Source organism: Eumetopias jubatus, unplaced genomic scaffold, assembly GCF_037043125.1.
Source record: "Eumetopias jubatus isolate StellerSeaLion01/CBP00866 unplaced genomic scaffold, mEumJub1_p1.0 scaffold_3, whole genome shotgun sequence".
NCBI classification, from domain to species: Eukaryota; Metazoa; Chordata; class Mammalia; order Carnivora; family Otariidae; genus Eumetopias; species Eumetopias jubatus.
Window position 1 is genome coordinate 70,132,710 of NW_028274809.1, and position 144,179 is coordinate 70,276,888.

The following is a 144,179-nucleotide window of genomic DNA, read 5'->3' on the forward strand; positions in this document are numbered from 1 at the left end:
AAACCTTAAGGGATTTTCAAAACTAACACAGACATCAGTACACTTTGACAGCCTATTAATAATGCAAATAAGAAGTTATCAATAGTTGGAATAATGCAATTTTAAAAGTAGAACCAACCGGAAAGCTAAAAGCAGTGAAGGCTATTTAATCTTGTAAAGATGAGTATGCCGTCAAAAAGTGAAAATAGGCCTTCACTTGGGCCAAAATGCAATCAGGGCTAATAATATCAGTTGTCTGAAAAGAATATTTATAAAAAATTGGGCAATATTAACTGATCCATTTATAATATGCAAATGCATTGCCTCCTTACACAAAGGTTACTCCACTGAGCTGAGATTTGGGAAAAAACTGATGTGTTTTCCACATACACACACACACATTTCTTAGAACTACTGGCAGGGGATTAAATAAAAACAAAACCACCCTACTTCATTCTTGATTCTACCAAAACACATTTCTTGTGACTGGGTCTAAATTAATTGACAGGTTTGCGTTATATTTTTGAAAACTGACATTTACTCATTCTTAAAATTTCTCATCTCACATACACACACACAGACACATACACACAAGGAACAGCCCGTGCCTCATCGGACTGAAAGCAAAGGATATCTCAGCTCCTCCCAATTGCCCTTTTACTGAGAGTTTCTTCGTTTTTGTGTTACAGACCCCTTTTTTAAATGCATTGAAGATGCCCCCTTTGAAAAATCAGTTTTACAGCGCTAACAAATAACATTTAAAAGGGCACGTTAGTTCTAAAACCTGGGTCTTTGGAAGACAACTTAAAATATATGATTCTAAAGTTAAGCCTTAAAGGAATGCTTAAAAATACAGTTAAAACTCTGAATTTCTATGTTATAATCAAGAATAAGTGGGCATAGTGTTGGCAACATTTTGTTGGATGTTTATAAATAATAGCCTAAAATGATCCACAGAACATAACTAACCAAATGTATTTCTAATATATCTATTGCTATTTATTAAGAAGTAAGAGTAGGGGCGCCTGGGTGGCTCAGTCGTTAAGCGTCTGCCTTTGGCTCAGGTCATGATCCCAGGGTCCTGGGATCGAGCCCCGCATCGGGCTCCCTGCTCCGCAGGAGGCCTGCTTCTCCCTCTCCCTCTCCCCCTGCTTGTGTTCCCTCTCTCGCTGTGTCTCTCTCTGTCAAATAAATAAATAAAAAATCTTTAAAAAAAAAAAAAGAAGAGTAAATTAGGCAACTATGCTATTTTGTTTCATGTTCAAAATGTGCATAAATATGTCAATATATTGCTATGATTAAACTACATAATAAATATTTGAGTTAATTTATTAATGAATAATACAGATTAATGTATTAGGCAACTTGAGACAAATTCAGAGGCTCACACTGGTTGGAAGGGCTCATCTAGTCTGTCACTTACCTTCAAATGACAGTTTTAGCCAAACGGATAATTGTCTTACTTAAAAATAAAATATTTCTCTTTCTAGAAATAGAAATTTAAAAATCTTTCTTGGTATCTATCTTTAGTGTTTCCTTGACCTAACAAACAATCACTGCTACCTTATAAAAGTCATATCGGGGAGTCTGGCTGGCTCAGTCAGTGATCTTGGGGTGGTGAGTTTGAGCCCCTTGTTGGGTGCAGAGATTACTTAGAAATAAAATCTTTTAAAAAAAAGTCACATTAAACTGTTTTAATAAAAATTGTTTGTTCTTATTTAGACCTAGAGGACTCCTGTTCAGCATCTTTTTTCTGAAAATAAATTCTGCCTTTGAATACTAATCAAGTCACACTTTCGCCTTTTACAATGAAATAATGCCAATTCCTTTAGCTTTCCTCAGGGACTTAAATCTCTTTAGCTATTTTTCTGTCCTTTGAATTCTCATCAGTTTCCTCACCTCCTTTAAAAATGTGATCCCAGGGGCGCCTGGGTGGCTCATTCGATTGACTTTCCTCTTGATTTTGGCTCAGGTCATCATCTCAGGGCCATTAGATTGAGCCCCGCCTCTGGCTCCCCCATCAGCAGGGACTCTGCTTGAGATTCTCTCTCCCTCTCCCTCTCGCCCCGCCCCGCACGTGCACGTGCTCTGTTTCTCTCAAATAAATACATAAATCTTAAAAAAAAAATGTTATCCCAAACAGGAAATGATTTTCAAACAAAAATGTAACTAATATATGATACAGAGCAGAAATTTTCCCTTGCCTGTTTAAGAATATTTAGGAAATCGTAAAAATTATATTTTCTCCCACACTGAATATTTGTACTTTGTAGATAAATCTTAAAGTCTTTTTCTTCTATCCTTTTGCCCTGACACTCTTTACATTCCTATATTGTACTGAATGATTATGAGTGCACCTTGCACTTACTTCTTTTGAGCATCATTAAAAAAAATATATGGTCATTGGGGCACCTGGGTGGCTCAGTCGGTTAAGCGTCTGCCTTTGGTTCAGGTCATGATCCCAGGGTCCTGTGATCAAGCCCGCATTGGACTCCCTGCTCAGCGGGAAGCTTGCTTCTCCCTCTGCCTCTGCTGCTCCCCCTGCTCGTGCTCTCTCTCCGTGTCAAATAAATAAATAAAATCTCTAAACTAAAAAAAATATATGATCATTATCCTACATTGAATTATAGTTTATTTTTTTCAGGATACCAAGTACCTTAATTAATTTAATATCATTTGAAAATCTGTGCAGTATTGTTTTGATTTTTTTGAATAAACAGAAAATATGTTGATTATCATGGGTCTTAAGAGTAATCTCTCAATCCCTTCTCGATAAGACCTTGAAACAACCTGCTCATCATTCTAAAAGTAGTATGATTGAGATTTTTTTTTTCAGTTGTTAATGAAATGAACACATGTGATGGAATAAAAAAATTGTTTATTCACCTGGAAAAAATGGTATAGTTAGAAAAATGCTGTTAAGACAGAGTGATGGGGTAGGAGCTAATCTGCCCTTTCACATATTAAAGTATATTGTAAAGTTATAGTATATGGTGAGGAAGCAGATACACATTTATTGAATTACTAGATGTCAGTAATTTATTATTTATATTATTGAATCTTCACCATTATCACATTTAACAGTGAAACACCTGGGGCTTTAAAAATAAAACTGGCTCAGTGAGGTAGATAGTATTATTTGTTTATATGTTTTCATTTTCTCCAAGTCCTTAACATGCCTTTCTTGGGAAGGCAATATATTTTCCTTTGTCATTCACCTAGAGCTTGGCCAAAGCAATGGAGTGTGGATAGAAGAGAGAATGTGCTGAGTTGAGAAATAAGTATAGGCAAAACTTTGCCAGCCCTCCTGAACTCCTGCCAAAAGAATATGCTCTAACAAAAGACGCATGTGAAACAGTCATAAGCCTGACCTGGACCCTGGAGCAAAGTCCATTTGCATCTAGCCGAACCTTGCAATGTCATAGCTGACCCAGCGACCCATGAGAAAGAAAGAAATGTTTGTTGTTGTAAGCCATTGAGATTTGGGGGAGTATTTTTTACACAGCACTATTGCTGCAAAACCCAAACAATATTCTCAGAATCTCATTAATATAGATCATGTTAATACAGATAAATGAAACAGAAGATAAAAATAAAATCTGGAACTAGATTACAATATATTTAAGAACTTAATGGGAAAAATTTCGGTTACTCAAAAATGGTATGATAACATTAACCATTTGGAAAAAAATATGGTTAGATCTCTATGTCAAAGAAAAATTTTTAAAAAGTTAGAGATTTAACTACAAAATATGAAAACATAAATACAGTTAGAATAAAACATGAGAATCTTTTCTCACTAATCTTGTCATAGGGAATGTTTAAGAATGATACCAAAGATATTAAATTAAGTGATAACTTGCAAATTTGATCACATAAAGACTTTGTATGGCAAAAATGACACAAATAAGGTACAAAGACTAAAGATATATTGAAATATACGGATATAACAAACAAAGGATTAATATTCTTAATCTTTAAGGAGTCATTTACAAGTCAATAACAATAATATATACATTCCAGAAGAAAACCCAGAAAGGATGGAATAGCTAACTCACAAATAAATATGTAAATAACAATAGACCATAAACAGGCAAAAACACAATAAATCTCCTTTGTAATCAAGTTCTGGAAATTAAAAGAACAATGAAATACCATTTTTCACCTATCAGATTATAAAAGATTAAAAAAATAATGTCAACACTCAATACTGGAAAGGTTTGAGAGAAAAGTCACTATGACGTTTTTGCAGGCCAGTTTGGCAGTATGTATCCAAAGTCTTAAAATTAAGCAGACTTGTTGATCTAGCATTCCCATTTCTTAAGGAAATTATGTGTCAAATGTGAAAAGATGTTTTAGGATATTCGTCGTAAAATATTGGAAAGTGCCTAAATGTTAATCAGTGGAAGACTGATCAGATTATGGAACACCGTGAAATAAAATATACATTTTAATGGCAGCCATTAAGAATTATGAAGATCTGCATTTATAGACATTTAAGGACAGCAGTAATTATACATTAAAAGAAAAAGGAAGCTGGGGCACTTGGGTGGCTCAGTCGGTTAAGTGACTGCCTTTGGCTCAGGTCATGATCCCAGGGTCCTGGGATGGAGCCCCACGTTGGGCTCCCTGCTCTGCGGGAAACCTGCTTCTCCCTCTCCTTCTGTCAGCTCCTCCTCCTGCTTGTTCTCTCTCTCTCTCTCTCTCTCTCTCCCTGTGTCAAGTGAATAAATAAAATCTTTAAAAAAAAAGAAAAGAAAAGAAAAAGGAAGCTATTAAACAATATGCACAGTATGGTCGCATTTTATAAATATATGAAATATATATGAATAGAATTAATTCTTGAAGAATAAGCAAAATTCTATTAATAGTATTTTTTTCTGGATGATAGGGTTGTGGCTGAACTTCACATAAGGAAGTCCTTTTTTTCTATAATATTTGAATGTTTTTTACAATGAGAATATTATATATTTATAGTCAGGAATAAGAGCAATAAAACACCTTCCTTTTTGAAAAGAAAAAATATTTAAAATGGCAGTATCTTCTACTACAAATACAGAAAAAAGTCTACAGGATTCAAAATAGGTCATATCTATTATTTCTTCCTTGTCTAGGTCCTCATAAATTATTCATAGAAATCTTATCTATACTAATAATTATTTTTGTTCATTACTCCTTTGCATTTCATTTCAAAAAATGACAGGTATTGTATTCTGCAGTCATTTATATTTTAGAATATTCCTCATAATTGCTATTTTCTTAAGCCATGTTTACATGATTCCAAAATAAGTATATAAATAAAAACAATTACATTGAGTAAAATCAGAGGATTTCTACATAAACCAATCATTTTAGCCTGAACTTAAATGGACCAACTTGAGATGACCAATTATTTTAGGATTATTTTTACAAAAATTCAAGTTCAGAAACTAAAAAATCAATTATTTAAAGAAAAAAAGCAATTAGCAAATAGTCTTCAATGAGGCAAATTAACTTTACAATCACAGTTATATAATATATATTATGATATTGTATATCTTTAGAATTCTGTATATTAATCTATAAATATAGATATATAATTTAGATATTTGTAGATACATAAAATCGAGGTATAATAAACTGCAGAGCTTGTGTAGGACCCATCTGAGAACAATTGAAAAAGTATAATGAGAAACACAAAAATTTTTACAAATTGTTCCTATATGGGAAAATGACAATATTATATAAAGGTGTCCCAATTCATTTATGAATTGAATGTAATTCTGTTTAGAATTTCAGGTGAGTTTTTAAATCCAGACTGCCTAAAAGGACTACCTCATAGTAAAAAGGAAAATTTCCTCTTCCCCACAATGTCCACTCCTACACCCCAAAGGTAACCATTGGTAAGAATTTTTTTTGTTTATTCTTTCAGAAATTTTTTATGTGTCTATAAGGCACATATTCACATACACACTGGCATGCACACACACTTCTTACGCTTTTGCTGACTTTTTTAATTATAGGAGGGATAATATCATCCATACTGTTCTACGACTTGCTTTTTCCACTTAATATATCTTGGGCATTTTTCCATAGCAAAACATATGCTCTCAAGTGAATTTTTTAACTTAATAAAGTAATTCTGAAATGTATAAGGAATAAGTAAGCTAGAATAACAAAGAGGACTTTGGAAAAAAACTACTGAAGAGAGACTTGCAATATCAGATGTAAGAATGTATAATTAAAATACTATGATAAAGGTAGAGGAAGAGAGAAATCAGAGGAGCAGAAATCAATCTCAGAAGAGGACTCTGGAACATAAATTCAGCTTGATTCAAAAGTCTTTTTAAATCAATAGGAAAGAAGTATGTCATTCATACATAATGAATACTTATTCAGGGACAATTGCTGAACAACTGGAAAGAAATGATCAAATCTTCACCTCACGTGACAAGCCAAAATAAATTGCAGATTGCTTAAAGCATTAAATGCATGAAATGAAAACAAAAAACAAAAACAAACCAGAGTCATTAAATATGCAGCAGGAAATGTAAGTGAATATCTAGTCTTCATAAGGAGTATTTTCTAAATGTACAAGCACAGGTAGAAATTTTAATGAAAACATTTGTGAAACTGATAATTTAAAAATGCAAAAGTCGGGGTGCCTGCCTGGCTCAGTCTGTAGGGCATGTGACTCTTGATCTCGGGGTGGTGAGTTCAAGCCCCATGTTGGGAGTAGAGTTCACTTAAAAACTACTTTTTAAAAATGAAAAAGTCAATGACAACATATGATACTACCTTGGAACAATATAATATATGGCACAGTGTTACTATCCTTATTATATAAAAAAACTCTCAGAAATTAAAAAATAAAAACATGTCAATAGAAAAAAATGGATGAAGTAGAGAAAGAAGCAAGTCACTATGAAACAATATAAATGGCAAACATATGAAATATATTAAAAATTTCGAGTCAAAGTAACAAAAACTAGAACAGAACTCTTTTTTAAACATCACAGTAGATTAAAAAACTGGTAACATTTAGTGTTGGTGAAGAGATGGATAAGTGGACACCTTCATACCATTCCAATCTGGAAGACACTTTGGCTTTATGTATTAAAGCTTGTAAAAAAACTGTTTGATCCTCAAATTCCCATCTTGGGAATTTGTATGGAGGATATAATTGTAGATGTATGCAAGTATTATCTACAGAGATGTCCATCATAGCATTGCTTATAATGTAGGAAAGCTAGAAACCACCGAATATAGTGCCAAAGAACTTGTTAGGTAAACTATTGTGTACCATACAGGCATTCAAAATAATTCTGGGGGGCGGCTGGGTGGCTCAGTCATTGAGCGTCTGCCTTCGGCTCAGGTCATGATCCCAGGGTCCTGGGATCGAGCCCCGCATCGGGCTCCCTGCTCTGCAGGAAGCCTGCTTCTCCCTCTCCCACTCCCCCTGCTTGTGTTCCCTCTCTCACTGTGTCTCTCTCTGTCAAATAAATAAAATCTTTAAAAAAAAAATAATTCTGGGCACAAACATTTAATGACATGGGAAAATATTTGTGATGTATTTTAAATGAAAAGTGTAGCTCACAAATAAGGTACCCTGTATTCTAATTATTTTTAATACATATTATTGCACAGAAAAACACACTGTAACGATATCCTTTAAAATATTGACAGTGACTATCTCTAACTAGTTGGGCTATGGGTGATTTTTATTATATTATTTCCATAATTTTTACAATAAACACTTATTAATTTTATAATCAGCAATAATGTTATAAAAATAAAATCCTGGGGCACCTGGCTGGCTCAGTCAGTAGAGTGTGTGACTCTTGATCTCGGCAATGGAGGTTCAAGCCCCACATTGGGTGTAGAGATTACTTAAAAAAAAAAAACTTTAAACAAATGTTTATGATGCAGACATTGAAATTTGTGTTTTTTTCTCAAGTGACTGGTTGCTTTGGGTCGCTTTGTTTAGGTGTAAGCTCAGGTTAGCTTGTCAGCATTTCATTGAAAAAATATACCAAGTAAATCATGAAATAAAATTATATGTTGATTTTGTAAAATATCATGATCTTTTGTTAGACAAAATCACAGAGCTAAAATACATAGTATTTTCATTTTTTAAAAAGAAAGAAATTACTATAATAATTAGAAGAATTCAATCAGCATTATACTCCTTTAAGTAAAGATTAAATGGCTCCTCCCTAAATTTTATTATGTAATCCCCCTTCATTTTTTAATTAATGGGAACACAAATAAGTATAATTATAAAATTTAATACTCAGCAACAGATCATTTTTTTAATAAAAAATTTCTAAATATTTTTCCATATACTTTCCCAGGGAACAAATCATACCACAAAATAGGGCAAATAAACTCTAGGGAACATTCTTAATTTGTTCTTTCTAGAAAATGCTAACTTGTTGATTTGGTGACAAACATATGTATACATATTGTATTAAAAATAAAATTAATGTAAACCTAATGAAATGTTAAAATTGTGAAGCACAAAGCAGCTAGTTAAAACAACCCATTCTTGCTCATGTATTCTTTCATTTGCTATTTAAATTAGTAGAACAAACTTTGCACAATGCTCACATGGTTCGTTCACATAAAACTTTAAAAGACTCCCAAGTAGCAAATAATGTACGTGATATTATTTTAGGATCTGATTTTAGGTCTGCCTGATTTGACTGGCAGTGTGATAAGCAGCATGTGAACAGGAGGGGTCAGTTCCAAGCAGAGCCTGAATGAGAAGAGCAACTCATTTTCCATGAGCGAGATGCTTTTTTAATTTATCAGCGCATCCGCCATCTGAAACCAGGTGCTATTCCCACAGGAGAAAACACTGCCCTCCAGTGGTCTTCACTGGAGAAATGGAAATAGTTTCAGGTACCATGATTGCAGCACTTAGAGAAAACATTGTGTGTATAGCTAGTCTTGTTTCTGGCTGTATTTCTTAAGCTGAAAACTACGTCTACAACCGAGCATAAGGACAAAACCTCCAAAGTAAATTCTAGTATATAAGTAGTTACTCCAGTTAAATAGTCATATTAGCTACGAGAAACGATTATGGCTTTCCGACCCCCAAAGCTGACCATTTATTTGGCAGTCACAATTGGATTATGTTACCCATCTATAGCTTGTCACTTCTCAGATAAGGAAAAAGAGATTTCATCTCTATGTTTCCCTTGTTGGCCAATTTTTTAGCTAAAAGACATTTAAAATTGTACAGCAGGCAGAACCCCAGGGGACTGAACAGTGTTCCAACATCCTTAAAGGCTTCCCATCACTTGAAAAACCAAATTCTTCCTCCTGTTTCTTAAACTAACCAAAGTAGGCAAAAGCAATTTTAAAAAGTCTTTGTGTCTAGCATTGGAAGTTTCTCATATTTCACACCATTATATAAATGTCACTCTAACCTATATGTATCACAAATGCTACGCTAAATTAGGGCCAAATTTGCAACCTAGTTTAACTGGGTTTCCTCTTTTTGCAAATGCAGTTTTTGTGTCTGCATTTAGCAATGCATACAAAACTGTCCGTGTAGCTAACTGCTTCGAATTGCTAAATTTGAGGATGGATGTGTAGATCGCCCGAGTCTTTATGCCTGTGCCAAAGCAATCCTGTTTCTAGGCATATAAAGACTTCCTAATCAAATGGACCTCGATTACACTGCTAAATTCTTGGACTACTTCATTGAGTCTTTTGGATTTAGTAAAGGAAAAATGGAATTTTAAGGGGGCAGAGATGGTTTCCTAACCTCCCATCCCTCTATCCTTCAGACACCAGAATGGACGTGCCTCACCGAAGAGCAAGGACTAGTCCCACAGCCGTAGGGGCTCATCCGTTACCAGCCATGTGACTTAAACTTGGCCACATTTTCCTCGTCAGTGGATAAAGATAATAATGACCATCACAATCACCATCACTGCTTAGACTATTAAAACAGTGGCCATGTAAATGTCCTAGAGGCATGATTTTCTAAAAATATTACTCTTTTACAATCTTAAGTCAAGGCTCTTCATTCAGTTTACTACATAGAAGATGTGCTGAGTCCTCCAGATAAATTCTCCAAAATAAATGCCCTGTGATATTAAATATTAAGTAAAATATTTTAACATCATACTGTTCAAATATAGCATCTTTAAGTATGAATCAAGATTTTTCTTCTTTTCAACTCCACAGAAGGTGGTATCTATTATATATTCACCTGGACTCACAAAACACTTCAGACTAAAAAAATGACAAACATAAAATTATAATTATCCTGAAAATGGTATAGGAATTAGACATGTTTGGCTATATTGGACCTAATTGTAAAGTCTTTGGTCTTGAAAGCATACAGTCCCACAGCCATACCTGTTCTGGTTGTTTATTCAATTTAGAAAATATACCCTTCAGAAAGGAACACTGCTTCCTTTAGAAGGTTAATGTGTTCTCCTTTCAGATGAAGAAAAACTTAACAAACACATTTTAATAAGACACATCGTTTCCCCCTGTCCCTAGCTGTGGTAATGAGTTTTTACTGAGCCATGGTCCCGATCTTCATCTCTTTCTGCTGTGTACACCTGCAGCATTATAAGACATAGTTTCCATCTGGATAAATTAATCCAGTGCTGTCTTCACTGCCTATGACATCTCATCAACCACCTCATTGTGATACTTTGTGTCCTATGACAGAGAATCTTTAATTAATCAAAATAGTTTTTATAATACTACAAACTTTATGATTCAAAACAGTAGGATACATTGAATTGACGCTATAACAATGATTTGATAAATATGCTATATCAGAAATTTTTGAGATGAAGTTCCATTTAAAGATGGAGCAAAATAATACAGCCCGATATTCTGATAGTGCATACGTGTTACCTTGAACCCTGTATAAACATTATCTGTGTATTAATAAATGCAAAGAAAATAAACTATGATTATAACAGTTATAGCTAATCTAAATTAATCTCAAAATTTGACAATGAAACATAGGAACTTGTGGCATTCTGAATTTTGAAAAATGCATCATATTTGTGACAGCATCAAAATAATCTAAAGTCAGGACACCTTCCCTGGATATAATTATATGATTATAATTCTCTACCTTGACAGATGACATTTTTAGAAAACTCTAAATACAACTTCTAGTATATGCACTAAAATAAAATGTTAACAGATAGACAACTCACCATAGTATAAGTAACACATTCAAATTTAGTAATTTATTTTCCAGGTGGAAACCAGGCTTCTTGGAAGACTTCAAATTATGCCAAATGGTCTGATTTTACCATAGAGGTAGGCACTAAAGGACTAAATTTACTTCTGCGTAATTTTTGTTAACTACATTTTACATGCAAATGTCTATACAACCATGTTAATGAAGTTATAGAGAAGGAAAGAAAGTTGGCATTCCCACTTTTCTGTTTTATTCAAAAGCAACTTTCCAGTTGACTTGCTATATCATTTTAAACCACTTTTCATTTAGTCAAAAGAAAATAGAAAAGCCTAACAATGCTTTCAAATTGGATCACAAGTCAAGAAAAATAATATCTTACTTATGAACAGAATACAGGCTTGACAATTTTTCTCCTGTACCTTAAATTTTCAGAACATACACTACTTCTATTGGAATCAGACAAAAAAAAGTTCTGTTAATCGTAAGTATTTAGAAAGTGCAATCTACTGACCCAGAGTTGGTCACTTAGTGGGAAAAAAAAATTTGTCCTTCTTATTAGAAGCTCAAAATTTTTTGCACCCAAAATGGGATTGTATGCTTAATTGACAGTTATCCAAAATCTTCTTTTCCAAGAAATATAAACAAATATATTTAAATTCTGCATGGGTGAATTTTCTATTAACATTTTGGTATTCACGCTTCAAAGCCCATAGTGGCATTGAAAAGTATTGCTTTCAAGGGGGATGTTAATCCCAAATTTGTCTCAGATTATAAAAGAAGTGTCCCTAGGGCCTAAGACAAAGAATGTTTTTAAAATAAAGGCACACTTGATTTGTAATAGAACTGAAAGTGGGACCTTCAGATGTGTAGAGGAGAAAAGGAGAAAAAGGCAGAGGTAATGGCCACAGCTCTGCGTTTACGGTCCACGTTACAGCCAGGACCAATACAATCTCACCCCTAGAACATCCAGAAAAACAGAGCAAAATAAAACCTCCTTCACTTTTGCATGTTGAAGGGAATCAGGATCCTCACCCAAATTCCAAACTCCTGGAACTTGGAAGTATCTGTAAAACCCCCAACACCAAGGTTTCTCAAACCTGCCACATCCCAGAAACAGGCAGATCTTCAACCATGGAACTATGACTATTAAGAATTCACAGATTATCTGAAACATTTACTAACCACCCCACCCCCAAGCTAGAGGGAGAGGAAGACTCCCAAGTATTGGGGAAAGCCCACTGTGAAAATGCCAGGCCCTTCTTAGGCCTTAGGTTGTCAACCTAATTCCAGCCACGACTATTACCTGACTCTACCAGGGAAAACAGTGTACTTGTGTGTGTGTGAATTGGGGTGGGGTGGGGGTGGGGCACCAGGATGTCAAGACATTTAACACATTCATATGATTTTTTTTTCTTTAAACATTTGAGACTGTTGTGTTTCTACATGCTGGGCAACATAAATCATAAATCTTGCTGGATTTCTGCTACTGCTGCGTGAAGCCTAGAAACGGCATTCCTGTCAATGGGAGGAAGAGACAGACAGAAATCAAGACAGAGACAGGCAGCACCCCCAGGACGTGAAGCTTGCTCCTCCTGCAAGCTGGAGTGGAAGGAGATGGTGACATCCAGAACAAAATGTCTTTGCCACGAGGACGCTAAAGCTCTTGCTCTGTGATCTCTGTGTATGAGAAAGCATGATCAATGGAAGGGACTTAATTTTCCCCCTTTTCTGGAATCAAAATATGAGGGCTTTTTAGTTATTTTTAAACTTCTTCCTGTAGAGTCCATTGCTGTGTTCAGCAAGACAACAAAGACTTGATCTGCAGGAGAGAAGGTAATAAAGAGCAAGTCCTCTCCAGAGGGTAATTAATCCTTAGTCATTCATCCTAGAAGTCTCAGTTACAGTGGAGGTTAATGTTCAGGTAGCTTCTTTCTATTTTCTTTAAAATTTTTTTAAACATTTTTTTTTTTTTTGCAGAATGTTATACTATTAATTGCCAATTTGCATATGTGTGCAGCTGCTGTTTTGGCTCTGAACTCAATCCGATAAGCTTGCTGGAGGTATCGCAGAGCACTTGGCAGCTTTCCTATTTGAAAAGAAAGCCTCTCCCCACTACAGAACAGCTGATCGTCTATCAGCGATAGACCCTGATGGCGTGAATTACAATTACACTACTTTTCACACTAAATCTGGGTGATAGCTACTTGGAAAGAAGTTTCATCATTTTTTACCACAAACTGGAAAAAGAATTACATGGTCATGCTGTGCTTTTAAAGGCAGTTTGGTTCACTTTTGTCTATTTAACACCTAATTCCAAGAAGTCCATAGGCATCCAGAGATCTGAATGGCGCGTAATGAATTCACTGTTTAGATTGAAGATTTTTAAAATCTACCTCAAATTACATTTATTAACAAGGCGACCAGGAAGTGTTAAAGTTGTTAGACGCTTCATTTATTAAATAATTTGTGGGTATTTTCAGTTGTCATATCTAGAGTCATGGGGTTTGCTTATTTTTTTTAATTAGCAATCCAAAACAATGCTACTGCAATTTAACAATTCATCACATAGTCTTGGGCTCTTCAGTTCAGCTGTTAATGTTAGATAATTCAGATTGTTATTTTGATCTGTTTATAAATGATTTAGGTTGCATTGTGCCGTGAGGAGAAGCGCAGCGGCAAGCAGAAGATCCTTCTCGTCTTTACTGCATGGCTCAGGAGAGCTGAGGGGACTTCCAAAAATGCATTTGGGGAGCTTAGCGTCTAGCTGGAGCGAACAAGCGATGGGGGCGAGGGCCCCTCGTAATGACTTGATTTATTATCAGTAGTTAGCTTCCTTCGTTATTAATTTACATTTCCTGTCTGCTTGGAACACTGAGGCAGGCCCTCCTCGCCAAAGTGCGTCTTCATAGAATCTTACATCTCTCGCATTTTTTTTTTTTTTTTTCTGGGACAGGAGAAAGTACCTTCTTTCCTCTTCTTGCGAGAACCGACCAATCATCAGAAACTGTTAAGAGGCCCCTAAACATCCCTCTCCTCCTCACTCTCCGCTCAGATCGCCTCCCCTCCCACCCGGACATTTTAATCCATTTGTTTCAAACACCAAAACCAAACCAAACCAAACAAGAACGAGAGTTAAACCCACCTCAAGCAGCAAAAGTGGAACACACTCATCCTGACGTAGTTAACCTAAGAGAAAAATAGATTGTTTTCCTTTTTTAGTCGCTAGCTTTATTAGATTTCTCACTCTCACAGATTATCCGAAGACTACCCATTGATTGATCGCCCGTAGAGCTGCATTTGGTGTAAAGAAAAAACTCACAGCTTTATTGGCTCCCAGGAGACAAAACAAACAGAACAAGATATTCATATTAATGCAAACAATGCAACAAATGAGGGGAAGAACCGCCCGGCTGGAGCGAGGCGCAGAGCGGCGCGGCCGGGCGGGGAAGGGCCTGGGGGCCTCCCGCCCGGGAGCCGGAGCCGGGGCCGGCCTCCCGGGCCCTCGGGACCCCGGGCCCGGAGCGGTCGGCCCCCCGCGCCGCTCTCCGGCCTCCCCAGCCCCGGGCTCGGCTCCCGGCCTCCAGGCCTGGCGGGTCCTCGCAGCGCGCAGGCCTCCAGTGCAGGCCTCAAGGAAGGGCCTGCCTAGGCCCCTCCACCCTTCGCAGGGCTGGGCTGCAAGGGTCGAAAAGCCCTCCTCGCTTTCTCCTTTCCCTCTCGGTCCGCTCCAGGGGCCCAGTTCCCGAGCCTCAGTCTGCCCTCTGCTCCGGCTCCGGGTCAGAGGCGGGAGGGAAGCCCTCGGGGGCGCGCCTCCCCACCCACCTGCCCCACCTGGAGGGAGAGGTGGAAAGCGGCCCGGCAACTCCGGAAGGGAGGAAGCCACGCGACACGGAGTCTCTCACTTGGAGAAGCTCACCGTAGCATGGAGGAGACTATATAAACACACATTTAAACACAAAACACTGTACGATCGAAAGCAAGGAGAGCAGTTTGTACAGCAAATGCTGAGAGAGATTTAAGAGGCACTGAGATCTCCCTTGAGGAATGAAAAAGGAAGAAAGACAATTCCAGGCACAAAAAGAGGTAATTACCTCACACCCAATCACCCTCACCCCCAAAATCCACAAAGAGCAAAAAAAGAAAAAAGAAAAAGAAAAAAAAAAACCTAGAGGAAAATCTGTTAAGTAATTTCACAACGTTACAAGTCAATGATATATTAAAAATAGGGCTCCAAATACTGCATAGGGCATACTTACAGTAAAAATTGATTTGTTGTTTATCTGAAATTCAAATTTAACTGGGCATCCTGTATTTTTATTTGCCAAATCTGGCAATACTAACTAAAAAAAAAAGCAAGGCTTATGCTCTGATGTATATTAATAGAATAATCAGGATAGTAAGGACTTTTCAATGGGACTTTGACTTTGAAAGGAAATGAGTTGCCTTCACAGGATCCTTTTCCAAGCATATAGTAGGGTGGAGGAAGAAATGATGGAAACACGTGGAAATGTCCTCATTTGTTGGAAGAAGTGGCGGTGTCATTGTTGACTAGGAAATGGGCCAGGGTTCCTTCCGGGAGGCCGGCTCCCTTCCAGGCTAGGACAGAGCACCCAGAGCCCGCCTGGAAGTAGAGTGTCAGTGACAGTGGGACTCTCATGTCAGGATTAGATGTTTTCCACCACTTAGTATGGAGCCACATTACTCGTTGGTATCTATTTTGTTTCCGAAAGAGACAAAGTTGGGACCTGAAAACTTTTAAAGGTGGAAGGGAAAAGGAAAATCTGCTTTGAAATTTCTCAAGAGCTCTCACCTATAAACAGATCTCATCCAGGTCTTACAGATGCTGAAAGAAAAGACTTTCAAAATGCCAGTGATAGAAACCTCAAGAAAAACGAAACAGTGGGTCTTTGCATATTGGAATGTGTGTGTGTGTGTGTGTGTGTGTGTGTGTGTGTGTGTGTGTGTGTGTGTGTGTGAATCGAAAAGCTGAACGGTGGAAGCCTGCTGCTTGCATTTCTCCCTCAGTCCTGGTTAGTGAGAGCTTTTTCAAGGAAGCTTTATCACCCTTACTGATACTTTAGATTCCCAGTGAGTTTGCCTTCCTTTTAAGCCAACTGCTTGAAGTAGCATGAGTACACCCACACAGGCTGCCCCTTTAACAACTGCAAAGGGAGAGACTATTTGTCTAATGAGAGCTGTTTCCAGAGTTGATTCACCAACATGTAAGGGAAGATAATACAATGCTGAGACCTCCTCATGGGCCTCAGGGCCATCTTGAGACAAGTGATGGCCAACTCTTGAACCAATGAAACATTTGTTTGGTTTAGGGGATGTTTTAGTTCCAGTTGGATAGTTTCAGAAAATATATAGGCTCACTTCCAATTCATACTGGTTTACTTTTTTTTCTTTACCTTACAAACATCTAACCTTCGGTTTAGAGTTTAGACAATTAAAGTTAGCGTTGTGGTTTGGGTGTTATGGTGAGGTTTAACTCCAAGCTTTTGAGATGCAAATCTCTTTTACTTTCTCTCCTCCCTTAGTTTGTGTCTTAAGCTTCAAAATTACATTCCAACACTTGCTGCTTGGAGCAAGGAAAGAGAAATGCTTGACGTTCAGTGCACTAAGGTGCTTCTTCCTCCCAGCAGAAATGTTCTGAGGCCTGCCTTAGGGTGGTGATAAATGGATAATCCCTAAATGATACACCCCACCCATGGTCAGGTCATGTCAGCCTCCCCACTGTCCCTGTGGTTTGGTATAATGGTTAGTCCTCGGTGTACAAAAGACTTTTGATAGAATGATTTAAGCTTCCTATGAAGCCAAGTACAAAGCCAGTGAAAAAGTATAGTTATTTTAAGGTGAAGGATTATTATGGAAAAAATAGTGGATTGAAAGACAGGAGAGCTTGAGTTGGGTTCTAACAATTTGAGTGGGTTTGAGGGCTCAGTCATTCTCTTCAAATGCAGTTTATTTGGGGTTTATTGTTTGTTGGGTTTTTTCATCCACACAAAAAGAAAGTTGGATTAGGCAGTCTTTAAGATTTTGTTATTTCAAAAACAACTATTCCTTGAATTAATTAGTAAGTGATGACTTATCTTTTGTATTCTGCTTCCAAAAGATATAAGTAAGATATTTAAGGAATGTATTCATGATGCAGCTCTAAACAACAAAGGAATCACGGGCACACTTCAGGTTACCCAGGCGTTCCAGATTCCAAGGGGATATTCAAATGAAGGAGACCAGTTCAACATCAAGAGGTACATAAGCAGGTGCAAATACTCTGGAGAAGGGTGAGCAAAGACTTAACCCTGAACAAACAGGACAAGGGGACAGATAACACGTTTGAGAACCTACCGCGGAGTCCTATTAGGGCAATGAGACCTGAGAAAGAAGACCACGATAAAAAGAAAGCTAAAGTTACTTAGTAAATATACGTGGTATCATCATTCTCAATATTCTAGTGTTTGCTGCATTTTAAGTATATGAATTCATCCATGAGGTGCTCTGAGGCTGGAGGAAATTAGCAATCTAGTTGTAACTGGTTCTAGAAAAGACCCAAGAAACTCACTTCCTTACATCCGATCAGGGTTTATAAAGTGGTATGTCTTTTAATGTGAGGCCCTCCTTGTGCTGTGAGCTCCAACAAGCTTTCGCTAAACAGACTTCATTCACATTCTGAATCTGGTTTTTGTCTCACACATACTAAATTTTACAAAACAGAAAGAAACAATAGAGCTTATTAGGAAAAACTTGTTTTGAATAGTAAATTAAGCATAATGGAAATAGGCACATGTTTTAGCACGGTTTCCCCCCTTTTTTACCAATTGAACATTTACATCTTTTTCAAAGTGCTGTGATTTTCCCCTTAAGTCTTAAGCTGGCATCCCATACTTTCAATAAATGAGACTTACATCACTTGTATCTACTGAGAGGAGTCATTGTAATACTGTGTATTCCAAATGCGCAGCCTCCTTAAAAACAGTTTTAAGCAGTCTCCCCTGAGCTGTATTCATCAAATCATTGTGGCATTCTAAGAATCCAAAGAACTACCTGATTTCAAAGACAGTGTAAAGCAACTGTCAGTTCTGACCGGTTTCAAATCATACCCTGTTCTTGGAGACTTGGAAGCCAGTACATTCAGAGGTCCACCTGACTAGATGGGTTGTTACCGAGAGATATGCCCCAGGTGGAGGCATCTTCAAAGCCAATATATTTGCTTTATAACTGGTGTCAAATTGATGTATATATTAAAAAATCTTGGAAAATGATCTCAAAAAGGAAGTAACAGCCCAATGAGCCATATGTTCAGGGAACCTAACAGGTTTCCATTGGGACCAAATTTCACTTCACCTTTTTGTCCTTATGTGCAAATAAAAACTTACTGTAAATACACCATTAAAACAACCATGCAAATCTGTGAAGTCTGTAGACTGAGAAGAAATTGCATTAAATGTGTAACAACAACCAAGACACTGGAAGGTAAAGAGTTTGATTAGATATTAGAAATATATACACAGCATGGAACTGAACTAAATGTATTTGAACTATAGGTTCAAAACTATAGGTTTACCACTTCAGAGAGAGATTTTGGTTCTATAGAATTGGTTAATGAAGAAAAGTTCAATGAATAGTTAATGAGTTGGTTAATTTTGATGCTGATGGAGCACCTGAATCTCCAAATTTACATTAGTAAATGTAAAGTACAATTTTTTTTTTCCTGTTAGGTAGGTTGCTATTTTAACGGATTCCCATGCCAGGGAGTTTTCCAAATGCCAGATAATACTCTAGCACCGAGAAGTCTGTGATGCAGTGAGGGTAGAGAGGCCTGCTTAGTGGTTTTCCAAGGAGTAGAAGCTAAAAACAAAAAAACAAAAAAACAAAAAAACCCCATTATTTATACAAAATTCTTGAGGTAACTCTTTTAAGAATTCTCAGTTTTAAAACTTTTAAACATTCTGTGTTATTCTGTTGTAGATCCCAACAATTTTGCATTCAGCTATTGTATTGGTATGCCTTGGGCATCTTCTAAAAGGAAAACTGATTCATTCTGTGTGTTTGTGCAGGTTTTCATATGACTAGATCAGTGATGATGATCTAAAATACCAAAATTTACTCGTCATTTTTATTTTATTCTGTTGTGTTGTATTTTAACTATGACACATTACAAACAGGGAGGGGTAGAGAGAATACTATAAAATGAAACTCAGGTATAAATGACAGCTTTATCGAATCTTCACATTTTAAATTGATCTTTTTTAAACGAACATTTGTGTGTGTAAATTGATGCAATGGTAAAGGTCAGCAGAAAAAAAAATTATACTGGTTGGATTATCTTTCAGGGGCTTTCCTTTTCCACCTACATTTTTGGGGAAGGAAGTTTTATGATGTTAATTTAAACACCTGCTTAGCTAAATAGCACAGAACACGTTGGAAGGAACCGCATTCTTGTTCAGTCCAAATTCCTACCAGTCCTCTGAAGCTATGCTTCCTTTAACCCACTGAAGCCACAAAAACGGCAGTGTTTCAATGTTTTAATCTCTAAGGGTAGTTTATATAAGACGTAGAATAGTAAAAATGTAGGGTATAGGTAAAAGAGCATTTTAAGCAAAAGCTTGGAGCTCAACAATCAGCTTTTAAACCAAAAAGGTAGGAGGAAATTGTATCAAAACCTCAGGTCCTGGGCCTGCCTGCCTCAAGAGGTAGAGCAGAGACTCAGGTTCTGGATTCTCCTCTGGCGGGAGAGCAACTTCACTCAGGTCAGAGCACTGAGAAGAGCAACCAGGCAGAGCTGCGCTTCCAGAAATGCCCCGGCGGCGCCCTCTTGCCTCCAAGTCTAAGCGACAGAGGGTGGGGTGGCCGTTTTCTTAAAGGCTTTCTCTCACCAGCAACAGTTTAATGGGGGTGTCTCTGGAGTTCCAGTCTAGTCTTGGGTCAGGAGGTCAAGCCTTGGAGGCACAACTACTGCGACGGCCCTTTGTCTTCCTCTCTCTGATTTCTAAGTCGTGCGCGCTATTCTGGCTTGGTGGACCGAGGAAGGTTCTGGGGGTGCCTGCGGGGCTCAACGAGGGAGCCTTTGCTAGGGGCTGACCTCGCCCGCTGCCCGGCTGCCCCGGAGCGGGCTGCGGGCCGCGGGAGGCCTGTGAGGCGGCAGCCGTCCTAGGGCCGGGCGTCGGAGCTGCAGTCACTCCAGGGGCCTTCCTTGCCTTTCTGGTCTCCACTCTCTTCCCACTCCTGCCTGTCCCCCCTGTCCCTTCGCCCCTCGTGAATTCGCTTGGGTTCTCACTCGCTGCCCAGCTCGTTCAATCCACCAGCAGAGAGCAAGTGGGCACGAGAATGCAGGCTCCTGGGCCTCTTCCGCACGAGGTGGAAGCGAGAGCGCGGGCCCTCGCCCCACCCCCAGGAGGCGCCCAGGGGTGGGCACCCGGAGCAGGCCGGCCCTCGGCGCGTGGCGCAGCAGCGCGGGGCGGCCCCGGCCCGCCGCGCGCTTACGGCCGGGCCCAATGGAGGATGCCCGCGGCGGGCTGCGCGGGGGCTCCCGACCTGCGAGGAACGCGATAGCGGTGGCTGGGTTCCACTTGCCAGCGGCGGGAAGGACGCGCGGGAAAGCGAGGGAGCAGGAAGCGGGCGGCGGCGGGCCCGCTGGAAAGGAGGGAGCGCCGCAGGCGGGAGGAGGGAGCGCGGAGGAGGGAGGCCGGGGGGGAAGGAGGGAGCGCGGCAGGCAGGCGGAGGGAGGGCTGATTAGCATGCAGCAGCGCTCGCGCGCCCGGCTCCATTGTTTTAACACCTCCCCTCTCCTCCGCGCCAATCTGTCACCGTTCAGCAGGCGAACGCTGCTGCCTCAAATGCTGCTCTTCTCAAATGAGACGGATAATTAGTTGCCCCGCACGAATGCCGCACTCTTCTCACCCCTGATTGCTATCACCTTCTTGCTCCTGGCAGTTTTGACACCTCGTAATCAGCCTGCTGCTTTTCTCTTTTCTTCCCGACTTCTGCTTCCCTCCCCCCCACCCCCCAGTTTATTTATTTATTTATTTACTTACTTACTTATTTATTATTATTATTTTAAATGCAAGCCTGGTTCCTATTTGGACGAGGCCTCCGCGGAGTTAACCGCGCGTATACAAGTGCGCGTATATGCGTCTATGTAAAATAGGGTGTATGCGCGTGAGTAGGGGGCGGCCTGGCAGTTTTGCGGGAAACACTGCTTCCACGCGGAGAGAATTCTCTTCTCCTGAAGATATTTTTGGGAAGGGAGGAGTTGGGGAGAGGGGCGGGAGGGGAGAGTTGGGGAGACCTCAATTAATGCTTTAAAGATCTCTTAGAAATTAACAAACTGGGGAGTCTCGGAATCTGCTGTCAGAAGCGTGTTCTCCCCGCTCTCCTCTAACAAGCACTGACAGTCTAATTACTGTAGCTACAAGCAGCTGTCGAGGCAGCAGCCCGGGAGAGAAGGCGCCACAGGCGGAGCGCACCAGGCCGGCCCCTGCGCGCGGCCCAAGCGCCCGAACCGGCCCGACTCCGGGGACCATGGAGAGAAGGGCAAGGCCCCGCACCCGAGAGCCCCGCGAGCAGAAGGCGGGCCTGGGAGCCAGCGGACACGTTTATCGTTTCATATTTATAAAGTCTTTACCTTGAAGGTTAAAAGATGTGAAAAAAAAGGAGGGGACGTGGGGGATTGGGAAGAATATCTCCTGAGCTTCCAGCCACCCCTTTTCTACCTCCTCGAGCTCTCTCCCTCCCTCGGTGTTGGTAAAATAACCACGCAACCCGGGCTGAGGGGGCGGGGTGAGCCAGGCTGGAGTGTAAGAAAGCAGATGTCCCCGCTGGCAGCAGCCTCAGCCTCCGGGGAAAGCTGCACGGGGCGGGGGGGGGGGGGGGGGGCCCTCCCGAGGACATTCACCTCCCACTTCTCAGGCATCCCGCTCACAACTGCCTCATCTCAGCGGGGGTGGTTTTTTCAGACTCAGCGTTTCGCGTGTGCAGCTTTTCTACCTGGGAGCGGTTCTTACCCGGCCACGCTTAGCACATGCCAAGATGCAGCCCCTGCACGACTCAGTAATAAGGGGCAGAGGGAGAGACCTGGCCCACTCCACCTTTCAAGCTGCAGCCTGCGCCACCTCTGCAGTGCGGGACTGGAGGCTGCTCTCCAGGCTGCATTTCCTGTGGCCTAAGAGGGCCTCTGTCCCTCGGAAGTTGGAGCCCTGGAACCCAAAAGGAAACAAGTTTCCCGCTCTTACTAACAGTGCTGGAAGTGGGAAAAGGGTGGACTGGAGAAGAGTCCCTGATAACACTTTAATTTGAGTCACTTTCTGGGCTATAATTTCCTCTGGTTGTCAGCAGGCTAGTAGATGGCAACTGTGTGAGAGGGACTCTTTCTCTTCTAGAAAAGGAGAAGGAAAAAGAATCCCCGTTCACGAGATAGGTACAGTGGTATATTCTGGCTGGTAGGGCAGAGAAGTTTTTATTTTTAATTTTGTGGGAGGGGGGAAGGAGTAAGTGAGAGGGGAGGCTGGGTGGGCGGGAAGTAGGGAAGAGACTTGGAAAACTGTCTAGGTATTTCCATTCAGCCCCAGTGGCAGTGGAGGAAAGATGTACCTGTCTCAGAACCCTTCACAGTGAATGCCTAATAATCGCTATGTCACCTTGGTGAGGAAGATGTCAACGTGATGTGCTTGCCACCCTGAGAAGTCGAGGCACCATTCTCATTCTTCCACCAGTGAAGACTCTTTTGCTGTGGCACAGGGGCCTCTCAAATTCCCCCATCCTAAAACCCTCCAATTTTTAAAAACACTCCAAAGAAGGCTTAAATTCATGTTTTGAGAGTTGCAAATCAATGTTCACTTTCTAAAATGGAGCCATGCCTCAAACATTTTTAAAAATCAGAGGGCAAAGGGAAACCTAAAAAAACAAGCACCACAGGGAAGAAAAATGAAAGAGAAATCTCATTTTAAACAAAATTTTGCAGCCTTCTGGATTCGGTATCCTCGCTCTCAAATGTCTTCCAGTGGCCATCAATCAGGCTGCTGACAATGAATAACAAATTTCTGAACAACAATGTAAACGTGTATAATATAAATCAATAAATGTGGATGGTCCTTACAGGGCTTTAGATTTGCTCCCAGGAAATACATGTTTCTTTGGCAAGTTTAGTTTGAAAAATAATTTTTAAATTCAAAGTGATCTACTCGTAATTAAATATCACCAGATCTGATATCACCCTTCTATCATTACAAAACACGAATGTTACAAACTTCCCCAAAACGTGATTTACTCCTTTATTTTTTTCACTCAGGAACAAAGAACACATTTAATGATCACAACATAAGTAACTTTTTAAATATTTAACTCATTTCATCATGTAGCTATACACATAGTAAAATTTAAAACCATGTATATTATTTAACAAAACAATCTAAAGTGTTTAAATAATTCTACCAGTGATTTTATTACTCGGCAACAAATGTCTTAGGTTTGGTATTAAGACATTCATGTTGTCTGCTGTTCTGTGTTACAGGTTTACTTAAAAAAAAAAAAAATCACCTATAGCATAAATAATCTAATTTTTAGGTGAAAAACCCTATCAACATTTGACATCACCAAATTCAACAGATCTAACTAGAAATCCAAGCAATAAGCTTAGATATTTGAAACAAACATAAATTAAGGTAATAAACACTGTAAACATGAGTATAATGAATTACAGTTTTGTACAGAATGATCTTTTAAAAGATAATAAAAGAAAGTTACAATGCAAGTCTAGAAAAAAAACTCAAATAGCTGTGACATAGCTATTTTTCAATAGATGATCTTGAACTAAGTCTGCAATCAAGTATTTATAGTATTACAAACCCAAGATCATCACATAGAACTTGATGATCACATAGAATCATCACACAGAACTGTTTTCAAATGCATCTTAAGTCTCCCCATTAAAGTGTGAATTAAGATGCCGGAGGAAATCCCCCCTGGATGTAATGGATGGTGGGAAAAATGCTTGACAGAATTCACATACTCGAGGTATATGCAGTTCTGAGCCTGTGCCACTTAGTACCGATGATAAGTCACTGTCTTGATTAGGAAAGGGCTTCCAAACAGGCTGCAGGAAACAAACAAAAACATCTTCTGTTATTTGTATTTAAAAATCAACTTCCAATGAATTTCAAATTCAAATTTTTTGTGTGGGTTATGTGCATAAACACAAAATTCCCTTATATGAAAGCAAATTACCTTTCCATAGCATTAGCATGAAGACGTGACTCAATTCTCTTTTCATTAAGGGCACAGCTAAACTTTGATTAAGAGTCACTTAAAATACATACATGCACTTTATCTTCACATATTTAAAAATTTTCCAGTTTTACCACCAGCAAATTTTAATACCTGTTATCACAAAAGCAGTAGTTTTGGAACAACAGTCAATAATTAAGACTTTTTAAAAATTAAATTCTATCTTTTCTATTTTCCAACAGAAACCCTAAGTTATAGGGCTCTTTTTAATACCCAGTACACTAGACATGAGGTGTGTATACATGCATTTTGATCAAGAGCCATTTAAATTTTGCTATTTATAAGCAAATACACAATGAATAAAACATATAGGAATAAGTGTAGTTTTGGTTTTTGAAAAATTTTTAAAGTACTAAACAAATTCCACTGATCAGGTGTTTTTTGAAACCTCAAATATTTAATCATTCAACAAAATCTAACACGGGATGCATTCTTTTGACTTATTTTGCTCTTGTTATATAGTGCATCGTTTTGCCCTCTTTACCCTTTCTTGTGACTGATACAGTGAAACTTGTCAACAGCTGCTTAATTAAAGTAGGGAAAACCGTAATTCAACAGAACTATCTCCATTATAAGCAAGACATAAGTACTCTGAAAATACTGCATTTATTCTTTCTAAAAAAATTATCTAGCAGGGCAAGAAAAAGCATTTAGTTCAATAGTAGGTGCTCAATAAATGTTTATTGACTGGAATGTCTTACTTTCCTGAAATATTGTAAACCAAATTATTTTAAAAATTTGCTTTCTGGTATACCTTGACATAGGTAAATTACCTTGCCACAGCTAATTTCTGACACTTTGAGGAGAATCACCTCAAAAAATCAATTTAAAGAGATCCCTTTGGGCTCCCATTACTAGTATGTTTTTAAAGTAACAACCTAGTCCAACACCTGATACAGTGTTAGTTTTCATTCCCTTAACCAATCTCTTTCATTCTAGTTAACCAATCATTTACAATAAACAGTGTATTAGTAATTGAAGCATTTGAGTTTCACGACATCACTGTCTTATAAACATTTTACTGGACAGCTGCGTACAGTTGGTGTAAATATACAAAGTCTGTCTAGGCACCGAGATACATTCAAATATTACAGCAGAGGCTTATAATAACATTGACTCAATTCCCTTTCTAAGAAGTGACACTTTTATCACAAAAAATAGTAATATTAAAAATATTTATTTTAAAATTTGGGATAATTTTCTTTAGAAAATATGATTAAAAGCAGCAGTAATAACTGTGAGTATATAAGCAAAAGTAAGTTAGAGTTAACCAGATTTAAATTTTACTGTTTGCAGTTTAAACAAAAAGTCAAGTGATTAACGTGCATCACTTTAATGAGAAACTGATAGGGATATAAATAAAACATTGTTCTGTTACAGATAATTCTTATTAAGATCTATACAATAGCAAGCAATAAGCTTAGAAGCAATTTAGCTTCTAAATTTGGTGAGCCAATCTTCTACTGCCACTTTATCTTTAAAGTCCATGTTTATCCTTCTCTATTAGGAGTTACTAGTTCAGATTTGATCTTTTCATAGAATTCAGTTGGGACCCCACTCACTGACTCAGCAAAAGTAGGAAGAAAAGAAAATCACAATAGAGCAAAAACAAGCAGATATATTTTAGGCTTTGTTATGATACCTGAAGGTATAAAAAAGTGGTAGCAGTGACTGATATAAAATAAAAATCTGAAATATGTAACCCAAATATTTCATGTCTCTTTATCATTACCAACAATTCAAGAATTTTGTATTTATCATACTAGCTTTATTAATACAAATAAAATGGCAAAATGTTTTTAAAAATTAAGAAATATTCTTTCAATCCTAAACTGCAACATGGCCTTCAAAACAAACTAATTTCTTTGCCTTTTCTGCCAAAATATCAATTATCTAACCTTATGCCCCATGTCTTGTGACAGCTCAACACCAATTCTCCTGCATTTTTTAAGCTGAATACTTTTCCATCAAGTTGTAATCACATACCAGCTGTTTCCCTTGCTGTAGCATAGAAAGCAAATGCACAATGCAGGGTGCCATCTACTGAAACATGAATGCACAGACTAACTAGTAAAAGAACAAGCAAGAGATATAATGGGGAAAAAAGTAACAAGCATTAGAACTGATGCACTTCACAGCTCCACAGGAATTCTACTTGTAATAAAAGAAATTGTTTAATTTGTTTCATTTAGTAGTAACTATAACTGAGACTATGATGTGAAATAAGGCACAATGTAGAACATAAGTGAGTTTATAATTAAAGCTTACTGTCAGAGATGCCTAGTTTTCTCCAACTACTAAAATACCACAGCTTGACTATACTGCCTCCTTTGTACGCTGATTTAAAAGTCTATAACCTATATGAGTACTTAGAAAGCCAAAGGTTATTCATCAAGTTGTTGGATTTCTAAAAATAAATATCTCAAGGCAAATAGAAATCAAACAAATGTGGGCAAATTATATAGATATTTATACCATTCTGTATTTTCACCAGCTTCTGTATATTGTAACAATTAATATATTTTTCATTTGCCTTCAGGCATTAATTTTTGTTTTTGTTTTGTTTTTTTTAAACTAAGAGCATCATTCTGCAATAGAACCTGGATAAATGGGTGGATAGTAGTGGATTGGGGGGCTGTAAGTAGTCTGTGAGCTTTAGAAACATTGAAGTGTTTGATTAAAATCATACATATGCAGAGACTATTTAAAAAATCTATTAGGCTGCATGTTCATTGCCAGATTAGAAACCAAAACCAAACCCTACGGATCTACGTACTATATAATTGAGAATGTAATGGAAGTATTAGATGAAAGACAGTTCACTTAATTTGATAAATAGGAATACACGATGCAATTATTTACTTATGAAAAACATGCATTCTTGTAAAGAGTAATGACACACGCAAACTTTTTAATTAAAAAATGCCATTTGTTTCACAGTATGAAATTTAACATAGAATCCTATTGTAACACTGATGCTGAGTAAAAAGCTTTGAATAAGGGACTAAGAAAGAGATACACACTAGGTATGGATAAAGCTGACATGTATTTTAAAATGTGTCCTGTATTTTAAGGTACTTTATAATAGAGCTTTACCATACATATTCAGCTTTTAAAATTTCATGTCATTTATTATAGCACTTGGGTTTTTTTTAGTCAAAACCCTTAACTGTAGGTAGTCATTAGTTTAAGGGTGACTGATAACCTAAAAAAGATGCATATCTGTGCATGTATGGCAAAATGTGTGTTCACACATAATATATTTGTTAATGCAAAACGGTTACCTGCTGTGGTCCTCGGATAGCTTTTCCCGGGGAATCAAGTGAAGCAAAAGGTGCATCAGACGGGTCCTGAAGTGGTAATGTATTTACATATAATGCATTATGGTTTCCAGGTGGCAAACACGGAGCTCTATCCAGAGTTGTCCTGATACACGTGTTTACGTGATTGGAGGGTTTTGTTTTGTCAGTTGTTTTAAGGTTTTGTATAGCTGATGCTATGGGGTCAATTCCCTGAATTTCAAATAAAGTTTCTTCTGTTTTAACAAAGTTTCCCGGGTTGTCTCTGAACTCCATATTAAATTTATCCTGGCATGCTGCCTCAGATGTGACAGGACCAAGGATGTTGGGTGTTTCTGGAGTACTATGTAAGAAAGTAGAGTCATTGTCCGTAGGTGGAAACTTGACATTGAATTTAGAAAGTGATTCGAGAGAGGTATCTTCCTCATCCTGGCCCAGTCCTCTCGGTGTGACAGATGTGACGCATGGTGCACCTCTATTTATATCATCTTTAGCCTGAGGCTTACCAAGTGCTTCTTGTTTCTCTGTTTTATCCGTACACTGTATAGGGAGAGAGCATTGTGTTTCTGCAGGGAAAAGAACACAAAAGGAAAACAGTTGCACTCCAATCATTCTTAAAAATTTGAATGTTCAATTAGCTTTGGACAGATGAATATGATTTTTTCTATTAGTTTTTATAGCAACTGAAGACAACTGGGAGTTTTTACGTTTGCTTCTATCTTCACAAGAATATCAGCAGTCTCCAGTGCGTGAACTGGAACGGAGCTTATTAGTCACAGTTAAACTACTTTGTCTTTGCCTAGGTCTTTTGCTGTAAGCTTTGCCTCTCGTTCACAGTTACCCTGTTCTATGCTTAAAAAACATTTGCTTGTAGTGCATACATTTAAACATTTTGTCAGTAATGGAAGCTGCAACTGTGAGCTTGCTTAGACAAATAAGTTGTTAAAAAGGAAAACCCTTACTAGGCATACATAACATTATACAGGTTAAGAATCTGCATGAATTAGGCCACTTATTACCCCTGATGTCACTGTGTGACCAAGTGTTTCACCAATCAATTTAGCCATTGTGTACTCTCAATAATCCATGTGAGGAAGTAGCAGTGGTGGGGGTTGGGGAGAAAGAAGACAGTAGAGGTAAAAGAAGGATGAAATTTTGGGATGCATGTTCAGAAAACTGTATGTGAATATATAATTCTCTCATTTGATATACAGGCCTCCTGTTAGCTAGTAGGTAGATAGCAGGTAGATACCATGGCCTCTGCAGTGCATTTAACTAGAAGTTGCTTATCCAACAAATTCAGCTCTCTAGAACAAATTCAGCTCTCTAGGACACAGGCAAAAGCTAGAAAGTAAGTAAATAGAGCTTCTGAGGAGTCAGAATTAGAGCCAAAAGGCCCACAGATACATGCATTTTGTTCTTATTCTCTTTTTAGATTTATTCTAACAAGCTTGATGATATTTCCCTAGCTCAGAGCTGGTTAGAAGCAGCAAATTAAAAGGTAGGGATAGGAGTTGTTGAAGACAGATATAGATATCAACAAGAGCTGAAAGCATGAGAGGAGACAAGAAGAACAAAAAAGCAGATATAAGAACCCAGAAAACACTATCATCTGGTGTAGGGCCAATAAGGGCTACATTTCTCAATGCAAAAAAACAGTGATCAAAGCACTCTCCATGTTGATGATCCTGAGACATCAGAAAAAGCTAAATTGTGCTCCATATTCTTACCTAAGACGACAGTAAGGTTGGAGACTGGTAATGTGTGATTTTCATTAAATGGACAAAAGGTAGAAATTAAAAAAACAAAACAGCACTTTAAAAACGTAGTCATCAGAGAAGTTGGACCTTCACAAAAGGAGGCTTTCCCAAGGATGCAGACTGAAACAGAGAGCGCCCTGCACAATTCTGTCCAGGTTAGTAGGCACTCAACAAATGTCAGTTCCTTGTAGTCTCATGACACCTTTCCTCTTCTGCCACAGCACATTCCAACGCAAGATTTTCTGCTTGGACATGACAGTAGTACAGTGCAACCAACTTTTTTGGTTTACCTTCATATATACCACTACCTCTCTTCAGTACATACCATCTTATCTTACTGGATTACAACAGCCTTTGAACTGCTTCTTTGCCTCTAAACTTAGCTCATATCCAATCCATTCTCTACATTGCTCCCTATTTTTCTCTAAAGTACAAATCTGGTCATGTTACCTTCCTAATAAAATCTTTTCATGGCGCTCCAAAGCCTCATCCCTCAGAAAAGTCATATAAAACTGTTCATGACTGGCCCCTGGTTACCCCTCCATGCTCTCACCTTTCACCACAACTATAACAGTGGGGAACTTTTGTACAGTTCTCCAAAACAGGCACGCTTTCCTGTCTTTGGGCCTTTGTATATGCTGTGCAGACTGCCTGAAGTGTCCTTTCTGACTACTCTTTACCTAACTCTTATTTGTCCCTCATTTCTTGGTGTAGACATTAATTTCTCTGGATAGCTCTCTCTGGCTCCCCAAGACTGGTTTAGGCATGATTCTTGGGTGCCCTGAGGGTTAAACACTTTGCATATGTCTCCAAGTATACTGTTCTTTCTCCCATTAAAGTAGGTTTCTTAAAATCTTCAACTATGTTTTGTTTCCCACTTAACCCCAGTACCCTGTCCAGTGCATGGCACATAGCATGCCCTCAATAAATGCATTCTAAATGAATTTGTATTCTGTTCCCAACAGAGCCTAGTATAATAATCTACATTCACTAGATAATCTGTGACTGGGAGTGGTACAGTAACTGAGACCAAGATCAATTGTTTGGCAGGATTTCTTTGTCCCTGGAGGTGTCTTAAGTCCATTAACTCTAGTCATTTTTCCTGATAGTAGCAGGAAATTCTAGGAAATAGTACTTTCTTTGTAGGTAACATTTGCTAACTGCAAAAAACAAATCAGGAAAATCAACTGCTGAGGTAACGAAATTCTCTAACATGTGAGGAGGAAATGCTTATCAAAATGATCTTCACAAGAACAGGGAGAATGATGATGAAGATGCTGGTGCTGATGACGACAACTATTAACATTAATAGCACTTCTATGTGCCATGCACTGTTATAATCATTGTATGTGCCTTAATTCATTTCATACTCAAAATAATCACATGGTAGGCACTACATTATCCCCACTTTACATGTGAAGAAACTGAGACATGAAGAGATTACTTCCAAGGCTACACAGCTAATGAATGAGTGGTAGATCTGGCACTGGAACCCAGGCAAGCTAATTCTAGAGCCTGTATTCTGAACCATTATGCTAAATGAAACATGCTGCTTTCTATATACATAGAGGAGTCACCAAAATGATAGAAATGTGTTCTGAATTTCTTTTCTAGTAGTTGACCTATCCCCCTTGTGAACAAAACCTGAAAAACTCAAAAGAGCTATAATAAAGCAGGTATTTTCTTTTTGTAGAGCTAGCGGGCATACTTCAGCCACATTAAAATAATTTTCTGAATTAATCTGTTCAAGCAATGAGTTACTATAAAAAAAAATTTTAACGAGGTACATAAAAGTACTTGTCATCCTGACACTATACTGAGAAACATCATCAGGTGGAGCAAATTGCTTTTCTATTTTGTTTATTTCAAGAACACTTATTTTTGCAAGAAAAAAGAAAAACAAAATGAGAAACATTTTTAGATTTCCAAATTTTAAGTACAGGCTGTCCATTTAGACCACTTCTTAGTTTAATTACCTTATACACTGACAAAAGAAAAAGATCTGATGGTTGTTGGTAACCTGCAATCCTATATTCTAGTCTTGTGATCTCTCCTGAAATAGGACCCTCCTTTATGGACCAAATAATACTTTTCATGAAGCCACATTTGCTTTAACATACATTTTACCTTTATCCCTTCTCAAGGCTATTGCCATAAGTGAATGAGGAAAAAAAAAAAAGAAAAAGGAAATGTACAATTCTACTAACTCAGCAATTTTTCATGAATTTGTTGATCTAAAAGTAAAAGTCAAATTTTCACAGGGGCAATAATGCTAATTTCCAGCTGTTTTATGCAAATCACATTTGAAATGGTTTCTTTATATTTTTATTCAATGTAGTGTTCATCCTTAAGAAGTCTGAAGTCATCTTTTTCCAAAATATTTTTCTTTCTTTCCCTTTTTGACCTACTACTACCAGAATAATACTTAATATTTTGGTTTTTGTTTGGACCCAGCAAAACTTCACTGCAGTCTGTGGCACACAGATCTAAAATATTTCAAGAATAATGTTGTATTTATTGTTTGTGACACATTTAATATAAAACACAAAAATAACATTAGGAAGCAGTTTTAGTGGGGAAGAAACTGAAGTTAAACACTCAGTGTTCTAGTTGACAGATAGATAACTCAGATTTAGACCTGTGCAATTTAAAAATGGTCAAAGTATTAAGCCACTGATAATGGGGTAGGTTCCCTGTGTAACAATGAATACATCACTATTGTTTTGATAAGATGCTGATGTTAAAAAAAATCATGTTTATGAATTCTACATACTACATATCTATAGCTAGTACATTTTAAATAAAAATTCTTGTACTTCAGAAGTACTTAGTGCCTTTAGCCTACACAAAAGATCAGTTTCTCATGAAAATGACAAAGATTCAGGTGAAAGAATTAGAGTCCTTTTTTGGGAGGTGGGAGGGAGGGAGGGGAAAAAATAAATTACGTCTTTCTACATAGATTGTTTTGTTTCTCTACCACATTGTGTACCTTTTCTGAAAATAAAATGGTAGTGGTATGCAAAAAGTGAATTTACACAATAAAATGATTTCTAAATAGCCTAGATATAAGAGCTGTTAGAAATGGAAAGTGATCTTTAATTAAAGGGGTATTAGCACTGCTGCAACATCTTTCAGAGTGAAAACTGTAAATCACATCTCTTGGGAACTGTATGCAGAATATCTCAAATCACAAAGGTAAAGGAGAATTTATCATTTTAAATGATCAGTCTACCTTCCTTTTGTTTACAGAAGTGCTTGGTAGCCAGATTCAATCCCTGGTATTTTGCTATTCATATGAACGACTGAAGCAAACACCAGTCTGGGGTTTTAGGAAAGGGTAAAGGTTTTAAAAAACACACTGTAACACATGTGTAAAACAGATGTTCCTTTTAAGTCATATTTCATACTAAATTTGTACTTTCTATCTCCAACAGAACTGGCCTCACGAAATGTGAAATGTTTAGTTCTTGAACCAAATTATAAAAATCCATAGCGCTCAATCAACTTTCAAGCAGAAGTTAAAAACAAACCTGATGTTACAATTTTCCTTAGCTCATATATGGTAGTACAGCTTCAAGGCTGCTTACTACCTATAAATTAATGTTTAATTAAACCCCCAAATAGCAACTGAAAACTTTGAGAGAGATTTCCTATACTTGTTTTGTACTTTTTCCCAGGTGGAACTTCTCATTAAGATGATCAGTAATTACATCACTCAATTCACTCTATATAGTCCCACACACAATAAAGAGAGAAAAAAGCCAATCATTAGATAATGTAATACAGTTCAGAACTTAGACAGCACTTACCCATTAAAAGTGGTGGGAGGCACAAATTGCAGATCCTTAGCACTTAATAAGCATTTAGAAATATTTTCACAATCAAAAAAGAAATAAATTTAAATCAATCAAATTAATATTACTGTGTGTTAAATCAGACCTTACCAGTTGCAGGGGCTGGTACATTAAGTTTGCTTAAGTGGTCTTTTTGTGCTTTTGCTAACATGCATATTCTATGAAATTCTTCTTTTAGATCCTGGAAAGTCTTCTCTATATAAGCCCTAAAAATAAATATTTTAAAATATAAGGCTTTATCTTTAAATATTTTTTATCATTATTAAACTTAAATAGCACCATTTTATATACCACAAAATAATTACTGAAAGGTTAAACTTAAAAAAATTATTTTAAAATCCTAGAAAATGTCCCAAAGAACTACTCTAATGTCTGGAGAGCTAGGCACAAAGGCACAGAGTAAGCGATAAATTAAAAGGTCTAATACATACATGTAGCACAGACTAGCATATCTACTTGTTCATAAATCACACTTTTGCTGGCTGTCTCATTCTCACGTTAGAAATTTCAATGTATTGATTTTGTAAACATCTTAAATAGAAGAAAATTAAATGTTCCTCACTTTACATTAAAATCTGTCATATAAAATAATGTGGCCATGATACTTTGTCTATTAAGTATTAGAGCTTTAATTTAGTTTTTAGATCCATCTCGGCTATTCACTGTATGACTTACATACGTCATTTTAACACGGAGGAGCCTTGGGTTGGTCTCTTCTAGTTCTAAGCTGCTATTTCGTTACAAGTGCAAAATTTTAAAATATGTAAATAAAAATATATTTCAGTATGTATGATTTTTAGAGTTGGCAAAAAAGGATACAGAACTACCTTTCATGGAATAAAGGAATGCCAAGACTCCCTGGTGAAGTTTCTTTTCTAGGAGAAGAAACCTCTTGTCTTCTTACCTTAAAGATACAAAATAATCACCACTTTAAATTGCTTCTAAACTCAAATGAGAATGGGTTAACAGAAAATACAATGGAAAATTCATCTTCCTCATGGAAAAATAAATTTAGGTAGCATACAGATATATACAGATTTTTTTTTTCCTTTAAATGAGATCAGGGAAAAAGGAAAATTAAGGTAGAAAAATAGGATGGAGACAAGAAGTATTTCTGGTAACTTCTGTAATTATTATTTCCAGTACTGACAATTCAAGAACTTTCCTCAAATTCAAGTACTGATTGAAATTGTTACTCTGATTATCAAGCACCTGGTATGACCAGCAACTAGGGAAAAAAAATACCTGTGTGTATGTGTATTTACTTCTTCCCCATATTGGCCTATATGTTTAAATCAATGTCTTTGTATTTCGTTATAGATTCTTTGCTGAGGAATGCAGCTATATTTAGAGGAAGAAAGAAAACCAAGCTACAGCACCTTAGCATTTAACAAGTATTTTAAAGATAGCACAATGATATATTTAAGCTACTTTCTGAAGCTAAGTTCTTTCACTCCCACCCTGTGGCTTATTCTGGTATTACACTGATTCTGACACTTAAAAGTCAACATTAAAGAACATGTAATAAATCCACTGTATGGTTTAGATTTTTAAAAAAATCTTTAATACACAGAGAAAACTCTGTGTATCTCCTAAAGGCACAAACTGACAAATTCAAAGATTTGGATATGTCTTAATATTATACAATCATAAATTATAATTCTACCAAAATTTTATAGGTCTTATTTAAGTTCAAATTGAAACTGTGGACATTTGTATTTAGCGACTTTTTAAGATTTAAGGTCATTGTAGCCATTATTAAAAAGGATGATTTTACCTCATTGTTTCTTATCGGAGTATAACCCCTTTTAATTTTGCTTTTCAAAAAGTTCTTTCAGTTTCTTAGGAGTTTCATTTGTTAAGAAAAAGCCTTGATTCCAGCTTTTTTCTTTAAATTAGTATCTTCTGCGATTTATTCAGTTTACTGCTCTACTTTTTTAGCTTTTTCTAAATGAGAGTGTTCGCTTAACATTTTTAAAATAGAGTATTCCTTTAATTAGTAAAATAAAATCTCAGCAACCCAAACAATTTGTGATTTTATGTATGTTGTCAGACTGAGGTAAAATAAATATCATTTGCTGCTGCACACTTTTTCTCTGGCAAACATTTAGGCCATGTCTTCTTCTGGATTAAAAGTGTTCTACTGAGCTTGCAAAGCAGTCACATCAGAAGACATTTTCACACTCAGTTTGTTTTTTAAAAGCAGTAGACAAGATTTTTCTTTAGTGTTATGTGCAATTAAAACACTCAATGGATTTTAGTGTGGACTAGGAAGAATGGCAACATTTCAAAGATAGCCAAGCATTCAGGATGCCCCAAATATGAAAGCAAACTTTTATTTTATTTTTTTTAAGATTTTATTTATTTATCTGACAGAGAGACAGTGAGAGAGGGAACACAAGCAAGGAGGGGTGGGAGAGGGAAGAAGCAGGCTTCCCGCTGAGCAGGGAGCCCAACGTGGGACTCAATCCCAGGACCCTGGGATCATGACCCGAGCCAAAGGCAGACGCTTAACTGACTGAGCCACTCAGGCGCCCCGAAAGCAAACTTTTAAAAGATACTATATTAGGGGCGCCTGGGTGGCTCAGTGGTTAAGTGTCTGCCTTCGGCTCAGGTCATGGTCCCAGGGTCCTGGGATCGAGCCAGTATCTCTGCTCAGCGGGAAGCCTGCTTCTCCCCATCTCCCACTCCCCCTGCTTGTGTTCCTGCTCTCTCTCTCTGTCAAATAAATAAATAAATAAAATCTCAAAAAAAAAAAAGATACTATATTAAGGGGTGCCTAGCTGGCTTAGTCAGTAGAGCATGTGACTCTTGATCTTGGGGGTCATGAGTTCAAGCCCCATGTTGGGTAGAGAGTTTACTTAAAAAAAAAATAAAGAAAAGATATTATATTAAATCTGTATCAACAAAATCAGAGAAGAGGTAGTATTAAGAAAACAGAAACATTTGACAACTTAGTGTTAAACAAATCATAAAATATATGATTAAATGATTTAATATCCTTTTAAAATTTACTACTAGAAATACTCAGTATGAAACAAAATTATTTTATTAGGAGCCAGAAAGAACCAAAAAGAAGTACAGTTGACCTTTGAACTATGTGGAGTTAGAAGAGCCAACCCCTGTGTATAAAATCCATGTATAATTTTTGACTCCCCAAAAACTTAATTACCAATAGCTTACTATTGACCAGAAGCCTTACAGATGACATGAACACTCTATTAACACATATTTTGTATATTATATACTGTACTCTTACAATAAAGTAAGCTAGAGAAAATGTTATTACAAAAATCATGAGGAAGAGAGAATACATTTACACTACTGTATTGCAAAAAATCCACATAAAAGTAGATCCACTCAGTTCAAAGCTGTGTTGTTCAAGGGTCAGCTGCGCTCTGTAATTTTAATCTAAAAATGAAGCTATTTACAGAAAGTTTAGTAAAGACTATTACAGTTTCCAAAGTATTGATTTGGGAATCAGTACCTGGAATGATTGCTTCTGATGTTAAAAGAACCCTTAAAAACAAAAGGGGTGGGGGTGGAGATGAGATAAAAGTGAAGGAAAAGGAAGGAAAAGAATGATAGACTTTTTATGGTTTGGCAAATAAGCTGTGTCAACCTACTTCTCTGACATTTAGATTTTTTTTTTAAAGATTTTATTTATTTATTTGACAGAAAGAGTGAAAGAGCACAAGCAGGGGGAGCAACAGAGGAAGAGGAAGAAGCAGGCCCCCTTCCAAGCAGGGAGCCCCATGCGGGACCTGATCCCAGGACCCCGGGATCATGACCTGAGCCGAAGGCAGATGCTTAACCATCTGAGCCACCAAAAAAAAAATAATAATAATAATTTTTTTTTACAAGATTTTATTTATGTATTTATTTGAGACAGAGAGGCGGAAGGGTGGGGAGCAGCAGGGAGAGGAAGAAGCAGACTCCCTGCCGAGCAGGGAGCCCATTGCAGGGCTCAATCCCAGGACCCCGGGGTCAGGACCTGAGCCGAAGGCAGATGCTTAACAGGCTGAGCCACCCAGGCGCCCCTCTGACATTTAGATTTGATAACCGGTGTGGGTGAATTTATCCAGGAACGATTCCTCAGGTGTAATGGTAGGGGGTAAAGGGAGGACTCTCTTATAGAGAAATTTCCATGACGTATGTAAATTTAAGATCTTCAGCTTCTTTGGGATTAAGAACACAGCCCTGCTTACTATTATTTTTATTACTATTATTGAAGAAAAACATTTTAATTGTACTAAGCAATACACTGTATCTTCTATCATTTACACCAAATAAATCTCGATATAGTTTGAATGAAAATTTTAGGTCTCCAGCATCCAAGAAAAAATTTCAAAAGGGACCTTTTAACATGTTTGTTCAACAAATGACAAAAACGTTAAGCAGTTCTCTGACATTGGGAAGCAGGGTTTATCTAGAATGGGTATAGCATGTCAATGCTATTTTCCACTGTAGCTATCTGACACAACTTTCTGAAAACAAGCATTTATATTTCAAAGGATGTAGAATTAGTGTAGTCAATGGCAACTCCAACACCTTTCCCAGAAACTCAGGACTTGCTTTTCAATGCTAAATTACTTTACTTAATAAAGACTATGCAGTTCGTGGAACATCCCAGAGAGTAAGTAAACATTGAAAGAGATAACTTGTATTTTTCTTTCTATTCTCAACTATTATCCAAGCAGTCCCTGCACTGCAAGAAGCTGAAGTTACTGCAACTTCAAATAAGAAAGCAAGGGAACTTTGAACGTTGTATTTTAGGAGACTTTAAACGTTAAATCATTCAACAAATGAGTTTATTTTGAGGTACTAAAACTTAAAATACTTAACATTATAAACTGTTCCAAGTACTAGTTTGGAAATGCCGAACTTGTGGAATGAATACTGAAATAAGAGCTTTACACGTCGTACTTTTCATTTACACTTCACTATGGCGCTGGATAAGTCATTCAACTAAATCATTAAGATAAACCCATTTAAAACAGTTGAAAGATGTTGTGAAATGATTCCTTAAATTGCCTCTTATGTGAATTGGGAGAATTTTGTTTTAGTGTAAATCAGTTTAAGTTTCTCATAGATGGGTATCATATAAAAAATATATGTTCCAGGGCCAGTTGACTATGCAATGATATTTAAGGAGGGAAAAGAAAAAGTGGCTAATATTTTTGTTAGTCCCAAACCAGATTTATTTTTTATGCAAAGATAATGGAAATCTTTTTCTGTGTGTATGTTGGGAGTCCAGGATCTGTTAGATATCAACATCTTAAAGAAAGAAATGTAGGCTTTCCCCAATGTTTGCTTTTTTTTATATTTAGCACTAAAAATGAAAGTATTTTATTCCTTTTATAAACCAATTTGAAAAATCAACCTAAGTGTCCATGATTGGATGAATGCATATAGAAAATGTGGTGTATATAAATATACAATGGAATGTTGTACAGTTGACCCCTGAACAACATCGGTTTGAACTGTGCAGATCCATTTCTATGCAGATTTTTTTCAGTAAATACAGTACTGTAAATGTATTTTTCTTATCATTTTCTTAATATTTTATTTTCTATAGCTTATTTTACTATAAGAATACAGTATATAGTACATATAACATACAAAATATGTGTTAGTCGACTATGTTATCATAAGGCTTCTGATCAGTAGGCTACTAGTAGTTCTGTTTTGGGGGAGTCGAAAGTTCTATGTAGATTTTCAACTATGTGGGGAGTCGGTGTCCCTAACTATATATACACACACACACACACGCACACATACACGATGAATATATCAACCTTAAAAAAAAGGAAAGCATGTCATTTAAGACAACATGGATGTGGAGGACATCATCCTAATGTGAAATAAGGCAGGCACAGAAAGACAAATATTGCATGATTTCACTTTTATGTGGACTCTAAAGAAGCCAAAATCATAGAAGTAGAGAGTAGAAGAGTAGAATGATGGTTGCCAGGGTTTGGGGATGGGGTGGGAAAAATGGGGGTGGATGTTGGTCAAAGAATACAAAGTTTCAGTTATGCAGGATGAGTAAGTTCTGAAGATCTCATGTATAGCATGGTGATTATAGTTAACACAACCACATTGTATACTTGAAATTTGCTAAAAGAGTAAATCCTAAATGTATTCATCACAATGAAAAAGAAAGATAAGTATGTAAAGTGATGGATATGTTAATCGGCTTGACTATGTTAATCATTTCTTAATGTATACATGTATCAAAACATCATGTTGGGGGTATCTGGGTGGCTCAGAAGGTTAAGTGTCTGACTCTTGACTTCGGCTCAGGTCATGATCTCAGGGTCATGAGACTGAGCCCCACCAGGGAGTCTGCTTGAAATTCTCTCTCTTCCTCTCCCTCTGCCCCTCCCAGCCCCTCAAATAAATCTTTAAAAAAAAGCACATATTGTACACTGAACATATATACATTTTCTATTTGTTAATTATACCTCCATAAAGCTGGGGGAAAATGCAATAAAATTTAAATTCTAAATGTTTTTTCTGAAAAATTTTAAGCACCTAAGGTTAGAAAATTAAATGTTATTATGAAACTTTTAAAGAACTACATTCATTAATACAATGTATACTCTTATATGGAATTTAAACTTTAAAAGGCTAACATTGTGAATAAAGGTGGTAAGTCTGCAATGACACATTATGAACTACAGCAATGACTATCATTCTATTCCAGTGTTCATATCAAAGATTCCCTCTAAAATTTAGGTGATGCAAAAGAATATTTATTTTTAGGTGACTCAGGCAACTGACCGTAACCAATATATGATTTTGTTTCTGGATGAGGCTTTGTAGAATTACGCCTTTTTTAAAAAAGTAGAATAACAATTTATTTTTTAAAGATTTTATTTGAGAGAGCGAGAGAGAGCCAGAATGTGGGGCAGGGGCAAAGAGAGAGGGAGAAGCCAACTCCCCGCTGAGCAGGGAGTCTCACTCAGGGCTCCATCCCAGGACCCCAAAATTATGACCTGAGCTGAAGGTAGACGCTTAACCGACTAAGCCACTCAGGCGCCCCTAGAATTATGCTTTTAAAACAGAAAAGAGAACTATGCTCTTATTTGGAACAATGTAATCCAAGAAATAAACCAAGGTGAGATAAGGAGAGATTGGTAAAGGAAATAGGAACTGTGGAATAGTTATAAATACTAGCTTGATAAAATTTTCTCAGAAAAAGGAGAAATAGGAGTGCCTGGGTGGCTCAGCCAGTTAAGTGTCTGCCTTTGGCTCAGGTCATGATCCCAGGGTCTTGGGATGGAGCCCTGCATCAAACCTCCCTGCTCAGCAGGGTGTCTGCTTCTCCCTCTGCCCCTCCCACCGTTCATGCATGTGCTCACACACTTTCTCCCTGAAATAAAATCTCAAAAAAAGGAAAAAGGAGAAATAAATGAGCAGTGGAAAAACAATTTGAAAACAAGAATTCACTTATCACTTAGATTATTAAAACTAAGAATGAAATGTTAAAGGAGAAACTGAGGTTGAATATTTTCTTACCAGTTTTAGATATATTGAGATAAAGATGTTCCGGTAAAGTCAAGCACCAAATATGGTTAAAGTAGGGAGAAAGTGCGAATAGGGCTGAGACAAGGAAGAGATTAAGGTGGAAAGAGAAAAAAAAAAAGTTACAAAAAAGAGATTTGATGAAAAGTTTAAGGACAAAAGGCAAATTAAAAAATACAAGAAAACTGTATTTATAAGAATTTATGGCTGTGTGAAATCTACAGTTCTCTTACCCTCATTAATATTACTGAAAATCTAGCAAAGCAAGAGGAACACAAATCCTACAAGTCTTGTCTGTTTGGCATGACACAGTGTGCCAGGCAAACCCCACTGCCAGTGCAGCAACAATTTCAAGGCAAAATGGGATCCATTCCAGAGTTCTGAAGAAGTAGCAAGAAAATAAAAAATATACAGATAAAATTAAATACCCCAATTACTTCCAAATTCTTCACAGGGTTCTGGCTTACTGTAAATCCCAAAAAATCACTATCAATGCTACAATAAAACACTCTTTAAAAAAAAGTTAAAGGGGCGCCTGGGTGGCTCAGTCGTTAAGCTTCTGCCTTCAGCTCAGGTCATGATCCCAGGGTCCTGGGATCGAGCCCCACATTAGGCTCCCTGCTCCACTGGAAGCCTGCTTCTCCCTCTTCCACTCCCCCTGCTTGTGTTCCCTCTCTTGCTGTGTCTCTGTCAAATAAATGAAAATCTTAAAAAAAAAAAATTAAAAAAGTTAAAATCCTTTACCAGTACTGTCACAATGACTGTAATTTCAATTCTATTAAGTTAATTTGAAGTAGAGCGAGATTAATACTTTCCGTCTGTCTTTTGAATCTTCACTGTGCATTAGGTTTCTTTTGCACATCTTTCTGAATTTTTCTTAAGAAGAAGAAATATCAAACTGTGGGGATGCCTCTTTATGCAAAACAGAAAATGGATACCTTAAATGACCAATTTAGAAAGGTAAGGTTTCCCATAACTCCCCCAACCCCTTCTCCAAAGACTAGATTTAAAACGAACTGACTTGGGAAAATCCATTTCATTAACCACAAATTTTATGTTATACCATTACCGCATTAAACTGAAAATGTCTTCATGAAAATAGCTGTTATTTAAGCAATTTGCATATATTAATTAACTTAATCGACATAACCTTGTGAATTAGGGACTTTGATTTTTTTTTTAATTTTATTTATTTAATTGGGAGAGAGAGCAAGAGAGAGCAGGAGCAGAGGGAGGGGCAGAGGGAGAGGGAGAAGCAGACTCCTTGCTGAGCAGGGAGCCTGATGTGGGGCTTGATCCCAGGACCCTGGGAACATGACCTGAGCCAAAGGCAGACGCTTAACAGACTGAGCCACCCAGGCGCCCATAGGTACTTTGATTTTAAAGTCTGCTATAGTAAATAAGGCTCTGAAGAGGTCCAATAATTTGCCTACAGTCCAGTAGGTGGAGTAGCTGCAATTGGAACCCTGGCCTCATCAATCTAGGCTCTTAACTTTGCGAGTATAGGGCTTGGCTGCCAGGAGAGCTCAGTAGTAGTTATCTAGCATGGTGAGGTAGATACAGAACAGTAACATTTACACATCGCACCAATGCAAACTAATTTTAAGATTCTAAAACCTGTCATACAACAAATACATTTCTCACTGAGAAGCAGTGATAAGCTAAGTTTTGGTGTTTAAATTTTGCCTGGGAAAAAACCTTTGGTATGACCTTTTTCTGTGCTCAAGAATGTCCAAGTAGAAATTTACATTAGAAAATAACCTAGATAGATCTACTCAAGTTCTGCCAAACCATGGTTGTTCACTTGCTGAAAGAAGCAATCTGGCAACAGTTTCTTTTTTTTTAATTATGACTCCAAGTTTTTAATTCACGTACAGGATATATGCTTGAACAGTGACCATCTATACATTTACTTCTGTTTCTTAGAATCCATATGCAAACTGCCAAAGTGTACACAATCATACAACATATAGCATTTTAAGAAATTATTTGGACTAAAGAAAACACCTGTAAACACCTGTATTCCTGGCATTAAATTTTATACGCTATTTCTCCCTCCTTCACCACCACAATAGTTTCTTAACCAAAATTTCATAGTTTATTTCTCAAACTTATATTAGAAATTAACCCACTTGACAAAGCATGACAATGGAGAGTATCTTGTTACTTCCATCTTCTCAAAACCTCAATTCTCTTCCTGCCCCCCTATCTCCTAATAGAGGTCTGTGCATAGTTATGCTAGCTGATTTAAAACCCTTGTCTAACAACTTCACTATCTAGCTCCACTCAGGGTTGGTGTGTTCCCTTGAAACTGGGTCACAATTGACTCTCCATGTATTGAATAACTTTGGGCTGTACCCTGAACATTGTGAATATGTTGTGGAGACATTATATTATATGGTGCCAAGGGTGGTAATGTTTTTGTAGGCCATTGTGAGGCTCAGACTCCAAACTGTCACTCCTTTCCTTTGAAGGGCAGTTCATATTTTGGTTCAGTCCTATAAGCCTTAGCTGCAAACTGCTTCCTATTTGCCCCTGCACATCCATGGCCTCAGGGGACAGCCAGAGACTTAGGGCTCTCCTTCCTTCTCTGGCTCTCTCCTCTCTGGGGCTCCTTCCCTGTCTCTGGTGACCATGCTTATTCTGCGTTCATTCTCCTTCCTGATTCTTCCAGCCAGAATGATGGTGGGCTTTCTATTGGGAATTTCAGCCACCGCAACTATGACCACTCTCAGGACAAACCTACAGAAAACTGGGAATTTACTCTGAGCTGATTATTTGCTCCACACTTGACTCCTTTCTAAAATATGCAAAGTTCAATGTTCGGTTCCTCAGGGAGTTACTCTTGTGTATGTTGCCAGAGTTAATACTGTTACTTGTAGAGAACTGGTTAGGTACTCATTCTTCTATACAGAAGCTCAACTCCCAAACTCAGGGTTGGTTGGTTGGTTGGTTGTTTTAATCCCTTCATTCTTCTGAGCTTTCAACCATAATTTTCCAAAAAAGTCTTAATCACCAATCCACTGGCTTTTCCTAACGTTCTCATTCTGTTCACTGCTCATTTGACAGTATGTACACTACTGACCATATCCTCTTCCCTGAAACTGTTTTTTTTTTTTGGCTACCAGTATAACGTATTTAGGTCTTCTTCTTAAGTTTTGGTATTTTCATTGCCCCCTGACCAGGGCCATACAAGTGGCCTTATTCTCTAAGGTTCAGACATGGGTACAGTGTTCTCTCATTATATACTTTTCTTATCATTCATTCTCATATCAAATCTATTGAGTTTTCATTTTCTAGTCCGTATTTTCAGGCCTCCCTTCTCTCTTGATAACCACTCTCATCTCTTTTGACCCAATACCTTTCACTTGTTCTGTTGTCTGCTGTCGACCAAGTTTTAAAACATAACCTAATTACCTTTTCTTCAAATATGGTTCATATTTCTAACCTTCATTTTCCTTTTTTAATATAAGGATGTTCTCCGTAGCATCAGAAAATCTTAGGGTAAGATAGAACCTTAAAAGAAAGTGAGATTAGGCTTTCCTGGAATAGTAAAATCCAAAACAAAAATATGGGTCTGACAAAGGGCAATAAAATACCAAGATCTATTATCTTCTTCATGTCAAAAAGAAATAGAAAAAAAGTAGGAAGGAGAGAGTTTTAGATTCAGCTTTGGAAAAAAGTTATCACACTGTCCTCAGGACAAAAGGGGAAGAGAATGTGTAATCAGCTGCAGCAAGAAGGAAAGCAAGACGCATCGGGGCTTGGATGGCCATCCAGCAGAAGTAAATTCCAGATGACATATTCAGGGAATACGGACCAGTCAGTGAGCCCCTGCAACATTATGTGGATGCAATGTAGAGGGAGACATATTGTATTATCTTCTTCATGTCAAAAAGAAATAGAAAAAAAGTAGGAAGGAGAGAGTTTTAGATTCAGCTTTGGAAAAAAGTTATCACACTGTCCTCAGGACAAAAGGGGAAGAGAATGTGTAATCAGCTGCAGCAAGAAGGAAAGCAAGACGCATCGGGGCTTGGATGGCCATCCAGCAGAAGTAAATTCCAGATGACATATTCAGGGAATACGGACCAGTCAGTGAGCCCCTGCAACATTATGTGGATGCAATGTAGAGGGAGACATATTGTTCTTAATGTTAAATACTGAAGAGCAATTAGGGGTAGAAATAATGTGCGTAAAACCATCTGATATGGAATTGCTTATGTGAAAACTAAGTTGGAATACAAAAATCACAATAACACTGCTGGTAAGCAAAATGGGAGAGAGAAAACCAAAGATGTCCATCTTGGATAGAAAAAAAATCTTTCAGAGAAAAACTCAGGTTTCACAACATAGCAAGACTGCTCAAGTATAACATATTAGGTGCAAATGAAAAATTAGGTGAGCCTTCCCTGCTTCTCCCCCACCAAATTCTAGAAATATCTTTAAGGAGACTGGTTAAATGAAGCTAAGTGGTTGTCTTACTGTTGGTTTCAGATCCCATAAATACATTCTTACGCCTTGAAAAATTCTAAGAGTATACAGTATGCAGCATTTTAGAGGTCTGCGGTACTGTGGATACCCCAGGAAATGTATCAGGTACCACACTATCTTTAACAGATTAGAAGTAAAATTCAGTTTGTTCTAGACTTAACATAGTAGGTATAGAGAAGTAACTGGGAGCAATATATAGGTATTATGATTTAAAGTATAAAGATGTAGCTCTCTGGGCTCAGATGTAGTTTGTGGTGACATGGCTTAAACACACCAAGAAGGTCGGAATCACTGGTAAATACAGGACCTGTTCTGGTGCCCTCTCGGGAAAATGGTGAAGATTGAAATAAGCCAGCATGCCAAGTATATCTGCTCCTTCTATGGCAAAACCAACATGAAAAGATGAGCTGTGGGGATCTGGCCTTGTAGTTCCTGCATGAAAACGGTGGCGCCTGCACCTTCAACACAGCTTCTGCCACCACAGTAAAGTCTGCGACGGAAGGAGTTGAAAGACCAGCAGGAGGCTCCACTATTTGAAACAGTTAGCCTATAATAAATGGGTTAATTTATATAACGACAACAAAATAAAGGATAAAGATGTAGATTAATTACTTAATAAATGCAAAAAGGACTGATGAACAAGCCATATGACTCATATGCATAAATAAAGGTTCCTGAGGAGATATTATTCTTAGAGCGTAACATTATTTCAATAGAAGGAAAAGTGACTTACTGAGAAAAAGGCGTTTTTCTAACAGAAAATTACAATCTGGTAAAAACTGGTTCTCAAAATACAGCTTAGCATCCCTGGGGTCTTGAGATCCTTTCAAGGGATGCACTTTTGGGAGAGAAATCTACATGGGCCCTGAGTGTCCCTGGACATTTTTGCTGTGTATGACAGAATACAAGGCTCTGACTGTTCTTTACCTGGGATATTTCTCAGGATCGTGTTTACATGGGGCAAACCTGAAAGATTTATGTCTCTCTTGGACAAGGAGCAGGCTGCTGACTGCTTGCTATAAAATGATAGATCTCCCAAGCTCAGTGTTTCTCACCTTTAATGCAACCCACTGCATATGCAGGCATCCATCTCAGGCTTACTGTGTTACCCTTCCCCAACCCCAGGAGGGACCAAAGCAAATGAAAATGCTCTTGCTTGCTGTGCTGTGTATAATAAAGATTTTTTTCTCTGATTCGAGTTTTGTTTCTTCTTACAGCATCCCTGAAGCAGTAACCGGCTAACTTACTAGCTTCTAAGTAGGGTAAGATCAAATCCCTGACCCTGAAATCCATGGGGTCCCCTATTATTACAATACTGTTAGATGTTATTTGCCTTTTTTACTCTGTTGGCATTTATACTGATGATGCAAAAACAATGGTGAGTGAAAACTGCTGGCATCTGAGTATGACCAAGGCCATGGTACCAAACTGGAGTCACTGTTAATGCTACACATTTAGTCAAAAAAGGATCCCTGGGGGTTCCTAACCTATCTCCTTGATGAGACAGTAAAAATTATTAATTTTATTAAATTTTGATCCCAAGTTAATAGCTTTTAAATATTGTGTGAGACAAAATAGGAAATACACAAAAAGACTTCTGTTTCATACCAAAGTACAAGGGTTGTCTTGGGGGAAAGCACTGGTTCAACTGTTTGAGTTGCAGGCTGAATTAGTCACTTTTTTTTTTTAAGATTTTACTTATTTATTTGACAGAAAGAGACACAGCGAGAGAGGGAACACAAACAGGAGGAGTGGGAGAGGGAAAAGCAGGCTTGCCACGGAGCACGGAGCCCAATGCAGGGCTTGATCCCAGGACCATGGGATCAAGACCTGAGCCAAAGGCAGACACTTAACGACTGAGCCACCCAGGCACCCCGAGAACTAGTCACTTTTTTAATGGAACGCCATTTTCACTTGAAAGAATGACTGACATGCAAGCTATGGTTATTCAGATGTTCTCAAAAGCAAATGAAGTTAGCCTCTCAGTTTAATGAAAACAATCGAAAAGATTTGTTGTCCATGAAAAAAATTTAAGTTTTCAAGTGAAAATTAAAAGCTTAGGGAAGGGGCACTTGGGTGGCTCAGTGGTTAAGCATCTGCCTTCAGCTCAGGTCACGATCCCTGGGCCCTGGGATTGAGCCCCACACTGCATCGGGCTCCCTGCTCTGCAGGAAGCCTGCTTCTCCCTCTCCCACTCTTCCTGCTTGTGTTCCCTCTCTCGCTGTGTCTCCCTCTGTCGAATAAAGAAATAAAGTCTTTAAAAATGAATAAATAAAATAAAAGATTTAAAAAAAAAGTTCACTGGTTTCAGCTTTTATATTGCAATTAACACTCAAGAGACTACTACCTACTGAATTTTGGTATGGTATCAAAAGAGAAGAGCTACAATTTCTAAAAAGGTTATTAAAATATTCTTCCCTTTCCCAGCTACGTATCTGGATGAAACTAGATTCCATATAATTCAACCAAAAAACAACACAACAGATCACAGTAGACCAAATGTGGAAGCGTTTCATAACACTGAAAAACAAATGTCTTCAAAACAGATTTTGAGATTTTTAGGATGACAGATTATAAGAGAAACTAGATTGTTTTGGGAGGCTAGTCCTAACCTACTGAGGCTGAGAGAACAGACTTTCATGATTGGGTCAAGAGAAATTAGGGCTGAACAGAATATACTAACCCTGTTTTGTGGCATCTGGAGAAGAGCAGAAAAAAGAAAAATGGGAAATGTGAGGAAGGGGTTTAAAAGGGGGAAGTAAGGGGAGAAAAGTCATCACTAGAAATAATCAAATTTGCTTAGAAGTCCAGGAAGAAAACTTAAAAAGTGATATGCCACTTCATTTTTTTTCTTCCCTCCAAAATTATTTCCAGTATTATAAAAACAAAAATCCTAAAATAATGTATTGAATTAAAAAAGAGGCCCAGAACAGGAAAGGGCTAGGCTGGATTAACAATTCAGATTTGGGAGGGTGCCTGGGTGGTTGAGTCAGTTAAGCATCCAACTCTTGATTTTGGCTTGGGTCATGATCTCAGGTTTGTGGGATGGAGCTCCATGCTCAGCAGGGAGTCTGCTTGAGATTCTCTCTTGCCTTCTCCCTCTGCCCCTCCCTGCTGTGCACTCTCTCTAAAATAACAAATGAATAAATCTTAAAAAAAATTCAGACTTGGAAACAATCAAAATTTCTGCAACAGAAATTTCAAAGTAAATATTAAAATGCTCTGGATATCAACATTTTTTTTTTTTGTTTCTTAAGTCTGTGATGTATTTATTATGACACTTTGGAAAAAACTCTGAACTTTAATGAACTGGTTGAAGATAATTTTTCTTCCTTCTAATTATTATTCTACCAGAGGATCTATAAACAAAGACCAGTCTCCAAAGAAGAGTAATACAGAAGTGTTATACATTAAAAGAAGGTATATTCAATCTAGTTTCTAGAAACAAAACTAGGGGGAATAGGACATTTGCTCTGACTGAGAAGACAGGGTAGGGTGCTCACACACATTTTCTCCAAGCCTACATAAGCCCCAGCTTAGGCTGCCATGTGCCCTTGTATAAATGGTACAATCATTACTTTTATCTAATAAAAGATGAAAAGAGAGAATTGATCATTAAAAGAATACAGTAACTTTTTTTTAACGAAGTTCAGTAATATAACATAAGCAAATTTATTTCAAGTTCCTCTCTTGGAAAAGGTACTATGTGTTTAGATGATGTAAACCAAATTTGACTTTGCCACAGAGATCATTTGATAGTTACATATCTTGACTAATGGTCTAATTTCTAACTTTCATTCAGATGATGAAAAACATATTTCATATACTTGTATATGACAATCTCTTTTTAAATAAGCATGTAGATTTATTTATTTTAAATCAGTTCAGTACATGATAGATTGGTCTTGCAGTTTTTAATTAAAATAGAAATTTCTAAATACAGCAGTGTCTGCTCAAGCAACAAGTATCTGTAAGGTAAAACAGGTGGTTTTGTTGTCATTGTTTTTAGGTAGGCTCCAAAACTGGCGTGGACCCCAACACGGGGCTTGAACTCATGACCCTGAGATCAAGACCTGAGCTGAGATCAAGAGTCAGATGCTTAACCAACTGAGGCACCCAGGTGCCTCAAAATAAGGTATTTCGATAGAACTATATCCACATGAATAAGAGAAAAAGGAAATCTGGAAAGGTTTCTATATACCTTCTAGCTAAAAAAACAACCTGACCAAATTATTAATGGCTCCAGATACTAAACTGCTAAAGGAAGGGAGGAAAAGGCTGTGAGTTCTATTTTAAGAGTTCTTTCTGCAAAACCTAACTGGTTTCATATTATGGTTTGTTGTTAGAGCAGTATTTAAAATTACAGATGGGAGGCTTTATCAGCTACATTTTCACAAAAATTGCTATTATGTATTAACGTGTGTCAAGGTATTCATAATAACAATAGTCTACTATAAAGCTTTCATAATGCCTATGAAACCAGGTACTTGGACAATATACAGCAACTTGACAAATATAGTTTAAGAGACTTGCAGTAGAAAAAGTGAGAAGCTATAGGGGGCCTAAACTCAGAGAGAGAGATCCTTAAGTGGGAACTGCATCTGAAATCAGTGTATAGGACAAATGAACAGTTCAAGGATGGGGATGCCATCCAAGACACAGACTTGTGAGGCCAGGATTTTATAAGTTACAGAAGTCCAGAAAGTAAAGCAGGGTTAAAGTTCATACCCTGCCTGCTGAAACTGTCATACATAACAACTAGAGGAACACACCAATGCCTCTCATTGAAGGACCATCTATAGAGTAACAAAATGGTAGGGAGCATTCTGTCTTCTGAAGCCATGATTATGTCATTTTAAAAAGGTTATAGTAAATGAAATGCTCTTTCAAACTCCCCAGTTAGTAATTTATGTATGTATGTATGTATGTATGTATATACGGATGTATCTATGTATGTAATCTCTGCACCCAACGTGGGGCTTGAACTCATGACCCCCAAATCAAGGGTCACATGCTCTACTGAGTCAGCCAGGCACCCCAGCTTTCAGTTCATATAATGTTCTCCAAAGTGGCCTACAGTAATAATTTTGGTTCTTGCCTAGAAATTATTCTTTTTCCATTAAAATCTTGCAGAAAATTTACATATCTGTGCACATATTACCAAAATATAGGCATTTAAGAATATGTTTTCTTTTCTCTACTTGAAGTAAATGTTGAGCCCCTGGCTCAAGCCTACCTTCAGCTCACCACGAATTTTTTTTTTTTTAAATTAAGGTCCTACATGTTTTATCTGTACCATAAAATTATGAGTGTTTCAGTGTATCATATAATTAAGACTTCACATTGTCTTATGTTTGCTAATTGCTTTGGGTCTCCAAATCCTTGTTTCTCCAACCAGATTATGTAGCTCCTTAAAGGAGATGGATCTTGTCGTCCTCCTTTTTTGTATTCCTGTCACTGACTAGCAAGAGAGAGCAAATAGAAGGGAGTTCAAATACCTCTTGTCTAAGTGACTGACAAGTGAATTTTTAGACATCAGCTTTCTTCAAACATGTCAGAGCCTCTGTATATACTAGAATTGCCAGGTACAGCACATCTTATTTCCTCAATATTAGCACTGATGGCAGCTCCACAGCTGCATCATTGTTTTACTCTTCTAAACCCACAAAATCTTTGCCGCGCCTCAAAGCTACCATATATCTGCTGATCTAATCATAATGATAGCTACATTAGAAATGTGCCAACTGTCTAACCGGCATCTTTCAGTAACAAGTGCATTCTTTGTACTTTTATACTTTGGCTTGACACATATAAATCAGATGAAAAAAGACGTGTGTAAAGAATAAACTAGAAATATATACAGAAAATCAGAAATAAAGCAAAAATCAGTTCTTTGGACAATAAACACATGAGCTCTATTTAAATAAATAGTTAGAAGTTCAAATAAACTCACACTATACTTTGTATCCTGAATCCTAGACTCTGAAATGACTTTACAACAGTCAATAATGTTGGTTTTGTTTATTAAATCAAGACCTTAAGCCAGAGGGCAGGGACAGTATTTCTTTGTTCTTCTAGTGCCTCGCCGTGTCAGGTACACACAGCAGTTCAGTTAATGAATGAGTGAAGACAATTTACCAATATCACCAAATTCTTCTATGTATTCTATATTATTGCTCTCTACATATCTTCTGGCATCCAAACACTCTAACTAGACTTTTCTATAACTTCCACAAAAACAAAAAGTAGGATAGAAAGATGAGGGCAAACAATTTTTGTCAAACCCTAGGCAGCTAGAATAGTATTTAGTTTGGCAACTGAAGTGCTTCCCAGAAGCAGTATTATAAAAATCTATTTCCAAGATCTTAAAAATGACCAGTATATTACAATCTTGGCTTTTAAAAAAGTAAATTAAACAAAACCAATTTATATTTACATTAAGAAACACAATTTGTTATTTAAATAACTGCTCTCATAAGTTACTACGTCTGACAATGGTGTTCTACAAATAAGAGAGAGTAGTTTTGTGAAGAATAAGTAGGTCTATTTTTGTGTTATTTAATTTTGTAAATATTTTCAATTTTTAAAATTGGCTATAAGAAAAGAGTAACAACAAGCAATAGTTTCTTGGTTCTCTAAAACACTGCTCAGCTATTCTCTGGAAAGTCTACATCCATGTTAGAATTTCTGAAATTGTTCTTAAGAGGAGAAGCTATGATATTTTTTTCCTCTGAGATTAACAGTGATAGGATGCAGGAAGTTGAATTTACTATTAAATTCTGCCAAGGTCCTCTACTTTTCACTAGTATTTATCATATTTATATTATATATAATCATATTTATCATATATATTATATTTATCATATAAATTAAACATTACACCCCACACCCCTGATCTGTGGTACCTTCTGCTGTATACCAGTCTACAATTAAATTGTAGTCTACTATTAAATTCTGCCAAGGTCCTCTACTTTTCACTAGTATTTATCATATAACTAATCACATAAATTAAACATTACACCCCACACCCCTGATCTTTGGTACCTTCTACTGTATACCACAGTATCCCATGATACTTTAAAAATACATCTACAAAATCTCTGGTACTCTTCAAGAAGAGGAGCTTATTTCCTCGCCTCTGGGGCACCTCATAACTTATTTCTAATGAGCAGAATAAAGTGGAAGTGAAGGTATGTGACTTTTAGAGACTAGGTCATATAAAGCACTGTGGCTTCCTCCTTGCTCTCTCTCTTAGATCTCTTATGTTCTTACTTTGAGGAAGTAATTGGCCAGGTTGTGAGGAAAGGCCCACATGGAAGGCTCCTGCCAACAGTCATGTCAGTGAGCCATCCTGGAAGTGGGTCCTCCACCACACCAACCCTTTAGATGACTGAAGCCCTTGCCCATGTCCTGACTTTAATCACATGAGATCTTGAACCAGAACCATCTAGCTAAGTGACTCCCATATTTCTGACCCACAGGCACTGAGATAATAAATATTTGTTTTAAGCTGTTAAGTTTGGGGGTAAAATTTGGGGTACTTTATTGTATGATGGATGATGCAATGACCCCTCTGCCAAAATATCTCATCAAGAAAGACTGTGGAAACTATGGTGGTGTACAAGAAGTGCAACTCGGGGGAGTCTGGGTGGCTCAGTCGGATAAGCATCCAACTCCTGATTTTGGCTAGGGTTGTGATCTCAGAGTGTGGGACTGAGCCCTGTGTCGGGCTCCGCACTGGGCACGGAGCCTGCTTGGGGTTCTCTCTCTCCCTCTGCTCACCCTCCCACCCCCCGCCAATAAAAATAAGAAGTGAAATTCAGGTTTTCCATTAAACTGAGTTACTTTTCCCCTAATACCTCTAAACTATAAGCAGAGTACTAAGGGTCATCCAATTATACAAGCTCTGCTGTCTTGACTTTTTTTTTTTAAGATTTAGTTTTAGAGAGCGCATGCATGTTCGTGTGCACCAGGGTGGGGGGTGCACTGGGGAGGGGCATAGGGGGAGAGAGAGACAATCTCAAGCCAACTCCCCACTAAGCATAGTGCCCAATGCAGGGCTTGATCTCGACCCTGAGATCATGACCTGAGCCAAAATCAAGAGCCGGACACTAAACTGACTGAGCCACCCAGGCACCCCTTGACCTCTTTATGTCCTTTTAGAAGTCAAAGGACTCTTGCATGCTCTGTGTAGGAATACCATGAACAGAGGTTGAACTTTAAATTTCATGTTTCTCAAATAAAATTTTCTAAAAGCTTCTTTCCCCTCAATATTCCCTTTTCCTCTATTCTTTGTCTCATTTTCCAAGGCATTCAAAGTTGGCATTTGCCATGTCAATGGGTTTTTCGCCTGTCAAATATCCTAACCAAATCCTAAACAAAACAGTCTAAAGAAAACAAATCTTCAAACCACTCACCAAACTGAAGGAAAGGACTGGGGGTGATTAGTAGTTTGTGTTATTGGTTCAAAGCATTTCTATTAACTTAGTAATTCATTACAGAGGCTAGGCCAACTGATTGGGAATGTGATTTCTAGAAATCATTTAGTTTTTAAGAAGACTAATATAAAAGTATATTGAAAATAGAAAAAAAATGAACTGTACCATTTTCTTAGCCATTTCTGCATCATACCCTGCAGTTTTTATATGTAGATGTATACTTTTACAAAATTGCAACTGATAACCATGATACTTTTTCATTTTGGAAAAACCCTGATATATCCAAAATTGAAATACTTTCGGAACAGATTTCCCTTGTATTAACTAAATTTAATTATAACTCAGTATGTATAGATCAACATATATGCCAATTGAAAAGATTTTAATTCCAATTACTTAATTAGGAAGAATTTTTCTAAATGAAGCCTAACTTTTTACAATATACAGCCAGCTCTCAAATATTCAATAAATCCAATTTATTCATTCTTTTAGAGTATATTTACTCTTCTTTTTAATCTGTTATATATTTAGTGCTCATTAACACTTTGCCTCTGGATATATAAAGAAACATGAGAAAGCTGAAATACAAAAGAGTTAATTTTTATTTTTATTAAATGGTTACAGTATAAGAAGGCTGAGTTGATGAGCTATTCAAAGTATTAAATACGTGGCTGTCAGATAAACATTTCACCTACTAGTAAAGATCATTAAGAGAACTCATTGAATTTAGATTTATTTCTTACTTGGAGCTTTATTTTTTTCCCTTCTATTGTCTGTCTACAAATTAAGGTTACAATTGATGCAACATTATTCTTTTTTTTTGTATGTTCTTCCAGTTTTTTCTTTTTTTTAATTTTTTATTGTTATGTTAATCACCATATATTACATCATTAGTTTTTGATGCAGACATTATTAATTCTTTAGAAATAAGCCATCTCTGACATAATTTCTGTTACTTACATTTAACGTTAGCCCAGGTATCCAGACATATATTTTACAAACAAAAGACATCTTATAAAAATAAAACAAATGTAATTTAAAAAACAATTCTGTTGAAGGTTCCCACTGAACACTTACTGACTGAAAAATAAACTCTAAAACTTCCATAAACAATGACAAATTACCCAAATATAAAATAAATGAAATTATTAACATATCTAAAAGCCTTTTATACCATCCCATTTGTTCTAACCAAGACTAATCTTTTCAAAAATACCTTCTTCTCTATATTTGAAACTGAGATGCCAGATAATAATCTTCAAAGAAATGTTATAACTGGAGTACAGGAATTTTGAATCAAAATTAATGGTAAATGGCAAATAATATTTAGAAGTCCCTGAAACAGGAAAGTGGAATGTATAGTTTACTTAAGCACTAAATTTATAAGTCACCATTTTACAGTTCAATTATTTTATAATATACTATAATAGACCCAATCATAAAATTGTATTTCAGAAGTCAGAATCACTGTTTCTGAATTTTGTCTTTTGCAAAATAAACCTAAACATATTCCAGTGCCAGGGTGTCTTGTGTTTATCAGCATTTTCAGATAAATGGAAATTGCAGTGGGGGTGAAGAGATGATGATCCAAATAAAAAAGAATGATTTAAAAAAAAATGAAACGGGAGATACTTTAGAGAACTTCCCATTAAAAAATTTTTATATATAGAAATGTATCTAAATTGGATTTCTCATATTTGATGTTAAATGCAAACAAGTTAAGATAGTCTTTAGTTATGGGAGGGGTGCCTGGGTGGCTCGGTCGTTAAGCGTCTGCCTTTGGCTCAGGTCACGATCCCAGAGTCCTGGGATCGAGCCCCGCTCCGCGGGGAGCCTGCTTCTCCCTCTCCCACTCCCACTGCTGGTGTTCCCTCTCTTGCTGTGTTGTGTTTCTATCAAATAAATAAATCTTAAAAAAAAAAAAAAAAGATAGTCTTTAGTTATGGAATTGGTAACTGAATAACCCTGGCACACAAAGCTAAAATCTTCTACCTTATCTAGAAGAAAAGAAATAAACATAGCATTCTTGACTTAAATGGTCTTATGGATGTTAAAAGTCCTCATTTACTGGGAGATCTTACTTTACTCAAAAGCTGTTTCATCCTACTAAAACCTAACTCATTAAAAAAATTCCTTTTTAAACATTTCAATGATTCATAAAAACATGGAGAATATGCATCTATATATCCACTACCTTGATTTAACAAGTGTTAGCATTTTGCTTAAGCTCTTTTCTTTAAAAAAAAAAAAGAAGTTGTAGATACAAGTGAAGCCCTCTTTTTTCCCTTCCCAGAATCAGACTCTTCTTTCTCCAATTGTAGAGGTGATCATTTTTCTAAAGAAGTTGTGTAACTTTCCTGTCCATGTTCTTATACTTTTACTATATACTTGTGTTTTAATAAACAGTCATATTTTATATTTTAAAAAGTTTACATAAATTATTCCCATTTTATCATTTCGTAATTTCCACTTTTTATTCAACACTGTTTCTGAAATCTAAGCATCTAATATATAAATATTTAGTTAATTTTAATTTTTCTAAAGTGTTTCATGTAAAGGTGTACCATTCTGCTACTGATGGATGTTTAAGCTGTTTCTAAACAATGTAGCTTGAACATCCTCGTATATGTCTCCTTGCAGATACAGAATCTTCCTTTTTATGTTGTTTCAGTGAAGCTTGAACATCCTCGTATTTATCTCCTTGCAGATACAGAATGTTCCTTTTATATTGTTTCCTTTTGCTTAAACTGGTTAGGTAGATTTTTTAAAAAATTAAGCACAGGCAATTGAAGAAAAAAACCAGAGTGTTGTTTTCTAATCCAGAATTATCTGTGCCTTACTATCTACTTTAGTTAAATGTTTTATTTCTTTGTTAAATGCCTGTGGTATAGAAAAGAGAATAACAGGAAACATGAAACAAACCTAAGCCTTTATTTTACTTGGAAATAGTGCTTCTATTTAGAAACATGTCATTTGTTTGTGTATAAACAGAATTTCTGTTTAAATTCCAATGGTGGATCTACCTCAGGAAAATAAAACAAGGAAGATGTGTTATGTAACCGCATTTGAATGCTGCTTTTTGCAGAAGCAATGGTAGGATTGAGAAGAATCTTGACCACCTTCTCCCCTGTTCCTGCCCACCCAAATTTGATAGAATACTGACTGAATAATTCAGGAAGTCTGTGGAACCTGACTTCTCATTTCTTATTTCCTTTAGGGAATAAACCAGCAGTGCAGTCTACCTTTAATTCTTTTTCTCTCGGTATTCCTGATTTTACTTTATCATGTGGCTGATCAAGAGTCAAATTATTCTTCCTTGCTTCACTGTCTTCAAGCAGGGGAACATAGCCAAAACTGTTATCTGCAAGACAAAAACCTCTTGCATGTAAGCAGAGAACCCTTTTTTTTGGTACCACATGGAAAAAATAAGAACAAACCAGGAACCCTAATTTTAAAGAGATTTTAAACTTCAAAAACTCTTTAGATAATAATTATTTTAACAATTAAAATTTTTCCCATTTTGATTTTTTTCATTCCCACTAAATACACAAAACTCCTACTCCCAAAATAAGTGGTGTAAAAAATACGTAGAATTTAGAAAACTAGAAACTCTTTGCAACTTAGTATCAACAATAGCAATTAAACTTTTAATAAGCCGTATTTCCAGGTATGCATCCTTTGTTTAAGATAATTATTTGCATAACTACTCCATACTTATTCTAGGAAAAGGAGAAAATGCAGACATGCCAAAAATAAATAAATAAAAGCTGCCCACAACTTTTATGACCTGTGAATTATTCCTGTTAACATTTTGGTTTATATTTTATCACAGTTTTTCTTTTTCTATACATATAAATTCAAACAAGAATTTTTTGCACACATAAAATTATATTTTTTTATCCTGCTTTGTTCATTTTTCTATATATTATGAATATGTCTCATGTTAGTAAGTTAACATCTGTTATCATCACTTTTTCTTGGCTACATAGCTATTTGTGATACAAAGGACTAACTTAACTGTTGAACACTTCTTTATTTCTAATTTTTCATTATTAGAAGTTATATTGTGATAAGCATCCTTGCATACACGTCTTTGAGTTCTTGAACAAATATTTTCTTATGATGTATTTTTAGGATTTGAATTTTTCATTTAAAAGGCACAGACATTTAAGAAAGTTTTTGCTATTTACTGATAAATCGTCTTCTAGGAAGTTTCATCAACTGAGAATTCTACAGTATAGTATATGTGAATGTTCATTTCCCCATACCCTACAAGTATCCATTTCTTAAATAAAAATATGTAACTGCACCACAGTTATTAAGATATCAGAACTACTGAGAAACAATGGAGAAATACAAAAGAAAAACCCGATTTCCACCTTTCTTTTCCCCAAGAGGTTCAAGGAATACATAGAAAATTAGTATAAACATACCTTGACTGGAATTCACAAGAAGTAACTGCGATTTTAGCTTATCAATAATAGTTTGTTGAAGTGACAGCTGTTCCTGTTGCTCACGTATTCTCTGCTCATAGTTCTCAGTCTGCTGACATAAAAACCAGTTAGCCTGATATTTACTGACACACATGTACATATATTTACTGTCCACTAATAATTAATTACATATAGATATGAGCTGCTCTACTGCCATTTCCCAGGTATTGAGCATGTTATTTGTGAACTAAAAACTGGCTCCAACAGTGTATTAGTAATCATTATAAACATCACTGGTTTAAAACACGTAAAACACTGTAAAATTAAAAAAAATCATCTTAATTAAAGAAATTTCAGTTAATAGTTCAACGTATGGTTTCTTGGTCCTTCAGTTAGGATAAAAATTGTAATTTAGAATTCAGTCCCTAATGACAACAACAAAAAAGCATGAATGACAAAATGGATGCTATATTATCCTATAAAAATACCCTACTAATAAGAAATGTTAAGATTTCATATCTTTTAAATAAACAGTTTTGAATTTGTAGAGTATAAAACCACAAAGAAAGCATAAATAAGACCCTATGAAAATCAAAGGAACAAGTACAAATTATAAAATTATATTGATTAGAAATTTCTTTTCTCAGATTACATTTTAAGAAGTCGAGAATATGTGGTTAATCCTTACTGGGTACCTTAAATATAATAATTTCCCTTATATTTTTAATCCACTCATCTTGCTATTTTATTGCAATGGCTGTGAGAATTAAGCAATGAAAGAAGATAGCAGTTTGCATTAGAGAAGAACAGATGTTAACAAACCTTTAAGCAAATATGAAAATGCTGCATTACAACTACCAAATTAGTACAAAGTCTTAAAAATATATTACCAACAAATAACAGAGAATTCTTTATCAATTTTTATCACTGGTGCAACAATGACTAAATCGTAAATTCCTTGAATGAAAAATAGGGTCCTAATAAGCTCAGAATGTCCTTCAGTAGATACTAAATTTTTGATTTTGAGGGGCACCTGGGTGGCTGTCGGTTAAGTATCTGCCTTCAGCTCAGGTCATGATCCCGGGGTCCTGGGATCAAGCCCCATGTTGGGCTCCCTGCTCAGCAGGGAGCCTGCTTCTCCCTCTCCCTCCGCTGCTCCCCATGCTTGTGCTCTCACTCTCTCTCTGTCAAATAAATAAATAAAATCTTAAAAAATATTTGATTTTGAATTGAATTTTTATCAAAGTTCAAAATTAGTGAAATTATTCTTTTCAGAGACCAATATGCTTAAAGTTCTTTATAAATTATACAGCTGTTTCTAGATTCCCAAAATAAATTAGCTTAGGAAATTAAAGCAAAATACCACATTTTCCCAAATAAAGGGTGAAATTTTGTAAGTAATACACTTCAACCAAGAATAACTGACAGAGCTGATAAATAACTCAAGTGGTTTGTTATCTTTGCATGTTGCCTGAGAGTAGTGTTATATAACTTGATACTCCCATAGAGTTCTGCAAAGTAATTTATACATAGGAGATATTTAGTACATCCTTGATGGGAAAAAAAAAAAAGGAAATAAAGAATCCAAGTTAAAAAAAAAAGCTAAATTTTATTATTATAAATAGAAGAATGTATGTTGTGAGTCCATCTGGACCATATGACCTACAATTATGAGTCTTGGAACTAAACTTTAAACACTAGGGCCAGGCCTCTCAGGACAAGACATCTTACTCCTACATAAATTTATATCCAAACCCCTAGAGTGAGTAGGAGGATTTTTAAAGGTCAATAGCAAATTCTGTAATAGCTTAAATTTACCTGGGCTGAAAAAAAAAAAAATTTACCTGGGCTACAAAGAACTACCAGGCTAAGCAATCAGCAAACATGCGGATGTTATTTCTTCACTATCTACTTCTGTGTATTTACAACTTTCTCCAAAGAACTCAAAGCTCTTCATAAACACTGACCAATAAATGCCCATTCTTTCACTACATTTCGACAGGTAAAAGTATTCTACTATCCAGACATTAAGTAACCAGTACAAAAAACTTAGCAATTAGAGACAGGCCCAGAATAAGTGTGTAAGTTACTCAAACCTCAGCCCACTCTCCTTCTACTATATATTTTTTTCCCACCTTCATGGAAAACCAAAGGACTTATATTTTCTTTCAGAACCAACTCAGAAGGCTCTGATAGGTAATATTCATCTTTTAGTCTCCGGCTTAAAAACATACTTTAGCACACCTCCATATAAAATATTATAGTAAATGAATAATGCTGCAAATGTATTCACTGGCTGGGAAAAATTTCAAGTTGAAGTTCGAAACTATTTCTTAAACTACTTAATAAAGTACTTTATAAACTCTAGCAAACTCTGTAATAACTTAAAAACTGGTATTCTGGAAGTACAGTAGGGGAAAAAGAATAGCAATGGTCCTTGTTTTCTTACTGCTTTTTCCACATACTTACATTATAGCAATTATAGTATTCTAGTCTAATTATATTTCTGATTTCGCTTTAGACTATGACCTCTTCAAGGGCAGAGGCTATTTTCTTCTGGTATCTCTAGAGTATATAGCAGAGTGACTGGCAAATTTTGAGATGCTCAGTAAATATTAGTGGAATAAATAGACTTTAAGTTGTTAATTAAGTTGTTAAGTATCAGAGAAATAGACATGCCTTCAGAAGGTACCTGAAAGAATGGAGAAAAGGCTTTGCTTATATTCTATAAGGGAAACAGGAAAAATGGAGACAGGTCAGTAGGTAAGACAAAAGAACATTAAGTTTGAGAAAATGGGTACAAAAGATAAGCAATTAGCTAAAGATCTTTTTTTTTCTTTGAAAAAAGGGAAGCTTATACCATCGGCAAAAAAGGTACTAATTCCAGAAAAGAAAATACATATTCAAAAAATAGTATAAAGATTTTGACCACAAGGCTATGAGAAGGAAAGTCCAGAAGAAGATATTGCATCAAATTGGGAAATAACCAGTAGAATTAAATTTATTTGTTATATTTGGAAACTGAAACAGTAAGTTTTTTTTCTTTTCATTACATGCTTTTGTTCACTAAACAGAGCTGAATAAATGTACAACCTGAAAAGTCCTTTTAAAAGGTGAGATAATTGTTGTACTGTCAAAGTATTTTTTTAAAAAACAATACAATTACAAACCAAGTACATTCCAGCCCTATCAAAGACCCCACAAAACAGAAAAATCACTAACAACCACATTGAAAATGTACAACAGCAATGTCTTGTCAACACTTCTGTACAGAGCACAGACATGACAGCTAAAACAGACAGAAGAGAAGATGCTTTTGACAGCCAGTGTGTGTGAACGATTCTCCGAGTCAGATGGCAGCAACAAGTTACCAACTAGGAGGTCTGCATGACAACTAACCATCCATCTGTATCAAACACCATCTGGCCAAGACGACTCTGGCTTCTGTGTATTTGACACTCCTTCCAGCTCCAAAGACTAGTAAAACAAGTGGTCTACCAGCATCTAAAGAGGTAAACAGGTACTTAGGTACTTGTGCCGTAATGTACTCTGTACTCTTTCTTAGTGTTCAAAAGCAAAACTTAAAACAATGTCCATCAATATAGTACACATTTTAAGTTTATTAAAGATGGTTGTTCATACATGTCCTTCCCTGCTCATAAACAAAGCAGAAAGCTTATCTTTAGAACTGTCCCTTTATCCAGGGAAAATTTCAATTCATCTTCAAAACTAAGGCAGCATATTCTCTATAATTTTGGGTATACAGCTGCTCAAGTTTTCATGGGTTTCATAAATATTAAAACAGTTCTATAAATTGAATTTTTTTTCCCTAGACACTGAAAACTGTCATTTTCATATTTTCCAAAGCACTTATTTCCCAGATGGGGGAACAAAAGTTCAAGTGCCCTTTGTCATCAATGATACTTGCAAAAGGTCAAACATTGTCTCTTTTCATCCTCAAGAACTAACCTCAATGTTCTGAAAAATACCACTGTTTTCCTCCAGGTATAAAGACAATAGGAATTAAATAAACTGAACGGGTTAAAAAAAGAATCTCAATTTAAAAACCTTTCAGACTGTTCCAAGATTAACAAAGAGAACAAAAGCTTTATAGAAGGCTACCACAAATGCTCTCAATAAGGAAACTCCAGTTCATGAAGTAAGACAAATAATAACTGTCCCAATATATAACACTTTGATCACAAACTACCTTATCTTGAAACTCTGGGTAAACTAAATTATCAACTTCAATTTTAAGTTAAAAAAAGACATTGTATAGGATTAGCAACTCAGAGATCTTGGTTTACACAGCTTAGTCTTCAACCATTCTCTGCTGTATTTTCTTATAACTAGGTTACAAGTCCTGCTATACAATCCTCCCACCCCCCAGCCCGATCAAGACTTAACCTAGACCTGTAATTTGACAGATCAGATTATCAATCTGATTATCTACTATTTAGTGACAGTGCTGCCACCAATTTCTCAGCATGCCAAATGGTAAAGAATGACAAACTATTTTTATTTTACGATCTTGTGTTTTGGTTCTGATTAATTTACTTATTAGTCTCTTTGAGCTTTGGTTTCTTTCTTTCTGAAATGAAAATGATATTTGCTGGAAGGACTGAAGGAAATAGTGTGTATAAATTATCTGGTATATAATAAGCTTTTTGCAAATATTAGTTCCTTTCCTTTAATAATGAGCAAGGTATCTATATAATATGTTACCATAGCATGTAGCGTATGCATCCATTAACTAAAGCCCTGATTACCACTGAACATGGACAACATGTCATCAGACTTCCAACACAACTTTCCCATGCTTTAAGCCAGTTTTCTCAGTCTTTTTCTAGTTCATTGTAACCCAGGACTCAGAAGTTTCTTTTTGAGCTCTCTCAAAGCTCAAAAAAAAAAAAAAAAAAACGCTCAAAGCTCAGTGGTACCTCCACTGAATCAAAAACATTCTGTCAAGCAAAAAAACTAAAAACCTGGTTGTCCAAAGTTTACAAAAAGAAAAAATAGTCAAAAATGATTAAGGAACAATTAATGGCTGTTAAAAATTACAAAAGTAGCACAATTGTTGAGAAAATGCAAAAACAACAAAAATGTCTACCATCACTACCATTACAAAACCCCACATATGTACAAGGTAAAAAGTGAGTCTTTTCCTTTACTGTGACTTCCATTCCTCCTGAGTTAACTACTGACACTTTAGTATGTACCCTTTCAGAACTTCTGTGCACATACAGATATGTAAGTAACAGAAGTTACTTACAAAAGAAAGATACATTTTTAAAAAACTGTGAACTATTCTGTAGCCAAAATTTTCAACAATACATTATCATCATATGATCATTTCACTGAATAGTTAACTATGCACCAAAATCACAGAGCTCTATTTTATTTCATTTTAGTTCTTTAATCTTCTGAAGTAGATTATTTCCCGTATTTTACAGGTGAGAAAACTGCGGCACAAAGAGGTACAAAATAACCTGCCCCAAGTTTCTCAGTAGGCAGTGGAGCTGGGATTTGAGTTCAGGTTTGCCTGACCACCAAAGCCCAAGCCCCTAAATAACCACTATGGCATAACATGTAAGTACATGCAGTTCTACCAAGACCCTCTTTTTGCTATATACTCTCTCCTTAAACAATCTCAACTGAAGTGGCAGGTTATATACCAGACGCTCAAATTTCTCCTTCTAACCCAGACCTCTCCTCTGAGCTTTCTAGGTCTCTCCTCCTGATCTTTGTGGCCAAGTGCTGTTGGGAAAGCATTTCAACTTTTACATATTCAGAACGGATGATCTCTTCCCTCCAACTTCTCTTTCTCCCTCCTCTCACCTAGCTCCCTGCAAAATCAGGTCCTTTGCACTCCTTTGTATATGGCACCACTATCTATCTATCCAGAAAGCCAAAACAATCCTTGACAACTACTTGTTCTATAGTCAATCCATTACAAAGCGTCAATTTTAATCTTGAATCTCTCAAATCTATCCACTTTTTTATCTCCAATGTAGCCATCACCACTCAAGCCATCACAACCTTACTTAACTACTGCAATAACCTCACTGCTCTCCCTAAATGTATCAGCCAATCCATTCTCTCAAATGTAGCCATTATGTTTTACAAAACGCATATGTAATCATAACACCCATTCAGTCCTCCCACTCTTTCCCCATAAATATCTTAAATGGTTTATTACTGATTCAAAATACAGAACCCCAAATCCTCAATATGGTGGTCTCTAAAGACCCTATACAGTCTCGCCCCTGATTCTTCTCATTACACATTTCCCTTATACTTTCAATTCTTTTAGGCCAATGAGTCTTTATAACATAGGTCCTTACACCTGGAAAGCACCCCCACCCTGCCCTTCATAAAAGACTATCTTCTCTGACCTCCTAGATTAGGTCAAGTCCCTAACAGATGTTCTAATTTCTTCCTAATACTTATGAGAGTTTGAAAATTTACATTTATGAGACTGACTAGTCTCTGCTTTGCTGGATGTACCACCATTCCATGAACCCAGTACTTGGAACAGTTCCTGATACAATATACTGAGTAGGTGCTCACAGTATCTTTGAATGAAATCATAATTTAAACATTCCCAATTATTAACGGATCTTCTTGAATTTGTATCTTAGCGTACTTGTCTAAAAGTTTTGATAGGATGTATTTCTGGAAACAAAAATCTGGAACAAATAATACAAATATTTTAAATTTTGATAGGTAGAAAATGAGCCTATGGCAAAGTACTGACAATGTACAATAGAAGAAATAAAATTTCGATCAGAAATGGCCAGAAGCACTTTTATTCCAATACCAGTAGCTTCAGTAGAAAAAAACAAGCATCAACTGCTCCAATCCCACAGACACTTTACAGATTTTGGGGATGAAAGGAAAAAAAGAAGGGTGGTAAAGAATGAAGCCATGCACATCTTAAGTGAAAGTAAAGGCATTATTAAATAAAGTAGTACCTATAATAAAGGCATTTATACCTTCATACAATCCTAGAAAACATATTCTACAAGCTTTTAGAGGTAACATAAGCCTGACACTTTACATTTCAGATGGGTCAAGACTAACTCTAGGATAAAGCAGTCTGACAACACAATCCTTAATGGCTTAATGTTTGTTGTCAGAAAAATGTTTGGATCTGGGGCACCTGGGTGGCTCAGCTGGTTAAGCATCTGCCTTCGGCTCAGGTAATGATCCCAGAGTCCTGGGATTAAGCCCTGCATTGAGCTCCCTGCTCAGCGAGGAGTCTGCTTCTCCCCTTCCCTCTGCCCCTACCCCAGCTCGTGCTTTCTCTCTCTCTCTTGCTTACTCTCAAATAAATAAAATCTAAAAAAAAAGTTTGGATCTGTAATTTATGACAAAAAGACAGTGCATGGTTAAATTTAGTTTTGAGGGTTTCATCTTAGACTCACTGATTAGTCAGTAAGGCTCTTAGCAAATGGGATGGCTCTAAATATTCTGTATCCTTCCCTTTTCTTTGCAGTATAAAGAAAGGGAATTTTCTTTGTAATCACCTGAACTATCTTATGATTAAGAGATTTCTACCTTTGTATACAAGACATTGTTGATTTTTCACTTTTAACCAAGAACGGCAAGAAAAGACAAATATGTTTTAAAATTAAAAAAAAATTTTTTTTAAAAAGGTTTATTTTGAGAGACAGAAAGAGCATGAGCAGAGGGAGGAGCGGAGGGAGAGTGAGAGTGAATCTCCAGCAGACTCCACACTGAGTGCAGAGCCTGATGCAGGGCTGGATCCCAGGATATCATGACCTGAGCCGAAATCAAGAGTCAACTGCTTAACTGACTGAGCCACCCACGCATACCTCCACATTTCTCTTTTTAACGAAGGAGATTTATATTTTCTTTTTACATAATGCAAAGATCTTGGGAAAAGCAAGAGATCAGCTGTAGGAAGTTTTCTGAAACAATTCATTTATGAATATGGTAATCTGATTTTAAATGGCAATTTTAAAATTTCAAAATGTTTTAATTATTTTATTACTGATTCTTCTTTTGAAAAGATGGTCTAAGAACCAAGAGAGGATACTTAAGTCTTTATTAAATATATTTTGTTTCTTCCACAGAACAGTGGCAGAAATGGATGAGAAACAACTTGGTATAAGTAATAAAACTGATTAAATATTTTAAGTCCACATTATAGACTCTTGTGATATTTGATACTCTCCAGCAACTTTAGCCTAGTCAGTCAAAAGATGTGGCAAAGACTGCTAATTATTCCCCCATATACATTTTTGTTTTTTCTTTCAGTAATACAGACTTTTACCTGGACACATGGTCATCTAGTTGAGAATATATTTACAGCCATATGACCATATGTCTAAGTTCTGTTAATAGGATGTGAACAGAAGTGACCTGTACAAATTTTGGACTGCATAATTAAAAGAAAGCTATCTGCTCTTCCATGCTTCTCTTTTCTCACTGGCAGGGAAATGTTAACAAGTTGAACGGCCACTGTGATTCCAGAGAGGGAGACCTTAGTTTAAGGAATGGTAGAGCTGCCTCACTATCCCTGGCTATTCACCTTTGGACTGTTGCATGAGGATAAACTTCTATCTTATTTAAGCACAGTACTTCTTGGTCTCTTGTTAACAATAGTTTATCCTGTACAATAACTAATTCAAGGACCAAACCAACTCTACCACTGCCCTGTGTAAGAGTTTCTTCTCTTATTCTGTAAGCATATTAAAAGCTGTCCATGTCAGGGGCTACTGTGATTAAAACATCCCTCTACTTTGGAGCAATCAGAAGACCTCTCAGCATGGGTACATATGAATGCTTACACAAGGCAACAAACAGAATAAGCGATATCAGATTGTGAACCTTTTAAGTGCATGCTCTATGTTTTATTTATCTTTGAATCCCCAGCATTTATTATGTACCTGGGACATCATAAATTGTAGAATGAATGAAAGAACAATCAGTAACAAGCATTATACTCCAACCTCTTTTCATATGAGACATATAAATCACAAAGTAAGGATTCACCCAAGAAAAGAAGAACCCAAAATAGGTTATTCATAGTAATAGGAAGAACAGTTTGAATACCTGGAATGGGCTGTGATTTAGCTAGGTTAGTAAAATAAATCTGGATTCAGATAAACCTAGTTTCAGTATACATTCTGCCACATTGGCTGAAAAAAATTAACTTATTTCCGAGTCTCAGTTTCTTCATTTGAAAATGGGCTAACTATATCTACTTTGCCAGGCTAGGAGGATTTACATAAAAAGTATGTGAAACTTGTAAAATGTATTCATTCAACGAATGATAATTTTCCTTTCTGTTTTAGAATGTAATGAGAAAGAGGATGCAACTGGTTCAGCATTATCTGGGAATAGGTGACATTTTAGTATGGAGTAGAATAAAGGCTATATTGGAAGGAAAAGCTAAAAATAGTTATGTGTTCTTAAAATGAGAGATTCTAATACAATTTAATGGCATGGTGGCAAGAGTGCCTAGGCATAACAATGGAAAATTTGGTATTGAACTAAAAGAGAAAAACTACTTAGCGGCCAGGGAAAGTAAATATACTTGATGATCAACAGCAGGATGCTAGTAATAGAATGAGGCATCATCCTTTGAAATTTAAGTGAGGTAATTTAGGATAAATGAAAGGCAGTATAATTCTCCACAGCAGTTTGTAAAACTCATTACTCCTTTGAAATGATACAGATGAGGAAAAATTAGTGGAGGTCTGGGCATTCAGTTTAATATCCTTCCAAGTAGCAATGAGATAGAGCTCAGAGGGCAGATCTGGAGTAGGGAGATAAATTTAGGAGTCATTGTCATAGGTATCTGAAATTACAGAAGATGAGATAGCTCATGTAAGAACATAAAATAAGAAATGAAGAAAGTCTTGAAAAACTAAAATGTGCTGGGGCCTGGTGGTAGAGAATAAACCTACAAAAAGAGATTAAGGAAATGGGACTCAAGGAGAAATGAGGAAAATCGAACATGCTATCTGGAATGTTAAAAAAGGAAGAGGTAATACAAGAGATACGGTCAGCCCTTAAATGGAATGAGGTAGCCCTATTATGTATGAGTCTGAAAGACTATTGATGATTTTAGGCAAAGAAGTTATAGACATGATATTTACAGTCAGGTAGATTTTTTCAAATCACAGTTCTACTAGCTTTAGTACTTATTAGATACCTGGTTGTGGGCAAGTTATTTCACCTCTCTGCACTTCCTTTTCCTCATCTAAAAAATGAAAATACTTCCTCACAAGATTTGTATAATGATTAAATTAGGTGACTGTATAAAGCACTTTGGTAAACATTTTTGTTTAATAAATTTTGATTAATTTGATAAATTAATAGTGATAGCTTTGATAGCTTTGATAGCTTTGATAAATTTTAGTGATGATGATGGTAAAGATAAAGACATTTTTTAAAAAGATATTTGAGAGAAAGACAGAGCGCGTGTGCACACGTGTGCATTCCTGCACAGTGGGGAGGGGCAGAGGGAGAAGGAGAGTCTTAAGCAGATTCCCTGCTGAGCGCAGAGCCCGACATGGGGCTTGATCTCATGATCCTGAGATGATGACCTGAGCTAAAACTAAGAGTAGGATGCCTAACTGTGCCACCCAGGTGCTCCAAAGTTAAAGACATTTTTGAAAAATTTTAATCTTTTTCAGATTAGCACCATTCTATTTTTCGAAAAATATGGTCCATAAATTACTAACAATGCTTACCCCTGGAGAGTAAGGGAGAAGACAATCATTTTATATTCTGTATATTTTGAATTATTTGCATTTTTTTCAATATGCATGTGCTGCTTTTGTAATTTCAGCCAGTAGTACTTTAAAAATCACTTACCTGCCTTTATTTGGCTTTGTTTCCCTCATTAATTTGTAATACTCGGATGCCTTTGCTTGACAGAATGCTCTTAAATGGATGTAGCACATTGACTTCTTAAATAGGAGTCTTAAATTGTACTTTTTCACAGAAACACGAAGAGAAGAACTGGCTTGGAGTATGGACAACTAAGTGGTAAAAGGCTAGTGAGTTTGTACGAACAGATGAACAGCAATAAAACATAGCTAGTAAGAGAATCCAGGTTACACCCATTCTTTTCCTTTTTTGCAACAGATTTTTTAAAAGTTGTGGTAAAATACATAAATAAAATTTGCCATTTCAACCAATCTTAAGCGTCCAGTTCTGTGGCATTAAGTATACTCACAATGTTGTGTAATCATCACCACAAACTATCCTCAGGACTTTTTCATCTTCCTCAACCGAAACTCTGTACCTTTTAAATACTAACTCTCCATTCACTTCCCTCAGCCTCTAGGAACCACCCTACTACTTTCTGTCTCTATGATCTGACTACTCTAGGTACCTCATAAGCAGAATCATACATCTATATGTCCTTTTGTGACTAGCTTATTTCACTTAGCATAAAATCTTCAAAGTTCATCCATGTTGTACGATGTGTCAGAATTTCCTTCTTTTAAAGGCTGAATAAATTCCATTGTTATGTATATACTGCATTTTGTTTATCCATTTATCCATCCATGGACATTTAGGTTGCTTCCATCTTCTATTATAAGTAAGGTTGCTATGAACATGGATATACAAATATTTCTTCAAGTCCCTGCTTTCAATTCTTTGGGGTATATACCCAGAAGTGGAATTGCTGAGTCATATGGTAATCCTATGTTTATTTTTTTGAGGAAATACCATACATTTCCCACAGTAGCTATACCATTTTACAGTTCCATCAGCAATGTACAAGAATTCTAACTTCTCCATATCTTTGCCAATATGATCGGTATGAACTTGCATCTCATTGTGGTTTTGATTTGCATTTTCCCAATGGCTAATAATGCTGAGGATCACTTCATGTGCTTACAGGTCATTTGTATAACTTCTTTGGAGAATGTCTATTCACACCCTTTGCCTATTTTTAACTCAGGTTTTGTTGCTGAGCTGTAGCAGTTTCTTTATATAGTCTAGATATCTATCCCTTATCAGATATATAATTTGCAAATATTTTCTCACATTCCTTGGGCTGCCTTAATTTTGATGAAGTCCAAGTTATCTAATTTTTCTTTTGTTGCCTAATCTTTTGGTGTCCTACCCAAGAAATCACTGCTAAATCCAATGTAAAGAAATTTTCTCCCTATGATTTCTTCTAAGAGTTTTATAGTATTAGCTCTTATATTTAGGTTCTGGTTTGAGTTAATTTTTGTATATGGTGAAAGGTAAATCCAATCCATGAACACAGAATTTTCTACCATTTGTTGATGTCTTATTTTTTTCAGCAGTGTTTTTGTAATTTTCACTGTATAAGTCTGTCATCTACTTGGGTAAGTTTATTCCTAAGTATATTATTTATTTTAATGATATTGCAAATGGAATTTTCTTAATTTCTTTTTCAGATTGTTTAATGTTAATGTATAGGAATGCTACTAATTTTTGTGCATTGATTTTGTATCCTACAACTCTGCTGAATTTATTAGTTTTTTTTTTTTAAAGATTTTATTTATTTATTTGACAGAGACACAGCGAGAGAGGGAACACAAGCAGGGGGAGAGGGAGAGGGAGAAGCAGGCTTCCCGCGGAGCAGGGAGCCCGATGCGGGGCTTGATCCCAGGACCCTGGGATCATGCCCTGAGCCGAAGGCAGATGCTTAATGACTGAGCCACCCAGGCGCCCCTGAATTTATTAGTTCTAACAGGGTTTTTTTTGGTGGAATCTCTAAGAGGTTTTCTCCATATAAGATTATCTGCAAACAGAGATAATTTTACTTCCTCCTTTCCAATTTGGATACTGTTTTTCTTGCCTAATTGCTCTGGGTACGATTTCCAGTACTATGTTGAACAAAAGTGGTATCAGTGGGCATCCTTGTCTTACTCCTATCCTACAAGAAAAGCCTCCAGCCTTTCACTATGGAGTATTATGTTACTTGTGGGGTTTTCATAAATGGCCTTTATTATGTTGAAATATTTCCTTCTACTCCTGGTTTGTTGAGTGTTTTTAAAAGGTTTTAAAGGGGTTTGAATTTTGTCAACTGCTTCTTCTGTATCAGTTGAAATGATCATGTAGTTTTCCCCCTCTTCATTCTGTTAAAGTGATGTATTCCATTGACTGATTTTGTATGCTGAACCACTTTTGCATCGCAAGAATAAATCTCACTTGGTCAAGGTGTATAATCCTTTTAATATGCTGTTGAATTTGGTTTCCTAGTATTTTGTTGAGGATTTTTGCATAAAAAATATTAGTCTGCAGTTTTCTTACAATGTCTGTGTATGGCTTTGGTATAAGGGTAATGATGGGCTCATAGAGTGTATTAAGAAATGTTCCATCCTGTTCGATTTCTGGAAGAGTATGAGAAGGACTGGTGGTAATTCCTCTTTGAATGTTTGGCAGAATTCACCATGAAGCCACTGGGTACTAGGCATTCTTTGAACTTTTTAATGACTGTTAATCTCCATTTCCTTCTTTCTGCTAGCTTAGGTTTAGTCTGTGCTTCCCTGTCTAGTTTCCTAAGGTAAACTCAGGTTATTGATTTGAGATCTTTCTTTTTATTTTTTTAAGATTTTATTTATTTATTTGAGAGAGAGAGAATGAGAGATAGAGAGCACGAGAGGGAAGAGGGTCAGAGGGAGAAGCAGACTCCCTGCTGAGCAGGGAGCCCAATGTGGGACTCGATCCCGGGACTCCAGGATCATGACCTGAGCCGAAGGCAGTCGCTTATCCAACTGAGCCACCCAGGCGCCCGAGATCTTTCTTCTTTTTAATCTAAGTATTTACTCTCCCTCTTGGCAGAGTTTTCACTGCATCCCGTAAGTTTTGGTATTCTGTGTTTTCATTTTTATGGTTTTAAGATATTTTTTAATTTCCCTTGTGATTTCTTCTTTAAACTAGCTGTTTAAGACTGTGTTAATTTCTACATATTTTTTAGTTTCCTTGTTTTCCTTCTGTTGTTGATTTCTAGTTTCATTGTATTGTGATTAGAAAAGATACTCTGCATGATTCCAATCTTTTAACACTTATTAAGTCATTTTTAATGGCCTAACATATGGGCGATCCTGGATACTGTTCCACATAACTTGAGAAAAATGTGAATTCTGCTGTTATTGAGTGGAGTATTCTATATACGTCTGTCAGTTCCAACTGGTCTACAATGTTGTTCAAGATCTCATTTTCCTTACTGATCTTCTAATCTCGTTGCTCTGTCCCTTTTCGAAAGTGCTGAAAGTAGGGTACTGAAGTCTTTTTTTTTTTTAAGTAGGCTCCATGCCCAGCGTGGAGCCCAATGCAAGCTTGAACTTACAACCATGAAATCAAGACCTGAGCCAGGACCAAGAGTCAGACGATCAACTGACTGAGCCACCCAGGTGCCCCAGGGTTGCTGTAGAGCTATCATTTCTTCTTTGAATACTGTCAATGTTTGCATCATATATTTTGGAGTTCTGATGTTCAGTGCATATATAATTACTTTATCTTTTTGACAACTGATAATTTTTTCATTATATAATGCCCCTCTTTATCTTCTATAAAAAACTTTGATACAAAGTCTGTTTCGTCCGATATCAATATAGCCACCCTTGCTCTCTTTTGGTTACTATTTGCATTGAATCTTTTCCCATCCTTTCATTTTCAACCTATGCATGTGCTTAAATCTAAAGTGAGGCTTGTAGATAACACATAGTGGGATTCTGTTTTTTATCCATTCTCCTAACCTATGTCTTTTGATTAGAGTATTTGATCCATTTACACTTCAAAGTAAATACCAGCAGGGAAGTACTTACTTTTGCCATTTTGTTGTTTTCTGTATATCCTACAGCTTTTTGTTCTTCGTTTCCTCCATTACTGCCTTCCTCTGTGTTTAGTTGATTTTTTTGTAGTGACACATTTACACATTTTGATTCTCTTCCCCTTTCCTTTTGTGTATATTCTGTAGATATTTTCTTTGAGGTTACAACTGAGACTACATACAACATCCTGAAGTTATGACAATATCTTAACTTGATACCAAACTAACCTGAATTGCATATAAAACTCTCCAACTTTATAGCTCTACCTCCCTACTTTGTTACTGATGTCACAAATTACATCTTTATATATTGTGGACCCATTAATATAGATTTAAAGTAATTTTTCTGGATGCCTGAGTGGCTCAGCTGGTTGAGTGACTGCCTTTAGCTCAGGTCATGATCCCGGAGTCCCAGGATCGAGCCCCGCATTGGGCTCCCTGCTCAGCATGGGGAGTCTGCTTCTCCCTTTGGCCCTCCCGTCTTGTGCTCTTTCTCTCTCAAATAAATAAAATCTTTTAAAGTAATTATTCTATATATCTGTCTTTTAAATCCTGTAGAAAATAAAAAGTGGAGTTACAAATCAAAATTACAATACCAGTTTTTTAATAATTTGTCTACATATTTACCTTTACAGAGAACTTTATATTTTCATATGGCTTCAAGTTACTATCTAGCACCCTTTCATTTCAACTTGAAGGACACTCTTCAGCATTTCTTCTAGGTCAGGTCTAGTGGTAATGAACTCTCCACTTTTGTTTGTCTGGGAAAATCTGAATTTCTCCCTCATTTCAAGGACAGTTTGACCAGATGTACAGTATACTCGGTTAACAGGTTTCTTTCTTATAGCCCTTAATAATATCATCCCGTTGCCTTCTAGCCTGCAAGGTTTCTGCTGAGAAATTCACTGACCGTCTTATTGGGGCCTCCCTTCTACGTGATGAGTCCCTTTTCTGTTGATGCTTTCCAGATTCTTTTTTTGTTTTTGTTGACAGTTTGATTATAATGTAGTTTGACAGAGGGCTCTTTGGATTTATCCTACATAGAATTTGTTGAGCTTCTTGGACTTGTATATCTGTGTTGTTCCCCAAATTTGGGAAGTTATCATTTATTATTTCTTCAATCTATTTTTTTTTCTATTTCTTTAATTTCTCTCTCTTTACCTTCTCCTATAATGTGTATATTGCTCCACTTGATAGTGTCCCATAAATCTCTTAGGCTCTGCTCACTTTTCTTTTTGCTCCTCAGACTCCATTATTTCAAACAACCTATTTTTGAGTTCATGGATTTTTTTTCTTCTGCCTGTTCAAGTCTGCCCCTGAACCCCTCTAGTGCAATTTTCAATTCATATGTTCTATTTTTTAATTCCAGAATGTCTCACTTTAAAAAAAAAAAAAATACTTGGTCTCATTGTTAATATTCTCATTTTGTTTATATTATTGCTTTCCTCATTTCATTTTGTTTTCCTTTAGCTCTTGGAGCATATTTATGACAGTGTTTTGAAGTCTTTGTCTAGTAAGTCTGAAGCATGTTTATCAAGGGCTATTTCTGGAAATTTATGATATTCTTTAAAAAGGGCTACATTTCCCTGTTTCTTTGTAGGCCTTGTAATTTGTTGAAAACTGGGGTATGTGAATAAACTCTCCTAGTCTTTGCCCCCAGGTGTGAAAGATCTTCACTAATTAGCAGGCCCGTTAGCCTTCTGATTAGCTCAGGGTAAAGCTTTATGGTCTTCCTGGTATTTTCTGAGTGTGTATCTTGTTTGGGCTAGTGTGTATTTGTTTCTGATTTTCCCTGGCTGGTTGGAAATATGTTAACTTCTCAAAAAGTCTTACCCCACCTTCTTAGGACCTTAGATGTTTATTATATTCCTCTTCCTTCAATCTCTTACACTTAGATGTTCACTGCGGCCTCTTTCCACATGCTATGCCACCCAATACTGCCTTCCACAGCTTCCAGCCTGAGACCTAAACTATGCTACCACTCCCAACTCTGAGCTCCAAGTCAAGTGAGACAGAAAACAGTCCCTTGGATAGTCCACAGACAGGTCAGGATGTTTCAAACAAGTTCTACCTTGCTCCTTCCTTTCTGAGGGAGGGAACCAAGAATTTGGGTTACTTCCTCCCAACTTCACCACACCACCACGGGCAGGGAGTGGGTCCAGGGCAAGTAGAAATGCCAGGAAATTTCCTACAGTTTTGAATATGGCTTTTTCTTGACTAGGGCCTGCTTGGTTGCTGAAGATCACTGATTTCCAGAGCTCCTCTAAAATTATTTCAATCAATCTGAACAAGGGCCTGCCAATTCCTAGTTTGCCATCTTGCTGATGTCACTAAGACCAATTCTTTACGCATAATGTTAGGAAGGGCAGGTAGACTCACTGATAGCACAGCCCTTGGGGCCTTTTTGCCATCAGAATGCCAGGCAACTTCTCCAAGGTTGTCCTCTTGCTTTTCTTCTTCTCTTGCTCTGTTCTCTTTCCCATTGGTACTTCCTCCTCCCATCACTCCAAGTATCTCTGTGAAGATGATTCCCAAATTGGTATTTCCAACTGGTAGCTTACTTTAAAGATCCACACTTCAACTGCCTGCTGATCATCTTCCCCTGACTAATCTTACATTTGAACTCAAAATATCCAAATAAAATAAAATCAAGTAATAATTTCCTTTACCAAAATCACCAGAGCCTTTGCTCTAATTTTCATACTATAAGAGAGCTTGTATTTGTCACTTTATTACTAAAGATTTTAAATGAGGAATATCTTTCTTGTTTTTTTTTTAAAGATTTATTTATTTATTTGAGAGAGAGAATGAGAGAGAGAGAGAACATGAGAGGGGGGAGGGTCAGAAGGAGAAGCAGACTCCCTGCCGAGCAGGGAGCCCAATGCGGGACTCGATCCCGGGACTCCAGGATCATGACCTGAGCCGAAGGCAGTCACTTAACCAACTGAGCGACCCAGGCGCCCTATCTAGCTTGTTTCACTTCAAAGTTCAATTTCATTTCTGGGAGTAGATTGGAAAAAATTAGTGATTTACACTTGGCACCTCTGATGCTGTAATTAAAAAAAAAAACAAAAAACAAATGTTCCATAAAACAAAATCCCAAGAAATATCAAAAGTATACAGGTCTTTTCACAATAACATTTTAGAAAAAAGTTAATAAAAAAAACATAATGAGATCAAAGTATAAAATTTTATGTCAGAACTCCTATTTCATTATACTATAGAGAATGTAATGCCAATAAATCTGACTTTCAAAAAGACTGGTAACTTGCTTTAAAATGGGAATTATTACATTGTCTTCTGAGGATAAAGATGCCTCTGCCGTCTCCTCATATGAAACTGTCTACATCAAACCACAGGGGTTGGGCAATGGATGGAATAGGAAATGGAGGAACAAAAAGATATGCACTATCTTGCCTCATCATTGCTACTTCTGAACCATTAGTCCTTTAAATTTAAGCAAAAGGCCATCCACAAGGCATTCAATTATACCAGTCTCCCATCGAAACTGTTTATCTTACAACATACCCAGTCATTCTCTCACATTCAAGATTTTTGGCTCTTCCTTTAAAAAAAAAAGTTTATTTATTTATTTGAGAACATGCATGCACAAGCAGGGAGGAGGGTCATAGGGAGAGGGAGAAGCAGACTCTCCACTGAGCAAGGAGCCTGATGTGGGGCTCGATCCCAGGACCCTGAGATCATGACCTGAGCCGAAGGCAAACGCTTAACCATCTGAGCCACCCAGTGCCCCTTGGCTCTTCCTTTCACACAGTCTCTCCAAATGCTCCTGATCTTATCACTTTAGGAGAAGTGCTCTAATAGATCTGTTTCTTGAATTTCTCAATCCCACTCCGGCTACCCACTTTCATGACACATTATGAAAACAGAAGATCCTAATCAATTCAAAAACTCATTAGTAATAATCTATTACTAATAGACCTCTCACATTCTTCTACTCCTTCTGTATCTGTTCTCTCACTTCATGGAGACCTCAGACATAAACCCTCTTTTTGTTCTTAGTCTATTAGACTCCTAGATTAACTTTTTTCTGATGTTAGTTTGTATTTCAAAGCACACAATTTCAATTGTTTTTGTGCCCACTTTCTAGCCACCTAACCATTTTTCTATTCTTAACTCTGCAATCTCCTAATCCTGGATTTGGCCATCTGCTCATTCCACTTCTATACCAAGAAAGCCACTGAAAAAAATGACCACAAACATGGATTATCACCAAAAATTCAGTAAATGTTGGATGTAACATTTTTCTTCTCTCATTTCTTAACTGAAGCTGTTTCAATTCTTTACTACTGCTCTCAGAATATCCTAAAATCACTTTACTCAGATGACCTCACCTTGTATTTCACAGAAAAAAAATAGACTCTTACATTATAACTATTTTTTTACTGAATAAATTTGACATGGAACATTATGTAAATTCAAGGTATACAGTGTGCTACTTCGATATATTTACATATTGTAATATGATTGCTCTTATAGCAATATTTATCACATTATATAATTATAGTACAATATTATTGCCTATATTCATTATACTGTGCATTAGATCTTTATGGCTTATTCACAACTCATTATAAGTTTATACATTTATAAGTTTATATCCTTAAACAGCATCAGTCTTATCCCCACCTCCTAACCCCTGGTAACCATTTGACTTCTTTAGATTCCACATATAAATGATGGATGATAACCCTGCTAACTTCCTGCCACCACCATTTCTGATCTGCAAACTTATCTTTGTGTACACCTATTTTTTTTTTCTTGTTCCTTCCACTTCTTAGAGGAATAGGTGTTTCTCCTTTTGTTTCATAGTCAATCCTTTAACCTAGTTTTGAATCTCTAATGACCAACTGGTTGGCCTTATTTCCTTCCTCTCACACTCTTATCTTTCAAATACTCCTTTGCCCTACACGTGAACCTGGAAATACTATTTTACTCAAGGCTATAATAAAGGCTTCTAGTTCCATATTTGCAACTATCCATTGGACAATTTAACCTGCATGTCCCGCAGGTAACTAAACCTGGCAACTAAAACCTAATTACGCATTTTATTTCCCCATCTATAAATCTGTATCTTCTTCTCTACTGATCCTTTTAGTCATCAGCACCACCATCAATCCAGTTTTCTATTCCAGATACCTGGGTATCATCCTAGAAATCTATGTTATCACACTCAGAAGTGGCCTGCATTCAGGTGCCACCTGCTTTCCATTCTATTTCCTAAATAAATCTTAGATCTCTTCCTTAATTCATCCTTAATGCTTAAGTTCTCATATTGACTGCTTGAAATGAGTGCCATTGATTTATTTTTTTTACATTGAAGTATAATATATGTACAGTTGACCCTTCAACAGTAATGGGTCCACTTATATGTGGATTTTTTTCCAATAAATATAGTACATTACTATATATAAGTATATTTTTTCTTCCTTATGATTTTCTTAATATTTTCTTTTCTCTAGCTTACTTTATTGTAAGAATACAGTATATAATACATATAACATACCAAATATGTGTTAATCAATTGTTTATTGGTTATTGGTAAGGCTTCCAGTCAACAGTAGACTATTAGCAGTTATGTTTTTAGAGAATCAAAAGTTACATGCAGATCTCTGACTACATGGGGGGTCAGCATCCCTAACCCCTCTGCACTGTTCAAGGGCTAACTATATAACATATGCTTATTAATAGATGTTTATATATAATTATACATATATTATATATATTATACACACACACATATATAAAAATTCATAAAGTGCAACTTGATGACTGCCACTTATTTTTATATTCCTGGCTCTTAGACCATCGTTTATCATCTCCATGCTTATTGAGCCTGAATTCCACATTGCCCTCTATCCTATATCCCAATGTCAGGAAGACTTTTTTAAAGCATATATATTAATCCCTCAGTAAATTTGTATTGAATAAGAATACAGTATGAACTACTTAGTCATATTCCTCATGATAGGGCCCTAATCTACCTCCACAGGTTCTTTTCCTGTACTTCTTTATTGTTCTTGTTGGAGCCACAGAATCACCTTATTGTATATGGAATGTACCACACATTCCCTCACTTTTGTGTTTTCCCCCCCCGCCCCCTTAACTTACCCAACCCCTAATCTTAGCCCAAGCGTTGGGCTTGAGAGTGGGCTTATGACCTGATCCTCCCAGACTGATTTGGGTGATTCTTCTTTGTATTTATTTGTTAGCCCCCACAGATCTCTACTGTAGCACTTAGTACACTGTGGTAATAACTATTAATAGTCCTTTTTACCTTCTTATTGGAAAGTTCCTTAAGGGCATAAACTATGTCTTGTTTCAGCATTCCTAGAACCTCATCAAAGGTCCAGCATACAGCAGACATTCATTGATTTTTCTTAAATAAATCAGGATATTTTAATTTAGTATGTAAGAATAGAGAGTATACATGTTTTCTTTTATTCTTGAATACTTGACAAATACTAAAAAAAATATATATATATGTATATATATATATATACATATATCCCTTTACTGTCCTTTGGATAATTGCTGATGTGAGCAAAGGCTTTTTCCATGGTAGTTAAAAGGTTAAATCACAAGTTTCTGGTTGCTTACCATTGGCAGTGAAGGCAGAGGAGCAGTTAGAGAAATTTCTGTTTCTGCCTCAACCTAAGAATATCTCAATACTCTTCCCTAATTCTGTTTCCTAACTTTCCTAGAACAAGTATAAGATTGTTGAAGTTTCTTAATGAACCTAATGGGAAAATAAGAAGAATAAAAGTTGGGATTTTGTTGTTCTTGTTTTTTAAAACGTGATTATGCTTTATACCTGAACTGGAAAGGCAAAGAAATCCAAATTCTAAACTTCAATAATTTGGAAAACTCCCTGTCATTGTTATGCCCCTGTTTCTCCTGTGTACCCCTAAGGAAGACCTAGTCCACAAGTCTACCCATATAACTGGAAGTAATCTTTTGTAAACAAACAGGAGAATCACAAATAATGATTTCTGAGAAATACAGGGACGTACTTATAACATCTAGTTTTATAGATGTGTCAAGTAGAAAGGATGAAGAGAATTGTGTAGTTCCTATATTTATGGAAGAGACTAAGAATTGCATGGCTAGCATATTATAGACTTCAGAATTTTAAGGCTAATAAAATTGTTTCTTAAATGAGGTAACCAATTTAAGATCTCCTACTTTCAACTGCCTGTTGAAACTACTGCAAGGCTGGCCCTTGGCTGGCATCCGGGAACTTGTGATAAAGTCGATAAATAAAGTTGACTGTTGTGCTAGCTTAATTAGACTGTACCATGAGATTTATGGTGAAGACCTACTTTCCTTCCAAGAGTCTGAAATTTTGATTGACATAGGCTATCTATGTGACCAGCTCTTAATAAAAACCCCGAATTCTTGAGTTTCAAATGGAGTTCCCTATGTAGAAGGACTGCACATGAGTGACTAAGTTTTTGAAGCTGGAGGCAGGGTGCACTCTGTGCGACCCCTCACTGGAGGGAAAGAGCACAGGAGGCCTACATGTGGATCCCTCCAGAGTCTGCCTGATGTTTTACATTAATGATCTGACTGTATATCTTTATCATGTCACTGTAATAAATCTTAGCTGTGAGTGTTACCGGATGCTAAATCCTGTGAGTCCCTCTAGACAACACAGAATGTGTTTTTTGGTATTGGGGACCCCCAAAACACTCCTAAATAGTGATATTAAATAAGCAAACAAAAACTCTATCATTAACATCTCACAAAAGTGTGTGTTAATAAAATCCTGCCCTAAAATCTGATAGTATGGAAACACAGTATGAGAATAAAGGACAGAATTTTGAATTGGATAAATTTAGCATTATGAGAAGTTCATTACATTCTTACTTTTCTCCTTTTGCTGCAGATCAGTGAAGACCTAATCATGGACCAATAACAGACATGTGCCTGGGAACTACTAAGTTTATGCCTAGGAAATATACCTTTCTTCTAATTACCGTCTTTTGAAACTAAAAATTAAAAATTATTTATGGAGGATGATGCTCTTTATGAACTACTCCTTCAGGTCACAATGTTTTTTTTTTTTAATAAAAAACAACAAATAAGAATCTTAATTTTCATCTATTAATATTTATCTCAGTGTTTTAGTTATTACAGTTCTTCAAGGAAGTTTGTCACAATACAATATTTTTCACTTGCAAAAGATTCTCAAATTTCCATTTGCCAGATTAAATAAGAACTTTCAAAACCAAAACCATATACCTTTTGCTGTAGTTCTTTTACTGCAGAATCTCTATCCATACATGCCTGTCGAAAGGCTTCATAAGCTTTATTGAGTTGCTCGCCAATATTTTTATCCATTCCTCTCTGTTCTGTAGCATCACTATAAAGGATGGAATATATGACAGGTCTGGAAAATAATCAGAACAGTTTAGATAGCTATGAAATTATACAAATCTCATCTCTAAATGCATCTTATAGACAGTTCCATACAGTTTATCATGAACATTATAGCACCAAGTACTATAGAAGTTTATAAAGGCATATAAGTCTCATCTAAAATCCTGATTAGAAATTTTAAGAAACATTAACTTCTTCAATTTTAATATTCTTTACTAATGTTCAAGGAGCAAGTGGGGTTCCAGTTCAAAAAGATGCTGCTTTGAAAATAGTAATCTAAAAACGCAACCTTAAAATGGAGAAATATAAAAGGCCATTTGTTATTAATACTTTATTATAGAAATGCACAATAGGATTAGCAACGTGGGAAGGGATTTCTTTTTATTAAACGGACAGTTATTCCCACTTACAAGGTGAATTCTTGCTACACTGAAATTAGAGCAAAATTAAGTAGATAATAAATGTTTGTGGATGGAGTTCACACTGTTGTTATCGCAGAGCAATTAAAATGTGTGAAAATGCTCTTATTTTAGCACAAAATCTAGGGAGAGTTGCTGTTGGATTGTACATTAAAAAAGAAAAATCACATCCCTTCAGTCCTACCCACACTCCCTATTAGTTTTCCAACCTCCCTGCTGTTTCTGAACTACAGGTGATTTACTGAGTGGAGGTAATTTGGTTTTATCATCTCAATTTGCATAATAACATTTCTAACCACATTCCTTGCCTCTGAGCAGAGGGCCATGTAATGATTCTGATTCTTCCTTTCCAGCTGTAAAAGCCAAACCACAGAACCTTTCTTAAACTTCTGAAGCCACATAATAGATAAAGTTCTCTATCAGTCATGGGGGGGTTAGGGGTACCAAATTATTTCACCTTATGATTGGAAATCCTTCATAATCTCAGTCTCTAATCTTTCATTTGTCCTTTTATTTTGGGTACACAACACTTTTTAAAAAATTGTATTTTACATTAGAATACAATTCATATAACATAAAATTCACCATTTTAAAGTGTACATTTCAGGGGCGCCTGGGAGGCTCAGTCGTTAAGCATCTGCCTTCGGCTCAGGTCATGATCCCAGGGTCCTGGGATTGAGCCCCACATTGGGCTCCCTGCTCAGCGGGGAGTCTGCTTCTCCCTCTCCCACTCCCCCTGCCTGTGTTCTCTCTCTCACTGTTTCTCTCTGTGTCAAATAAATAAATAAAATCTTAAAAAAAAAGTGTACATTTCTGTGGCTTTTTGTATATTATGTTGTACAATCATCACCATTATCTAATTCCAGAACATTTTTATCACTACAAAAATAAACTACTTTTTAGCAGTTAGTCCCAATTCCCCTCTCCCATCAATCCCCCAGCAATTACTAATCTGCTTTCTGACTCTATGGATTTGTCTATTTTGGACATTTCATATAAATGGGACCATATAATATATGGCCTTTGTGTCTGACTTCTTTCACATGGCATAAAATTTCTGAGGTTTATCCATGTTGTAGCATATAACAGTACTTCATTGCTTTTTATGTCTGAGTAATACTCCATTGTGTGAATATACCACATTTTGTTTATCCATTCCTCAGTTAATGGACATTTGAGTTCTTTCCATATTTTGATTATTCTGAAGAAAGCTATACTATTTATGTATGCATACTTGTGTGAACAGGTTTTCAACTCTCTTGGATATATACCTAGGAGCAGAATTGCTGGGTTAGATGATAATCTTATTTAACTTTTTAAGGAACTGCCAAAGCTGCTTCCATAGGATGTGTACCATGTTATACTTCACTAGTAATGAGTAAGAGTCCCAATTTCTCTACATCTTCACAAACATTTATCATCCATTTTTAAATCATATGCATCCCAGTGGGTATGAAGTGGTATCTCATCACAGTTTTGATTTGTACTTCCCTAAAGATGTTGAATCTTTCCAGTGCTTATTGGTTATCTGTATATCTTCTTTAGAGTAATGTCTATCTAGTCAACTCCTTTGTCCACTTTTTAATTGGGTTATTTGTCCTCATATTGATTTGTAAGACTTCTTTATATATTCTGGAAATTTGAACTTTATCAGATATATGTAATTTGCAAACTTCCCTTCCAATCTACGGATATTTCCTTGATAGTGTTTTTAATTTTGATGTCTGATTTTATCTATTTATTTTTTCTTTTGTTGCTTGCTTTTCTCATGTCCTATCTAAAAAATTGCTGCCTAATACAAATCATGCAAATTTTCATCTATGTTTCCTTTAAAGAATTTTATACTTTTAAGCTTTTACATTTGGATCTTTGATCCATATTCAGTTAATCTATGTATGGTATGAGGTGGGGTCCAAACTCTTTCTTTGGCATGCAGCTATCCTACAGCCCTAGCACTAAAGGATATTCTTTGCCCACTGAATGGCCTTGGCACTCTTACTGAAATCAGCTGACCATAAACTGCAATGCTTTTTAAAATATCTGGTAATATTTCAATCCTATCAGTCAGTCTTTCATTTTAAGTACTAAATACACCAAGTCATTTTCAGGCTTCTAAAAACAATTTCAAGGTTTTTATTTTGAGGATCAGAGTGTTACTGCTTTCTGAGGAAATAAAAGAATGGTAATTTTTTTAGGCATTCCACTTAGGAAGTTTGTTTCTACTGCTACCTCTGATAGATAAAAAAGATGAAATGCTCTTAGGATAACTAACATTGCCAGGATCTCTGACATGCCATAGATACTATGGAAAAATAAATAATCAGCATTAACACAAAGTATTACTTTGAGTACTTTATTCATTTGGACACTGTATCATTCAAAGAAGGATTTAAGGCAGCTTATAAAAATACAAGCAAGATTCAAAATAGGTATACAAGCAAAGAAAATAAGGATAGGCAGCTATCAGGACTATAATATAGTGTAAAATGCTAATGCAGAAATGAGCGGTTTAAGTAACTATGTGGCTAAGTTACCTATCACTGTCTTAAAAAGCTGTGCATAATGACAAATTGTCAACATAAAACACACCTATATTTTAAAATCTGAGACAAACAAGAACTTTGAATTGGAAACCCATCTAGTTTCTTATTTTGTTCTATCACTGAATGACTCTGTGACCTTGATTCAGGGCCACTAAATGTTTCTGAACCCAAGTTTCTTTCTCTCCAATACAAAAAAGATGTTTGGACTTGATTTCGAAGAAACTTCTTTGTTCTACAGTTCTTGAGTCTGCTGAGTCTAAAAATGCATGTCTGTTCCATCAAGAAGGTGCATTCTTGTTTTTAAAAATGTAAATGCAATACTAAAAATAGCTGCATCATATGCAAGTAAATCATGTGAAGGCTTCACTTCAGGTCCTTGAATTAGATCACACAAATGTTACTAAGAAGAGTTACTGAGTAAATTCCACATGGATGCATCCTATTTCCTGAAATAAGAATGTATGCTGGAGAGACACGATTCAGGTCAATACAACTAAATAAATGATACATTTAATTTCTATCTCACAACAAGAAGAGAATTGGGTGTTAGATCAGTGACACTGACCAGAGAAAAAGGAAACAGTCACCAGGACCCAACTAATTAAATTGGACAGATTTCAAATATTAACACCCTGAACTTTAACGCCACTTGTTCCTCTATTTTTTTTAAAGCATTTGTTAAGTGTAAAATTAATTTCACAATTTAAGAGGCAGTCACATTTCAATTACATTTTGGTATGCCTGCTGCAAAACTTGCCAGGCTCCAGGGAAATGGTTTTATTTATAGTAAACATGCTCAAACCCAAATCTCATTGCTTAAACCCAGGAGATCCAAGCTAAAGCAACCTCTGCCTTGGAAGCACTCTTCTAGTTATGGTTTCACTCTTTTAAGTGTATTTTTAGGAAAGCCTTCCATGGTAATTTCTTTATTCTGGGTCTGATTTGCTGGTTTCCTTCCACTACAGGAGGAAAAGATTAACTGATACCCCAGAAGGTACCTGGCAAGCGGAATGCAAAGTACCCCCACCCACCCAGGGCAATCCCCCTGAACCCAGGAGAGTCCCTACCCACCCACATCTGTCCCTCTGGCAGTAGTTCCTTTTATTCCCCCCCTGGGTGGTTCCTGTGAGAAGGAAAATGAAGGACAGCAAGTTCCTGTTCTGCCTCCCAGGTCCAGTGTGTGCCCACCCAGGAGGAAGCACCAAGAAAATCCCTGGGCAGCAGGATGCTTCCTCTTTCATTAATCCCTTTCATTAATCCCTTGGTTCAATAACGAAACTGTCCTAGGGTAGGAGAGGCAGCCTACTCAAGGAAGATAATTTTATCTTCCCTTGGTAAAGTTGTCCAGCTCCAACAAAGGTTTGCCAACTGCTAGGACCAAACTTAAATATTAATAAACGGATCCCATTACTATTCAATTCAATTAGGAAAAATAAAGTTTATGTTTACTTGTTACATGTTAGGCACTTTTGTGGAGTGTGGCAAGGGGCTTCAGAGAGTACCACCTTAGAGCTGTGTTCCTTTTACAAAGTTTTTTTCACCAATTCTTTATTTCCTATTATTCACATTCCCATCTGACTGATAAGGGCTCAGAGGCATTAAATTACTTGCCTAGAGCTACAAAGTGATAACCATGGGAACTGGGACTACAGCTTTGAAATTCTTCATTCAAGGACTGATTATTAAAGGCAACTGCAGGGGCGCCTGGGTGGCTCAGTTGTCAAGCATCTGCCTTCTGCTCAGGTCAAGATCCCAGGACCCTGGGATCCGAGCCCCGCATCAGGCTCCCTGCTCAGTGGGAAGCCCGCTTCTCCCTCTCCCACCCCCACCCCAGCTTGTGTTCCCTTTCTTGCTGTCTCTCTGTCAAATAAATAAATAAATCTTAAAATAAAACAAAACAAAAAAAATGAAGGCAACTGCAAAGTATTCTCCCAGGGTGCCACGATGGTGGCTATGTTCATTCGATAAAACACTGCCAAGTAAAAGCAAAGCCTGTACTGGGCACCACTGACACTGAGAACAAAAGAAACATGAAACCTATCTTCCCAAAGGCACCATTAGCTATAACTTGAAATGTATATATATGTACCCTGAGGTATCCAAAGGCTATAGAATTGGGAGAGGAAAGTGGTCACATCTATTTTTGAGGTTTAGGAAAGGCTTTGAGAGGTAGATAACATTTGCACTAGGTTTTGAATTATGGATAGGAATGATCTCACCCATTCCTTTAGTTTGATTATCAAACAGTCATCCTTTCTAGAACAGGTTCCCAAGGGCTGTAAAGATGTTTTTAGCGTTAGATAATATCCATTCTTCACTAAAAAAGGCTAGGATAATAAGCATTTCTTTATGAATTGTTCAGCTTGATTTTTCTCTTTCTTTTTTTAACATTTATTCGGGAAAGAGTGTGCACACGCAAGGGGAGGGGAGAAGGAGAAAAAGAGAGAGAGAGAGAGAGAGAGAGAGAGAGAGAGAGAGAGAGAGAATCTCAAGCAGACTCCCTACTGAGCGAGAAGCCCCACCTGAGGCTTGATCTAAGGATCCTGAGATCATGACCTGAGCTGAAATCAAGAGTCAGGTGCTTCACCAACTGAGCCACCCAGGCGCCCCTTGATTTTTCTGATCATACAACTCTGCAAACCTGAGACAATTCTTCAGTATAACAATGACGGTTACTTACAGAAATGACTGATTAGGCTAGTGCTCTTCCCATGATGCTTGAAAAGCAGCAGCAATGAGAATGAAATAAAGGCTAAGTCTGGTATCTTCAATGAACCTCAATTTTCCTTTCTTTTAAAATGAAGGGGCTAGGGATGCCTGGGTGGCTCAGTCGGTTAAGCATCTGCCTTTGGCTCAGGTCATGATCCCAGTGTCCTGGGATGGAGTCCCATGTCGGGCTCCTTGCTCAGTGGGGAGCCTGCTTCTCCCTCTGCCCCTCCCCCTGCGGGTGGTCTCTCTCTCTCTCTCTCACCCTCTCTCTCAAATAAAAATCTTTAGAAAAAAATAAAACAAAGGGGCTAAATAATATAATCTCCTTCAACTTTATTATATAGCATTTCCAAATAAATACAGAGTATTGAAGCTATTGGGAAATACAGTGATATACTTTTCTTCATATGGTATCAAACCTTTAAAAGTAGTCATTTTGTCTTAAATTGTACTATAAACTAGGCCTTGGTTACAAACCAGCTGATATGGCATTTAATTTCAAGATGGTGAGAAGCATGGAGTAAAGTTATACAGGGTGTCCTGGAATTAAAGAGATATGATACTGTGAAAATATGTGATATAAAAATATGTGAAATAACACTGTAAAGATGACTTTACTTACTTAATAACATTTACGTATGTCCTCCTAACACTTAACTACGTAGAATGAAAAAAGTAAAGGCTTTGGATTCAGATCTCATATCTGCAATTTTCTAGCCATTTACTTGGCTTCTCTGAGTATTAGTTTTCTTATGCTACATAGTTTGCAGTGTTATTATGAAGATTAAATGAAACCATATATGAAGTATATATGTTATCTGTTCCTCAGTATCTATTCTCTTCTCTAATATTTCTGACTTTTAACTGGTATGGTCAGGTGACTATGTTCTGGTCATTGGCAAGTAAGTGCAACTTCCAAGAGGAGCTCTTCACTTTTTCCCCTTCCCCAGCTGGATGGGATGTTGTGGTGAGTCACCTAGAACACTATGGTGAAAACACTTCAGGGATGGTGGAAGGACAAGGGGATGCAGGAACAAGAATGAAGATGTCTAGGTCCTTGACACCGTGGAGCTGCCAGATCAGCACTGGACATCTTATACTTTAAATTGTAATATGTGAGGGACGCCTGGGTGGCTCAGTTGGTTAAGCAACTGCTTTCGGCTCAGGTCATCATCCTGGAGTCCTGGGATCGAGTCCCGCGTCGGGCTCCCTGCTGAGCAAGGAGTCTGCTTCTCCCTCGGACCCTCCCCCCTCTCATGCTCTATCTCATTCTCTCTCTCAAATAAATAAATAAAATCTTAAAAAAAAATAAATACTTTAAATTGTAATATGTGAAAGAAATAAAATTTCTGTCTTACTTAAACCACTGTCTTTGAGGATCTCTTAAGAGAGAGGCAGAGTTGTTTACTAATACTAACTGGTACAACAGTCAACACTGGTTCAGTGCTGAATACATCGTATGTGCTCCTTTCTTCCAAGGGAAAGAGACAAAGTCATAGTCTTTGCTTTTTTTCTCTAATTAGAGCTTATAATTTAGTAAGGCAGACAAGCATGAAAATGATTAACCATACTAGCAGGCCAATTATAAATGTGTAAAAAGGTATGATCATATCTTGATAGGGGTCTGGGAAGCACAGGTGGAAGCATTTGCAGGAATTCGCCCAATGGTTCACTGAAGATTTACTGCATATAAGTTTTATCTCAAAAGAGAAAGAAAAAAGAACTGTTAAATAAAAGGTATAAGCAGGATAACAGCTCAATAGGAAGAACAATTAAAATGAGAGGGATTGTAGAAGGCTTCATAGAGGATCTGACACTTAAACTAGGCCCTGAAACATGAGGATTTCAACAAGCAGAGAATGAGAGGGAGGAAAGAATATTCACTCTGAAAGAGCAGAGGCATTGAGAAGTCACTAGTATAGTGCATTTAGGGACTGGAGGTATTCTATTTATGTAAGTCTAAGATGTGTACAGAAGATGGAGAGGTGAGGGTATTAAGACAGAATGGTCAGGGCTACCATGTATGATTGTGCTGCACTACAAAAACCCTAGGGGCACCACTCAGGCAGATGGTAACTGGAATGGAACCCCCTAGAGTTAGAGAGTACTAAGTGCATAAACTATATGCAGCAGACTCAATTATGGCCAGATTGTAGTGGACCCTGAATGTTACTCTAATAAATTTAGACTTTAACCTGACATTAAGAAGTAATGCAGGATTTTTGGGATGCCTGGGTGGCTCAGTCAGTTAAGCATCTTGCTCTTGACTGTGGTGGGGAGTCTGCTTCAGGATTTCCCCCCTCCATCTGCCCTTCCCCCTGCTCATGCGCACGCACATTCTCTCTTTAAAATAAATAAATAAATCTTAAAAAAAAAAAGTAATGGAGGATTTTCAAGCAGGAGATAAACATGTTTTAGAAAGGTAAACTGGATACCCATTGTGGAATACAAACTAATGAGGGAGACAAGGTGAGGATATCCATAGGAAACTATTGCTGTAGTCTGGGTAAAAGATGGGCTTGAACAAGAGCAGGGGAAGTGAAAGATGAATACATTAAAGAGACATTTCTAAGTCAGAATCAATGGGATTTGTTGGCCAATTGGATCTAGACAGGAAGGCAGCATTCAGGGCCCTGCAATTCTGAATCAGGTGGCCTGGGATGGGGTCCTGGAATCTGCATTTTAATAAGTAACCCAGGTGACTTTGTTGAAGATGGTTCACCAGCCATATTTTTCAAAATACTAGGCAGACAGTGATGATAGCCAGATAGAGAAACAGGAAGAAAAATGTTTTGGAAAGAAAGATATTGAATACAATTTTGGAGAGAAGTGCTATAGAAGACATATAATTAACAATAGGTAGGAAAAATGTACCAACTGAGCAATAACGAAATCTAGAGGAACAAATAAATATTAAGAATGGCTTCCCTCCTGCTTATATCCCTATTCATAAAGTCCTGTTTCGAATGTCCTCTGATACTAGTAAGTCCATGGACAGTCAATGAAGCCCAAATCTTTTTAGCAAAAAAACACAAATTTTTGAAAAGAAAATAGTGGAGAAAGAAATAATATTATTGTGTCACTTCATGTCACAAGATGTACACTCTTTTCCTCTCAAATATAAAGCAAAGAGGGTAGGGCCACTTATTATCTGGACAGTGTACGAAGGTACATAATAAACTAGGGAATGCATAAAACACTAAGGCATTTTAGCAGAAGTCTGTTACCTTATGTAAAAAGACTATTAGGCAAAAAGGTAGGAATGTTATCTAATGCTCTGTTCTGTTAATGCTTACATGAAAAATAGCTCTCTGGTAAAGTGTCTGAATGCATTCTTTTTGAAATCTCCTCCCTTCTACTCTGCCAAATTTATGACAAGAAAGTAGAATTACTAATGATCTTTCACAGGAGTAGGATGGTTGGTACCTATCTTCTGGTCTTAACCAGAAGAGTCTGAAAAAAAAAATTCTTCAGTAATCCTAAAAAAGTCCCCCTAAACAGAACACAATAATGTATGAGATGTCACAGGCTGCACACGATTCATAAAAGGAAAAGTTGCTTTTGAAGAAGTCGTTAAAATCTCATGAGTTGGGGCACCTGGGTGGCTCAGTTGGTTAAGCATCTGCCTTCAGTTCAGGTCATGATCCTGGCGTCCCAGGATCAGTCCCGCGTTAAGGCTGAGCTGGCAGCCTGCTTCTTCCTCTCCCTCTGCCACTCCACCCTGCTTGTGCACTCTGCTTGTGCGCTGTCCCTCTTGTGTTTTTTCTCCTTCTCAAATAAATAGAATCTTAAAAAAAAATAAAATCTCACAAGTTAATAGATTAGGGACCCCTCCAGCATCTCTGTGTCATTTACTGTATCAGAACAAAACAAAACCACTATGAAAGGAGAGTTCTTCTATGAAGATATAAAACTTTAGGAGACAGATAGGGGATCTTTACATAAAAAGGCCTATTTTCTCTTAAATCACAGTTTAAATTGCTGAGCGGTCATTTAGTCTTGAGAATATTACCAATGATAAATGGGAACAGGCAAAAGCTTATATAATTATAAAGCTGTACTCTGTGCTCTTAACCACTGGCACGGGACTCCCCAGCTCTTCATACCCCTGCTTTTAATTTCCCTGAGGACACCTCGAGGCTGTTGGGCAAATGTTTGCAAGTCACAACTTGTTTTATTAGAAGTAACTGTGAGAACTCCAATGAGAAAATAAATAAGGTTTCAGAGATTTCCAGATCTCTATTTCCAGTCATCCCCAAGATGTTTAGGGTGTGACTTTAAATGTTTAGTATGATAAAAGTTTAAAACCAGGTATAATACCATGTAACACACTCTTATTCCAGTTGTTGAATACCCCTGAAGACAGGGTACTGTCTTCTAAATCCCTGGGTACTCTGACAAACCAACCTCTCAAACCTGCATCTGTGCCCAAATTGACCGAGTTTCCACTCTTTTCAAAGCCAGTTTTTCTTAAATGTGAATATTCAGACCTAGTAAATCTTAACATTTGCTGTGCTATCCTACTGTGGGAAACTAGAGTTTATTAAAAATTTTCACTTTTTTCACTCTTTCACTTCTTTTTGTATCTGGAAAAAATAAAAAGATGCTATAAAATAAAGATCCCAAACGTAATTTTTGAGACCACATCCTGTATAAAATATATTAGTTTCTTATTTATTAAGACAATTTGAACATTAGAAAGAAAAATTAAAAAGCCTAGTCAACCAAAGATAAAATCAGATTTGGGAGTATAGAATACATGCTTGTTGATAGGTGAGGGTGAACAAGTCATTTAACCTTCCTGTGGACCTCAGCTCCCTCATCTGCCCCAGTTTAGGATGTTTAGGGTAGAACATACTGTATGACATGCGTCAATAGAATCATCCAGGGTGGTTTAAAAAAAACAGATCAGCAAACCTGTCCAAGACTTCTTGGATAATTTTTTGTGGGGGGTAAAGGGGAGAAGAGGAAAGAGCAGTTGTCAGACAAATTTAGAATCACTGCCATAGGGGGTCAATTCATAATTGGAAAAGCGGTGTACTCTGTATAACACTATACAAACATGTACCAAGGCAGGGAAACAGACTTTTTATAAAGTGTCTTTTTTGTTCCACAGTGATCTGCTTTTTGAACTGTTCCAGAAGAAGTATATAGAATTTGGAAACAAAAATAGCAGTTGCTAAGGTAGAAGATGTTCTTAAAAAAAGAAAAAAAAAAGGTATTTTGATACTTTGGCAGATGGCCCAGAGCAATACCACTCTAAAGATCTTGGTTCCCTGAAATTTCCGCAACTCATCAGTCTATATGACAAGTGTTTCCCCTATTAATGGAAGCGACTCCATTAATGGCGTTTGCACCAAAGTTCATGTTGAGAAAGAAATTTGAGCGTGACCATAGCTCTTCTCCTACCAAGTAGCAATGGCCCTTTTCACTTGATGCTCCACCCACCAATACTCTAATCATCTCAATTCTATCTAAATTCTCAAACTACCTATAAATAGTTGAGAAAGGGTATAGAACTCAATGACATGCCTTCAATCCAGAAAGGCACACAACCCTAGACCATAAGGACAATTTCAGTTTTGTGTCTGAATGACAAGCATTCCAACAATGAAAGAGGCATTTCCCTATTTCCTCATGGGAAACATTAGGGATGGAGGAGGGATTGATACGTATTGAGGTAGTATTACTTGCCAGGTGCTTTATATAAACTACCTTATTTTAATTTTTCTTCTGCAGGAGCATAGATTATCTTCCCTTTCTTTCTACATAAAGAAAACGAGCTTCAAAAGTTTATATAAATTGACTAAGGTCAAAGAATTAGACAATGAAAGACCCAGATAAATCCAGGTCTCTCTGATATGAAAGTCCAATCTCTAGCTCTTTTCACTAATTTACTTTTTATTTTATTTTTAACCAAAGCTATACATATCTATATTTTAAGGAGTCAAGGAGTTTCACAAGGCTTAAGAAAAACTGTAAATCTCTTGCTCTCTTCTTTCCCCTCCTCATTTCCTGCTTCATCTTGGCAACAATTTTTAGCTCCTTTGGTTCTTTCTGGGATTTATCTTGGTATCTCTAAATAACATACTAATATTGCCTTACTGATTTTTCAGTTTTACTTGTCTTTCCACTATGCAAAGTAGGGATTCAGGTCATAGATTGCTATGCTGTCTTCTAGCTTCCATTTGTTTTTGTGGAAGTCTAGAGCCATTCTGATTCCTGATCTTGTACTTAACTCACCTGGTTCACCCCTCACTTCTAGGAAATTTTCTTCAATTATTTTTTGGGCAATTTCTTTCCTTCTGTATTCCTTTGTGGGACTCCTCTATCTGGATGTTGAATCTTCTGAAATGATACTCTAATTCTTCCCAGCCTTCTTCTTCTTAAATGAACTTCTTTTTATTTCATATATAAAATATCTTAAGCCTGCTGTCTTTGGTAACCAGTATTCTTCTGCCAAGTGATTGTTAACCAATCCTGAATAAATAAAATAATAAAAGTAAGTAGTGGTGCTTCCAGAGAGCTCTACTGAGGCTGGGGGTGTGTGAACCAAAACAATGTTCCACCAATTGCCCAGCTCAATCAAAATATCTCAACTTTGATTAGTTGTGTATTTTGGGATTTCAAATTTGAAAAGAATCCCAGGCTTGGGCACCTGGGTGGCTCAGTTGGTTAAGCCACTGCTTCAACTCAGGTCATGATCCCAGGGTCCTGGGATCAAGTCCCACATCAGGCTCCCCCTGCTCTGCGGGGAGCCTGCTTCTCCCTCTGCCTCTGCCTGCCATTCCCCCTGCTTGTGCTCTGTCAAATAAATAAATAAAATTAAAAAAAAAAAAGGAATCACAGGCTTAAAGGTATCAGATTCTCACCACCTCCACCCTGAATGATTTATAAGGCTTTAGTAAGGTCTATTTTTTGTGGGGTAGAGACAAGTATGGGTGATTTGGGAGGTGGGAAAGGCCCCTCTGTTGGGTTTCCCCCACTGCTGAGATTATAATTGTGTCTAGGTAAGTGGTCTGCCAGGTTCACACTTGTGGTAAGAGGCGACTTTAAATCTAAAGCAGTTTCAGGATGGGGGGAGGAAATCACCTGGAGCTACCTCTTCCACTCCACCCTAGAAAAGAAAGTCATCTCCTTCTCCAACCCCTTAGGGTATGAATAATAATAATCATTCACATTCTATTTCAGAAAAGTTGCCACCTTAGCAAAAGAGGTAAATAAGTTAGTGGAAGATACACCCTTTTTTTGTATTTTAGCTCTGTGTTCACTTTTTCACCCATGAAAATCATCAGAAGCAAAAAGCACAAGTCAATAACATAGTAAATACACTTAAATAAAAGGACATCCTCTGTCTTAGGGTAAATTTTTAAAGACACTCAAAAGTCTGTGGGATGCCTGGGTGGCTCAGTCAGTTAAGCGTCGGCTTTCAGCTCAGGTCATGATCCCAGGGTCCTGGGATTGAGTCCCACAACAGGCTCCCTGCTCAGCGGAGAGCCTGCTTCTCCATCTCCCTCTGCTGCTCCCCCTGCTTGTGCTAAATCTCTGATAAATAAATAAAATATATATATAAAAAAAAGTCTGTGTGTTTTCCCCACTTAAAGAAAGGAAATGGAAAAGAACTGTCACGCCTAACACTTAGTTATAATCATTTCCCACTCTTAAGAGAGTTCCCTAACATAAGCAGCCAATTCTCCAAAATAACAGTTTGCATTTCTGGTCTCACTTTCTGATACACCCATAGCACACTGCACTACAACTGTGACGGTGTTGCAGTCAGGCAGCTGAAAGAATAGAAACTTAAATACCATTGATCCAGGAGTGTCAGAATTTAGATTTTATATTTTTTCCATAAGCTGGTAGTATGCTAAATGTATCAGGATAAACAAGGTAAGATGAATCCCCCAAAGACCAACCCAAAACCTCCCCAGACCAGGCTCCCCATTTTATTGAATGTTCGGACTTGGTGAAACTTTTTGTGTTATCTTCTAAGTGTTCAAAGATTTCACAAAGACCACACCCATGTGTCTCAGCTTTGCCTTACTTCCTTTTTTTTTGGGTCCAGTAGTACTTCTTTCTCTCAAACTGTTTATCAAATTCTAAGAGTTGAAGTGCACAACCAAACAGTGTAACACCAAAAGAGAAATTGGGCATAGCACGATGTTCAACCCCAAGGTATAGAGAAACATGGCATTGTTCAGTTAGCTTCCTCAGCTTCCTAAGGAGTATCCTCTCCTGAGTAAGGATCATGTTAAAATCTGGAGATGGGGGGTAGAATGGGGCTTATGCAGTTTAAAATGGCTATTTAATATTAAAAATCTGTTTTCATAAATCATATAAAGTAGTGCTCTGCAGAATATTCTTAGATGGGGGAACTACAAGAGCAAGTTTATATTCAGTATGAGGAGGTGTAAGAGAAGACTGTGGGAAGGAGGAGCAAATATTAAATCTCCTTGGATGTGTGAGATTTTAACATTTATGAAAAAGGAGAGAAGGATTTTAAAAAGCCAAGAATCATCAATATCAAAGGAAAGGCATTTCTAATTTAGTGATAGGAAATACATGAAATTCTAGTATAGGAAATGCTACATAACAAGTGGCTATGAATAATACAAGCATTTAAATATCCCATAAGAGCAGGTGATTTTATTCAAGTAATTTGAAATAACATTATTTTGAAGAGACCTAAGTCCCTGATTTCTGTCCTTTTAGCAAGTCACTCTCCCTAGCAAAATTACCTGGTTGTGTGCTCCAGAGAACAATTCTCTATACCTCACTCTATGCAAATATTTCAAAGATTCTTAAAACTTCAACTTCTTGAGTAACCATCAAAATAGAACTCATGTTATTTTTCTTTATCCGCTCAATTCCCAATAATTCCTTACTGAAATGACTTGAAAGACAAACCTTGTTTTCACAACCTATTTTTCATAGACACTTTTTTTTTCAAAGCAAAAGTATTGGTAGTAAGTGAAAGCTAATGCAGATCATTAGTGCTCAGTTTACTCTCATAATTTAGTATTGATAATTACTATCATAGAGAGTATATCTCTGGATAAAAGGAAAAAAACTCAGGTTACTATACAGGACATTTCCCTTTGAGATAAGTATTATTTCTCAGACTCTTTTTCTTTAAAACAAAAAACAAACAAAGTCCCTTAAGGTCCCTTAAGAATTCTTGTTTGCACAACAATTGTAAATACATTCAACACCACAAAACTGTACATTTAAAAATGGTTACGATGGTAAATTTCACGTTTTATGTATTTCACCATAATTTTATTTTATTTTTAAATTTTATTTATTTATTTGAGAGAGAGAGAATGAGAGATAGAGAGCACGAGAGGGAAGAGGGTCAGAGGGAGAAGCAGACTCCCTGCTGAGCAGGGACCCCCCCCAATGTGGGACTCGATCCCGGGACTCCAGGATCATGACCTGAGCCGAAGGCAGTCGCTTAACCAACTGAGCTACCCAGGCACCCTTCACCATAATTTTAAAAAGTTTTTATAGACTAAGGATTGAAAAACTATGACATATGTATTACATGGGTCCCAAAGGTTTGTTTTCAGTTGCAAAGGACCTGGTACTGCTGCCTCTTTTGGTCCTCCTCAACTTTTCTGAACAATGTCAAATACCGCATCTAGTTCAAAAGACTTTGTACACTAATTAGCCATCTACCCACAAGGTAGTTCATTTAATATTCTCTGCTATTCTTTTTTGAAGATGACTCAGAATCTTGGTCCCAAACTATAAAGAGATTTTTGTTACCTATTCTAGATAATAGCCTCCTCTTTCCCTCTACCCATGAATGAAAACTACAGCAGCAAGGAGATGGGGGGAAGGGGAATGGCGGCCACAACATAAATCCTACAGGAACTAGAAATCAAAATTTGGCCTGACAAAACGAAACTCAAACTGGTGAAATTAAACTAATATACATGCTTATAAGGTGTCAGAAAACACACAAAATACCAAACAGTAGTACAGCTAATCAGTTAATGCATCATGTCAGAATAGTTAGAATAGTGAAGTTTTACATCACAGGGTACTTATTTTTATTTACCGTTTACTTTTGGATAATGAGCATGGCTTTAAAAAACATGCAAAGTCTTTCGTTGTTACACGGCACACTCCTAAATCATGTCAATAATTATTTTATCTAGACTGATACACGATCGATTAAAACACTCAAATATGCAAGCATTCACATAATGCCTGCATCTCTCTGTAAATAACACCTGTGAGTGTCTTGAAGTAGTCCACAGTTCACAGATGTATACTGATAAATTACATTACCTGCTTAAGGTCATATTCTTGAGTGATCAAAAAGCGTCTGAAATAATCATTTATAAAAGGTAATAATTCTATCAAAGAGTACACAATACACATGTCACACACATATCTGGACCATGCTAATGTTAATAATTTTCACTTCATATTAAGTAAGTACCATCATGCTGAGCTTGTGTATTTTTTTCACCTACTCATTTTGAAACTCTCCTAAGGGATTTGGCTACGGTAGACTGTTAGCTTGGTTAGTACCTCTAAAGAAAGAAATTTCCCAACAAAATTGGGAAGTTAATGACAACAAAGTGAAACTGATGCTTTCCCAGTTCAGTGTCATTCCTGGTTTCCTTCAGGGCAGAGAAGAACTTGCCTGTGAGATGTAACACCCTTTACTTTATAGTATAACTGGAGTAGAGGAAAGAAAGAACAGCAATATATTTTATTATTAGCCTCAGCCTACCTATCTAGCATTTCCTCTATGAAAAAAAAGAGGTGGGGGAGGGGAGAAAAATGACCAGGATCAACACAGAAGTTGTTTTCAATATATTGGTATCTTAAACTCTTCCCTTTATTTGGATTTACTCTGCGGAGTTTTTGTTTGCTTTTTTTAAGTTCTGAGGCTTTTTGCTGAATATTGTTGCTATTTTAAGAACAATGTACTTTCAGGTCAACATGGTTTCACGAGTGAATTCTTTCAAACCTTCTAAGAACAGAGAGCTCTTATGCTGTTTAAACTAACTTCAGTTCAGAGAAAGCAGGAATTCTTCTCAGTTTTTTTTAGGAAACTGTCATAACCCTAATATCAAACTCTGGCAAAGAACACAGAAAATGATGACTACAGATGATACCCAATTACCGATTTTAAGTAAAAATGTTACCAAAAAGAAACCTATATGCTTAAATATTACACCATGACCAAACATAAGGTGGGTTCACCAACTGGAATTCAACTAAAATAACCCATCATCCTAAGAGGTCAAAGAAAAGCACATAATAGGTCATGACAGATGCCAAAAGCCATTTGACAAAATTCAACTTCTACTTCTAATAAAAATGTTTAGTGAAGTTGTAATGAAAAAACATCATCTTAACAACCAGAAATATACAGACAAAATGAACACTCAACATCCATTATTCAAAATTGCACTCAATGTGCTAGTTAATGTAAACACACACACAAACACACACACAACTTTGGCCTAAAATCCATTCTCTGTGGGGCGTGTGGGTGGCTCAGTAGGTTAAGCATCTGACTCCTAATTTCAGCTCAGGTCATGATCTCAGAGTCGTGAGAGCCAGCCCCATTTCAGGCTCTGAGCTGAGCATGAAGCCTGCTTGAGATTCTTTCCCCCCCTCCCCGTTCTCTCTCTAAAATAAAATAAAAAACAAAATAAAATCCATTCTCTGCAAAAATCCTAGTAAGCTAGAAATATTAAAGACACTTCCTTGATAAACAAAATTTATTGGAAATTAATAGTAAACCCCTTATTTAATGACACAGTATAAACATCCACAAACTAAGAAATAACATATGGATGGCCAGAATCACTGTTACTACATATCACTGCACTGGAGAGGCCAGCAATTCACTAAATCAAAAAAAGAAAAGAAGTATAAAGATAAGATTATATTTAGATGATTTTTCCTAGAAAATTCAAGGGAAACAATTTATTAAAACAAATAAGTTTAGAAAGTTGGCCAGATATAGAATCACTCATCTAGGTACCAGCCACAAAATATTAGTGAATATAATAGCTAAAACTTCCAAAAGGATTATTTTAATAGTTTTTTTTTTTTTTTAAGATCTCATTTATTTAACAGAGAGATACACAGCGAGAGAGGGAACACAAGCAGGAGCAGGAAGCCTGACGCAGGGCTCGATCCCAGGACCCTGGGACCATGACCTGAGCAGAAGGCAGATGCTTAATGACTGAGCCAACCAGGCGCCCCCAAAAGGATTATTTTAGTGAAACATGAACAATTTATACTTTACCTCAAAAAGAATGTAATATTCAAGAAAATTTTGAAAAAGATAAACGAAGCACTTGCTTTATGAACTACTAAAACATGCTATAATCAGCAGATTGGTATTTGTATAGGAATAGACAAATAGAATAAAGCAACAGAATAATGATAAAAGATCCATGTATACATGGAAATTATAATACAGTAGTATTCTAGTCAGGAAGAAATGATTTCAACAAATGATTTCAGGAAAAATGGCTAAATCCCTACTTTATATAATATACAAAAATAATTTTCAGATATTTTAATGAATAAAGCATAAAAAACTATAAAAGAATAGACAATACAGGAAAATAATTTTTTGAGTGGAAACTGCCTTAAGTAATAAAAAGCCTGGGTATTTCAAACCAAAAGACTGACAGTTCTTGAAAATATCTGCCATATATTTCACAAAGAATTAATATATCTGCACCCTAATAGAATATAGATAAATAATTCTGAAGAATAATGGGCAAAATATATGGGCAGATCACGTTAAGAGATGGTTAACTACATTATGGTACATCCCGACAAAGAATACCATGCTGACGTTAGGATAAAGTAGAGCTATGGCAAGATTTCCACCATATATTTTTTTTTATCCGAAAACGCAGGTAACAGAATGGGATGCATATATACTCTCACTTTCACAAGGAAACGAAATAACATGTTTATACACATGTAAGAGTGATGTGGAAGGCCTTGTGAAGTATTACGACTGGGGAGAGAACTGAGAAAAGTTTCATTTTCTCTATAAATTGCTGGCTTTATACATGGTCGTATCATTTTAGGGTTTCCCTCTCCTCCCAAACGACGAAAAAATAATTTTTCAACAGAATACAGTGCTTACTTCTCTGCTACCCCTCGTTTGAAATGTGTATTCCACTATGGTAAGGAGGCAGATCACTTTATTTTCCTTCATTTTCAGGTCACTTCACTTCCGTTACTACCATTTATTTCTCCCTTTGGACAACTTGTCAAAAGCATCAGAGAAATAAAGGACACTTGACATAGCAAGGCTGTTCAATTTTTGATTGCTACAGTATAACAAGGGAGATACAACTACTCTTTGGTTTGAATATCTTCCCCCTACTTTCTTCACTTCTTGACAAGCAGAGCTTTTTACACCTGTAACTCGTTGCTACTCCGTTTACACCGAAGTTGAGACCCTACCTAACGCCTGGGTTTCTCCGGGGGTTTGCTTTTGCTTTTTCCGCCTCCCCCACCCATTCTCTCCGTGACCCTCGGGGAAGTTACCCCACTTCTCATTGACACGGCTATGATGACACCCCACAGGAAAGCAGTACAATTGTGCAACAACCTTGGGAAGAACAACAGAAAGACCTACTTAAAAGTTTTTGAAAGAATAACCACGATAGTACTGCTTGCGGAAGACAACCCTTTTCCCGAAGGGCGTCTGGGACTCGGGACGGGGCCCACGTCTCACCCTGACATCGCAAGCCCTGCCTCCCCTCTTTCCCCGCAAAGAAGTCAAGTCACCGCGAACGGTGGACGCGCAGTTGGGCTGGATCCCTCCCCAGAGAGCGTCGCGGCGGGCAGAGCGTTGCTCCGCTGACGTCGTGGGCTCGGAAAGCCCCTCCCGGATCCGCTCGGGGACGCACACCCGGGTGGTTTTTCTCGCACTACGTCCCTCTCCACTTTGAGAAGCAGTCGTCTCCGCAGCTCCTCGGCTTCTTTCCCTGCGGCACCCGTACTGCCAGCGCACCGCCCTCGCTCACACACACAAGTTCCCCGCCGTTGTGCTCGACGGGTTCCGACAGACCAACTCGTTCGCGAAGTTTCTTACTCACAGTTCAGGGATTCCGCGCCTGTCTCTCACGACCCGGATCCGCGGCGCCAGGCCGAGTGAGTCGACCGGAAGTTGTTTTCCGTTCCAGTTCAGAGGGCAGCGCCTGCGCGCGGAGCTTTTAACCCTTCACCCTCCACCCGGCCAGGGCAGGCCGGACCCCAACGGTCCCACCCATCCTCGCCCCGCCTATTCAAGGCCCGCCCATCCAAGCCCCGCCCCGCCGCGCCTCGTAGGGTAAAGTACAGGCGCCGAAAGTCAACAATGTCCAGGTTAAAGGTCACCTGAGGGCCTTGGCGAGATTTTTACTGAACAGAAACTATACTGAACAGAAACTAGCCAGGTTTAACATCACCCTGTATGTGAGTTAGCGTACACAAGAATCATCTGAGATGCTTGTTAAAGATGTAGATTTACCAGTTCACCCCTAGAGATCTTAGAGTTCAGAGCAATTGGGGTGAAGCCTGGAACCTGCATTTTTGTCTCATCCTCATGTGAATGTGATTAAGGTGATTAAAGTCCACACTGAGAAACAAAAACACTACACACACACTCTCTCTCTCACACTCACACACAAGCACACCCATTTGGTTTTTCCCTAGTTGTAATAACCTTTCCCTAAATGTACTTGCTAAAGTTGAATGGTTGCTAGATACAAGTAGACCTTCACAAAAAATTCTCATGGATTAAGACTTCTCCATTATTCCATTTCCTAGCCATGCTTGAATATTCAAGACAGAAAGTTTAGACAGATACCTCTAGAAGTGTTTGAACTCTCAGTTTTAGCTCTGATACCTCCTGGCTCAGGCAAGTTGCTTAACCTAACAAACCTTACTTTTTATCTGACAAATGGAGACAGTGATAACCTACTTCACTGGATGGATGGTTGTGAGGATCAATCCAATGATGTAAGCAAAAGCACCTGGTAAATTTTAGAATGCTCTTCCAACGAAAGATATTGTCCAGAGTCACTCGTATCAGGCTGGCTCCTTGCCACCACGAAGGTTTTCCCTCCGATTCCTTGCACGAAAATAGCAGTCAAATCCATGGCACAGGTTCAAGCTTCCTGAGAGGACTGAGGGTAGGACTTACCCACATTGAGTGCGTCTGGCTGAATGCATGTAGCACTCTCAGAAGCTTCCATAGTAATAGGAAACTTCCCATTTTATTTATTTAACTTAAGAATATTTTTTAAAATCTCACCACTTTTGCACATATCTGACATGGGTTGATAATGTTTGAAAAAGACCTCCTCACCAAGCACAAGCATACTAAGGACATCGAAGTAATAGTTTGATAGCCTGGATTAAAAGGACCACAAATACTATATGTTGTTATCAGGCACAGCCTGCTCTAGAACATAGTTTATATCCATAGACTTGACAAAATTTCTGAAGTTGAGAACTTTCTTGTCCTGGTGATCTTGGCCAATCCATGCCTGATTAAATCTTCAGCCAGTGATTCTTTATTCATCCTGAAAGATTCAAGCCTAGGTCTGGAATTCTTGAGCTCCCTTTTTTCTGGTCATATGGTCCCATATATCTTAGAAGCTGCTATCTTCTTAGGGGAGCCCAGCATCTTGCTCTTCCTGGGATTGTATTTTTTCTCTGTTAGAGCAGGAGGCTCAGGTTCTGGTTGCCACACTTCCTCCTTACACTTCTGAGCCATGGATGTTTGTACTTCTTTCCTTAGGCCTGTAAATCCAAGATTTAAAAACCTACCAAGTTACGGTGCACTTTTTAATATTGGTTTACTTTTAAAAGTCAAAGCCAAAACATACTGCAAAAAAATGTTTAAACAAACAGAAACTTCTCATATATAACATTGTGATCAGTTGAACAGTTTCTTATAATAAGTAATTGAGTTGAATATGACAGTAAAGCACTGTTTTTTTTTAAAGAGACATTCTCTTTTTTTAAAAATTTTTTTAAAGATTTTATTTATTTGCGAGAGACAGAATGAGACAGAGAGCATGAGAGGGAGGAGGGTCAGAGGGAGAAGGGGACTCCCTGCTGAGCAGGGAGCCCGATGTGGGACTCGATCCCGGGACTCCAGGATCATGACCTGAGCCGAAGGCAGTTGCTTAACCAACTGAGCCACCCAAGTGCCGTAAAGCACTGTTTTTTTAAAGAATTTTTTTTTATAGCAGTTTTAGGTTTATAGCAAAATTGAATGGGAGGTACAGAGATTTCCCATATACTCGCTATCCCAACATGCAGAAATCTCTTCCATTATTAACATCTCCCACCAGAGTGGTATATTTGTCACAACTGATGAATCTACATCAACATAACATCGTCTTCCAAAGTCCATAGTTTCCTTTAGGGTTCATCCTGGACAGATATATAATAACATGTATCCATCATTGTAGTATCATACTATACTAGAGTAGTTTCACTGCCGCAAAAATCCTCTGTGCTCCACTTATTCATCCCTCCCACCCCCAATCTCTGTCAACCATTCATCTTTTTACTGTCTCCATAGTTTTGCCTTTTCCAGAAAGTCCTATGGTTGGTATCAAAAAGTATGTAGCTTTTTCAGATTAACTACTTTCACTTAGTAATGTACATTTCAGTTTCCTCCATGTCTTTTCATGACTTGGTAGCTTGTTTCTTTTTTAGCACTGAATAACAGTCTATTGTCTGGATGTACCACAGTTTATTTATCCATTAACCTACTAAGGGATGTCTTGGTTGCTTCCAGGTTTTGGCGATTATAAATTGAGCTGCTATAACATTAGTGTGCAGGTTTTTGTGTGGACATAAGTTTTCAACTCCTTTGGGTAAATACCAAGGGGTAGGATTGTTGGAGCATATATATATTTAGTATGTTTAGCTTGGAAAGAAGCTGTCAAACTGTCTTCCAAAGTGACTGGACCATTTTGTATGCCCACTAGCAATGAATGAGAGCTTCCTGTTGCTCCACATCCCTGCCAGCATTTGGTGTTGTCAGTGTTCTAGATCTTGGCCATTATAACAGGCATGTAGTATATCTCATTGTTTTAATTTTCACTTCCCTGATGACATATGATGTGGAGCATCTTCTCATATGGTTATTTGCCATCTATCTGTACATCTTCTCTGGTGAGATATCTGTTAAGATCTTTGGCCCATTTAAATTTGTGTTCTTTGATTTCTTCTTGTTGAATTTTAAGAGTTCTTTGTGTATTTTGGCTAACAGTCCTTTATCAGATGTATCTTTTGCAAATATTTTTCTTCCAGTATGTGGCTGGTCTTTTCATTCTCTTGACAGGGTCTTTTGCAGAGCAGAAATTTTTTTATTTTAATGAAGTCTAACTCACCCAACTTTTGAGCAAATTGAAAGAGCTGCTTTGATGATTTCTAATTGAAATAGTGTTTAATAATACACCCAGAATCTAAAACTAAATGCATAAGCATTTTGAATGTGGAGGTGTTAAGAGCTTTGAATAAGGTATAAAAAAATTAAACATACACATTACTTAAATATATATTTTTCTCTCCTTTCAATTCCATGATGTTGTAATCATAAAGAGAAATGGCTGCATATTTCTCCAGTGTGTGAAACATGCATGAATGCTGGGGTAAATAGATGAATTTTAGGCTAAGATAAGGTCAAACATTTTCCTTTTTCTATAATGATGATGAATTTTTTAGAACTGACATACAGTATATTTTATTAAGGTTAGGAACTGAGTTGAGACATTTATTTGAGGATTAGTCCTTTAAAAGAATGACATAGTTCACTTCAATTTTCCTTTACTCATATTAATATACATTAGGTTAGCAAGCAGTACTATGGGGTAGAATGGGATGAAAATGAGAACTGCGGGCTCATTAAAAATATTTTAGGTTCTATTTTCAAAACTGCTTAATATTTTATTGAGCATTCTGAATATAAATCTAGGGACAAGGAATGCTGCCAGTATAAACACTTACTACAACTTGGAATGTCAGGTATGCATCAATGATCTCCATCAAATCTTTGATGTGAAGTATCACTATTAATAGAATCTGGTTGACTTCCGATTTAGGATGACATCTGGACTAGCTGTTTGTGTTTCAGACTCTAAATTCAGACGTAATAAAAAAATCAGAAAAATGTGAGAACTCATAATAACACTGAAAGGAAGAATTGATGACCAGATCCAGCACGTATGGCTGAGCAGGCTCTGCCCTACACAGAGCACCTAGCTGACAGGGGTGGTCACTTGCCAAGATTTGCCCTCTTGGGCTTGAGTCTTCCCCGAAGGAATGACTTTTTCTAAGTCAGAAAAAAAGCATCAAAAGAGTAGCTGTAACCCTGCCAACAAGCATCCTAGTGACAAAATTTGACAGGATTTCCAATCATTTCCAAGAACTGTGGGGCTGAAATGGACATAACCTTTGTTGCTTGAGAATGAGGAAATCTGCTGGCCTGAAGAACAGTAATAAAATGATCTGCCTCATGGCACCTGCTAGTGAATTGGGCAGTAACCCCACTACTATGTGTGACCTGTACATAGTATTTGACACCTCCTTGCCCCAATGTTCCCCATTAGTACTTCTCTCTATTATTTTTTGAGCTGTGGTTTGGAGTATACCAATACGATCCCAATGGAAGTGTATAAATGTGATGCTCTATATTTAAGGATATGTGAAGCCAATAATTAAAGGGGATGAGCAGACAGAGCTATGGGTTTGACTATTTCTGAGACTTTGATTTTTCATATATGGTTCCCATCAAGGAAAAGACCAATGATTATTTCTGATTAACCAGGAATTCTCTTCTTCATCCTAAAATAACTAGGCAATAAAGGTAAGGGATCTCACCTCAGGTCAATACCTATAGTGACAAAATTAATAAATGTCAGGGCGCCTGGGTGGCTCAGTTGGTTAAGCGACTGCCTTCGGCTCAGGTCATGATCCTGGAGTCCCGAGATCGAGTCCTGTATCAGGCTTCCTGCTCAGCAGGGAGTCTGCTTCTCCCTCTGATCCTCTTCCCTCTCGTGCTTTCTATCTCTCATTCTCTCTCTCTCTCAAATAAATAAATAAAATCTTTAAAAAAATTAATAAATGTCAGCTTCAGGCCAAAAATGTCCCTGTGATCTGTTAATGTCTACTTGCCCCTCAGCTCCATATCTGTGCTGAGGAACTAATAGAAATCAGGCAGATAATGAGAAGAACCAAGGAAAATCCATACATCTGGTTAGTAAGGGCTACAGAATGATTGGAATGAGAAAATACAAGACAAAGCATCCCTTTGAAAAGATTATACTGCATAAAGGAAGAAAACAGAGTTCTCAAAATGCAGAGACAATGGAACTTTGGAAAATGGTTTACCAGAAGCATAAGTAGATGGGAAAAATCTGCTTTGCATTTTCTGTGAAAAAAGAGATGTCATATTAGACAAGATATTAGACTAAGAAAAGGAAGGACCTAGTTAAGAGGCAGGGAGAAATAAAAATAAAGTTGGATAAGTTAAGGCTGTAAGGACATAAAACACGCAATGGCAAAATTAAAATATGATTTGAACATAATCAAGGATGGAATCAATACTGCAGAATATTAAATCAGTGATTAGAGTAAAAGCCTGAAAAACTCTCTCAAATGTCAATGGAAAGGACAAATAGACGAAGACCATGAAATGGGTAGTGGAAAGAAACTGCTCTAACTTCTTCCTGAAGAAGAGATCAGAGTAAATAGAACAGAAATAGCAACCAAAGATATATCAGAAGATATATCCAAAGCAATTGGAGATGAAAAGGACTCAATAAGTTTTGAAACGTATTAGTGAAAAGAGACCAAAAACTTTGACATATCTTGATAAAAATTTTGATATGAAATGATTTATCAATTTATTTATTTATTCAGCAAATATTTTTTGAGTGCTTGCTATGTGCTAAAAGTTAGAGATGCAAAGATGACCAAGACACAGTCCTACTTTAAAAGAACTTAGTGTCTGTTGTGGGTAACATACATAGGAGAAACAGACAATTACTGCACAATGTAGTATTATAATATTACAATAGTGGTCAGTATAGGGTACTTGGAAAACACACTGGAGTCCAGGCTTGAGAGGATAAGGGAAGTTTTCTTAAATCTAAAGTATGGAAAGAATTCAATAAGAATTATTGGAAGGAAGAAAAGAATTAATTACTTGCAAAGAAAGAAAAATAGACTTCAACATTAAACTTCAGAAGCTGATTAGAATAACATCTACAGATGCATGGGAGAGTTTTAACTTACAAAGTCTATAACCACCCAAGTTATCATTCACATAGGAAATGAAAACAAAGATATTCTTTGATACCTCAAGGTTCAGAAATATACTACCCATTTCCTGAAATAGTTGAAGATACACTTCAGTTAGTCAAGAAGGGAATCAATTTTTTTTAAAAAAGGAAAAGAAAAATTCTGAGATAAAACAAATATTTGTAAATATATGGAAATAACTATTGGATTAAGTGAAAATTTGTAGCAAATATAATGAGGCTATTAAAAATAATTTTGAAGATATAAGGTACACGTATAAATAAATAATTTAATAATAATGTATTCTAAAATTCCTGTTTATAGCAATAAAAACTCAAGTGGGTGGAAGAGAGGTGGCAGGAAGTGAAAAGTTCTAATTTACTATTTTTCTTATCTTCTACTTGTAGAAATAAGGAGATGATAGACAGGATGTCATTCTAACTATGATAATTAGACATATATTATTTTAGGGTTTTTTTTAATGTGAAGGTAAGTAACTGCAAGTAGAATTCAAAATTGTATGTTTATTTTCACATTAATAGAGGAAGAAAGAAAAGAAAACATTGCCCCATATAACAAAAATATAAAACTCTTACTTCCTGACATTTAATCAGTCACTCAATAAGGTAATTCACATGAGTACTCCTCTGCAACATGTCTTGCATGCATATACTTTCTGTCCTCGTTGTTACACACTGTCTTCATTGCCATTCTCTGTCCCTATTGCCACCCCTTGTTCAAGCCACCATCAATTCTTATGTACCATACTAGCCTCCTAATGGTTCTCCTCATTTTCTCTCTTGTCAAATTCCAAATGTTATACTCAGTGAACTCCAGTAAGATAAACTCAAAGAGATCTATACCAAAGCACATTATAACCAAATTGTTGAGAGCCACAGATGAAAGAATCTTGAAAGTAGTAAGAGCAAGGTGACTCATTATGTACAAGGGATCCTCAGTGAGATTAACAGCCACTTTCACTTTGAAATCATTGAGTCTAGGAGGCAGTGGGATGACATATTTAAAATGCTAAAAAAATAGATGTCAACCAAGAATTCTCTATCTGGCAAAATTATTCTTCAAAAATGAAGGAAAAATTAAGATGCTCTGAGATAATCAAAACCTGAAGGAGTTCAGTGTTAGTAGACTTATTTACCCTATGAGAAATGATAAAGGGAGTCCTTTAGGCTTAGATAAAAGTCTACTAGACAATAATTGAAAGGATTACAAAGAAAAAAATTTGGCAAAGACAATTACATTGATGAACATGAAAGCAAGCATAATTGTATTTTTGGTTTATAGGAACTAAGCTATATAGGAATAAAGCTTTTGCATATTATTGAAGCTAAGTTGGTATTAATTCAAATTGGATAGTTATAAATTTAAATTGCTAATTGTAATTACCACAGTAAGCACTAAAACAATATCTAAAATATATATATATATAAAATAAAAGGAGAAGGGAATAAAATAGTACAAAGCGAAGGATCAATTAAACACAGAAGAAGGCACTAATGTGAGAAGTGAGGAACAGAAAAATGGTATAAAGCATACAGAAATTAAATAGCAAAATGGCAGATGTAAGTCCTTCCTTATCAGTAATTTCTTTAAATATAAATGAATTAACCTCACTAATCAAAAGGCAAAACTTAGCAGAATGGATAATATAACATGATCAAACTATATGCTTACTACAAGAGACTTACTTTAGATCCAAAGACACAACTAATTTGAAAGTAAAATGTTGGAAAAAAGATTTTCCATGCAGACAGTAACCAAAAGAAACATGGGGTAGTTATATTAACACAAAATACCTTTCAAGTCAAAAACTGTTACAAGGGACAAAAAAGGACATTATATATTGAAAAGGGTCACTAATCAAAAAGATATAACAATTATACACATTTACACATCAAACAATAGATCCTCTAAATATATGAAGCAAATATTGATAGAATTGAAGGGAGAAATAGACAGTACTACAATAACAGTTGGAGAATTTACTACACCACTTTTAATATGGGTAGAAAAATAGAAGATCAAGAAAGAGAGAGGACTTCAATAATAGTGTAAATCAACTAGACCTAATATACATATATAGACCATTTCACCCAACAACAGCAGAATACACGTTCTTCTCAAGTAGATATGGAACCTTCTCCAGGATAAACAAATGGTAGGCCACAAAAAAGTCCCAATATATTTAAAAAGAATGAAGTCATACAAAGTGTCTTTTCCAACCAAAATGAATGAAGCTAGACAGCAATAACAGAAAGAAAACTGGAAAATTCAAATATGTGCAAATTAAGCAACACATTCTTAAACTACTGATCAATCTTTTGATTACAGATTAATGAAAACAAAATTGTACCATACCAAGCCTTACAGGATGAGTGAAAACAGTGCTCAGAGAGAAATTAATAGTAGTTAACATCTACATTAGAAAAGAAGAAAGCTCTGAAATCAATAACCTAACTTTACACTTCAAGGAACTAGAAAAAGGAGAGCAAGCTAAACCCAAAGCTAGCAGAAGGAAGGAAATAGTAGAGATTAGAGCAGAGATAAATGAAATAGGAAAAAAAAGCAATAGAATCAATGAAGTCTAAGTTGGTTCTTTGAGAAGATCTGCAAAATTGACAAAACTTTTCTATACTTATAAGAAAAAAAGGAAGAGAATAATAAATAACTAAAACCAGAAATGAAAGTGGGGACATTGCCACCACCAAATAGAAATAACATGGATTATAAGAGACTACTATGAATTATAGGCCAACAAATAAGATAATGTAGTTGAGATGTAGAAATTCCTAGAAAAACACAATGAAAACTCAAACAGAAGAAACAGAAAATCTGAACAGACCTATAACAAATAAAGAGATTGAATCAGTAATCAGAAACCTCCCAACAAAGAAAAGTCCAGAACCAGATGGTTTCACTGGAGAATTCTATCAGACACTTAAAAAAGATTTAGCACAACCCTCCTCAAACTCAAAAAAATAGAGGTGGAGGGAATAGTTCCTAACTCATTTTATGAAGCCAGCATTACTGTGATATCAAAGCCAGACAAAAACACCAGAAAAAAAGAAAATTAAAAACCAATATTCTGGGGTGCCTGGGTGGCTCAGTCATTAAGTGTCTGCCTTTGGCTCAGGTCACGGTCCCAGGGTCCAGGGATTGAGCCCTGCAACGGGCTCCCTGCTTGGTGAGCTTGCTTCTCCCTCTCCCTCTGCCTGTTGCTCTCCCTGCTTGTGCTCTCCCTCTCTGTCAAATAAATAAATAAATAAATAAATCTTAAAAAAAACACAAAAAAACCCCCAATATTCTTTATGAATAAAGATTTAAAATTCCGCAAAATGCTAGCAAACAGAATCCAACAGCATATTAAATAGATTATGCATCATGACCAAGTGTGATTTATCCCTGGACTGCAAGGGTGGTTAAAGAAAAAAAAAAAAATTCAGTGTAATGCACCACATTATGGAATAAAATAAAAACACCTCACATGATGATCTCCATTAGTGCAAAAAAGGCATTTCACAAAATCTAACACCCTTTCATGATTAAAAAAAAAAAAGACTTAGAAACCTGGAATAGAAGGGAACTTCCTCAACGTGAAAAAGAGTATTTATGAAAAACCTCCAGCTAACAACTAACTCAATAGTGAAAGACTGGAACATTTCCCCCTAAGAACAGGAACAGACAAGGATGCATCCTTTCATCACTACTATGCAACACTGTCCTGAAAGTTTTAGCCAGAGTGATTAAACAAGAAAAAGAAATAAAAGGCATATAAATTAGAGAGAAGTAAAAATAAAGGGGCATGAGTGGCGCTGTTGGTGGAGCATCAGACTCCTGGTTTCAGTTCAGGTCGTGATCTCAGGGTCGTGAGATCAAGCCCTGTGTGGGGCTCCACACTCAGCACAGAGTCTGCCTGAATTCTCTCTCCCTCTCCCTCTGCCTCTTTCCCCTGTGCTCACTCTCTCTCAAATAAATAAATAAATAAGTCTTAAGAAAAAGAAAAAGAAAAAAAGAAAAAAAAAACATTTATTTTTTTTCAAGATTTTATTTTTAAGTAATCTGTACACCCAACATGGGTCCCAAACTCACAACCACAAGTTGCATGCTCTACCAATTGAGCCAGTCAGGCATACCAAGAGTAAAAATATTTCTATTTGCAGATGACATTATCTTATATATAGAAAATCCCAAAGAATCTACAAGAAAGATAGTAGAGCTAATAAATGAGTTTAGCAAAATTGCAGGATACAAGGGCAATGCTCAAAAATCAGTTGTGTTTCTATACATCATTAATGAAAAATCCAAAAAAGAAATTAAGAAAATAATTCCATTTATAATAGCATCCCCAAAATAAGATATCTAGGAATAAATATAACCAAAGAGGTAAAACACTTGTACATTGAAAACTACAAAACATTGCTGAAAGAAATGAAGAAATATCTAAATAAATGGAAAGACGTTCTGTGTTCTTGGATTAAAAGAACTAATATTGTTAAGATGACAAGGCTTCTCAAAGTGATCTACAGATTTAATGTAATCTATGTCAAAATTCCAATGGTATTTTTTTTTTTTGTCAGAAATGTAAAGGTTGATCCTTAAATTCAGATGGAATTACAAGGGGCCCTGAGTAGCCAAGAGAATACTGAAAAATAAAAATTGGAGGACTCATACTTTCCAATTTAACAACTTACTACAAAGCTCCTGTAACTAAAACAGTGTGGTATTAGCATATGGGTAGTCATATGATTAATGGAACTATAATTGAGAGTGAAGAATAAACCCATATGTATTTGGTGAATTGATATTTGACATGGGCACCAAGGCTATTCAATGGAGAAAGAATAGTCTCTTTAACAAATGATGTTAGGACAACTCACAGCCATAATCAAAAGAAGGAGGTGGACTCTTTTCCTCACACTATATATAAAAATTAACTCAAAATGGATCAAATATAACAGCGAAAACTATGAAACTTTTAGATCAAAACATAGAGGTAAATCATTATGACCTTAAAGTTGGCAATAGATTCTTAGATATGATACCAAAATCATCAACAAGAAAATAAAAAATAAATTTGACTTCATAAAAATTAACAAAAAATGGGCATTGAAAGATGTTATCAAAGACATGATCAAAAGATAATTTACAGAATGGGAGAGAATATTTGCAAATCATATATTTGATAAGACTCTAAGAATCCAGAATATATAAGGAACTCTTAAAGCTCAACAGCAAAATGACAAACAACCCAATTTAAAAATGGCTAAAGGACTTACAGACAGTTCTCCAAGGAGACTATACACATCTCCAACACGCACATGAAAAGATGCTTGACATCGTTAGTCATTAGGGAAATGTAAATCAAAACCACAACGAGGTACCACTTCACATACACTAAGATAGCAATAATAATAATAACAACAACAACAACAATGGAAAATAACAAGAGTTGGCAAGAATGTGGAGAAATCAGAGCTCTCACACATTTCTGGTGGGCATGTAAAATGGTTTGACAACTTTGGAAAACTATTTGGTTCTTCCTTAAGAAGTCAAACAGAATTACCATATTACCCACTATTCTACCGCTTGGTATATTCCCAAGAAGAATTGAAAACAGGTATTCAAATAAATACATATAAATACATGGTCATAGCAAAACTATTTACAATAGCCATAAAGTGAAAATAGCCCAACTATTCTACTCAACAATAGATGAATGGATAAACAAATTGTGGTATATACATACAATCGAATATTGCTTGGCCATAAAAGGAATAAAGTATGGATATATCCTACAACATGGATGAATCTTGAAAACATTATGTTAAGTAAAAGAAACCAGTCAGAAAAAGTCACATATTCTATGATTTAACTTACATACAATAGCCAGAACAGATACATCCATAAAGACAAAAGACAGATTGGCGGTTGCCAGGGGTTGAGGGGAGCAAGAAAGGCAGAGCACCTGCTTAATGGGCCCAGGGTTTCTTTTTGGGGTAATAAAAGTGTTTTGACACTGGATAGAGGCTGTGGTTGCATGACACTGTGAATGCAATTAAACGCTACTGAATTGTTCATTTTATCATGTTCAATTTTATGTTACATGAATTTTACCTAAATTTTTTAAAAAGGCAAAGAAATAAGAAAATTTGAATAAACTCTGGATTGAGTTAATAAAAACATATCAATACTCGTTCCTTAATTGTAACACATGTACCATTCTAATGTAAGATGTTAGAAATAAGGGAAACTATGTGATGAGGTGAGGCAGGGTGATAATATGGAAACTCTCTGTTGTGTTTGCTCAATTTTTCTCTAAATCTAAAACTGTTGTAAACAAAGGCTATTAACTGAAAAAAACTTGGTTGTTCTAAATAACTCTTGGATCAAAGAGGAAATAAAGCTACAATTAAAACCATAAAATAATGATGATGTGAAAGTAACCTATAAAAAGTTGTAAGATGTAGTTAAAATGGTGCTCAGGAAATTCTTAGCCTTAATACTTGCATTAAAAACAGGAAAGAATAAAAATCAATGAACTAAGCATTTAACTCAAAAATTGAAAAAAGAAAAAGTAAAATACTGTAGTCTAATAAGAGACATTAAGAAAATACTAATGAAGATGGGGCGCCTGGGTGGCTCAGTTGGTTCAGCTTCCAACTCTTAATTTTAGCTCAGGTCATGATCTCAGGCTCAAGCCCCACATCAGGCTCCCTGCTCAGTGGGGAGTCTGCTTGAGATTCTCTCTCTCCCTCTCCCTCTGCCACTCCCCCTTAAATAAATAAATAAATCTCAAAAAAGAGAAAATACTGATAGAGATAAAAGCAAAAACTATTTTAAAAAAGAGCTAATCATAATATGTTAAATCCAAGAGACAAATTCTTTGACATGTCCAATCAGGAAAAAAAAAAAAAGAAGAGAGAAAACATTAATGAACAAAATTAGTAGTGAAAAAGATTATCTACATAGTTAGGGAGATGATGAAAAAATACAAGAGAATGCTGTGTATGCTAATACCTTTGAAAAATTTGATGAAAAGGATCATTTATAAACCATCAGAGTTTACTCTGTGGAAAAAATAACATTCAACCAAACTAGATCAATAGCAGTAGAAAATATTAGAAAGCTTTTAAAGAATTACTTCCAAAAGTGGGTGCCGAGGACAAACAGTGTGAAGATTTGCTCTTTAAACTTTTCAAGGAGCAGATAACTCTCATTAAACTTTTTTAGGACATGGAAAACTTTGGTGTTTTTATCAAAAAATAAAAATATAAATTAATATCACTTGTGAAAATGAAAGCAAAAGTTCTTAACAAATTACAGATTTCTTTTAGCATATATTTTCTTAATATAAATTGGTGTAAGATTAATTTGGACACACATTTTGCATATCGCTGTTGGTTATAACATAATTGTGGCTTGCAACTAGCACAGTCATCATTGGGAGAAAGCTTTTTTGCACAAAGTGTAGGAACAGCTGCTTTGTTTGAGTATCTGGTTGCTCTGCCTGGATAGGGTTCCTTGGCTACGCCACATTGTTTTCATTCTTTTCTGTTAATTTGAGTTGTGAACTGAATTGTGAAGCCAAAATAATAGAGAAGAGGCATCTCTGCATGTGGATTAAAGAGAGAATGAGGAAATGTGTAGGTTTGGTTTGGTTCATTTTGATCAACTAATTTATTATTTTAACTAGAGCAATAACTAAATATACTTTATAATTACAAACCTACCTTTATTATGGAAGCATGATTTTTGATAACATAGAATTTTTAAATAAGGCAATAACTGCATTGTGTAACAGCAGAGCACTACCTCCCTTAAGTAGAAAAACCTTACAGTTATCTCTAATAATACCAAAAAGACATTGAATATAGGTTAACATGAAGTCTTGATATACCTTTTGTAAAATAGAGTGAGAAGTAGATTTGGTAGTTATTTGGTTTTTATGATAAATGTATTTATCTCAAACCAACAGCCATCATCATTCTTAATGTGAACCACTAGGGAAATTCCCACTGAGATCAGAACAAGACAAGGTCAGCTGCTATCTCCTCTGTTATTAAACACTGTTCTAAAAGTTTTGGTGAGAAGAAAAAAAAAGAGGAGAAAAAATTATATTTTTCTTAACTAGGCATCCCATGTGAATTACCTAAAGCAATTTGGAACAAATAGAGGATCAATATAATAGCTGGGTACAAGATAAAAATATGAAACCAAGAACTTTTCTAAATGCTAGCAGTAATTAGTTAGAAAATACAGTAGAAAGAACGTCCTTATCCAAACAGCATCCCCAACCCTATACACAAAGAAGATAAAATATATTGGAATACATTTTATAATAAATACATTATTAATAAAATACATTAAATAAAATACATTTTATAATAAATGAAGAACCTATGGTGTTTTCCGAGGCCTTAATACATGGAGAGAAAAAAATGTGTGCAGAAAGGAAGGTTCTCTACTGTAAGGATGATCATAATTAATGTGTAAGTTCCATGAAATTCCAACTAGGACTTTTGGGGCAGAATTTAACAAATTGATTTTAAATTTTCCAGTGGCCATCTCTTTCATTGTCACAAGTGTTTAAGAGAAATAACTGGATGTTGCTTTGGGGCCCTAACTACCTGCTTGCAGGAACCTCGGTCGGGTTGGACGCGGTATACAGAACCATGTCCCCCGCTGCATGGCAGTAAACTAATGTGTACACTTGTGCATGGGTAGAAGTGCATCCTGGAAAGAATGAGGAGAATGGGGTGGGAGAGTGAGCAGAAGGGAGACCTTGAAATGACTTCCAAGCTTCTGTGAATGACTTGGCTGCTCTGTGACCCTGGCCAAGTCATCTTCCTTCCCCCTCGCCATCACTCTGCACTTTGGAAAAGACATCTCAAAATATGATTTCAATATTGTAAGAGGGCAGAGCAGTGGTAACAGAGAGTCATAAGAAAAAGAAGCAATATGAATTCAGGTTTGAGCTCTGCTCTGCCACTTACTAACTGGAAGATCCTGTGACTGTTTTTCTCCAGCAGACATTCAATAAACGGCAGCTATTGGTGTTGATAATGATTTTCGCTGTTTAATCTTTCCAAACTATCAACTTTTCTTAGGATTATTCTTAAGAAAATACTACATAATCTTTAATATTCATTTTTGATTGTGAAAATAAAGGCCAATTGGTACCAATAAGACTGGATTACTACCATGGTGAAAGTTTAAATGTTCTAAGATAGGAAATGCAATGTTGTCTGTAAGGAAATATGTTTTAAGCCATCTAAAATGATGAATAAGTGTGTAATGAAAAACATTCCATTTACTAATCTAACATATAGTGTAGTATTAATTTCTTTCAGCACTTGTGTTTTACAACTATCTTACTGATAGCAAACATTAAACTTCCTTGTATGCAATGGAAAAATAAAACCTATCTAATATTGTAAATATAGCAAAGGTTAAGGTTTTTGTAAGGTTAATATTTTGCTGTAAAAAAATATTCATTTACACGTGTTTCTTAGGAGATGAAAAAATAGTAACCTTGAGTTAATTTTTGAATGGACACCCTGGATCAGGCCAGAATTGATTTTTTAAAAATTCAGTCCCCCAAAAGTACAAATATTTAAAGTATTAGTTTACTGTTCAACCTAGTAAGCTATATACAACTTAATTATGCCAAACGCATATCTTTTAAGTCTTACATTATGTTATAAAAACCACTCATTGGAGAAGGCTTATATATTCCAGATATAAACTTAAAAAAAACATTTCAAGTAGAGACAAATTTGATCTTAAAAGTTGAGAAGAGTGTAAAAAGATCACAGTATTTAAAAATTATCTTGAGTCTTGGTTAGGGACCCCATCTTTTAAGGGCCAAGTTTCCAATTATGACAATGAATACAAAGACATTATTGAATCATGTCGTAAATTACTCACTTTGCAGAAGCAAGAGTAGAACAAATCTGCAACACTTCAGTCTACGACATGCAGGCTACCTTGCTAGGCTGAGAATTGGTAGGAAACAACTAAAATTTTGGTTACCTCTTCTCCAGGTTATCAGTCTTCCTTCACAGACTAGTGCTCTTGAAAGACGTGGTCAGTTACAGAGTCTGGAAGCTTTATCTGCAGGCTCTAGCAATGCTGCCCAAACTGACCTGAGCTCTCCCTTGTGTTGAACTGGGAACTTCCACTGAAAAATCCCCTAAATTGAAGACTTCCTTATTTGTAGCTCTCAACAACCAATCGTGGCAAGATATTGAAATGAAGCAAAGACTACCAGCAAATGTTCTGTAAACCACCCGTGACTATAGCTCTGACTTCCTTTTGAATCAAAGATACTTTTCTTGATGAGTTAGGGCATTTTAACAAAAGTCCAGAAATTGTAAACACAAAAATATTTTTGGATTAAGCACATTTTCATGTAAGAAAATGTTGTCTGTTCGAAAAATGGCTTTTTTTTAGCTTTTAAGAAGGCACTTTTTTTTTTTTTTAACTTAAGCAGTATACTTAAAAACAGCAGGCAAAGACTAGATTTGAGTGTGGTTGTCTTTGCTTCAAGGCCTACAGAGGTCATGAGGATGAAGCCTAGTAATAATGAAGTTTGTGCTGGATTCCAGAGAATGGTCTTGGAGACGGAGAAGAAAGATGAAGCGAGAAAGGCTCTTAAGACAGCTTTCTCCTTGGGAGCTAAAGGTGCCCTGTTCATGTGGATGAGTGCATGCATGTTCCAGCACACAGGGGAAATGCTTCATAAATTTTTTTATGAAGCATTTTATTATTTTTCTCAGGCTACTTGGAGCAAAACATGAAGTTTTACATGCAAAAGGAAGGCAGCATATGCACTGTAGACATTTTTCTTTGTTATAAAATTTTAGAGCTGGGAATGTCCTGAGACACCATATGTTCCATTACCTTTTTATTACAGATGAGGAAACAGGAGAGGGTAAACGCTCAAAGTCATAAAGAAAGTTAGAGGTAGCTGAGTCTTTTGAATCCAAGTGCATTTCCTTTTTTTTACTGGACCACACTCTTAGCACATCAAGTTACTGAACGGAAAAATGTGACAACAGCGACAAAAGATGGAGAGTCTCTGTTCAATTACTGCATCCTGCAGATGAGGAGTTTGAGACTTCATCTGAAGTTCCACTGTTAGAAGGGCTAGAATTTAGAGCTTCTGATTCTGTCTTGTTTCTTTTCTACTTTAACACACTGCCCTCTCTTAAATTAGATGTTAAGTAATCCTGAGATATTTCTACTCATGATGAAATTATTCTGTGAAAAGGAAATATGTTTTAAGCCATCTAAAATGATGAATAAGCATGTAATGAAAAACATTCCATTTACTAATCTAACATATAGTGTAGTATTAATTTCTCTCAGCACTTGTGTTTTACAACTATCTTACTGATAGCAAACATTAACCTTTCTTATATGCAATGGAAAAATAAAACCTATCTAATATTGCAAATATAGCAAAATAAAACAAAAAATGGAAGGAAAATTTTCTTCTCAAGAATTTATATTTTTGCCTGAGCAGAATTTTAAAAACACAGCTTTTTTTTTTTTTTTTTTTTTTTAAAGCAGTGCTGATGTCTTAGCTGGGAAATGCCCCTTTGGTCTTTCCATTCTGTGCCCTTTCCCTCTTCTATTTGCTTTGGCACGTGAGCTTGGCTGATGCCCAAGCTCCAGCAGAACTGGCTAGTCCTGGGAATTTGGTCTCAACCTGGTGGGCACTGGTGGCAAGAGGGTCTTGAGACAAGACGGAGAAGCTGCAGTTAAGAGATGTTTTTGAGGAAATTCTGTCCGAGTGCGTGGAATTTAAAACCTGTGCCACTGAGCAGTTCTGGCTCTAGGCAAAACAAGTGAGACAGATGGAAGTTTTTATCTTTGTTGTCTCTGGCAGTTCCTTTTCCTATTCCCTCCCCCTCCTTTTTTCCTCTCAGAGTCATATACCACGTGACCAGGCAGATAGAAATTCGGAGACTACTGTGGGGGAGGAAGGAGCAAACTGGCACCAAGCCAGGATGGCAAAGGTTAGAGTACAGTGACCAGGGCAGGAGGAGATGTGAGGGTGCTCCAAGGCCAAATTTGAGAATGACAGGCCAAAGTCAGGTTCCTGTTTAGGCAGAGGTGAATGGCCAAGGAGTTCCTAATCAAATAATGAAGATATCACCACCTTGGGGCCCCAGGGTTCTCAGGGCAGATTTGGGTGAAAGGCCTCCCTAAGAAGAATCCTGGGAAAGCAGCGTCTTCCCTCAGGACAGTAGTGGGCAAAAAGGCCAGGGTTCTTCATTGCTGGCTGGGATTCAGGGATAGGCTCTCTCTTCCATGAGGGGACGCAGATATCTGCAGCTCTGAAGCTAGAAGCTAATTCAGCAGCTGGGCTTCCTAGGATAGGTGTTCCATTGAGGAATTTGGTTCAGATGATCACATGGGAAACTTCAGGGTGGATCCTTGCTCCAGGCATGGTATTTGTGGAAGCAGCAGAATTTTCTAGCCTCTATTTGCTGGCAGGCTGATGCTCTAGGATTTTTATTGGCCCATGGCCAAAGCAGGGCTGGAACCTGCAGGGATAATAGATATTCTTTTTCTGCTAACGCCCCTATCTCTGTAAACTGCACTGGAGGGAGTAGTTAGTATCACTAATTTGCAACTTAATATAAATTTATGTCAAAGAACTGCTTCTCTGGTGGGAATATTTGCATTTTATATCTTAGAGAGTTGTAGAGTTAAAGGTGTCCCCATTTAATGGAATTTCTGGCCATAATGAATGGGGAAAGGAGATGTGGTTGAAGTAGGAAGAGATAGGGAAAGGGAAATAGCCTTACTCTTTATAGTTCTTATACTTAGCTGTAATCTCCATTAATGACTGGCCTTATATGAGTAAGGATGTGTAGTTAGCATGCTTGCTCAATTATTTATTCAATAAACATTTATTATCTATTATGTGTTGGTTCTGTGCTGGGTATAGGGATTATTAAAAGGCTTTTTCTTGCCCTTCAGGAGCTCATGACCTTAAGGAAGAGACAGGTAGGCAAACAACATTTTCCTGTGTCCACTACCAAAAGCAAGAGCAGAGATACAAGGTGCTTGTGGGCAGAGAGGCAGTCCCCAGAGCTTGAGCAACTCAGGAAGAGATGCCTAGATATCCAGGGACTGAACAAGCAAAAGGACCAGGTGTTAAAGATGCATTTTATGCCTTTCCACTTTGATTTCTTTTGGGCTAAACTTGTGACTTTTTGCTTATTTCCAAAGCTTTATAAGTAAAATTTCTCAAAAAAATCTTAATTTGCTTTTTTTAACATTGAAGAGGATTATTTATAGTCTTGATGATAGACACTATTTTAGTGTTCCTGGTATTTTTCCTTAAAAAATAAATGTGTGAGGTACACAGATAGGCTGAGCAGTTAAGAAGTACCTCAGACCTGTTATTTTTGAGAACAGGAATTAAAGTAGGGCTGTGGCTTCCCGGTACTCTGTCCTCTTCATCTTATGATAGCTACATATTTTGGATTATCAAAATAAAGAGGACACTCAGTGATGTATGATAAAAAGAAGATTGACAGAACTAAAATCCAAAAATATCTTGACAAACTCAAGTTATAGGCCAACGCCAACATGAACTTTAATAGTAGTTATAAAGTTGCCTAATTACTAATGCCATTCTACCACCATCCTAGAAACAAACAAACAGGAAAAAGTGGCCTAAGCCCAGAAAGGGGATAATGAGATGTAACTTAGTAGAAGTCATACAAACACAACTTAAGAGTTTCATTTGAGGTAATAATCTGGGGATGCTAAAAAGCTCCAAAATGAATAGGACTTTAGAATGTCCCCTAGAATAAGGAAAATGCCAGTCTTGCTTTCAGATCTAATTTTCTGGGTACCACTCTTTAAGATGACCTAGATGAACTAGTTGTAAAATACTCATCCATATTACATGTATATGATTGCAGGAACGGAGGATGTTTAGCTTAAAGAAAATAAGAAGGAAATGACAGTGTTCAAATATCAATTAAATTCTTCTATATAGCTCCAAGGTAGACCTCAGACTAGTTAAGTAGGAACTACAAGAAAAACAAATTTTGGCTCACTATAGAAAGATCAACATTCCAATAGTAAGAAGATGAGATAGATCACCTTGGGAGGTAATGAGTTTCCAATTACTGGGAAAAATCAAGCAAAAGATGAATGACCACTGCTTGGGAATCTTGCAAGGGCATTAAAATCTCAGATTAGATAATAATGGCTAATACCTACGTAGCATTTACTAGGGGTCTGGCACAATTCTAAGTACTTTACATATATTATTTCATTTAATTCTTATAAGTACCCTATGAAAAGGGTGCTCTCCTATAGATACAAAGACCGAGGCTTAAAGAAGTTAACTAATTTAACCGAATACACATAGCTTAGTTAATGGAAATGCAGGCATCTGTCTCCAAAGTCCATACTTTTAACAGCTTCACTATACTGCAGCCAGGATGCCCATTATAGGGCACTTTATTTAATACAGATCCTCTCATTTGCTGATAATATGGAATTTTAGAGGTGGTAAAAAGAAGTTCAGATGTTTTCCCTACCAATTTTTATTTCTTCTTATGCCCAATTTTGCAAGCTTCCAGACTGACAAGAAGTTAATGAACTGAGAATATACCACCTCCAATCCCTGCTCAACACGCATTAACTTGGCTTTAGGACAGGATTGTAGGTACGGTTGTAATCAGAGACAACAAGACGATGGAAAAGGAAGGGGGGGATGCAGAAGGGGGCTCTTGCTGAGCAGTGGAGGAGCGATTTAGACTTGATGCCTTTTTTAAGTGCCAATTTAGGAAAATACGGCAGACTTGGAGAATATCGAATGTCATTAGTTAAGGAAGATGACAGTACACATTTTGTTTGTGAAGATTTACTTATCCTTCAATTTTTTTCCTTTCTAATCTGTTATGTATAGTTTAGTGAGTTGCACACACACACAAACCCATGGTACTTTCTATAGGGCATAAGGTGAACTACCTAATTCTCCAATAAAAATCTCGGTAAGTTGAAAAAATTTCATCAGGGAATAAAGGCACCTCACCATAGAAAGTCTGTTCCAGGTGTTATGTTTTCAACTTTCTCTTTTAGTGGCCAAGGTAGCAATACATTTAGTTTATTGCCAAATGGCCCTTTTACTTTGATCTATGTACTGGGACTCCTCCTGTCCAAGGTTAATGAGAACAACCAACCAAAAGAATGAATCTCACAGGCCTTTTCTTTCTTTAAACTGAGAAACCCAGAAAAATGGTTTAGATATTAGAATAAAGAAAATAAAAATTACTTGGCTCCTTCACAGAGATCCACAATTTATAAATGGTAGAAAACAAATGTGCACTACCGGAAACATATTTCTTCTGGATGTATGAATTCATGAAATTGAAATTGCTGTGAGATGCTTAAGGTCATCAATAATTTTCTATGCAAACACACACAGTGTAGTAATTTAGTCCTGATACATTTTCTAATATTAGCAAGATTAATAGTTCATACTCGTAATTCTCTTGAGGAGATTAAAAAACCACGTTAGCCCATCTATAAACTCTAAAACGCAGTGACAATGAGGTAGAAATTAGAGAGAAAAGAAGGAGACACAAAAAGGATAATCCATAAACTCTGAGTTTTTCTGTAGATTTAATAAAATAAGTCAGACTTTCAAAGATATTTGCCCTTTGGAAACTGTTTAGCTTGACTCCAGGGGGACGCTGAGAGGCTTAACTAGTTGAAGCTCACAGAAAGATTTCAAGGTTCCTTGTGTGTTATTTATTCTTCAGTTTACCAATTATCTTTTAATTTATCATATTTGGAGGGATGCCAGAGCCGTGATGAAAGAGTCAATAAACATGGTTCTAAGTAAAACCACAAGCTATTGTTTGAGGGGGAAAGACTGAAGTAGTGCTAGCAGGGTAGAAGTAATTGTGTGTGTGTGTGTGTGTGTGTGTGTGTGTGTGTGTGTGTGTACATGCTATTCTTTAGATAACCTGGTTGAATCCCTTCACTTCAAAGAGGAAGAAACTGAGACTCAAAGAGGTTGATGTTCTCAATATCAAGCAGCTGATTGATGGTGTTGACAGATTTCCACTGGCATTAGAGAACCTAACTCAAAAGTACTTCATCATCTCTGACTATAATTCGAGGATGCTATAAAGGTTTGAAAGCAGAGTGAGGTGTGATGAGACAACATTTTCTAATCACTCTATTGGTGTGTGCTTTGTCTCTTTTGTTATTTGGGATTTGGGTTTTAAAATATTGTTTGAATGGGGAGAAAAGCTTCTCAGGACACCTTTTTTCCGTGTCACTCATTTATTCATTAGTCCTTCATTCATCCATTGCTCTATGCTGATCACCTCTTGGGAGAGGATACTACAGAACCAAGCTCTTTGTTTAGCACACCAGAGGAATTGCAAACCACCTCTTTGTTGAGAGGTAATGTGGCAGAAGGGTTAAGCATATAGGTACCCGAGCCATATTGCCTAGGTTCCAAATCCTGATTCCATTCTTGGATAGCTCCTTGTCTTAATTTTATGGTAGTTTTGAGGATCCAATGGGTGAGTATATGTAAAACATTTAAAACACTGAGCACATGGTAAGGCTATATAAGAGTTTTTTGTTATGTTCTTTATTCCTTGCCATATTTTTATTCACTGTCTCTGTAAAATCTTAATGTGAATATATATAAGGATTGTAGGAAAATTTAACAGAGGGAAATTAAATTATTTAAGCAAGATATTTTGGTTCATCTGTGCAACATCCATATTGCCTTTTCCTATTCCCCCTTACAACTTATGTGCTATTTGGGAAGCTAACACCATTCCTAATACATGGGTAAGCTAAGATCTGGATGAATTCCAGTACTCTTGTTTGGAAGACAGAGCTCACCTTTTCACTGAGAGTAAACCAGGATGCACTACCCTTATTATGGCTGGCAGCCAACCTAACTCTACAAAAAGCTTCAGCCTCAGGAAAACCAGCACCAGTGCCAGAAAGAGTGACAGACAAAAATGATATTGCTGAGTCACCAGATCAATCAACTTTGAAGCTCCCTTTGCCTCCTGACTTTGCTATTATGTACTCCCCAAAGTTCTTATTTACTAAGCTAGATTGAGTTGGATTTTCTGTTACTAGCAAGTGAAATCTTCTTGCCATACTACTCAATATAATACAAAAGAAGTCATGAATCATAGTAATAACCACAAAAAATAGCCTTTTGGAGAAGTTGCTACTTGGCCAACATTGTCCTAGCTACTGACCTTTACAACAACTCCCTGAGACAGGGATTATGATTCTCTTTCTCTGTCACTCAAAGTTTGGAGCTCTGAATACCATGTGCAAAATAACATGACTGCAGATCTTATATTTCCAACATGGCCTATTTTTGGCCTATTTTGTGCTAATATTTTTGCAGAAACTAACATATATAACCTAATTAAATCACAAAACTCCCAGAAGAAAACATAGGTGGTAAGTTCCTTGATATAGGTCTTGATGATTTTTTGGATTTGATACCAAAAGCAGAGGAAACAAAAGCAAAAATAAACAAGTGGAACTACATTAAACTAAAAAGTTTCTGCACAGCAAAGGGAACCATCAACAAAATGAAAAGACAACTTACTGAATGGGAGAAAATATTTGTACATCCAATATCTGAGAAGGGGTTAATATCCAAAATATATAAAGAATTCATAAAATTCAATAACACAAACAAAGCAAAAAACCAAAAACAGTCTGATAAAAAAGTGGGTAGAGCATCAGAATAGTCATTTTTCCAAAGAAGACATACAGATGGCCAACAGACACATGAAAAAGATGCTAAACACTACTAATCACCAGGGAAATTCAAATCAAAACCACCATGAGAGTACCATACTGTCTTGATGATGACAGCTTTGTAATACAGCTTGAAGTCCGGAATTGTGATGCCGCCAGCTTTGCTTTTCTTTTCCAACATTCCTCTGGCTATTCGGGGTCTTTTCTGGTTCCATACAAATTTTAGGATTATTTGTTCCATTTCTTTGAAAAAAGTTGGTGGTATTATGTGCTATGGTGAGCGCTGTGAATTGTGCAAGACTGTTGAATCACAGATCTGTACCTCTGAAACAAATAATACATTATATGTTAAAAAAAAAAAGAAGGAGAAGAAGATAGCAGGAGGGGAAGAATGAAGGGGGTGAAATCGGAGGGGGAGACGAACCATAAGAGACGATGGACTCTGAAAAACAAACTGAGGGTTCTAGAGGGGAGGGAGGTGGGTGGACGGGTTAGCCTGGTGATGGGTATTAAAGAGGGCACGTTCTGCATGGAACACTGGGTGTCATACGCAAACAATGAATCATGGAGCACTACATCAAAAACTAATGATGTAATGTATGGTGATTAACATAACATAATAATAAAAAAAATCCCCAAAAAACAAAAAACAAACAAACAAAAAAAACCCACCATGAGAATCACTTCATACCTGTTAGAATGGTATTATCAAAAAACAAGAAATTACAAGTGTTGGTGAGGATGTGGAGAAAAGGGAACCCTCATGCATAGTTAGTGGGGATTTAAATTAGTGGAGCCACTGTGGAAGAGTTTCCCCAAAAAGTTAAAAATAAAACTACCATGTGAACATCAATTCCACTTCTGTCTGAAATAGGTTTGACCTTTATTTATAATAGAAGGCTTTGAATCCAATTAAATCTATCTAGTTAAGGAGAACAATTATACTGTTGTGGGCCATTAAACCTCAAGGTGGCTGAGACTCTAATGTTAACTATTGATAAGGGAAATGAGGAATTTTCGTGAAACAAGGATGGAGGTGGTCGCTGAAGAGGACCATGGGTGAAGAATGAAAAGGCTACGAGTACAAAAGGTGGTTTTGCCTATTTCTCCATTTTGTCTAAACTGATTACATGGAAAGAGGCAGGGGATGAAATTCTTAAGAATCTGGGAAATTTGGCAGAAATAGAGTTACTGGGAACTTTGTATATGATAGGGTGGCTCACATCCTCTTAAGTGAAAAAAAAAAAAAAGTGAAAAATGACTGGATGGTACCAGAGGGTAGAAAGTCCTTGACTGCAAACAGCCAATGAAGGAAAGAGTAAGTAGTTCTATGGTGTCTCAAATGTCCACCAGCTCTAACATACCAATACTTTCTGATTCTCTCCCCTGGCACGTTTGAATTTCTCACACAGAGCTTGTTTGTGAGGGGAGAGGACACAGGAGAAAATTGAGAAGAAAAGCAGGGGGTGTGGGGGTGAAGGTGGATGAAGGAAAAATGTGAAAAAGGATGGGCGCATTCAGGTTGGCTACACAGAGAAGGCTCCTGCCCCATGTGCAAGGGTGAGGTTGGGGTTTTTGAGAAGAAAAATGAAGCTATCCAAACAGGGACAAATGCAGTATGTTTAGTGTTCGATTTATTTTGGATATTCTAGTCTTTTTTTTTTTAAGATTTTATTTATTTACTTGAGAGAGAGAATGAAAGAGAGAGAGTGCAAGAGGGGGGAGGGTCAAAGGGAGAAGCAGACTCCCCGCTGAGCAGGGAGCCTGATGTAGGACTCGATCCCAGAACTCCAGGATCTTGACCTGAGCCGAAGGCAGTCGCTTAACCAACTGAGCCACCCAGGCGCCTCCTTTTTTTTTTCAAGTAGGCTCCATCCCCAGCATGGAGCCCAACGCAGGTCTTGAACTCACAACTCTGTGATCAAGAGTCAGACACTTAAATAACTAAGCCACTTGGACACCCCTGGACATTCTGTTCTTGAATTAGATGTCCATTTTGCCCAAGCTGAAACTTTTCACTACCGAGTCTGAAGACTTTCCTGTCTCTTTGAACTTTTCTAGCACTGAGACTCTGAGACATATAGTTTAGTTTATCTTACACATTCCTCCATTGTTCTATAATTGTATTTGGAGAGCAGAGGCCATGGCCAGCATGTAGTTTGTACCCTCACAAACAGCTGGAAGTACTGTGCCTCTGCTAGCACTTAATAGTTCACGATATATCTGGTACATAAAGAAATACAGGATTGGGTTTGAGACCTGACATTCTCTATTACTGCTCAATAGGTGGCCACACAGGATGAGTTTATATTACTGAAGGAAGAATTTCTTCTTTGGCATTATATATTAAGAAAACCTTTTTATGGTAGCAAGGCTCTTATTCAAAGAAATAAGAGGCTAAAGGATTTCATTCACTCTTCTCTTGAGTTGATTTTCACCTAGAAACTTGAAGAAACTACCCAGTTGAATACTTTGGCCCAACACACTTACTAGAATTATAATACAAGACAGTAAATAAAGAAATTTATAACAATACTTAGTACAAGCTGAAGTCATTGCTAGCAGGACTACAGGCTTTCTTCCAAGATCTTCAAGGTAATTAAAGTGCAAGATGAGAGAGCAAAAAATAAATTAATAAAGAAGAGAAATAAACTATATTTATTAACTTAACTGCGCCAGGTACCACATTAGAGTCTATATACAAAAACATTATCTTACTGAATCAACCACACTATGAAGTAAATTTTATTCTCATTCTACAGATGAGAAAAAAAGAGGTGGAAGAGTCACATAGCTACTAATATGGAACCAGGATTTGAATCAGGGTGGGTCCAACTCTGGAGTCTTTGCTGTTACGACCACATGACACAGTCTCTCTTAAGAAGAGAACCTATAAAAATCAGAATCAGTAGAAAATTCACTTATTTAGTTTACTCCCATGACATGGGTATTCTCTAAAAGCAGATAACATCTCCAGGGGGACTGGCTGGAGGGGAGTTGGCGGGGGGGGGGGGGGGGGGGGAGGGGCGGTGTCAGGGAAACTGCCTAGATAAGAACCACAGTTTCAGTCCCATTGGTGGCCCAGCAGGGTGGTGGGTGAGCTGGTAAAGACTTTCTCCAGTGGGGCGCTCCTTGCCAGAGGAAGCGGTTATGGTCTGGAAACAGGTGGGGCCACAACTGGTCTAGCTTTGGAGCCTTGTAAATTTTTGAAGATAAAAGTAACTTAAATATTTATTTCTTGGAATTTCCCATTACATTTTTATATTTGACTTCTGTCAGCTGGTGGTTTGGGAGAAAATGATTATTTAATAGCTGAAAGTTCTAACTGAATAGAATAAATCATGTTATACCACTATGTGGGATACAGAGAATAACATATTGCAATCTAATCTAGTGGAAAGGAGACAGATTAGAGGCAAGTCAGTTAGGAATAATTATTTGACTGTAGAACTGGCAGGGTATGGGGACTGACAAAATGTGAGAAGCCAGAGAAAGGGAGTTGTTGACGAGGCTGCCGGGTTTCTCACAGGGTGACTGTGAATATAGCTGGCACCATTCTAGGGACTACACACAAATAGGTCATTTCGCAGAATCTTCTCACCCACACTAGAACTTGGATGAAAGGATGTAGAGAAAAGAACAGAATCACGATGGCAGAGAAGAGATGTTCAGCTTTATAGACATTGATATTTGGCAGAGAGTAGGGCATTTGTGTGGAGATACCCAGTAAATACTTAGACGTGAATTCTATCAGGATTTCCCTTTACCCATAGTGTGTTAAGGCGGTAAGTCTTACCGAGAGGCTGAGGAGGAAACTCCAACTGAGGCTCTGTATCTTTAATCGCCGTTCCTTTTTGCAACTTTTCTACAAATGGTATGAAACTGAACTCTCAATATTCTCTCTTCTTCTCTAGCTACAGAAATGCGACTAAAGCCTTGAAGGTAGCGCTCCTGTCTATACATATGTTTATGTTAATGAGAAAAGGTCACTTATTTTATGTAGAGGGAAATTCTTTATTTTTCTGACACATGATAAGAAGCAGTATGAAGCTGTAAGATTTCAGACATTATAGAATGTGAAGATTTGAAGATGCAGTTTTCTTTCTTTTTTTGAGTACGATGGTAAAATTTCTGAAAAGATAATTGAATTTTAACTTGAATTTTTAGGTTAATTTTAAATTGAACAGAGGTGTGGTTCAGAAGTTTTGTGCAGCTATACGACATATAGCATTTAAGTTAATATGCAGAAGAATTTTGGGGTGCCTGGCTGGCTCAGTTGGTACAGCATGCGACTCTTGATCTTGGGGTCATGAGTTCAAACCCCACATTGGGTGTAGAGCTTACATTAAAAACAAACAAATAAGCTGAAGAATTTTTTTCCTCCTTTAGCTGGTTTTTTAGATACATTAGTTTGCTAGGGCTGCCAAAACAAAACACCAGAGGCTAGGAGGCTTAAATGACAAAGTTATTTTCTCATCGTTCTGGAGAAAACCTGGAAGATGGAGACAACTGGGCATCTGCCCTGCAAGATGCTCCCAAAGTCAGGTTATCACTCCAGCCAACCAGTAGTACATCTTCTGTCCATACCTCTCCTCCCTCCTCACACGTCTGGAAGATGCAGAGGCAACATATGGAGATAGGGGGTTGGAGAATGAAAGACTAAGACAGGAAAAGAGGGCCATAAAGGAGGAAATTGTTCTAGATTTCTCTCCTTGGCTTACAGATAGCTGCTGTCTTGCTGCCTCTTCCCACAGTGACCTTTCTGTGCAGGCATACCCCCTGGTGTCTCTTTTTGTGTCCAGATGTTCTCTTTTTATAAGGACACCAGTCAGGTTGGATTAGGGTTTACCTAACAGCCTCATTTTAACTTCCTCACCTCTTTAAAGTCCCTGTCTCCAAACACAGTTAAATTCTGAGGTACAGGGGTTTAGGGCTTCAACATATGAATTTGGTGGGACACAGTGTAGCTTATAACATTATATGAACTGAACTTAATTTCTTTTCTCACCCCTGGCTTTCATCTATTTGAGTTTTTCCCTGACCCTTAAAAAACTCTCAGTAGATTCCAAAACGTCTCCAGTCCCCTTGCTGTTTTTTTTTTTTTAATTTTTATTATTTTTTTAAAGATTTGTTTATTTATTTGAGATAGAGAGAGAGAGAGAGAAAGAGAGACTGTGCACACATGAGCAGGAGAAGGGGCAGAGGAAAAGGGAGAGAGAAAGAAGCAGACTCCCCACTGAGCGTGGAGTCCAATGCTAGGCTTGATCTCAAGACTCTGAGATCATGACCTGTCCTGAAACCGAGTCTGATGCTTAACCGACTGAGCCACCCAGGTGCCCCCTCCCTTGCTGTTTTTATTTTTAATTAATCAATTAATTAATTTTAAAGATTTTATTTATTTATTTGAGAGAGTAGTCACGTGCAGGGGTGGAGGGGTGAGGGGCAAAGGGAGAGGGAGAAGCAGGCTCCCTGCTGAACAGGGAGCCCGATGCGGGGCTCAATCCCAGGACCCTGGGATCACGACCTGAGCTGAAGGCAGAGGCTTAACCATCTGAACCACCCAGACACCGTCTCGTTCTATATAAACAAAAAATAACTTTTCTCCCAGTTTTAGTTCGGGACCTGTGGTAAGGAAAGAAGCAAAAAAGCACATGGTAAACCTCTTCATTCTTTTCCTGTCTTATTCTTTCATTCCCCAATCCCCTCTTTAACTATGTTATCTCTGGGTCTTCCAGACGCAGGGCAGGGTTGTGAGGAGGGAGGAGGGGTGTGGGACAGAAGATGTACCACTGGTTGGCTGGAGTGATAACCTGATTTGGGGAGCCTTTTGCAGGGCAGATGCCCAGTAGTTTTGAGACATTTGTCATGTCCCTGGTGTGAACAATACAATCTCTATCTGGTTTCTTACTATTGTTCCTCAGTCCCTGCTTCAACAGTACATCCTAACAGAGACTCTTTGTTTTGGGACCTTGACTTAGACCTGGTTACCTCCCACAGTGTCCACTGGGACCACCAGAAAACATGTGTCATTGCTCAGCTCTAGAAGTGTCGACCATTTCCATGATGACCCCCTCTCCTTGCTGCATTTTCAACGACAGGTCCAGGTCGGCCTCTTGCCTCTAAACTTTTCCAAATAAGAGTCTCTGTACCCACAAACATTGATGGACACAAACCAGGGCCCCCGAGAGATCCTCTGGAAGCTCTCCCCTCATCTGGCTTGAAGGGTTGTGTGTTTGTAAATACTCTTCCAAATGCTATCACAAGATGCATAGAGAAAATGCACTACACATTCACTACTCTCTGAACAACTCCTCTACTACTCATCACCTTGCTTCCTTTTATTTTTGGGGTTGAGTTTCTAGATCAACTTTTTGGATGATCCTGGAGCAAATTTATAGGTAATGTGACTTTTTTTTTTTAAGATTTTATTTATTTATGAGAGAAAGAGAGAGAGAGAGCATAAGCAGGGGAGTGGCAGGCAGAGGAAGAAGGAGAAGCAGGCTCCCCGCTGAGCAGGGAGCCTGACGCAGGGCTCAATCCCAGGATCCTGGGATCATGACCTGAGCCAAAGGCAGATGCTTAACCGACTGAGCCACCCAGGCGCCCCAAGGTAATGTGACTCTTAACACGGTTCTGTGCTCTGGGGCTTCAGATGAGAATCAAAGGCAACAGGAACAAGTCTACTTATATTGCTGTATACATCAGTAATTTTACTATTGAGATAATTTAAACACAAAGTTTAGATGCAGGATATATCTAGAAACAGAACAAGATGGCTTAATTAACAGACTTGTTTTCTCAAAGTATTGCTTCAGTCAATACGGTTAGACCAGTTTGGTGTATAGAATTAGTCTCAGAGACTTTAATCGTTCTTTCAGGGTGGTTCCCTACAGATAGGCAAATGGATAAACTGAGCAAATTGGAGTTATTTTGTAGGCTACAGGTCACAGAGGAGAACATTTCCAAAAGCTCTATTTAGGGTCTCTTAGGTCTTCATTCCCAGAAAGCCAGAATGAAGAGGTTTCACTTAGCATCCATCTATGTCTGGTCTTTTGTATTCCTGATCCTCAAATAATGACCTACTTCTCACCTGCTGTATTCTTAATTTTGGCATAATCACCAGACTGAAACAGCCTATGTTCCTGTGCTATTTCTGTCTTACTCTTGATTACAATCTGGGCCTGATTCCCTCTCCTTCTTTGCTTGGGTTCTGGTGTCTGTGGCCTTGAATTTGCTTCACTATGATTCATCCTATTGTCATGACTCAGAAGGAAGGATCCTGCCACTGCTTTCACAATTTGCTAACGAATAAAGATTTCAAAAGTTAATATATCTAGGGGCGCTTGTGTGGCTCAGTGGTTAGGCGTCTGCCTTCGGCTCGGGTCATGGTCCTGGAGTCCTGGGATTCCTACTTGGAGGGAAGCCTACTTCTCCCTCTCCCATTCCCCCTGCTTGTGTCTCTCTCTGTCAAATAAATAAATAAATAAAATCTTTAAAAAAAAGTTAATATATCTAATTCCAAAAGTCTTTGCTTTTGATTTCATCTTTACTATTATTGAAGTCATTTTAAAAACTTGGGAGGGGCGCCTGGGTGGTGCAGTTGACTGAGTGTTGATTCTTGGTTTGGGCGTATCATGATCTCAGGGTTGTGGGATCGAGCCCCAATTCTGGCTCCAGCTCCATATGGGGTTTGCTTGAGATTCTCCCCTTGCCCCCCCCACATGCTCTCTTTCTCTAAAATAAATAAATCAATCTTTAAAAACAAAAGGGAGAAAATATAGTTTTGCCTTCTCTTCAAAGCCAACACAAGTTCTTAAAAATGATGGCAGAATTAAATCCTGACAGAGACTCAGAATGTTTTTCCTCTTCTAGGTACTTACACAGTGTGGGCTGCTCATAAATGGGCTCATAAATGCAGCAGCCTACACAGTGTAAAACAGTCTGTGGCAACTTGATGGAAATCAGAGATTCTACTTCTGGAAAAACTGAAAAAAGGAAAAAGCTCTTTCCCCCCCCACCCCATAACCTGGCATTTCCTCAATAGATAGAAGATTGCTGTAACTCGGACAGGCTAGAACCTAATATGGACGAGCAGACAGAAGGAAGTTGAGATGGGACAAACAGATACAGAAACTGGCCCGCCAGGACCAGCCAGGTGTCTACCACGCAGAGCACAAAAAGCATGATATGCGCAAGATTGGTTTAGGCAGGTATTGATTTTCAATCCTGGCTCAGAAAGAGCCAATTCATTCCTTGAGCAAAGACCCTAGTCCTTGTCACTGATGAGAAAAACATTACCTGATGTCAAAAGCTCCAGTTACTTAAGCCTGTAGTCCCTGAAGGACAGTTGTCTGTAATAAAATTTTGATCAGACCATGTGAAATTAGAAGGATAAAGTAGTGATTTTTCCTGTGAAACCAAATTTATTCATTTTAAGGAACTGCTTTTCATTCTGAGATTTGTTCCCGCCTCCATTATTTTTTGGTATCAATATGTGGTTTTTAAAAATAAAACAACAGTGTTAGTGGATAGCAATTATTTGTTTTTATATTTTTGCTGAGCAAATTAAAGATTAACAACCTTGTATTGGTCCCCAAAATGTTTCTGAAAATATTACTAGTTTATAAAATCCAAACATTTTGGAAGTGTTGAGTTAAGCCACAACACTATCCAGTGAAATACCATTGACAAAGAAACAAGAAACTGAATCAGGAAGAGACCATGTTCTTTGGATGGTGGCAGAGTGTGGGAAAAAAATGGCATCAAATTCCAGACCCAATTCCCTGTCAGCAGCAGGAGCTAAGCCCAGGGGTTTTCTATCAGGGCTACTTCTGAGTACCATTTGAAATTGTTGTTTTCTTATTATTAATAGTAAATCAGGAAGACAATAAAGATTTTATGAGAAGTATCAATAAAGCACAAATTATGATTATATAGTTAGAGATAAAATGAATATTTAATGTTATCATAAGTGTGTGAACACTTAAATACACTAGTTTATTATCATTGGCAGGTTGGTGTCACAAGGAAAGAGATGCCATTGAATTATCTGTCCAGGCTGACCAAAACCAACTCCCTTTGGGACATGCCCCTACTTGGAGCTGATTGTTTCCTCCTCTGAACTCCCATTATATCCCTACCAGGGATGCCGATATTGGATATTGGGTAGGTCCCTGTGCTGGGAAGGATTCTAAGGCGAAATATGGGCTCAAAGACAAAGAATGTTATGAATGGTCATTGATACCTGCCAAGGGCTCTGGAAGAAAAGTTGTGGGACATATTTGGGGCGGTGGGGTATTTGCGATTTCAGGTCAATACTCTCATTTGATATTGGCATATACTGCTCCAGATTGTACTTACCAGTTTATTTATACAGAATATAAACATTGTGAACCAAATATAAAAGCAGGATTTCATAAAATGGATTGTACTTTTCCACTGGAGCAATGCTTTGCAAAATGCATTCCACCCAAAGGCTCAACATCGAATTTACCAGAATGGCAAACAAAGAATGTCTCACAAAAGAAAAAATGGTCTTGAAACAATAGAACTGTGCTCTGCCCTAGAATTTAGAGATGAAAAAGACCATCTATGTCTTTGCTACCTTAGTGTGGTTGGCTGATCATCAGCAGCAGCATCATTAGACTCTTCAAAATGCAGAATTTCAGGGCCCTGCCTCTACGTTTCTCAGTCAGAATCTGCATTTTGACAACATCCCTGGTGGTTCTTGCTCTGCTGAGGAAATCAGGATCCCGGGGACTAGCAGACCGAACCAAGTCTGTTATGACTTCTTAGCACAAGGGTAGGAGAGGAGCCCTGTTCAGCCGGGACACGGGGAAGGCCAAATCATCAGGAGGCTTGAAAGAAGAGCTGTGTTATAGGAAATGCTGCCAGGCTGTGCCTGGAAAGTCGTTGCAAACTCAAAGGGCTCCTTCTTGGGAAAAGATGATGTGGCTCTTCTAGGTTCCCAACCAGTGTTTTCACTCAAAACACTGGTTGGTTGGGACTCAAAGATTAATCAGTAGGGAGCAGGGCTCTGAGGTATAATAAACAAAAGGGGAGAGAAGTAGTCATGTCCCTCCATCCCACTTCCCTCAGGCTGATCAATAACATCATCTGGGAGCCTCAGAAACCCTCCTGTGCCTGGATACCATCTCCAGAGATTCTGATTTAATTGGTTTGAGGTCTGTCCCATGCGTCAGTATTTTAAAAATTTCCCTAATTTATTGTTATGTGCAAATAGCATTGCAAAGTCTCTAATATTTTATTTCTTTAAAGACTTTTAAAATAAAGACCTGCAGGGGGAAAAAACAATAAGTATTTACACTCCATAAAAAAGCAGCTCTACCACAACATGAATATATGCTATATAAATTCATATGAAAACCAGAGTTAACATTTGATTAGGAATATCTTTATATTGTGTTAGAACCTAGAAGGATGAAGTAGGGAGGGGTGTAAGTTTGAAGATCTACTTATTTTTTTTTAAACTACAAATAAAGTATTGTGTTTTCACTTCATTTAAATTTACTGTCACAAGTGGATACTCAAAGTATAAATTGGGATTAAGAATTGGGAGGCCTGGTTGTGCTCCCTGACCTCCTGCTAGTGATTAACTTGATGAATGCACAGGTGAAGGTGGAGAATGGGTGTTAATTAGACCGCCTTGAAGAGAAGTGGCTCCACAAAAGGCTAATCTTGGAAATGCGGAAATTCTTTTCATTAACACCTAGTTTACAAGTTCCTAGGGAGGAAAGGAGCAAAAAACTAACTTCTATTGGGGATCCATTCTGTGCTGGGCTAGGCTTTCTCATTTTGTTTTCACAACTACCTTGTGAATTAGATATCTTTCCCTGGATAAAGGAGGCTCGGAGAGAGGAAGTGACTTGGACATGGGTAGTAAAGGGCAGATCGGTATTTGAAGTCAGGTATGTCTGTCTCTAGAGCCTATGTTCTCTCTATGGCACCCATGCTGTGTTTCCCACTGCGAGATCATATTTCTTTATGTCCATCACCACGTGTCCTACACATACTCTATTGCTGACAATTGTTTAAGAATCAAAACTGAAGTGCGTGTGAAACACGGATAGATGTGTACAGCTGTGATCAGATTCCCCTAACTTCACATCGCCTCCCATCATTCTCTTTCTGGTACATCTTTGGCTCTTCCCATCCCATGATAGGTTCCTTCTCTCCTATGGAGCCAAAAAGAGTCAAATTTGGCTCTTCACTCCCATTTGTCAGCTTCACTCCCAGACTCTCTCTCAATCCTATAGCCCCTGATTCTGGACTGGCAGTCTTTGCAAATTTAGGTGGAGGGTCAGATTTCCCCAGCCTGGAGACACCCAAGAGAATTCAGTGAGCTACATGGGGTTTGAGCCTTGATTTGAGTTAGACCCAGGAGGAATTGGAACAGAGTGGTAGCCTCAAATACTCTAATTCAGAAATTCGTTCAGATTTAACACTCAATATAAATGTTATGAATTTCTGAGACCCTGCATATTTCTGGAAGTTGCTGGGGCTGACTCTTTTCAAAGGTTAATTCTGGGGCTCTCTCTTCACTATAATTTAATATATTCAAGACTACTTGCTCGAATCACAAACGCTGAGCTCATGAGAAAATTTTTTGATAGACTCCACAAAATGGACACTAAATCTTGAATAACTAAATGAAAGCTATCTTTTTCGTTGGATTTGAACTAGACGAAGTGCTAAAAAATGAGCAATTCTATGAAAAACACCAGTGATTAAAGAACTGATAATACCTGCAAGATGGGTTTGGCTATAGAAGCAGTCTCGTGGTGGTTTGGGACAGCTGTATGGGCATATGATTGTCACAAGTTATGGTTTCAGTACTAGGCATGGGTGTGAACATTCATTCATCTGGGTAAGGGTTAGTTAAGTGGAAAATACAGTTTTGTAACTAGTCTGAAGCTCACCCAGTGCATTACTTTGGGATATCCCCACCTCCAATTTAATGTTTGACTGATTTCTTCTTTATTCAGAATTTAGAAGAGAGATGCAATAATGATGATAATAATATTTGTGATTTTTTATGTAGATGACTCTCTCTCTATACACACACACACACACACACACACACACACACACACACACTGTAGCTTATGAATATATAAATAGACTAATCGTGGGTACATAATGCTAGCTTACATCTCATACTCTATACCCTGAGGAGCTATGCCATTTTCAGGGACACCAGTATCATTATTACCGAGTTTCCCCGGAATCGTGCTTGGGTGGGACAGATACTAGAATTCCCTCAAGTCAGGGGAATCCAAGTCTTAACTCTGTTGCAGAGTCTGTGTGCCCTGAAGAAGTTGAGCACTAGGAGTAGTTTTGGCAGGGTCTGATCCAGCACTTTTGTTTCCCAGTACAGTTAGAGGAGCAGGGAGGGGAGAAAAAAGGCGCTAAGAAAGGGAACAATTCTGTATTCACAGGTTGTCTGGTTTTTAAAGCTCTTCCTGGGCAGGCATTTTTGATGGAGTGAAAATCATGCAATCAGAGAGCTTTAAAAATAGACAAACATATAGCAGATTTCTTCTCCCAACAGAGAATGTACACTCCCTTCCAGGTGTTACCTCAACAAAAGAACAAATCTGGTGAGCAGAGTTCTGGCTGGATGTTGGCTGCCATTCAACCTCTTGCTTGAGCTCTTGCATATTGCAATTTCGGAACAAACTTTCATGGCATCCTGATACAGAATTTAATTTTATTTGTATTATTTTACTGCTTATAAAATAAGGGGATGGTTTGAGAAGAGTATTTCATCCTGAGATTTTCAATATCGTATGTTTTCAACTTAAAAGTAGAGGAAAAAATTCTCTCTTCCTAAGTTGAAACTCTAAGAAGAACAACTACAACAAAAAACCAAATATGTCCAATTTTGATAGGTCAATCAGTGGCTTTTGCTCTGCAGAGCAAAATTTATTGTGAATTCTAAGTTTGGACAGACGACCTGTGGGTTTCTAGAGAGCAGAAATGCAGGTACTTTCTGGAGGGTGCATCTTTATGCTATTCTTTGAGAAACAGTGAACAGATGCAGGTACTTGAGGTCATTAATTAAGGGAGGGAGGAGAAGAGGGAGAGAATTTTGATTTCTAGTTTGAGAAGAAGTCTTGATGATAGGTGGTTGGATATTACTGAGAAGATGATGGGAAATGAAAGGATTTTAATATGTTAGGGTGAAATCTGGCTCCATCAGAAGTCAAGGTAAGTGGAATTAGTCACTGTCACTGATTCTCTTGTTTCATAATACCTGCAAAATAGTGCTGTTAATCTACTTGGTAGAATTGTCAGAAGATTTAAATTGCAATTTGGATTCCCATGTTCTACCACAATCTATTTCTTTAGCTTAAATTCTAGGAAAATGACAACATTATATATATATTTGAAAACAAGTGGGGGGGGCAATTCACTTATAATTTTTATAACTCTGACCTTCTCTTAGTTTTTTCCTAATACATACATATATTTAGTTGTAGTATAATGTGCATGCAATTTGTGCTCTACGTTTTTGTTTATTTTCTCATAAATATTTTCATATTACTTAATAGTTTTCACAATGATCATTTATAACAACAACAAAATATTCCAGTGGAGTGGATGTACTATATTTTAGTTAACTCTTTTCCCATTGTTGGATACTTAATCTTTGTAGACTCTGCCTTTTAATAAAGGTAATCAGGCTATTTATGTACATATATTATTAAGATACATTTGGTCTTTAGAAATCATTCTATTTAAAAATATTTTTGCCTCTTGCTTTTTTTTTTTAACCTTTCAGTGAATGGCCTATGTTTCTGTCTTGTATTCTATAATTTAAACTAAACATAAATGGGCGCCTGGGTGGCTCAGTTGGTTAAGCGACTGCCTTCGGCTCAGGTCATGATCCTGGAGTCCCGGAATCGAGTCCCACATCGGGCTCCCTGCTCAGCAGGGAGTTTGCTTCTCCCTCTGACCCTCTTCCCTCTCGTGCTCTCTGTCTCTCATTCTCTCTCTCTCAAATAAATAAATGAAATCTTTAAAATAAATAAACTAAACATAAATATTGAAGTTACTGGTGATGATTTTAAAGGAGCAATCCTCAAACTTAGCGGCTGTCAGAATCACCTGTGGTGCCCTTTAAAATGTATATTTCTAACTCATCTTCAGATATTCTGATTAACTAGTTCTGGGGTGTGGGCCTAGGCACTCTCATGCAGGGGTTATAGAGCACGTGGGTGAACCCTGACTTCAGGGAAGTGTAGGACATCTTTTAACACATGTGGTATTAGAATTGACTATAGAATGCTAGAGATTCTATGTCTGAATTTAGGTAAACTTCTAAAGATAGTCTGTGCAGTCTGATGATTCTTGTGTCTATAAGCATACAATCTAGTTTTGACTTTCTGTGAAAATTAGGTAGGCAGCAGAAAGGAAGTTAAGGTTGGGCGAAGGAAGAGGAGATGAGCTACCCCCACCCCCCACAACTAGAAGACAGACATGCCAGCAGTCCTGCAAACTGTGTGTGTGGATGATGTTGGGTGTGGGGAAGGAGGACTCAGGGATCACAGATCAGTAGTCTTTTCCAGCTATAAAGGGATGTGATAAAGAGACAGCAAACATATTTGATTTTTTCCAGAAACCTGCACAATTCTTTCAAATGGAACAGACCCTTTAAACATATCTGGTCAGCTTTGTAGTTTGATAATACAAATGGCTTATATGCATGCCCAGCATAAAAAAAAAAATCAAAATCTCTACCTTATCAGAATGAATTACCTATATGTTTATCACACTTCCTCCAAAGGCATCAGAGAATAAAGTATGATTAGAAACCAGTATGTTTTTTATATGATGTTTTTCTATTTTGGAGTGTCCATCATGAAACTCAAAGCATTTGTCAGACTGTTCTTTTTCCTTTATTTCTCAAAATAAGCAGTGAGTGGGCAGATATCACTCTTATTTTATAATCACAGAAAAAGAAGAACTGAAAAGTGAAGTTTTTTGCTTATAGTCCCATACCAGCTAATGGATCTCTTTTACCAGATTCTTGGAGGGTTGGGGTCATGTTTCTTTAGCCTTTGTAAGTGTTACAGCAGGTTTAGCACTGCTGGGAGACAGTTTCCCATGTGTCTGTCATATTTCTGCATGTCTTGGGACCAGAGACATGGGCTGTCCTTTGCTCTGGCATATCTCTTCAAGGAGGTTTGTATAGCAGACAGCCTTTGAAGGCAGAGATGGTGTACTCCCTGTAGAGCAAAAGGCAAGCATGATTGCTGTCCAGTAGGAAAGATTCAAGTTCCCTAAGTTCAAGTTTCCTTTACTGAAATGAAACCCACTCCATGTGCAGGCACCAATCTAGGCTCATCAATGTAGCCTCTGTGGGATTGAAGACAAGGAAGAAAGATAAAAATACGCTATCATGCTCTTTGCTGTGTCATGAGTAATGAAGTCCTTTGCCCCTGATCCGAGAGTCTCATGTCATCAGCCACCAATCATGAAACTGTGACAGGCTAAGTTGTTATTTAATCAATAGAGTAAAATCTCACAACCTTCACAGTTCTTGATAGCCACAAAACAGCGTTCAATGAAAGTTTATGGAATGGAATCAAGACCTAGACTCTAGGTCTTCTGACCACAAATTCATGGCACTTGGAGAAGTCAGCATTGCCCTACACACTATAGCAAAGAAAGAAATCATAGCAACCACACGTTCCCTGGGAGAAAAAGACACCTACGTAGAATTAATGGCTAACAGATGTGGTTAGTTAATTTGGTTTGTATTTGAAACCGTTGAATTTGGGGTCATAAACTTGTGTGACCAACAAATGGCATATTACTTTATTCTCTGTGAGTTACTGAGCAGATAGGAAACCAAATCTCTGTCATTATTGTGCTCCTTTTTCTTCCTTTTTATAGGTTTATATTTTGCCCAGAAAAGGGGCGCCTGGGTGGCTCAGTCAGTTAAGCGGCCTGCTCTTGATTTCAGCTCAGGTCATGATCTCAGGGTCTTGGGATTGAACTCCACATTGAGCTCCATGCTCAGTGGAGAGTCTGCTTGAGATTCTCTTTCTCTCCCTCCCCCTCTACCCATCTCATTTGTAGGCGTGCTCTCTCTCTCTTTCTCAAATAAATAAATAAATAAATAAATAAATAAATAAACAAAATCTCAAAACTTTTTTTTTTTGCCCAAAAATGGGGCAAAGCCAGTATGGTCCATCATGGTCACCACTGATTTGCTCTCTGTTTAAGCCAGTGAGGTCCTCTTGCAGCTGTCTACCCTGTTGCTTCCGCGGCCTCTGGCATAGACATCTCTGCTGAAGCTCTATCTAGGGAGGAAGTTTCAGATTTTAGGCTTCTCACTTTCTTTCTGGATGTGAGGAAAGCTCTTCTGTCAGGCCAACTTTTTTTCTCATCATCCTTGTAACATAATACCTTTAAAGAATTCACGATTTTTGCAAAATGAAGTCAGAAAGGAAATATTTGGATTTCCTGAGCAAAGGAGCCCAAAGGGCATGGCTCTTTTTCTCAAAAGGGGCTGAGGAGGGAAAAGTAACTTTAGAATAAAGCATATTTTAATATTGGAATGAATTCTCCTGCCACCATGTGTCTTATGTCTTTCTTTCTTTACATTCTCCCTGTATCCTTTCCCCTAATAAAATTGGATGACCATTTTTTTTTAAAGATTTTATTTATTTATTTGACAGAGAGAGACATAGCAAGAGAGGGAACACAAGCAGGGGGAGTAGGAGAGGAAGAAGCAGGCTTCCCTGCGGAGCACGGAGCCCGATGTGGGGCTTGATCCCAGGACCCTGGGATCACGACCTGAGCTGAAGGCAGACGCTTAACGACTGAGCCACCCAGGCACCCCTGGATGACCATTTTTTACAAGATGGCATGGACCATTTGAGAGTGTGAGCTCCAGGATGGTAGCCTGGGGGTAGAAGTGGGAGTTTAAAAAAAGAGATGGCACACACAGAGAGCAAGCAAAATAAAGGGGAAACCTGTAGATGGCTGCCTTTTGCTCCTGCTCTCTCGGTTCTCCTCATCTAGTAAGTCTTCCTCCCGCTATCAGCCTCCCAAGGTGAACCCAACCAGCGAAATTTCGGCTTAAGCAACACTTTTACATTTGAAGACTATGTAAATGACAATAAAACACTGGCAGGATGTGCAGATTCTCTTGCATACTAGATTCAGAAAGGAAAATATGGTCTGTCTTGACTCTCACTGCTGTCAAGTGTTTAAATTGTCCTTCCAGCATATATTTAAAACACATTGTCATTGCAATGTTACCAAACAGTGAGCGAGTCAATATATCTGAGACCACACAATGATTGACACTTTCGAAGTCAAACAGAGAGACATGGAACCTCATACTGCAACTGCTGTTTCCAGCTCTGAGGTCTGCGGATACAGTTGCTGACAGTGTGCAGACATGTGGAATGCTGGTTCACAACCGCAAGCTGTGGAGGTGGGAGGTAGCCTTGGCTCCTTGGTGGCTTGGTACATGCTGCCTTCTGGAGTGGGAGCTAACCGAGACAAGGGGCAGGGACGCCACTAACACGCTTTCAAGTGGTTGTTCTTTTTTGTGTGAAAGCTGGGGGGAGGGGAGATGGTTTCTTATTTTGTTGTTTTTTGGTCTTTTACTTTATTTGGGTGTGGAAGTGAGGAGCACGTCCGGGTTACATGCTCACGTGGGATCACTGACAGACTCACAAAGCAGGCTGAGGGGAGACGTGTGCTTTCTGGGTCACACGGTCATATGTGAACAAGGTCTTGCCCTCAATTCATTTGCTGAGTTTCTCACAAATCATCAGAAGAATTCAACAAAGATTCAACTTTTAAAAATGGAATTTGCACCTGAAATGAAAGATCAGACTAACCTGCACAATTAGAACGAAGTTCTGTCTAAATAGCTGCCCCAATCACCACCTCAGGTGAATAAGGGGTGAAGTGCTTTTTCACCCTTAGATTGTGAGCCGTTGCAGAAGGCAGAAAGCACATTTTTCATCCTTGTGTTCTAAAAGTGTAGCTCAGTGCCTGGTACAATATACATATTTGATAAATTTCTGTCAAATGAGTGAAGGAATGAATGCCAACAATTAACTAACAGTGCAATGAAGAAAAGAGCCTTTGAGGTTTTCTGGGTCTTGTTTCCCGAGGTTACTCTTTATATGCCATTTTTTTTAAGCTCTAATGACTACATCTCATTTTATTACATCTATTTTTTTTTCTAATTAAGCTTACCATGGTTCACAAACCCTGAGAAAATAGCAAGGTTATCCACTAAAGAGTGTTTCTTGACCCTCATTCCCTTAATAGGCATCCCTGGCAATGTTTTTGACTTCCCAAAAGAGTTGTTACATAGATTTTATGTTATTTAGATGGAGAAAGAAGAGAACAACATGATCAATGGAATTAAGGCTTTTGCATAATTAGGGAAAAAACACCCTTTGCCTGGCACAATTTCAATCTTCTCTTTCACCAGCTGCTAAGTCATTTTCATATCCCTAGCTGCTTCCTCCAAGCGCAAACACACCTGTTCTCCCAGCTCAGTACCCATTTTATGCTGGCTCCTTGTGAGCAGGCGATGTGAGTGTTTTGACTTGCATCAGAGAACTGAATAATCATCCCTTTATTCTGGGATGACAACAGGCCTCTTTGGCAGAGGTAGGCAGCGGAGGAGTGGTCATAGTTCTCTCCTGGGACTGTGAGCAGGGCAGTTCACTTAGTAAACCAGTTTAGGTATAGCCGTGAGCTTGATTTTCTTTCTCTGGGCAACTTGTTGCTCTATCAATCTGGGAAAGCCCCTCTGGCTAGGTTGGATTTATGCAATGGCCAGAGCTTAGTGTCCGGTGGCCAGGCCAGAAACAACCAAACTTGAACCTCCCTGTCTGCTGCAGTCAAAGTCACCAAGCAGATTGGGGAATGGGCAGCCAGGATGGCACCTCTTACT

General features: G+C 37.3%; 1 protein-coding gene across 5 annotated transcripts; it reads right to left on the reverse strand.

The window, feature by feature from the left end:
* Window positions 1-23,388: 23,388 nt before the first annotated feature.
* TANK (TRAF family member associated NFKB activator) lies at window positions 23,389-117,588 on the reverse strand. Of its 5 annotated transcripts, XM_088021653.1 has the most exons (9): window positions 101,203-101,345; window positions 93,344-93,580; window positions 81,292-81,439; window positions 58,230-58,341; window positions 57,039-57,157; window positions 34,165-34,241; window positions 33,428-33,543; window positions 27,709-28,289; window positions 23,389-24,233 (listed from the first exon to the last, which is right to left on the reverse strand). In XM_088021653.1, exons 3-9 carry the CDS (start codon window positions 81,388-81,390, stop codon window positions 24,054-24,056), a joined length of 1,284 nt encoding a protein of 427 aa, XP_087877779.1. In that variant the 5' UTR covers window positions 81,391-81,439; window positions 93,344-93,580; window positions 101,203-101,345; the 3' UTR covers window positions 23,389-24,053. The 5 variants fall into 5 exon arrangements, with proteins under 5 accessions (XP_087877779.1, XP_027968930.1, XP_027968932.1 ...); XM_028113129.2 differs by lacking the exons at window positions 93,344-93,580; window positions 101,203-101,345 and adding an exon at window positions 117,461-117,588; XM_028113131.2 differs by lacking the exons at window positions 93,344-93,580; window positions 101,203-101,345 and adding an exon at window positions 117,356-117,411.
* Between the last annotated feature and the right edge of the window lie 26,591 nt (window positions 117,589-144,179).

What these genes read in the sequence shown, in the direction of transcription:
- TANK (XM_028113129.2), bottom strand. Translation starts at nt 81,390, where the DNA reads ATGGATAAAAATATTGGCGAGCAACTCAATAAAGCTTATGAAGCCTTT. An exon ending in TCTTGTGAATTCCAGTCAAG is followed by an intron (nt 57,158 to 58,229) that starts GTATGTTTATAC and finishes TTTGTCTTGCAG; the next exon opens with ATAACAGTTTTGGCTATGTT. An exon ending in ATTCCTTTATTCCATGAAAG is followed by an intron (nt 33,544 to 34,164) that starts GTAGTTCTGTAT and finishes ATTTATTTTTAG; the next exon opens with GGCTTATATAGAGAAGACTT.